This window comes from Mesocricetus auratus, unplaced genomic scaffold (assembly GCF_017639785.1).
Source record: "Mesocricetus auratus isolate SY011 unplaced genomic scaffold, BCM_Maur_2.0 Super-Scaffold_100010, whole genome shotgun sequence".
Classification (NCBI taxonomy): domain Eukaryota; kingdom Metazoa; phylum Chordata; class Mammalia; order Rodentia; family Cricetidae; genus Mesocricetus; species Mesocricetus auratus.
Genome location: NW_024429194.1, coordinates 47761329 through 47873430, shown reverse-complemented (window position 1 = coordinate 47873430; position 112102 = coordinate 47761329). Strand labels below are relative to the sequence as shown.

Below are 112102 nucleotides of genomic sequence, written 5' to 3'. Positions count from 1 at the left end.
CGCTGCACCACAGGCCCGAGACAGACAGGGGTCGGGTAGAGAGCCGGAGACTGAGAGGAGGCGGCGGCGGAGGCGGGGCGACTCCGGTGACCGGGAGCGCCTCAGACTGGCAGCTGCGGCGACTCCCCCCTTTGTGTCTGGTCTGCTCGGAGCCGCTGGAGGTGCTTCCCGGAGGGGCGCAGGGTGTTTCGCAAGCTCTGCTGCCCACCCCTTCCTCGGCCACCTACGTCCTCCTTCCCGCCGCCCCCCGCCCTCGGCCCGCGACGCCCGAGCTCCGCCCGGAGCCCAGAGCTGCGGAGAACGAGGCGGCGGTGGCGGCGGCGGCAGCAGCAGTAGCAGCTTCCTCGGGAGGGGTGCGGTGATTCGCTCCCGCGAGCCAGCGAAGGCAGAAGACCGGGCTTCCATGGTGGAATTTCGTCCAGGCAAGAGCGAGCGGCGGGGATAGCCGAGAGCGAGGCCGCAGGCGGAGCGCCCTCGGAGGGCCAGCCGGGGCAGCTCCGCACGTCCCCGCGTGTCGCGCTCCGCGGCCAGCCGGGCCGCCGCGACCCTCCCCTCCCCCGCGCCGGGAGGCCCGGCCTGCGCGACCCTCGCGCGATTGTTCCGAGGAGGCTGTGGGCTCGCCCATGGAGGCAGGCACCTTTTTCGACCCAGTCGGCGGAGAAGATTTGTTGATGTCGAAATCCGAGTGAAGGGAGCGACGAAGCGAAACTTTAAAAGGAAGCCTACTGTCCTCCGAGTCGGGAGCGATGCGACTCGGGCGGCCGGGCGCCGCTGCCTGCCCCGCTTCGCCCTTCGCGGCGGTCGGGAACTTGTTCTGATCCTCAGTGTCCCCATCGAGTCCCCGCCCTCCCCCCCACCCCACCCCCGGCACTCTGGATATGTTTTCTCCCAGATCTGGATATTTTTTTGATATCGTGAAACTACGAGGGAAATAATTGCAGGGATTTCTTCTGGGCTCCCTGCTTCCTCCCCCCACGGACATGCCTTCAGTCTGGGGAGCCGAGGCACCCCGTCCTAGACGAGTGAAGCCCCCCCAGCCACGAGGGAGCGAAATGAAGGGAAATTCTGCAGTGGAATAAGAGCTCTACAGCTAGGTCCTCGCATCTGCCGTTTGTCCTTTCAAACTGCATTGTAATCCGGGCAGGGTAAATCAGACGGAGAGACGAGCAGCCTCCTGGCCGGATTTCTCCGCCCGAATTTACTTTCCATATTTCTTTTCTTGGCTCTCCTGCTTCTTGGCTGGCCCAGGGATGTCTTCCTCGCTGCAGCAACCCTGTCGGGTGCCCCGGCTGCTTTGGGCCGTCCTGCTGGTCAGCACCACGGCTGGTGAGTAGCCCTGGGTGGCGCGTCCGGGCTCCTATCCCAGCGGGTGGCGAGGGAGGGAGCCTGCAGAGGCCCTGGCCTGTGCTCGCCCTTCGCAACGTGTGCGCTGGGTTCCTGGTCGAGGAACCTGCCAGCGAAATCACGTTCAGTGTTTTCCTGTAGTTTCCCGTCCCCACTCCCGTATTCCCTGACCCCTCCCCCACGGAGGGGGGAAAAGACATATTGGGTGTGGTATCTTGACATTTTTAGCTGTGAGGTAATGCAAGGATTAAAAATAATATTTTAATCACTAGTGAACTGTGTCTCTTAGAAGATTTTGGAGACAGAGCTGGTAGTTTTTTTTATGCAAAGAAGCTGATTTGGTTTACAATAAAAAGAACTAAGCACACACTTGATTGAACCTTATTTTTACGTTTACTTTTCGTTATTTAAAAATGTTACCTGAAGCATAGAATAAATGTTGAGGAAGCCAGAGTGTGAGGTCTTGATACGTTGTATAATACTGTTTCTTGCTATCATCATTAATGCTGTTTTGCTTCCAAGAATCTTAACTATTCTCTGTCCTTTCATCCTGGACGTTTGTACTTTGTATGCTTTTGGAATTACTGCTGGGCACACAAGTGTTTTGATAACTTTACTATTAGTCATCTGGCGTCTGTTGGCTTTCCTGTCATTGAGACAACTTTGACCTCGCATCAGACTTCTAGGAGATTTGACTCCTGAAAGTTCTTTTGACATTTACTAACGTGTGAAAGGAAATGGGTACTCCCCTTTCCTTTGGCCATTTCCTTTTTAATTCTCAGTCGCCTTGAGAAAAAAGAAAAAAACAAAAAAAACCCAACTGATTCTCACTGCAGTTATTTTCAAGCAACGATTTTCGTGATTTGCTTTTAGAAAATTTCAGGAATGAATTCTTAAATTGTCACATGAAGTATGCATTTAAAAATGAATAGACAAAATGTTTTTAAAAGTAATTTTCACATTCAATAAAATTTTCATTGCTGGATTAGACACAAAGATTACTTGTTTAACTTACATTTTAAATGTACTGAGAAAATACGGACAGCAAATTTGAAGTTTCCTTTTGTGAATTTGATACTATTATCAATTGTTGATTAATATTTAGTATCTTATATTTTTGGTTGTGAGCCTAGCCTTTAACGACTGAGCCATCTCTCCAGTCCATTTTATCTAGTATTTTAATAATAAATCTATGTGGTGTTAAAAATCATTCGAAGATCTGATTCGATTATATCTTAAAACTTGATGTTTTATTATTTGGTATTGTTTCAATTCTTTTTGAAGCAAGACTGAACAATTTTCTCTAAATTTCTTTGTTAGCTGTTTAATTTCTGTAGCCACAAGTCATGTGGTTCCTGTAAAATATGAAAAGAGTAAAAATGGCCTTGACACGTAAGCAGCATTCTGCAAGCAGAAATACAAGAACATTTTGTATTTAAAATTTTTTTTTTACCTTTTTAGACTGCAGGTTCTCGTTTATAGTATTGTGCTCATCATATTGTGGCCAGAACTGATAAAAAAATCAGAGAAAAATAGCATTGATTTCAAAATAATTTCTATTTGGTAAATGAATTTTGTCCTCTTTTAGAAAGGGTTATATTTAAAGAATCTTTGTATAAGTTAGTCTGTGTGTGTGTGTGTGTGTGTGTGTGTGTCTGTGTGTGTGTGTGTTATAATCTGAGATGATGGCATTTTTGAAGCTGGATTTCAGAGGTGTAATAGCTGGTGTTTACTGAGTTCTTGCTGTGTACCAGCAAATATTAAAAAAGCTTTGCATAATTTTTTCCTCTGATCCTCCTGACAATTCTGTATTCTAGGTTCTTATGATTATTTCTCTTTTTCAGAGAGAGAGAGAGAGAGAGAGAGAGAGAGAGAGAGAGAGAGAGAGAGAGAGAGAATTAAGTACAGAATTTTAAGTGACTCATCATATAGTAAATTGAGGAGCCAGGATTATAGCCTGCATCCTTCCCTACCTCCTCAGTGCTAAGGGTCAGCAACAATTTCCTCTCCCTGGAACCGGAGCATGAAATTTGAAAGGAAGCTTGGACATTTATAAAGTAATGGTACAGGTACTGATCATACACTGCTGTGGTTCTGAATGTGTCAAAACTTTGTCTAACAGGTGGATCTCTGTGAGTTGGAGGTCAGCCTGGTTTACCTAGTGAGCTCTAGCCAGTGCTACATAGAGAAATCCTGTCACAGAAAAAAACAAAACAAAACTAATCAATCAAACAAAACCCAATTTGCCTGATCGTGAATTGGGTAGTGGTGCAGTTTCATTAAGTACCAAGTGACGCCGGGCGGTGGTGGCGCACACCTTTAATCCCAGCACTCGGGAGGCAGAGGCAGGCGGATCTCTGTGAGTTCCAGGCTGGGCTGGACCGACAGCCTCCAAAACAATACAGAGAAACCCTGTCTCGTAAAAACAAAACAAAACAAAAAAAGTACCAAGTGACTAGGGAGTGTCTGTGTAGATTTGGTATATATTGATGAAGCTATGTAACTGGTGGTTGCAATTAATGTAGTCCAGTAGGAAAAAAAATATTGCAAGACTAATAGTTATTATGCCATTCATTGGGCTCTTGGATAAATCACCCTTGTTGATGGTGGTGTTTTGAGGCAATGTGTAGTCTAGGTTGAATGCAAGCTCAGTTTCCCAAATGTTGGGATTACAGGTTCCAGCTACCAAGTCTGGTGTACTAGATAAATAATTTCCTTTGAATCCCTTTTTACTCTGATTAATTCTTGGACTCCTTAATTCTAAGAATAGCTGGTATGCAAAAAATTGGAATTTTTTAGAAAATGTACTTGCTTAAAATAAATTATCTTAATAGAAAATTATTAAATGCACTGCTAGCTTTAATTAGGTAATTTAGGCTTACCTAAGGGTCAGCTTTGTAATATGTTTGAAATAATCCTCTTGTCTATATTTTGGTTTTACATATCTTCAGTACTATAATTGTTTAGAGTGAGAGAATCGTCTTTAGCATTATTAAGTGGTTAGTGAATTTTGTCAATTACTGCAATTTTAGGAATCTGAGATTCTTGATAAAATGTTTTTTTTTCTTTGTAGTCTAATTATACTGAATTATGCAACATACTTTTCTTTTGGGGGGGAGGACCTTTTTTAACCCTAAAAAGTTTTTTTTTTGGTTTTTCGAGACAGGGTTTCTCTGTATTGTTTTGGAGGCTGTCCTGGAACTCACTCGGTAGACCAGTCTGGCCTCGAACTCACAGAGATCCGCCTGCCTCTGCCTCCCGAGTGCTGGGATTAAAGGCGTGCACCACCAACCGCGGCATATGGTGATTTTTTTGTTACAAGATAATTTGCAGCCACAAAATCTTCATATCATGCAGCAGTCATTTATTTCATTTCATTTGTGCTTTTTTGTGGGCCCAAATCTGAAGGGAGAGTAACACTTACCCAGAAGAAGCGTGTGTCAAGGCAGTGACAGAAGGGCATATTTCCAGACTGCTCCTCTAGCATCCCATTGGCCTGTTGAATCATACCTCTACGTGGAAAGACTAGGTATATAAAATAGTACTTTTTGCATATAGTGAGGCTACATAAAACATGGATGCATAGTATACCACAGAGTAATGAAGAATTCAAATTCCAAGTCTACCTCAGAGAATTGGGGAAATGGCACTAGGAGGGGTTTCTCTTACCATTTGAATGGGCTTTTGCATGAAAAGCATACAAGCTTTGGTTTCTGCATCCTGGGTATGTCCTGTGATGTTAGTGTTGGTGTCGTCTCTGCAATCTAAGATGTCTGCTTTACAGGGCTAACCCTTCCCTGCTTAAAAGGCAGGTATTTTTCTCTTCCTTTCTTTTGGTTCTGGAGATTCAAGAGCCCTCTGCCACTGGGATGGAACCTTAGCTGAAGACCAGCTTTTTTTTTTTTTTAAACATTTAAGAGAAGAATTTGAATATTGGTTTCTGATGGGTAAGTTCTAGGTACTAAATGAAGTTACATCAAATTAGTTAATTCTATTACTGGCCACACCACTTATTTTGGCACCTACTCATGCAGCTTTGCTGTTGAATATCAATTTTATGTATTGTCTTCTCTCAACTGGTAACTGTATATGCAGTACAGAATTCAGCCAGGCAGTTGGGGTGGGGAGCACGCCTTTAATCCTGGCACTCAGGAGGCATTGAGGCAGGCAGATCTCTGAGTTTCAGGACAGCCAAGGCTACACAGAAACATCCTGTCTTGAGACCTCCACCCTTCCCCAAAAAACTTTCATTTTATGATGTTAAGGATTAGACTCCAGGTTTCCTGTGTACTGGGCAGACATGCTTATCACTGAGCTATATCCCAAGCCTCTTATTTTGAGATTGCTTTATAATCTGCCATATTGCTATGCACATAGAGGATGTTTAAGAAAAACTTAATGAGTGAATTATAAAAAGGAATTGGAGGGCTGGAGTGATGGCTGAGAGGTTGTGAGCATTTGTTGCTCTTTCTGAGAATTTGGTTTTGGTTCAGCACCCACCCAAATGGTAGCGTAAAACCATCTATCACTCTGGTTCCAGGAGATGTGACCTCATTATGGTCTTTGCAGGTACCAGACCTACATATGGTACACTTCATGTACATAGAAGCAAAATATTTGTATACATGAAATAAATCTTTAAAACAAATGGAAAGGAATTGAAACACTTTATTTTAGCATGCATATAGAGGTTCAGTGACAAATTTGTGGAGTCATTTTTTCTCTTTCTACGTTTATGTGGGTTTTGGGGACTGAGTTCTACTTGTCAGGCTCATTGGCAAGGACCTTTTCCCCACTAAGTCTTCTTTTTTTCTCTGTGTAACAACCCTGGCTCTCCTGAAACTCACTCTGTAGACCAGGCTAGTCTCTAACTCACTGAGATCTGCCTGCCTCTGCCTCCCAAGTGCTGGAATTAAAAATGTATGCCACCACTACCTGGCCCCAGTAAGCCTTCTTAATAATAGCCGACTTTTTCTTGGTCTTAAGAATGATACACTAGGCCAGGCGTTGGTGGCGCACGCCTTTAATCCCAGCACTGGGAGGCAGAGGCAGGCGGATCACTGTGAGTTCGAGACCAGCCTGGTCTACAGAGGGAATGCCAGGACAGCCTCCAAAGCCACAGGGAAACCCTGTCTCGAAAAACCCAAAAAAAAAAAAAAAAAAAGAAAAGAAAAAAAAAAGAATGATACACTAAGTCGGGCGTTGGTGGCCCATGCCTTTAATCCCAGCACTCGGGAGGCAGAGGCAGGAGGATCTCTGTGAGTTCAAGGCCAGCCTGGTCTACAGAGGGAGTTCCAGGACAGCCTCCAAAACAATACAGAGAAACCCTGTCTTGAAAAACCAAAACCAAAACAAAAAAGAATGATACATTATATAATAACAAAGGCTTTGCTCTTTCAGTATTATATGTTAGTTTAATTTGTTTGTTTGTTTGTTTATTTATTTTTGTGGCTCTGGGGATCAAACCAGGCTCTTGAGTGTGATGGGGATGCACTCTTGGGCTGCATTGTCAGCCTTGTGTATTTTTATTTTTGGCATTTTATTTTCTTCCTACTTCTCCCCAGACCAAAACTTGTTAGTAGAAAGAAATATGTGTGTGTTTTAAAAATTAATTTAGTTAGCATACAAAGCAATGGCCTTCATTATGGCACTGTCAGACATATATGCAAGTAGTTTTTTTGTTTTATATACTTGCTTATTTATTTTGTGTATGTATACATGTGAATATGGGTGCATAAATAGAGATCAGAGGACATATTTTCAGGTTCTCTCCTTCTGCCTTGTTTTTGAGGAAGAACCTCATGTTATTTCTGATGGTGTTATTGTGATGTATGTAAGCTTCCTGCTCGTTCTCCTGTCTCTGTCTCCTGTTATAATAGAGTGCTGGGATTACAGATGGGAGCCACCACATCTGGTTTTTTATGTAGTTTCTAGGGATGGAATTTAAGGTTGCCAGGGTTACACAGCAAGTGCTTTTACTCACTGAGCCATTTTGATAGTCCTTGAGTGGTTTTAATTTTTATAAGTTTTATGATTATTGTTGATGAAGTATAAAAACATTAGTGCCAAACTAAATTAGATAACATTGTTTTGGTTTTAGTTATAAACTAATATTCTGTGGAGGTGGATCATTACCTTTCTATTCACAGAATAAGAACTGGAATTTGATTTGATGGATGCTTATTGGAAAAAACAAGCTGAATATCTAGACATTCATTAATTATATCTTTTGTAGCACACATAAGGACTTACTACATACTGCTAACTTGTGTTCCCTTTACAGTTAAATTTTCTAGTTTTTATGATGAGGTCTTACAATATAGCGCAGCCTGGCACAAAACTTGCCTCAGTCTTTCAAGTTCTGAGATTATAGACATATGCCATGTTTGGTTCTAAAACCTGGATCTGAATGATTTAGTCTTTAGTCCTTTTCAAAAGCAATGACAATGAGGGAGCACAACAGACTTTATTTATCTATGTGAGATATCTATGTAGCTTGGCTAGCTTTGAACTTGTATAGCTGAGGCTGGCCTTGAATTTACCTTCTACCACCCCTCCAAGTGATGAGATACAATATAGACTTGTTTTAAAACATTTCTTCTTTTGATCTGTGAGATGGATGTGATAAGAATACATATGATCTTTTTTTTTTTTTTTTTTTTGGTTTTTCGAGACAGGGTTTCTCTGTAGCTTTGGAGGCTGTACTGGAACTAGCTCTGTAGACCAGGCTGGCCTCGAACTCACAGAGATCCACCTGCCTCTGCCTCCCAAGTGCTGGGATTAAAGGCGTGCGCCACCAACGCCCGGCCTAGAATACATATGATCTTTATGGATTTTTTTTTCTATGGAATTAGAAATAAGTTGGTAGTGAATGACAGGATTTTAAAAATTACATTTATATGTATGGATTTTTTGCTTGCATATGTATCTATGTATCACGTGCATGCCTGGTGCCTGCTGAAGCTAGAAGAGGGAGTTATAGGTAACCTGGAGCTGGAATTACAGAAGTTGTGAGTCTCCCACCATGTGGGTGTTGGGAATCAAACCCAGTCCTCTGGAAGAGTAACTGGTGCTTTTAACTGCTGAGCCATCTCTCCAGCCCTGACAAAAAGGATCTTACTCATTTTTAAATTAAGCAGGTATTTTATTAGTATTATAAAATAGTCTTATTTTGAGTTCTCTTTATACAATTATAAAATATATTAAAAAGAATGTATAAATTTAATCTTTATAAAATGAATGCTATGTATTCTGAAAAGGAATTCATTAGCTAATAATTTAACTTTTGATTTAAATAGGAAAAGTGATCAGAGAAGAAAATATGACCAGTGTACTTTCAAAATCTAAGTTATTTCACATTTTAATTATCACTTGTTTATCACTTAAGCTGAATGGATCTAATGACTTCTAAAAAGTATGAATTTCTTTTAAGACTTGGACAGAAAAAATTTAGACTGTATTGCTTTAACTAAACATGTATAAATGCTTACTTTTATTGTTAATATAGTGCTTGACAAAAAGAGTTTGACTTTTTACAGTTTTTGTTCAAATATGCATGACTGGAGAGGCCAGAGAATTGGGTAGAGGAGTATTAGGATAGCTAAGATCTATCTAGAAGGGAGAACTGAACAAAATCTAATGTGCAGTTATTTTGTAAAGCTTATACTAGGTGATACAAAGAAAAGACAACCTGCCCGTACCCAGCCATCTCCTGCTGTCTCATGCCATGATGTGAGATATAGGTTAGATAGCTTGCTATTTGAAGCAAGGGTTGGCACATGGTGGGCTGTTAGAATTTTAAGATTTCTTCTTGCTACCTATCTTTTTTTATTTCTCTGGGTATCTTTTTGCTCTTAATTCTCTTGTAAAACACCTCTCCCCATCTAGCCCTTTGTAAAAAGAGCAGAGAAAACAAAACTTCCTGTCTTTCCAGTGCAAATTTCTTTAGGACTACTTTCTTTAGCTGTTTTTATTTTTTATTTTATTTTTTGGTTTTTACGAGCCAGGGTTTCTCTGTATTGTTTTGGAGGCTGTCGGTCCAGCCCGGCCTCAAACTCAGAGATCCGCCTGCCTCTGCCTCCCGAGTGCTGGGATTAAAGGTGTGCGCCACCACCGCCCGGCTCTTTATTTTTTTTTAGTTAGTGTCTTGCTGTGTAACCTGGCTAGCTTGACACTCTGTGATCTAGTCTGGCCTCTGACTTGTGGCAGTTTTCCTGTCTCAGTCTTTCTAATGCTGGGAATACTGAGTGAGCTACCACACCCAGCTAGCAGTAGTTTTCTAGTAGCCACGTGTAGTCAGTTTTCAGCTTTTTGATTTAAACTCTTTTCTACTGCTATTCCTCTCCCTGCTGATTTCCCTCTTTGCTGTTCCTCTCCCAGCCTTTATCTTTGAAGTAAATGATGCCTAAGTCAAGTGTGCAACTAGAACTGGAAGTCCTCAGTTCCTGCTTGTGTTGCTGCTAGGGACAGATTTACTTGGGACAGATTTCCCCGTTTTGGCTTCCATATCTTTATTTGTGAATTGAGGGCATGGCCTGGATGACAGTGTATTTATGCACTGCTTTTGCATATTGAATGAGAAAAGCCATAGTTAGTAGTAGGTATATAAGCACTTTGAATAATGTATTTGCTTATTTATTATGTGTCTATTTTTTTTCTTTCTCTTACACTAATGAGGCTCAAATACAAGTCCTTGTGAATGCTAGGCAAAATCTATCTCACTGAGCTGCACCCCAGCCCCAGTATTTCAGATTTACCTTAGACTGAGGAAATTTTGAGCCATTCTAAAATTGTAACAAGCTATACTGAGAAAAACATAACTTAAAATATGTCCTATATTGAGTGCATATGTTGAATTAGCTCAACAAAAGTGTAAAGAAGGGCTCTAGGGCTATGCTTCAATGAAAATAGAAGAATGATGCACACTAAATATGTCAGGAGTGCTCTGAAAATAGTTGGTATGCTAAACATTTAAGATTGGAAAGAACTTCAGAATATATTCTAAATGATTAGAAGTTTAGTAAAGATTAGTTCATTTGGGTTGGGCATGGACACCTTTAATTCAGTTCTAGGGAGGCAAAAGCATGTAGAGATTTCGGCCATCCTGAGAGCCAGGTCTGTGTAGAGAGTTCCAGGACATCCAGACAGCCAGGACCCTGTAGAGAAACACTCATTCAAAAGAAAAAGAGCTGGGGGTTGGTGGCCCATGCCTTTAACCCCAGCACTCGGGAGGCAGAGGCAGGTGGATCTCTGTGAGTTCGAGGCCAGCCTGGTCTACAAAGCGAGTTCCAGGATAGGCTCCAAAGCTACACAGAGAAACCCTGTGTCGAAAAACCAAAAAGAAAAAGAAGGAGAAGAAGAAAAAGATTTGTCTGCCATTTTTCTTCCCAGCCTTTAAATTTAAAGTAAATATTGAATGCTAGGGTTAGTTTCAGCTCAGTTTTTGACCCAGGTATCATATTTTAAATCAGTGATACCTAGTTAATTATTTAAACTGCTGCTTTTTGTTTGTTTGTTTTTTGAAGCAGGATGTCACTTTATAGTCCAACCTGGCCTTGACTCCTAGCAGTTTTCCTGCCTCAGCCTCCCAAATGCTGGTATTAAATAGATCTGAGTCAACATACATGGCTTGATATTTAAACTTTGGTTAATGTGGGTTTTGACTTTTGCCTTTTTGTTTGAGCAGTGCTGAAGATTGAACCTAGGACATGAATTCTGTACATGCTAGGCAAGTACTTACCACTGAGCTGTTCTCCAGTCCTTAAAAGTTAAATGTGGATTTACTGATTTTTTTTTGTTCATATAATTCAACCATTTAAAATATATTATTTAGTGGGTTTGTTATAATATATAAAAGCCATTTTAAGTTTCTTTCTTTTTTTTTTGAGACAGGGTTTCTCTGTGTAGCCTTGGAACTTGCTCTGTAGACCAGGCTAGCCTCAAACTTAGAGATCCCCCAATCTCTGCCTCCTGAGTGCTGGGATTAAAGGCATGTGCCATCACCACCTGGCTCTTTTTAATCATTTCCAAATGTACATATTCACAGTGTAAATTTGGTATAGTAGTACATGCCTTTAATCTCAGCAGGCAGGTAAATCTGTGAATCTACATAGTGACTTCCAGGACAGCCAGAGAGCTACACAGAGAAACTCTGTCGAAAAAACAAACAAAACAACAACAACAAAACCCACAAATGGATAGACATTCTTTGAGTAGTGCATCTAATGGGCACAGAAGGAATTAATTGCATTAAAGTATAGGGTGTTGCCCAGGAATTATGCATCTAAACAGTGAAGAATAATGTCTGGAAAGATGAGAGGTAAACATGTGATTACTTAGCACTGTTCTTGAAAGGTACAATTTAGCATCCGGTTCTGTTTAATACAAGCATAAGTAATTATACTTCTATATGGTGAAATGTAAAGCATGTAAAGGAGTTGGTCATCTGTGGGGTTAACTGAAGCAACTTCCTTATTTGAGGAAGTTATCAGAGTGAGGAAGGTCTTTGTGGATCAATCACTATCATTTCTGGAGTGCTACTTAGTATAGTTACTTCTTTCATTTTCATATAACATGGAACCTGCATCACCATAGACTCACAGTGAGTTCTGCTAAGTTACCATGGTGCATGCACATGGAGTTCAGAAGATAACTTGGTTTCTGCTTCCACCACATGGGGCCTTGGGGTTGAACTCAGCTGATTATACTTGGAGGCAGTGGCCTTTACTCACAGTGCCATCTCTATGACTTAAAATTAGTCACTGAGTTTTGTTTTTTTTTTTTTTTAATGTATACAATGTTCTGCCTGCATGCCAGAAGAGGGCACCAAATTTCATTACAGATAGCTGTGAGCCACCATGTGGTTGGTGGGAATTGAACTCAGGTCCTCTGGAAGAGCAGCCTGTGCTCTTAACCTCTGAGCCACCTCTCCAGCTCTCGCCATTGAGTTTTAATTAGGGCTCTGTATTTACTTTTGTTTCTGTTGAATTTTGGAGTCATTTAAGGCTATAATAATCATTTAGTATTTAATATAAGCCTAGGAATGTTACCTTTTCTTTCTGTTTGTGGGTTACAGGGACCAAACTCAGGTCTACAGGCTTGCTGGGTAAGAATAATTTCCCTAATCTTGTATATATATATTTTTTATTTTTTTGTAATCGTGGGTTGAAACTAGGACCTTACACATGCTAGGCAAGCACCACTATCACCTAGCAGACTCTACTACTTTCAAACTTTGCTGTAAGACAAAAACTACTCCAAAATAAAAATTTGTGAAAAAAGTACACATACTCAGTTCAGAAATATTATAAAATATCAGAAAGATAAGAAAGAATAATACCCGGGCAGTGATGGTGCACACCTTAAATCCCAGCACTTGGAAGGCAGAGGCAGGCAGATTTCTGTGAGTTCAAGGACAGCCTGGTTTATAGAGTTAGTTCCAGGATAGTCAGGACAACCCTGTCTTGGAAAAAAAAATCACAATCCTTACCTAGGTAATGAGACTTTTTGAATACCATACTCTGCTCCCATTCCAGAACTGAGCATTGAACCCAGGGCCTTGCACAAGAGTACTACCCCAAACCCCTCCTTGCATATCTTAATTTTGATTTAAATCTTTTCTATACTGTGCTATGACATATTGATGTATGTACATGTGTATCCTTCAAACCTAGTTTTTGTAATAAATTTGTAACTTGAATTATAATGAATTTGTTTAAGACAAAGTTTTTACTATGTAGCCCATGCTGCCCTGAACTCTTTCTTCAGCCTCCTGAATGATGGGATTTTGGTGTGTGTCACTTTTTCTTTGGGTTCTCTATACTGACACTAGGAAATTTCATCCAGTCTTAGGACTATAGTTGACATCTAGAGGCTAAGCATCAAATATATTTTTTTCCTACAGCTCACCTTTTTTTTTAAATTTATGTTAGACAATGAGTCCATGTGTCCTTGTATATACTAGGTAAGCCCTCTCCCACTAGACTGCAGCTCCAGCCCTGGGTATCTTGAACTTGTCCAAAACTGAACTGAGGGCTGCTTTCCAGTTTGCCTTGTAAACTTATGCCATTCAGCAAATTGGCAATTCTGTCTTTTCCAGTTGTTTAATCTGCAAATAGGCAATGTCTTTGTCTCTTTTATTCTTTTGTTTTTCCTCATTTCATTCAATCTGATGTCAAACCCTTTTGGTTGTCTTTGTGATATGTGTGGATTCTGACTGCTTTTACCAGTTCCACTGCTACCACCTTTATCTAAATACCACCACCATTTTGTCATGTGTAATGTTTCACTAGTATTTATTTCTCTGTTAATATCTACGCTTACTATAATCTTTTACCATTGTAGCCTTGGTCACCCTTGTCATGTTTCCCCTTTTTTGGTTGTTCTAGGGATTAAACTCAGTACTTTGCCTGTGCTAGACTAGTGCTGTGCCACTATGGTATCTTCAGTCCCCTTTACTTTTCATTTTGAGATAGAGTCTCAGAAAGCTGCCTAGGTTTTTGTTGAATTCAAGAGGCCAGCCTGGTCTACAGAGTGAGTTCCAGGACCACTAGGACTACAGAGGAACCCTCTCTTGAAAAACCAACCAACCAAACAAACAAAAAAACATGATCCCCCTGCCTCAGCCTCCCCAGCAGCTAGGATTATAGACCTGCATCACCAGGCCCAGTTTAAATCATAACATTTCTTTAACATCTCCAGTACCTCTCCTTGCCCATTGGAATAATACTCACAATCCATTTAAAATATGTAATAAACTTGGTATGATAGTAAAGTCTGTCATTTCAGCACTTGGAAAGTAGAGGTAAGAGGCTCAGAACATCAAGGTCATCTGGGTTACATAGTTCAAGGATGCCTGGAATGCATTATTTCTTTACAAAACATCCCACATGGAGTCTAGCCCTACTGTTTATGGCTTCATGACCAATTTCTTTTTTGCTCAACTTTAATCCTGCTTTTAACTTTACAAAGAATTAAAGATTCAGAAAGTTAGATGTTTTATGAAAAATTAGATTTAAGTTGCCTCATACTGTATAATTTGACAGTGGCTGCAATTAATGAGTAAATTTGTATGCTGAGGAGTAAGAGGGGAATCACATAAACAGTTATTTTTTTCAAGACAGGGTTTTTCTGTGTAGCTTTGTTTATCCTGGAACTTGCTCTGTAGACTAGACTGACCTTGAACTCATGAACATTTTTTTAAAAAAGATTTATTTATGTTTATTTTATATGTATGAATGTATTGTTGGCATGTATGTATGTATACCACATGTATGCCTGGTGCCCTTGGAACCCATGGAACTGGAGTCGCCTTCTGGGTATTGGGAACTGAATTAAGTTCTTATAAGAGCAGCAAGTGCTCTTAGCTATCTCTGCAGTCCCAGAATTTTCTTGAGAGTTTGGTATATTTAAGTTCTTTTTATATTTATTGTTATCTCACTGTCCCCTAAACAGGCTGATCAATGTTATTTTTCTTTTCTGTGTTTGAATGACCTAGCTTTGATTCCAGGGTCTAAAGCATACTAGGTAAGAGTTTTACTATAGAGCTCTCAACCCACTATTATTATTCTTGTTCTTTTTGTAGATGAGTACACTAAGTCGGAGACTTGAGATTAAGTTCAGAACTCTATTGCTCCAAAGCAAGACATTCATGTAACATATGATGTTAACCTGGAAGGTATAAAAGAACTTGGAAACAGTGTGTGGTGGCCTATAATCTTAGCACTTGGGAATTCAAGGCCACTTTGGGAAATGTAATGAAACTGTGTCTCAAAAAATACCCTCTACCCCCAATCTCATAAACAAAAAACTTGAATATGCAGTCATTGTAGCTTCCTTGGTGTGTAGGAAAATCTGGGATTTAATCCCTAACACTGAATAAACTGTGGTGGGGCATGATGGGTAAGGAAGTGAGAACCAGAAGTTCAGTGTCATGACAGTAAATTCAGGGCTAATCTGTACTATATAAGAACAGTATACAGTTAAGCTGGGCACTGGTGGTCCATGCCTTTAATCCCAGCACTGGGAGGCAGAGTCTAGCTTGGTGTACAGAGGGAGTTCTAGGATATCCAGGGCTACACAGAAAAATCCTGTCTTGAAAAACCAAAACAAAACCAAAACAAAACCCCCCATACATTTAAGACAAACAAACAACACAAAAACAACAACAAAGACATTTTATGTAAAAATCTTACATTTAATTTATTCAGGAATAATTGATCAACTAAATTGTGTCTCAGTTATAATCTCTTATTTTGCTATAAATTATAACAGATATTTGAGGTTTTGTTTTTGTTTGTCATGTTCAAATGTTGATGGATAATAAAACCTTTCCTTGAAGATGCAAAGCTTCAGTTGTGGAAAACAACAGTTGAGTAGGAGTGTGATGATGACATAATTTAGTTGAGGATGTGTTTATAATGTTTCCATGTGTTCATAGTGATTAGGATCTCTAGGGACCAGTGTAGCATGAAGAGTAGCTTTATATTTAGTGACTACATCAAAAGTAATATTGTAATGATAAGAAAGCAAGATAAAACCAGTGTAATAAAATTATTCCTTAACTTTTTGAAGCAGTTTTACATGGATATGGCTGTTGAGTTGTTTTTGTCCTTTGACCAAAACCCATGTGTTAGCTTGAAATGTTATAAAGAATGTTAATTTATAAATTTATCTTTTAGCACTAACTTCCCATTTATACAGCTACTCTCTAGGAATCATTGCTTTGTTCATATACTTAGTTTTCCTGAGAAGCTCCATTTTCTTCAAGTCATCCTTTTTTTTTTTTTTTTTTTTTTTTAAAGACAGGCTCTATTATGTAGTTTTGGCCAGCTCATTATGTAGACCAGGCAGGTCTTGAACTCACGGAGATTTGCCTGCATACACAACCACTCCTGGCTAAATCCTCCTTCTTTTTATTTTTAAGATATATTTATTTAATATAAATTGTATATTATATATACAATGCTCTGTCTGCATGTATGCCTACAGGCCAGAAGAAGGAGTCATATCTCATAGGTGGTTGTGATCCACCATGTGGTCGCTGGGAATTGAACTCAGGACCTCTGGGAGAATAGCCAGTACTTTTAACTGCTGAGCCATCTCTCCAGCCATGCTAAGTCATTCTTTTAAAAGCAAAATATTGGGTTGGGGACTAGAGAGATGTTTTAGTGATTAAGAGCACAGGCTGCTTTATCAAAGGACTCAGGCTCTATTCCCATCACTCACATAGACCCTGTAACCATTTGCAAATCCAGATTCAGGGGATCCAGTGCCCTCTTCTGGCCTCCAATGGAACACACAAACTTAAGTGGAGGCAAAACACTTGTCTTAGGTTTTTTTGTTTTTGTTTTTTTGCTGTGAAGAGACACCATGACCACAGCAACTCTTATAAAGGAAAACATTTAATTGAGGTGACAGCTTACAGTTTTAGAGGTTTAGTCCGTTATCATCATGGCAGGACATGGTGGTGTGCAGGCAGACGTGATGCTGGAGGGGTAGCTGAGAGCCTTACATCTTTCAGGCAACAGGAAGTGGTGTGCCTTACAGGACAGTATCTTAGCATACACGAGACCTTAAAGCCTGCCCCCGCAGTGACATGCCTACTCTAACAAAGCCATACCTCCTAATAGTGCCACTCCTTGTAAGTTTATGGCAACCAGTTATGTTCAAATTACCACAACACTCAAATACATAAAAGTAAAAGATCAGGTTAGCTAAAGAGTAAGGCTTGGTTCCATCTTCATCATTAGTCAAAATGGTTGTTTTTGTTACTAAGTTGAGCTTTAAAGATCTAGTAGATTTCCTCCATCTCTTGATCTTTACCTTAACAGTCCTAGCTTGTCTAGCCTTTTTTTTTTAACTTTATGAATTCATACATTTTAAATGTAATTTTGGTACTGGAGAGTCCTGTAATTTATTACTTTTTAAATTTTGTAAGAGAAGGTCTTGCTGTGTAGTCCACTGTAGCCTGGAATTCTCTATCCTCTTCTTTTGTCTTAGCTTCTCAGGTACTTAATTGTAGATATGCACCACCATATCTACCTTGGGGATATTACTTAAAACAAACAATTGTATTTGAAGGAAAACTCTGAATAATGAAATAAATAACAATGTCAAAAGGAAGTTAGGAAGTACTAGTACTAAATTGCTAACAGGATGTCCTTTTGGTATGTATTCTTCATTTTGTAAATTAGGTGAGCTGATTCTTGAAGTCTTCCCAGCCTATTAGACTTATTTAGGCCACTAATTATAGCATTTGTTGTTTAGAACATGACATCTTTTTGTTAAGGTGCTGAGAGAGATTCCTGTGAGATTCAGCTGAGTCATGTCCTTAGCAATTGTCATGAGAATTATGTTGGAGAAACAGTGAATTTCTACAGCAAATGAATGTTTCACTGTTGTTTAAAGGAACTAGTTTTATAAAGGATTTACCAAAAAATAATCCCAACACCTATAAAATAATACTTATGTATTAGATACTGCTGAAAGTAACAAGTTAAGTGAAATATTTATCTATATAGTAATTTACCCATTTTGAGTGTCTGCTATGTATCAAGTACAGTGCAGGCTGGCTTTTTTTGTTGTTGTTTTATTTTTCGAGACAGGGTTTCTCTATATTGTTTTTGAGGCTGTCCTGGAACTCACTCTGTAGACCAGGCTGGCCTTGAACTCACAGAGATCTGTCTGCCTCTGCCTCCCGAGTGCTGGGATTAAAGGCGTGTTTTCTTTTCTCTTTCTTTCTTTTTTTTCACAGGGTTTCTGTATATAGATAGCCCTTGCTGTCCTGGAACTAGCTCTTGTAGACCAGGCTGGTCTCGAACTCACAGAAATCCACTTGCCTCTGCTGGGATTAAAGACGTGCGATACCATGCCTGGCCTGTTTTTTTGTTTTTATTCATTTTTATTTTATGTGCATTGGAACTCCTGGAGCTGGAGTTACAGGCAATGGTGAGCTGCCATGTGGGTGCTGGGAATTGAACCCGGGTCCTCTGGAAGAGCAGTCTTAACCAGTGAACTAGCCATTTCTCTAGCCCCCCCCAGAAAAGTTTTTAAAGATTTTTATTTATTTATTTACTTACTTATTTATTATGAATACAACATCCTGCCTCCATGTCTGCCTGCAAGCCAGAAGAGGACACCAGATCTCATTACAGATGGCTGGGAGCCACCATGTGGTTGCTGGGAATTGAACTCAGGACCTCTGGAAGAGCAGTCAGTGCTCTTAACCTCTGAGCCACCTCTCCAGCCCCAAGACTTTTTTAACTTAATTTTTTTTTTACATTAAAAATATATTTTTTACTTTTGATGTGGTGGCACACTCATCCCAGTACTCAGGAGGCAAAAACAAAGGGATGGCTATGACTTCGCAGCAACGTGGTCTACATAGACTACCAGCCAGGGCTACATGTTGAGACCATGTCTTTGAAAATATGCATAAACACACTTTTTCTTCTCCCTCCCTCCCTCCCCCACTCTCCCTCCCTCCCCCACACACCCTCTCACAGAGACCCACCTGTCTCTGCTTCCCAAGAGCTGGGATTAAAGGCAAGTGCCACCACTGCCCAATTCACTTCTGAAAAATTCTAAAGCAGGATAATTTATGACCTAGTTTGCTTATCTCAGAAATTACCTGTAGGTAGAGAAGGCTTGGAGAGGAGCTGTGGGAGACTCGGAAGGGTGGATAAGGGGATCAGCAAGCTGGTCTTTTCTCTCTGGTGTCCCAAGAATCACATTGTGTCATTTCCCGTCTACTTTCGTCGTGTCCTGTTTTTTGAATAGTAAGAACTCTTAGACTCTTTAGTTCAATTAGTTAAAAAAAAAAACCTATTTCACTGAAATGTTCTTTTAAAGGTCTCTGTTACTCCAAGTTTTCAGTATACACTACAAATGTATATTATTTATGGGAAACTATAAACATGGAAAATTCTTTTCTTGGAATAAATTAAAAGGGTGGATGGAAGTAGAGTTGATCTTCCGCCTGCCTTTATTATGCAGAGACTACTAATTTCTATTCGTGCTCTTTGCAAATGAGGACCTTCCTGTTTGTTCTTCTGTTCTTAAAAGACTGTTAATGCAGCATTCAAACGCATGTGCCATGTGCCATTTGTATTCTCATTTAAAGAGCATGTAACCTTTTCTTTTTCCTGACATAGGCACATAGTGTATCACTTTGAACCTATTGTGGTTTTGTTGATTCCCCCCCCCCATCATAAGAAAATGTTCTTTTATGGTTTTGTTTGGTCAGTACAACATTTTCTTATTCTTAGTTAAAATAATACTGTTTGGAGTTATTTGATGTTGCCAGTTTTCATAATTGGACTAGATTTATAGAATTTCTCCAATTTGTTATGAATTTAAAGTCTGCTCCTGCCAAAAAAGAAAAGAAAATTTTGGAACAGTGGCTGAGGAAGAGCCACATATGGGGTAGAGTGTGGCACGGCTAAGCCAGGGATAGCTTTGAGCTCACCTTGCTTCAGAGGCACCAAGCTCAGAGTGCTGGGGGGGAGGATTGAAGTCCGCTCTTGAGTGAATAAAAGGACTGGGGCTGAGACATGCTACTTTTTAAGGATGAAACTGTCCAGGATTGGTGTCTTTCTCGATAAGAATTTGCAAAGCTTCCTGTCAGATGAAACTTATGTTGGGAAATCAGCCCTTCTTCACAAAAACACTATCCTTGGAGTGGAGAGTTCATGAGCCCAAATGAATTCATAGCAGGATTTCTGTGAGGTGCAATCAGAGACGGTCTCTTTTTGGGCTGGGTAGGTTCTAGAGCTACTCACTTTAAAAATAATTGTGTGTATGTTTTGTTGTCTCCATCTTACCTGCAGCTGAAGACCATGCCAGGATCTTGCTTCCACCCATGAGCTAAACTCTTAATCCCTGAGTTACTCATTTTTAATTCAGGCGCCAATCATCATTTCCTTTAATGACCTATTTTTCTCTTCTTAAACAACATTTTCTTTGACTTCCCAGAGCATTTTTTGTTGTCCTTATTATGTAAGCTGTATAAATAAGAATTCTACAGAAGAAGTTGGATCTACCCAGTGAGGTCCAGGACAGCCAGGGCTATATAATGCTAACTCCTGAAAAAGGATTGGGGGGAGGCAATGGAATGACTAGGAAAGAATTAGGGTAAGTTTTGAAGGAAATGAAAATTTTTGTGGTTAATTGCCAGAACTGACAGTGTTTCCTAATCTGGTATCTCAATAGCTAGTCTTCACTCAGTTTCTTATCTGAATTTTGGGGTCTTTAAATGTTAGTAAGAACTATAGCTTTAGTGATTTGTTTTTGTTTGTTTGTTTGTTTTTTGTTTGCTTTTGTCATCATTAGAAAACTTGAATATGGGGCTGGAGAGATGGCTCATAGGTTAAGAGCACTGACTGCTCTTCCAGAGGTTCTGAGTTCAATTCCCAGCAACCACATGGTGGCTCAACCATCCGTAATGAGATCTGGTGCCCCCTTCTGACCTGTAGGGATACATGCAAACAGAACACTGTATACATAATAAATAAATCTTTTTTTTTTTTGGTTTTTACGGGACAGGGTTTCTCTGTATTGTTTTGGAGGCTGTCAGTCCAGCCCGGCCTCAAGCTCACAGAGATCCGCCTGCCTCTGCCTCCCGAGTGCTGGGATTAAAGGCGTGCGCCACCAACGCCTGGCTTAAATAAATCTTAAAAAAAAACTTGAATATGTTCATAGGTTATAAATTTATTTATTTAATTTATTTTTGAGACAGAGTATCACTATGTGGCCCTGGCCACCTTGGAACTCTCTATGTAGACAAGGATGGCTTCATACTCAGCTGCTTGCCTCAGTCACTCAGTGCTGCGATTGAAGGAACATGTCATTGTGGCCAGCCTATAGGTTTTTGCTTTCTAGAAGTTTCTGTAGTCTACAATACTCCAGTGTATTAAAGGTTTATTTTCTTCTGCAACAAAGTCTTATGTACTTTATTTAAATATATGAACATATATGTGAATATATATTTACTCTTTTTTGCAGTGCTGTGGGTCAAACTTTGGTCCTCATGCATGCTAGGCTGATGTTCTGAGCTAATTAGCTCTACTTTTACATTTATTTATTTATCTATCTATCTATTTAATTTTTGAGGCATAGTCTCATGTAGCCCATACTTGAATTTACTGTAGCTAAGAATAACTTTGAGATACTAATCTTCCTGCCTCTACCTCCCATGTGCTAGTCCTGTCTAATACTGAATCTTAAGCCTCCATAAGCTATGCTTAATTTATGTAAAATAATTTTAAATTAGTAACTTAACAATACAGTTAGAAGAAATGCAAATGGCCAATAAATATTTGAAAATGGGTTCAATATTTTAGCTATTAGGAATGGAACTACTCTAAAACCAGGCTTGGTGGTGCACACCTTTGATCCTTGCACTCCAGAGGCAGAGGCAGTTAGATCTCTCAGTTGAAGGCCAGGATAGCCAGAGCTATACTGAGAAACCCTGTCTTAAAAAAACAACCAAACAGCAACAACAAAAAAACTGCTTTATGATTACATTTTGCCCCAGTTAGCATGACTGTTAATAATACAACAAATGATAATAAGTGCTGATGAAGGTGTGGGGAGAAAGGACCCCTTTTGCCATGCTGGTGGGAATGGAAATTGGTGTAGCTATTGCAGTAGTCAGGGTAGAGGGAGCTCAAAAAACAGAAATACAACTACTGTATAGCCCTGCCCTGTATCTGTATCATTCCTCAGTATATATCTAAAGGAGTATAGTACAGTGTGCTACAGATATACTTGTATATCTGTGTTTATTACTCTACTGTTCTCAATATCTAAGAAATGGAACCAATCTGGTTGTCAATCAGTAGATGAGTGAACAAAGAAAATCTCTTTTTTCTTTTCTTTTTTTTTTTTTGAGACAGGGTTTCTCAATATTGGAGGCTGTCCTGGAACTCACTCTGTAGACCAGGCTGGCCTCGAACTCACAGAGATCCGCCTGCCTCTGCCTCCCGAGTACTGTGATTAAAGGTGTGCGCCACCAATGCTAGGCGAAAATTTATGTTTTATTTAGTCATAAAGATAAATGAAATCATGACATTTCCAGGAAAATGAATGCTAAGTGAAATAATTCAGACTCAGAACACCATGTTTTCTCTCATGTGGACTCTGTGTGTGTGTGTGTGTGTGTGTGTGTGTGTGTGTGTGTGTGTGTGTGTGTGTGTGAGAGAGAGAGAGGGAGAGGGAGGGAGGGAGGGAGAGAGAGAGAGAGGGAGGGAGAGAGAGAGAGGGAGGGAGAGGAGGATTGAAAGGGGTTCAAAGAATGGGAGGAAGAAATCTCAGTGGAGATGGAGAGAGACAAAAACAGACTGAGAGAATTTATGTGACATGAAAATAGAAGGGAGTAATTATTTGGGAGGAGATGGGGACCAGCAAAAGAGGAGTGAGGGATAAGAGAGGGCAGTGGAGAACAAAGTAAAAAAAAAGTGGCATGTATGTTTGAAAATGCCATAGCGGAACACATTACTTTGTATTCTGATTTAAGGCATTTAAAATACAATTAGTTCCAAACAATATGAATCTATTTCAAAAAGTTTCAAATTGTTTAAAAGGGCATATAGTGAAATGAACATTTTAATAACATTCTTACTATCTAAACCAAGGAGAGGTGGCAGTTTCCTTTCAGTTAGATGCCATTCAAGCTATCCAGTATGCTAATGTCTTTTGTTTGCATGCCACCCAATTCAGTAGTAGTGAGTGAAGGAGCACTAGCACTGAGGATTGCCAGTAGTACCTCACATTTCATCTCACTTTAGTTGCATGGCATAGTGAATGGAAGACTTCTATCAGTTTTTTTTAATCCATTGAATGAAAATTTTTCTGGTTGTGGATATGGTCACAGGATGTTGAACATTGCTGAAACCTTTGAGGGAAAGGTATTCAGAAATGAGAATAGGTATAAGTGGTTTTCTTTGTTAATGAATTTGTAGATGTTTAATAAGGTTGTCTTCCTTTTAGATTGGTAATCCTTACTATACATTGGATGCCATTAGTCAGTCTTTTATTTGGTACAAATCAGGAAGATGTTTTCATTATATAATGTCTTAACATGCTATAAATGAGTATTTTTAGATTTGTTAGGTTTAAAGTAAAAGGCTAAACAAAACTGTTTAACTATTTTTGAAAAAATTATTGAGAAGTTCCAGATAAATGAATCATATATTAAGGAGTCTCAGTGTATCAATTATACTTCTTAACAAATATATATCATTTAATTAATGGTTTATTTTTGTTGAAAGATTTCCAGACTGTTCACATTTTTCTTTGAGATTGCTCTGTGATTATGTTGCAATCTTAAATGCTGGAAATTCTTAAAGTGAAATGTAGCAAAAAAGAATTGGAAAGCTTTTGTAAAGAGCTCTGTTGTTAGTACAGTTTTGCCTGTGCATCCTGCCTACTTCAGGGAAAGTCTATAATGCCCAATAGCCCTGTTGCCAGGACTTCATTAAGCTAATGCTGGATTGTAGCCAGACATTCAGTTGCAAACTTCCTTGAGACCTAAGAAGAGTGGCTGAGAGAAAGAGAATGAGGTAGAGTGGAGGATGGGGGATGATGAATAGGAGGTTGGAATAGGGATTTTTTTTTACATAGTAACATAACAAAGATTTTTTTTTGCATCAAGTAGGTTTAGCAGACTTTTGGAATTAATTTGGGCCTCTTAAGCTCTCTTGTTCTATAATAGTATTCTGTTATTTTTGTTAACAAGAAACAACACTGATAACTAAACTTGCTTATTTTTCCTTCCTAATTTTTTTTCTTTTAGTTTTACAAGACAGGGTTTTGTATTTAGCCCTGACAGTCTTGGAACTCATTCTGTAAACCAGGCTGGCCTCAAACTCAGAGATCTGCTTGCTTCTGCCCCCCCCCCCCCCTCGAGTGTACTGGGACTAAAGGCATGCACTACCATCTTCTGGCACTTTCCTGTGTAATTTTAAACAGACTAATCCTTTTTTTTTCTATTTAAAAGAAATAGAAACTTTCCTGGCGATGGCGGCACATGCCTAAATTTCAGCACTCTGGAGGCAGAGGCAAGTGGCTTGCTGAATTCAGGATCAGCCTGGTTTACAGAGAGAGTTCCAGGACAGCCATAGCTACACAGAGAAACCCTGTCTCAAAAGAGCAAACAACAGCAGAAAAAAAAGTGTAAGAAGGCTGAGTGTGAGGCTGGGGGATTTTTGTGAGTTCTAGGCCAGTCAGTGGTGCAGTGAGATCCTATGTCAATAAAATAAAATAAAATAAAAAAGTCAGTCTAGTGGTGTAGTTCTTTAATCCATGCACTTGGGAACCAGAGGCAGGTGGATCTCTGAGAGTTACAGGATAGCCACAGCTATCTCTGAAACAATAACACCACCACCATCACCCTCCCTCCAAAAGGGAAGAAATATTTTGTATTTGTGAGGATGTACTTAAATAGTAAAATATTAAGAGCTTTTACTTAATATGGTAGTTGTTTTTACTTTTATGTATGTGGTATTTTGCCTGATGCCCTCAGAGGCCAGAAGACAGTGTCAGATCTCTTGGCACAGGGGTTGTGAGTTGATATGTAGGTGTTGGGAATTGAACCAGGATTCTCTGAAAGAGCAGTCAGTGCTCTTAACTGCTGAGCCATGTTTCCAGCCCTGGTGACTAGTTTAAGTTGTTGACTTGAGATAATGTAGAGTCACCTAAGAATAGAAGCTCAGTGAGGGATTGTCTAGATCAGGTTGGGTTGTGTGTTTGTGGGGTATTTTCTTGATTACTCAATGTTAATTGATATGGGAAGACCTGGCCCACTGTGGGTGGCACCATATCTTAGGTTGGGGATCATGGAGAGTAAAAGTGAAGGGAGGTATCCAAGCACAAGCAGGCATTCATGGATTTATTTTTCTCTCTGATTTTGACTCTAGATGTGACTGGCTGCTGTAAGGTACTCCTTGGCTTTCCTGCAGGGGTAGACTATAACCTAGAATTGTAAAGGTGAAGAAACCCTTTCTCAAGTTTCTTTTTGTCAGGGTATTTTTGTCACAGCACTCGGAGGCAAATGTAGGCAGATCTCTGAATTCAAGGCCAGCCTGGTCTACAGAGTAAGTTCAGGATACCCAGGGCTACACAGAGAAACCCTGTCTCAAAACAAAAGAAAACAAAACAAAACAAAAAAACAAGCAAGTCATATGCTAAACCAAACACTAACTTTGCCAAAATGTTAAAAAGTTCCATTCTTCTTAATAGAGTTTATTTTCAATTTTGTAATTTTTCATAAAATAGGATTTTTTAAAGATTTTATCTATTTTTATTTTGTTTAATGATGTTTTGCTTACATGTCTGTCTTATGCAGTGCCTGGGGAGACCATAATAAGGCATTGGATTTCCTGGGATTGGAGTTACAGATGGTTGTGAACTGCCATGTGTGTCCTAGGAAATGAACCCAGGTCCTCTAAAAAGTAACTAGTGCCCTTTAACCACGGGGCCATCTCTCCAGCTCTTGCACCTTTTTTTCTTTTTTTAAGTTCTGACATGGAATGCAGAGTCTTGTACATTCTAGGAAAGGACTCTACGCGGGTTCTATATCCCTAGTCCCATAGTTACATTATTTTTTTTGCATTTATTTGTTTGTTTTAGTGTGTGGATGTCAAATGACAAATTTCAGGAATATGTTTTTTCTACCATGAAGATTCTGAGCATCAAACTCATTGTCAGGCTTGACTTTAACTGCATACTTGATCACTTCAGTTCAGTCTCTGGAATCTACATTGTGGAAGGAGAGAAACAACTCCAGCAAGTTTTCCTCTGACCATGTGTGCACTATGGCATATGTGTGTGCCTACACATGTAGTACACACACACAAGCAAATAAATGTAATTTCAAAAAATACCACCCTTCCCACAACAGAGCTTCTTTCTCTGTGTAGCCCTGGGTGTCCTGAACTCACTTTGTGGACCAGGCTGTCCTTGATCAGAGATCCACCTGCCTCTGTCTCCCAAGTGCTGGAATTAAAGGTGTGTGTCATCACTGCCTGGCCAAAATAGTTTATTTTTATTTTAATTGGTGTTTTGCCTGCATGTATGTCTGTGTGAAAGTGTCAAATCTTGGAGTTACAGACAGTTGTTAGCTGCCGTGTGGGTGCTGGGAGTTCAACCTGGGGCCTCTGGAAGAACCAGTGCTCTTAATTACTGAGCCATCTCTCCAGCCCTCTTAACAATGAACTCTATGCTCCTTTCCTTCTGTTACCAGAACATCTACACACGCACACGCACATGCACTTACAAAACATACATACAAACACATAAATGAATCTCTGTAGTGACTCTACTTTTAGGTTTTTTGTTTTGTTTTGATTTTTGTTTGTTTTTTTTTTTAAAGACTAGGTTTCTCTGTGCCTTTGGAGCCTGTCCTGGAACTCGCTCTGTAGACCAGGCTGGCCTCAAACTCAACAGAGATCCACCTGCCTCTGTCTCCAAGTGCTGGGATTAAAGGCGTGTGCCACCAATGCCCAGCCATGTGTGTGTGTGTGTGTGTGTGTGTGTGTGTGTGTTTTGGTTTTTCGAGACAGGGTTTCTCTGTGGGTTTGGAGGCTGTCCTGGAACTCGCTTGGTAGTCCAGGCTGGTCTCAAACTTACAGAGATCCGCCTGCCTCTGCCTCCCGAGTGCTGGGGTTAAAGGTGTGCGCCACCAACGCCCGGCGTGTGTGTTTTTTTGTAAAGCAACTTTACTCTATTTTTAAAAAGATTTATTTATTCATGTATTTTATGTATATGAATGCTCTATTTGCATATATACCTGCATGACAGAAGAAGGCATAAGATGCTATTATAGATGGCTGCGAGCCACCATGTGGTTGCTTAGAATTGAACTCAGGACCTCTGGAAGAACAGCCAGTGCTCTTAATCACTGAGCCATCTCTCTGGTTCCTATTTTTTTGTTTTATATTTTTAAAAGCAACTTTATTTTATTGTATATGTTTCACAGAACTGTTTGTATGAACCTCTGGTCAATATTTTTAATTAAAACATTAATAACGTAGAAAAAATAAACTATTATGATTCAAGTTATGTTAAAGGCTGTTTCTTTTCCTTGCTAACTTTTACTGTATGCTTTCTGAACTTCATTTAGAACATTGGTCTCCAGTTTTTTATTATATTGTAATTTGGATGCTAATGAAGTTTTGTGGTCCTAAAGCCTGAAAAGAAACTCAGATGTAGTAGTGACTACTGCTGAATGGTTATTTCTTAAGCCATCATGCTTTCTATTCACTCATTAGAAGTCCAGACAAGGAAAGGTTGAGTATTGGCAGGGTGCCTACACCATTGTGTGGCCTAAGGGAAAACAAAACTGTGACCCTCTTATTCAAAGAGCAGGAACTGAGAGCTTCCAAAAGCCTTAAAATACCCAGCTTTTCTCTCTCTTTTGTGGTCTCTTTTTTAATAAATCATATTTCTTAAAACTTAATCATTTAGTATTATTTGAAGAAAACAATAATTAGAAATGTAGACTGTTCACATAAATTTTGACATTGTTTTTATTTGTGCAATGCTCATTAAAGTACAGATAGAAAACTAATATTTAGAAAGAGTAAATATTTAGACCATTCTTATGAATTTTGTCATTTTTTAATATTTGTGAAGTGTTCATTGAAAATGCAGATAGAAAAATATTTTATGTGTGTATGTGTCATGTGTGTATACATGAGCACATAGAGGTCAGAGTTGTTTTAGAAGAGGATGTCAGATCTCTGGGATTGGCGTTACAGAAGGCAATAAGTGTTCATGTGTGTGCTGGAAACTGAATCTGTGTCCTCTGAAAGAGGAGTAAGTGTTCTTAATCACTGAACCATCCAGACCTTAGACACATAAACATTTGATTTGGGCTAGGGACGTGGCTCATTTGGTAGAGTGCTTGCCTCCCACCTACATTTCTGCTAAATTCAGTTCCCAGGACGACATATATTGGTTATGGTGGTAGACACCTGCAATCCCAGCACTTAGGAAAGTGAGGCAGGAGGACTATAGTTTCTCTGTAGCGTTGGACTCTGTCTTGGAACTTGCTCTGTAGACCAGGCTGACCTCAAACTCCCTCCCCAGGGTCTGGATTAAAGGTGTGCTCTACCACCGCCTGATTAGGAGGATTAGTAATTTAAAGCCATCCTTTGCTAGTGAATTTGAGGCCACCCTGGGCTACATTACACCATGGTGCATGTGTGGAGGTCAGAGAACAACTTTGTATAGTCAGTTTTCTTTTCACCATGTGGGTCTGGATCAAACTAGGTTGTTGCTTGCCCAGCAAGCACTTTTATCAGAGTCAACTAACTGGCCCCAGTTGTTTTACTTCTTAAATTACACATTTTCTCAGAATCCTGTCTTCAACTTCAAGTGAGTAAGGAGAGACCAAGAGGAAGATATATTGTGTTGCCTTGTCTGTAGCTTTCCTTCTACGCTGTTCTTTGCAGCAGTAGTAGTTGGCTAATTTAGGTGAGTAATAGAAGCAAGAAATTGGCATGGTGGTGGTTATCTGTAATTAGTGTTTGGAGACACCTGGAATTACAGTGTTCACCACCATACTCAGCCTTGATATTAATAGTGGGTGAGCCCTGGTCCTTATGCTTGAGTAGCAGCACTCATACATTATTTTGAGTGCTGATATTTCGCTCCGTCCACTGAGTGGTTACCTTGTTGGTTATTGAAGTTATTGGCACAATCCATCTTGTTCAGATACTTTTACTTTTAAAACCTATTTAAAGTTTCCTTTTACTTTTTGTGTGTGAATGTGTTGCCTGCATGCATGTATGTTCATTATATGGGTTCCTGGTGCCTCTTTTAGAGGTAAGAAGGTGTTGGAACCCTTGGAACTAGAATTACAGGAGGGTGTAAGCTGTCATGTGGGTGGTTGGAACCAAACCCAAGTCCTCTAAAAGAGCAGCATGTGCTCTTGAGTTCCATTGTTCATTATATTTCTTAGTAATAGTGTGTTCACATTTTATTGCACAAAGATTCTTTTAACAGTATTTCATAAGTAGGTTTAATTGAGAAAAAACCAAATCCCTCTATTGTGTGAAGATAATAATATAGTTCTTGACTGTGATCAAGCCTGGGATGATCAGTAAAATACTTCTATGGAGTGATTTTTACCTTTGAACTTTTTAGGTGGCAAAATAATTTCATGTACAGGAAGCATGTATTTATGGCTGCTTCTTAGTTCCCACTGCTAAATATCTACTTAATCATACAAGGTGATTAAATCTCTTCTCATAAAGGATTGGTCTTGACAGTTTTGTTTATTGTTTTGAGACATCTTTGCTCTCTATTACAGCTAATTTTGATTTAATATATAGTCCAGAGTGGCCTCAGAGTCATAGCAATCCTTCTGCCTCAGCTTCCTGAGTGCATCCCTATTCCTAAAAAAACTTTTGTTCTTAGTTTTTCCTTATCACCAGATGTTGACTATATTGACATAGTGGGGCCTAAAAGATAGGGTCAGGTATTGGACAAATCAGTGTGAGTCTTACCAGAGTTAATGGGTCTTTACCAATACTCTGTTAGAGAAATATGGATATGAAACCTTTAGCATTGTCCCTGGCTAAAGATGCATACAAGTGTTTTAAAAATACATATTCAGATTCTTGTAAGAATGAGGCCTTTCCAGTCACTCTAATCAGTGTTCTATCTTGAGATTTTAAAGAAACAGGAAATAGGGCGTAGGATCTACAAGGAAACAGGAAGATTACCCATGTTTTTATTCCAAATTCCATTTGAACTATCTTGGAAACACAAGGGAATCATGAAACAATGGTTGTATAAGTATTTTTGTGTGTGCGTGTTTTTATCTGTGTCTTTATCTTGTTTTCATTACATTATCATTTTAGAACACTAGAGACAGAGTCTTTTATGTTTGGATATGTCTGGAATGTCTTGAATTGATCCATTATTACTAAGAAATAAGTGAATGTTTGTCAAAAAGATACTGAGTTTTCTTCCTATTTCAGAATTATTACCTGAAGAAACAGTTCTCTCCTTAAATGTTCATTGAAGCAGGTATATAAGCTCCAGAGTAAATAAATTCATGCAGGTCAACCAGAATGTGGGGAGAATACGAAAGTTATATAAGTAGTAACAAATGAAGTTGATTGTAAGTGAATAACAACTATGCTGAAAAAGTTGGGGAAGAAAAGACTATCCTGAGTTGTTTCAGAAAATTAAGATTAAAGATAAGATGGCGTGTACACAAACATAAGTGCTTGGTTAGTTTCTTCATCACAGAGGCATGTGTTATCAATTCTGAATTGTTCCTAGCATTTTACTTGAAATGTGTGCTTGTAAAATAGTGCGTCCCTCTCCACTGAGAGGATCTGGAAGTTTTGGCACCCACAGTATTGCTCAGATCTTGATTTCTCATAACATTCTCCAACTGAAACAAACAACCCTCCTCAAAAGAACTCAGAGAAATGGTTGATTTCTAGGTTAGGGAAGAGAAAATCAATATATCACTGGATCATTTAACAATCCTGGAAAGTTAGGAAGTACTCAAAAAATTATGTGGGTATATGGAAGTATAGAACCAGCTTTAAGAGGTACTTCCAACAGACTAGAGTTAGGACAGATCCATACTAACATAAAAACATGAGAGAAGAGATGGCTTTTCATGCTTAAATATCTGCACTTAAAGATGAACATGTCTCCAAATAGATACACATACACATAATTTTAAAAGAAATATTTTTTTAAATGCAGAGAGAATGCTGGACAGTGGTGGTGCACACCTTTAATCTCAGCACTTGGGAGGTACACAGAGAAACCCTGTCTCAAAAAAACAACAAATAAGCAAACAAAAAGAAAAGAAAGGAGGGGCTAGAGAGATGTCACAGTGCTTAAGAGCACTTTTTGCTCTTGAAGAGGAGCTGGTTTGGTTCCCAAGCACTCACATGGTAGCTTATAGCGGTAAGTACTCCAGGTCCTGGGGATCCAGTGCTCTGTTCTGTGGGCACCAGGCACAAATGTGGTACACATACATACCTAACAGTGAACTGAACTCTGGTTTAGACTTGCTGGATGAAGTTTAGTAAAGGAGCTATATAAATCTAAAACAGTGTCCCTGCATAAATTTGCTTAACACATCTTGGATATGTAGGACATAGCATTGTCTCTATGGTGTTCTGACCAGAAAAGCATGATCTCAAATTAATCAAAAAGAAACAGAGTAACCCAAATTGAGTGACATGTTACAAAGTTACTCACCAGTATTTTTAAAAGTCCCAGTCTTGAAAAACAAAGGAGAGTGAAAGACCTATCATAGTGGGATTGGTGAAAGACTTAAAGAAACAAATAGGATTTTGGGTAGAATCTAGGTCAGAAAAAGCATTTTGTGGGAAATTGCTGAAATCAGTTAGATTGAGTAAATTAATAATTCTGTGAGTGTAAATAACCCTGGCTTGCCTGGGCTAGAGATGTAACTCAGTTGGCACAGTGTGTGCCTGGCATGGATAAAGCTCTTGGTTCAATCAATCCCTGCTACTGCATAAAACCAGGTGTTGCAGTTCACATCTGTAATCCCAGTATCTGGGAGGTGGAGGAAGGAAGGTCAGGAACTCAAGGTCATTCTCAGCTATATGAGACCCCTCAAATAACTAAAGAACAAATGAATGGATGAACTAACTAAGTATCCTAAATTCTACAGTTGTACTGTGACTATATAATATGTTAACATTAAGGTCAATTGGGAGAATGTTCTACAAAAACCACTAATTTTGTAAGTTTCAAGTATTTTCAAAATAAAAACTTGACAATGGCAGATATGTTTCTTTTGTAAACATTCAGAAGATGTTTAAGGGGACAATGACAGATATGTTTCTTTTGTAAACATTCAGAAGATATTTAAGGGGACAGAAGAAAAATTCTTAATAGAGAAGGACATGGTAATGTCCACAAGTTTATGTTTACATTGAGGCATTTTATTTTGTTAGGCTAAGTTCACTCATCCTTGATAAATTTTACTTTAAAACTGCCAAGAATGGTGTTTTAAAAGATCACTACAGATACAGAATTCTCAATTTACTTCCTTTTTATGAATGTAGTTTCATTTCACTAAAACCTTCATGTGAGGTCCAACAGTACCACAGATGACAAAGAATATTTGTTGTCAGTAGTTTAGGCCTAATGCTACTGTTTACTTTTGGGAATAATTCCAAAGACAGAGACTATAGATGTGATCCTATAATTTGTTATTATTCAAATTCTACTGCACTAAAATTGCACTTTTGGCAACTTTTTTTTTTTTTTTTTGAGACAGGGTTTCTTTGTGTAGCTCTGGCTGTCCTGGAACTCACTCTGTAGACCTCGTTGACCTTGAACTCATAGAGATCCACCTGCCTCTGCCTCCCAAGTGCTGGGACTAAAGGCGTGTGCCATTACCGCCAGGCTCATGTTGCTGGTTTTTTATTCAGTGCTTTTGGCTACAGTTTTGAAAAGTGGATTTTTATGTAGTCTGTTTAGATGTACAAAGGTAAGTATTCTGAGTTAGATGTGGTGGTTCTTCCCTTTAATTCCAGCACTTAGGAGGCAAGACAGAGGCAGGTGGATCTCTCTGACTTCATGGTTAGCCTGGTCTGTATGTACAGTGAGTTCCAGGCTAGCCAGGGCTATATGAGACCGTGCCTCAAAACCAAAACAAAAGTTTTATGAATAGTCTCTACAGACAGCCTGTATTGTACTTGCTAGAATGTTACATATCTGTGAAAATGGACCATAGCATATTCAAGCCCCACTTCCAATTGCCTCCTAGTTTTATTTTTAAAATCAATCAACACCTACAGGTGTGATTCCTAGAAAATTGTAGGTTTACAGGTGGGAAAGGAGAAAGGCCATCCTTAGACATATTTATTGGCTTAATCCTTAAGTGTTGTTCTTGGCTGTTACAGCCCTTCCTTCCAGAGTTTCCTCTATAACAGCTCTGGTTGTTCCTGGAACTCGATTTGTAGACCAGAATGGCCATGAATTCACAGAGATCTGCCTGCCTCTGCCTCCCAAGTGCTGGGATTAAAGGCGTGCGCCACCACCAATTGGCTATCCCCTCCATTCTTAAAAATTGGAATTGAATAATTAATTTCCTATTTTGTTTATTATTTATGATAGAGGAATTAAGGTAAATGTGGCAAAAACTTAATAGACTGATAAAAACTAATAAAAAAAGACTTGGAGTGTATGTCAGTAATAGAGTGCTTGCCTGGTTTGCCAAAGGCCCTGTGTTTTATTTCCCCAGCATTGCAAAGTACAAAAATGAAAAATAAAAAGGGAGATGGGGAGATAGCTCAGTGATTACGTCTCAGTAACTCTTACAGGTGACGCGAGTTTGGCTAATCCACTCTGACCTCCCATTTCCTCTACCTTCCCTGCCCAAACTCCCTTCACCTCCACAGATCTTTCATCTTTATGTCTGTTTTGTGACCCACCAAGATAACCAGGGCCATATGTGTGACTGTAGGTTTAGAGTTATGCATGGTAGTCTGGTAGTTAAAGACTGTGATTTCCTTTCCTAGAATCTATTGAAAGTCAGTAATTCAGAAATAAAGGATAGGTGCCATGAACCCTTCTGCCTTCCTTGGCTGATTACTGGTAGGGCTGGTCTTGTGAGGGCTGGTCTTGTGTTGACCCAGTACAGGTAACTAAGTTGACATGAGTTTGTGATTACATTAGTTGTATTGAGTCCAGGGAATAGTATTTTGTAAACCCTAAGATGAAGATGAAGATGTTTTTGTTTTTGAGACAGGGTCTCTCTTCATAGCCCTGGGTATGTGGAACTCACAGAGATCTCTCTGTCTCTGCCTCCCAGGTACTAAAATTAAAAGCTGTGTGCCACCATGCTGGTCTTGGTGAGTTTTTAAGACAGTGTTTAGTCATTGATTTTCTGTGTATGAGATCTAGTTGAGGAGAAAAAAAATTGTGTGTTCTTTATTTCTTAGTTGCTCTGTTGCTTCAGGGTAGTTTGGGCCCCTTATCATAAAAGGATTTGTCAGTCCTACTCCTAGCATCCAAGGAAATCACTGTTTAGGATGGAGATGGGTAGGGGCCTTTTGGGGTTCTGGTTCAGGAAAAAGCTGTGACAGTAAGGAGACCTAAGGAAATAGGTAGAAAGTGGAGACAGGAATGCCAGGCTTTCAATATGCTTTTCATTACCTTGTGGACCCAAGTGACAGATGAGTTCTTTGTGGCAAAAAGAACTCATATGTAGCATGAGCACAGAGTGTGCTTGCTGACCTGTAGATCATGAAGCCTGAGCAGGAAATAAACCTCTGTTTAAAGGCAGTGGGATTTGGAAATTGTTACTGCACATAATGTAAATTGAAGTATATTGTTTGAGAACTGGGATAAAGGGAAGACGTTGAAGCCTGTCTCCATATGACTGAATTTTCTTACTGTGGACATGTATTACTTATTTTAAATAGTAATAATGCTCTGGGTAGCATATAAAGATTAGATTAGGGAAAATGTGGATAAACCAGTAAAGAAGCTGTCAAAGTTGTGTAAGCAAGACAGTCCAGACTGGGATGGTATGTTGGATAGACATTGAGATAGATAGATAGATAGATAGATAGATAGATAGATAGATAGATAGATAGATTCATTCTGGAGATAAATAAATTGAAGGTAAAATTCATTGGATTTCTTAATGCTACATTATGTAAATTTTACAGTGAACACACAATATTTTTATAGGCTCCAAATAAATAGTTAAGTTTTGAAAAAGTAGGCTATTAGCAAGATTTCATCACTACTGAGCCTTAAACCTCTTTAGTCCTTATACTGTAATTTCTTTTCTTCTTGTACATTTCTCTCATCTCCACAGCACTTCTCTGGTTAAAAATTGTATTATACTTCTAATGTACCATTGTAGGAATTTATTTAATTGTTTGTTTGTTTGTTTGTTTAATTTAGAGATGGAGTTCCCTGGTTAGCTTTGAACTTTGTATAGTCATGGATGAACTTGAACTCCAGATACTTCTGCCTTTGCCTCCCAGTTGCTGGGATTACAGGTTTGTGCTACCATAACTGTCTTTAAGAAATAATTGTTATTGTTTCATCCATCTTTTATTACTGCTGTATTTGTCTGTGTTTTTGAACAGGGGTTTCGAGACAGGGTTTCTCTGTGGCTTTGGAGGCTGTCCTGGAGGTAACTCTTGTAGATCAGTCTGGTCAGGAACTCACAGAGATCCGCCTGCCTCTGCCTTCCGAGTGCTGGGACCAAAGGTGTGTCACCACTGCCCAGCTAAACAGCCTGATCTTATCCAGGTGTAACTGTAGTACATTTTACATGCACAAAGAGGAGCTGTATGAGCCGGGCGTTGGTGGCACACGCCTTTAATCCCAGCACTGGGGAGGCCCAGGCAGGCGGATCTCTGTGAGTTTGAGGCCATTCTGGTCTACAAAGCGAGTTCCAGGAGAACTCCAAAACAATACAGAGAAACCCTGTTTCGAAAAACCAAAAAAAAAAAAAAAAAAAGAGGAGCTGTATACATTCAGCCTTGCTAATTTACCCCTCCCCTAACCCTTCTTGTTTACATGGACTCAGTTATAGCCCTCTTTCCTATGGCTCTAGTGATACTGTTCTTGAACACCTTTGTATTTTTTGGGTATTTTTTTTCCTTCAGCTCCGTCATAAATACTCCACTTTCTTTTCTTTTTTTAGCATATTAACCATGGTTTATTATAATGAGACTGAAAGGGGGAGACAGACATGACAGAGAGAGGAAGATGAGAGAGAAGAGAGAATGAGAGAGGTTGGATGAGAGTAGGGGGACTCTCTGACTAAGTTATTAACAGTATTGCTCACTGTTGCTGAGATTTTTAGAGTGATCTTTGGTTCTCGATTATTCCCCTCACTCTTTCCACATGTTTGCTTACCAGAATGTCCAACTAGGCCACTACAATTCAGTCAGTTTTAAGTAACATTATCTGGAAACAACTAAAGCATTTGTAACATTCCTGGAGGGATTTTTCTTAGCCTCATTGTATGGTTGAGATGTTCAAAGAGGCTAAAGAATTTATGCAAGAATAGATGTTAATTTTGTTGTGTAATGTCAAAATCTATTCTAGTTCATGTTGAGTGAAGCCTTTTCCTTGCCAGCCTGGTTCCAGAGCCGCATCAGTCCCAAATGAACACACAGGAGGCTATATTAATTATGAAGCTGTTGGCCTTGCTTGTTTCTTACTGGCTAGCTCTGACTTAAGTTTTTACTTCATAATTGTTAATCTAAGTATTTCTCTTACCGGAGAAAAGGGTCTGGACTTCTTACCCCCTATGGCAGCTACATGATGACTCCTTGTGTTTCTCTTTCCCAAAATCCTGATCGACTCCTAGTCCCATCTATCTTGCTTCCTTATTGGCCAACAGTGCTTTATTCAACAACCAATAAGAGACAGATTTACAGAATGGCATCTCCCATCAAGTTCAGTTTGGATCCATAATTCTTTACTTGTGGCAAGCCTGTCACCTGGTTCCTGCTTAATTTGTAGTACTGCTTTCTAATCTACTTTCTCTATTGTGCATTCCAGAAACACAGAACTATTTATGGTTATTGGAACTTAACAAAGTTTCCCCAACTTTCATTCATGATATTTCTCTTGCTCAGGATTTCCTTTTCAGTCATATGAGTCATGAACTATCTGTCACAGTTCAGCTCAAACTAAATATCTGTTGTATTAACTTAGGAGGGGTTTGAGACAGGATTTCTCTGTGTGAGCCTGACTGTCCTGGGACTCACTCTGTAGACCAGGCGGCCTTCAACTCAGAGATCTGCCTGCCTTTGACTCCCAAGTGCTGGGACAAAGCATGTGCTACCACTGACTGGCTAAGATCCTGTCTTAAAACAAGTATGTTTATGTATAAGAGCATATAGATAATACATAAAAAACAGGGCTGGTGCTGACACTAAGTCTGTAGAATAATGTAAATATGAATTTTGTATCACTTTCTAGTAAAATTGGGCAGATGATGAGCCTCTTTGTTGTTCATACAGTCATACAAGAATAACTTACTTTACAGTTTGGGTTTATTGAAATGATTTCTAAATTAATATGTAAAATATACATTTATTTTTAAATTCTAATAGTATGAGACTATATAGTGAAGTTTTTGCAACTGTTTTTATTAGTTTCTATATACTTTCTTTTTTTGGTTTTTCAAGACAGGGTTTAGTTTCTATATAGTTTCTAAAGTTTTTTATTAATTTGTAAGTCAGTACTTATTATTAAAAATTATAAGTTATATAAAAGAACTACCATAATGTAATATGATAAGTTGGATTTTAAATGATGGTCATTAATGCCCCCCCCAATGAAGAAAGAGATGGTTTCTGAAGAGTTTTTGCAATCAGAAAGTTCCTTAAGATTGTTTTTATTTTGTAATTGAAAATATTGTTTATTTTTAGATCACAAAGGTTAAGTAGGTTTACAAGTAAATAGGAAATCCTTAATATCTAACTTGAGGTAATGATTTATTATCGGTAATTTAAGGTTATTCTGTAACATACTGTTTCATTCCATTACCATAGTGGGTGTTTCTTTTTTCTTTTCTTTTAGATAGATCCTTTCTATATAGCCCGGGATGGCATTTGATCAAGTAATATGTGTCCTTTGTGTTTGGCTCATTTCACTGAACATGTTTTCAAAATTCATCCATGTTGTAGTATTAATTGTGTGTGTGTGTGTGTGTGTGTGTGTGTGTGTGTGTGTGTGTGTGTGTGTGTGTGTGTGTGTGTAGGCCAGAGGTTGGTATTGGGTGTTTTACTCTTATCATTCTCCACCTTATTTTTTGAGACAGGGTCTCTCACTGAACCTGATGGTTATTAATTGAGTAGACTTGCTGGCTCAAAAATCCTTAAGGGTTTTCTTTCTCTACTTCCCAGCTTGGGAGTGCAGGTGCTTGTTATCATGCAGTAAAATATAGGTTCTAGGGATCTGAACCAAAGTCCTTATGCTTCTGAAGCAAGCACTTTAAACGTTGAGCCATATCCTCAATCCTTGTTTCACTTTGAATTTATCATTAGTTGATAGATACTTGGTTGTCTCTACTTTTCAACATTTAATGGCCATGTACAAGTTTTGTTGGGTATATTCCTAGAGTAGAATTGCTGGCATAATTTGGAAGTGTTAAGTTCTTTTTATATAATGGGCATCTGTCCCTATTATGCCCCACCCCATTCTGTGAGTTGTTTTTACTTTCTGGTAGGTATACTCTGAAGCACAGAAATTGTAGATTTTGATAAAGTACAGTTTTCCTATTTTATCTTTGGTATGACTTTACTGCTATAGTTACAATATTGTTTCATAATCCAGAGTCACAAAGATGTGTTGGACTTCTGCCTTTTTCTGAAGATTACATAGAATTCTAGGATCTATGAGTTATTTTTAGTTAATTTGTTAATTTTTATTAATGATTTGAAACTAGGAGGCTTCAACTTCGTTGTTTTGCACATGGTTATCCAGTTGAAATACTGTTTGTTAGAAAGGTTAACTTTTTTCCTCATTAAATTGTCTTGGTGTTATCTTAAAAGTAAGTTTTCCAAGTTGGACATGGTAATACATGGCTGTTACCCAGCCCTCAGGAGGCTGAGGCATGACTCTCACAAACTCGAAGCCAGCCTAGGATACACAATGAGATTTTTGTCTCAAAACAAGAAAATTTACTAATTAATTTACCATATAAGTTAAGGGTATATATCTGAATGGCCAATTTCTGTTCTACAGATATACGTGATTTTCTTCATGAGAATACCACACTGTCTTCATCGGATGATATATAGTAGGTTTAAAAATCATCCAAATTTGTTTATTTTTTGGTTAGATTATTTTAGCTGTTCTGGGTTCTCTTTATGTCAATACAAATTTTAAAAGTCACTTGCTAGTTTTGCAGGAAAGGAAACTGCTGTTTGTTAGGAATTGCATTGAATAAGCAGATAAATCTGGGGAGTTTTGCTACCCACAGCATTTTTCCTGACATTCTATGCAAATGAAATGTTTGGTAAGAGCTTTAATGTTTTTCAGTAATTTTTTTAGTTTTCAGGGTATGAATCTTGCTGTTTGTTACTTTTGGATTGCATGCTGCTAATGGGTAGAAATCGTTGATTTTTGTATGTTGATCTTATGTTCTGGAACATTACTTAATGTTGAGTTCTGTCTTCAGTACAGCATTAAACTCAAAAAATGCTGCAAAGGTATCTTCTGATAATTTTAATCTCCCAATGTGCTCTTAATTTGAAATCATGACAATATTCAGCAGACTAACAATTAAATATGTTGTAATCTGGGCTGCGATGTAGCTCTGTAGAGCATTTGCCTAGTATGTGCAAGGTTTCAGTGTGGCATAAAGAAGAGAAGGGTCTAATTAATCCATTCTTTAAAAAAGATTATTTAATTTACAAAATGATTCATTGAAACATTGGAAAATAAGGGTCTTCTTTGCATAATTTATTGCAATTGAATTAAAAGAATTAAGCTTATAGTAAATTTCTGGGGGACATTTCTGTTAAAATAATATATCCATGGGGCTGGAGGAATGACTCAGGGTTAAGAGCACTTAATGCTCTTGCAGAGGCCCCAGGTTCAGTTCCCAGCACCTATGTGGTGCCTCACAACTACTGTCACTCCAGTTCACGGGGATATGGTGCCCTCTTCTAGCCTCCAAAGGTACCAAGCATGTGAGCAAAACATACCCATAAAAAATAAAAACAAAGAATCTTTGAAAGAAGATATTCATTGGGTTGAGGAGATGACTCACTTCATAAAATGTTTGCCCTGTAAGCATGAGAGCCTGAGTTTAGATCTCTAGTACTCAAATTAAAGAAAAGCAAAACAAAACCCTCATAGTATAGTATTTCCACTGCTGAGGAGGCAAAGACAAGTGGCTTTCTGGATTCTCGTTGGTGAGCTCTAGATTTTGGGATACCTTTTCAAAATATAAAACAAGGTGGACAGTGTTTGAAGAGCACATCCAACAGCAACATCTGGTGTACGCACGTGTGTATGCACACACAAGACAGGGAAAATAAAGTCTTCATGTGCTTTATAACAGACAACTTCTGGTGTACATGCATGTATATGCACACACAAGACAGGGAAAATAAACTCTTCATGTGCTTTATAACAGACAACATCTGGTGTACGTGCATGTATATGCACACACAAGACAGGGAAAATAAACTATTCATGTGCTTTATAACAGACAACATCTGGTGTATGTGCATGTATATGCACACACAAGACAGGGAAAATAAACTCTTCATGTGCTTTATAACAGACACATCTGGTGTATGCGCATGTATATGCACACACAAGACAGGGGAAATAAACTCTTATGTGTGCTTTATAACAGAACTAGTGCTGCTCCAAAACCATAGTTCAAATGCCCTTAGGCATTTGTGTTCTGGGTAATGGATACTATTGCTTCAGTTATTTGTCCCATGCCTGCAAGGTTTCTGTGCTGTTTATTTTAGATAGTTCATTTTGACACTTAGATAAACAGAAGCCAAGCACATAAGCATACCCAGAAATAGTCCCTGAACTTTGTTCCAGGGCAGAGATAAGATGCTCAGACTTCTCCAGTGCTGATAAGTATATCACAGCTACTGGGGGGTAAGTATTGTGAGATTTCTGTGTTGTTTAGACACAGAATGACAGTGAAACTTGAAAAATCTTTTTGCTAAACTGGATATTGTGGTTCACGCCAGTACTTCCTGCACTCAGGCTCAGAGCAGGAACTGATTTCAAGACCAGTTTGGACTACACAGTATGTGGGTTTTAATGGATACTGTTGTCTTTCAGAGAACTTTATATTCATTCATAGTGAATTTAACAGATGTTCAGAATAGTAGTCATTCCTTTAGTTTCCACATCTTGTCTTATTAAAACAGCTTCACTTTTATTTGCATTCTCTAAACCAAATTTCTTGTTCATTTTATTCCCCAATTTTTTCTACCCATGAGTAAACTATTATTTATCACTGTAATAGTTTTGCCTCCTAAATTTTTCCAATATATAAAGTGGGTATTTCTGAAATCTGAAAAAATTTCATGGGGCTGGAGAGATAGCTCAGAGGTTAAGAGCACTGGCTATTCTTCCAGAGGTCCTGAGTTCAATTCTCAGCAACCACATGGTGGCTCACAACCATCTATAATGAGATCTGGTGCCCTCTTTTGGTGTGTAGACAGAACAGTGTATATATAGTAAATAAATAAAATCTTTTAAAAAAAGTTTTGTGGAATAAATTTGAAAAATGCTTCTATATGATAACATATAATTTCTAGAATTTTAGATTTATAGATGCCATACTTTGTAGACAGAAAAGGTATAGGTTCCTCTCAAAATGTTACATTAAATGCTGATAAACCCAATGTTTTTATTTGTTTCTGTTGAAATCCTCATTTTCCCTCCTTGTTTTAAGTCTTCCTCATTGATTGAGTAAACTTTATTCTTTGACTTTCCTAAGTTGATAGTTTTGTGATTTGATGACTGTGGTGATATTTTGTTTATGATCTAACAGATAAAGCTTGCTTGAAGATTAGAGTGCAAAGCTAGCCACACTAGCTAGCCATAGAGGCCAGGCAGTGGTGTTACACACCTTTAATTCCAGCAGTAGAGAGACAGAGGCAGACAGATCTCTGTTAGTTCAAGGCCACCCTGCGTTACACAAAATTGATCCAGTCTGCAAGAGAAACAGAGCTCACACAAAGGTGACCTCAGCACTTGGAATCCCACACCTTTAATCCCAACACTAGAGAAAAATGTAAGGTGGGAGGTGATAGAAGCAGTTTGAGGTTTGGTGGAGAGCAGTGGAGGAGTCCAAGGAGCAGTGCAGTCTGGAGGACAGGATCGCCCACTTTGCTTATCTGATCTTCAGCTTTAACCCTAGTATCTGTCTCTGGGTTTTTATTATTCGTGCTACAGGTGCCTGTTCATTAAGCATTTTACCAGTTACCACTAGGCAGTTCATTTCTCCTTTTCTCTACTTTTAGTTGTCAAATTTACCTGTATTTTAATATATAACTACAGTAAACATGTATTACTATTTATGTCTGTTCAGTAAACATTAAAAAAAAAAGTCGCTGGACCGACAGCCTCCAAAACAATACAGAGAAACCCTGTCTCATAAACCAAAAAAAAAAAAAAAAAAAAAAAAAAGTCGGGAGGTGGTAATCCCAGCACTCAGGAGGCAGAGGCAGGTGGATCTCTGTGAGTTCAAAGCCAGCCTGGTCTACAGAGCTAGTTTCAGGACAGCCAGGGATACACTGAGAAACCCTGTCTTGAGCCCCCCCCAAATAATGATGATGATAAAAATAATAAATATATCATGAAAAATGGAACACCATTTAGAATCTTCTTTTTTTGTTGTTGTTTTTGTTTTTTGAGACCTGGTTTCTCTGTGTAGTCCTGGCTGTCCTGGAACTCTCTTTGTAGACCAGACTGGCCTGGAACTTACAGAGATCTGCCCACCTCTGCTCCCAAGAGCTGGAAATAAAGGCTTGTGTCACCACCGCCTGGCAACCACCACCAAGCTCTTAATTCACTTAATTTGATTATTTCTAGTTTTATCTATTTTCCTACAAGTGACATAACTTTATTCTTCTTGGTTGAAAGAAAATCTGTCTCTGTCACACACAGAAAAGCAACCTTATGTTGATTCTATAACTTAGCTCTTGCTTCAAAAATATTGACATATGATATCCCTGTGATGTGCAGACTTGGGTCTTTGGTTAAAAACTCAGTATTGGTAGAGTTGGGCTGTAAGGTAGGTCTGTTGTTAGAAACATCCATACTGATTTCCATAGTTACTAGATGGCTTTACATCCCTAGAAGCAGTATAAAGAAGGGTTCTCTTTTGTCTAATTTCTCATCAGCTTTTGTTTTCTAAACTGTGTCCCTTTCTAAACTATGACTTTGGGGAGATATAATTTCAGTATAGTTTTCATTTGCATTTCTCTAATGACTAGGACGCTTAAAATATAGGATATTATCTGCAATAGGATATTTTGACCTTTTCCTTTCCTTCTTGTATCCCCGTCCCTTCTTTGATCATTACTCTAGCTAAAACATCCAGCAGTATATTGAGTAAGAATGGAGAAAGTGAGCCAGGTGTGGTGGCATACACCTTTAGTCCCAGCACTGAGAAGGCAGAAACCAATGGTGTTCCAGGCAGGCCAGGGCTACATAGTGAGATCCTGTCTGGGAGTGTGTGTGGATAAAATGGATATTCCTGCCTTCAGGCTCAACAGGTGTAGGTACTTGCCTCCAAGCCTGATGACCTGAGTTTAATCTTCAGGACCCACATGATCTTAACCATGTTTTCTGACCTACACGCACGCACGTGCACACACACACAATCTCTCTCTCTCTCTCTCTCTCTCTCTCTCTCTCTCTCTCTCTCTCTCTCTCTCTCTCTCTCTCTCTCTCTCTCTTTCTCTCTCGAATGCCCTTGTCTTGCTCTTGATTTTGATGGAAATGCTTTGAGTTTTTACTATTTAGTATGATTAATGTTGGCTGTGTGTCATATGTATCTTTTTGAGTATATTTCTTGTATTCCTAGCCTTTTCAAGGCAAAGTAAAGGGATGTTGGATTTCGTCAAAACTCTTTCTACATCTGTTGAGATAAAACTGATTTCTCTCCTTGGCCATTGATGTGATTGTTGCATATATTGATTTACATATGTTGAGCCAACCCTACCCCTCTCATTGTGAATGATCTTTTTGGTTTGTTCTTCAGTTTGATTTGCAGGCATGTTTTTCAGAACACTTGCGTCTGTGTTTAGCAGGGGAATTGGTCAGTAATTTTTTCCTGTTTTGTTTTGTTCTGTTTTTTTGAGGCAGGGTTTCTCTGTGTAGTTTTGTAGACCAGGTTGGCCTGGAACTCACAAAGATCCTCCTGCATGCTGGTGTTAAAGGAGTGCACCACCACTGCCTGTCTTTGTTATGTCTTTATAAAAAGAGTTTAGTAGTATTCCTTCTTTTTCTTGTCTATGGAATAGTTTGAGAAGTTTTAGAAGCCATTGCTGTGTAGTTGCTAGTTTTTGGAAGATTCACGTTGTCTTTTCATGTTTCCTGTGTTTTTGCATTACAACTTGAACATCTGGGGTTAGGTTATAGGTTGGAATTTTTTCATTGTTTATTTTTATCATCCTTATTCTTTCATTGGAACTACTTGCAATGTTCAAGAAGCAATTAGATTGTTCAGGTTGAGGTGTCATTTTCCTCTGCTAGACTGGCGGTGAGCTTCAATCCCCCAAGAACAGAATACTGTCCATGTAAACAATCATTTCTCATTTATCCCAGTTCCAACTCTCATTACATTCCTTCTCAGGCTCCCAGACGCTTTAGAAGTCCTGTTTGATCTGCAAATTTGTTTTACTTTTCTCAGCTTTTGCCAGTCTCTGATAACATGGACTTCCCTTCTTTAGTGTACTGGTCTTTCATGAAAGATATACAGGACTATTTGGAGTCTGCATTCTCATTTTTTGATTCTCATTTTCTGAATAGATACTATAGGTTTAAATAGAACCCTTACTTCCTGATGTCCTTTCTTCTTAAAATGTTTATCTGAAGGGAATAGTTGTGCCACCATGCTAGTGATACTGGCTTCTAGCTCATTTTTCTAAATTGGTAGCACTATATATGTATTATTCTCTTTAGGTATTGGTAAATATCTTCTAGAAGATTGCAATAAAATTAAAAAATGTATGCACCAAGCCACATTTCTTTTCCACTAATTACTGTCTGTGGTTTGCTTTGTCTAAATAAACTGTATTTCCACTATATACCTACTTGCAAATATTCTGTTATCTGGCCCAGTACTTGGAAATAGCAATAGATGTGGTAGGTCTATTTATGTGAATTGGCTAGACATACAATTGTAAAACCCTGTCATTCCTTACTAGACTTCTTTGTTATGTTCAGAAACATTATTTTAATAAATAATATGTATTGCTAAAATGGTCCTGGATTATGCTGTTCTAATTCTGTACACCTTAAATGAAAAACTTATTCAGAAGGTCATAAGAAATTATTGGTTATTCTTAGTGATTATCCTTGCTTCTCAAACATTAGGAAAGTCTATTTTAATAAACTAAAGATCAGATGTTGCTTTTTGTTAACCTTTTACTTCTTTGGTATTTTCACAATGATGGTTAATGTTTGTTAATTAATGAGTTACATGAAAAATGCTCTATTGGGATCAGTTAAATCACATGATATATATGAAGAAAGATTGATTGGCATTAAATTACATTAGATTTTCCCTTAAATAGGAACTATTGAACATTTCTTCATCTGGCTATTTTAATTAATATAAAATTATTTTCTTTTTGCTCAGAATTAGTCGTAGTTTTAAAAATAGATTTAGCTGAGAATGGTGGTTCACATCTTTAAACCTAGTACTTGTGAGGCAGAGGCAGGGAGATTTCTGTGAGTTTGAGGTCAGAGCTGGTCTATATATCAAGTTCTGAGCCAGTTAGAGCTACAAGGTAAGACTGTCCCTTAAAAAAACACATATATACTTGTATATTTAATCAGACATGATCTGTATATCATGAAATTCACTCATGAAGAATTCCATGATTTCTTTCTGTTAATTTGATAGCTACGTAACTATTACCACAGCATAATTTTAGAACACACATATAAATCCCTCTGAAAAGAAACCATATATAGCCGGGCGTTGGTGGCGCATGCCTTTAATCCCAGCACTTGGGAGGCAGAGGCAGGTGGATCTCTGTGAGTTCGAGGCCAGCCTGGTCTACAATAGCTAGTTCCAGGACAGCCTCCAAAGCCACAGAGAAACCCTGTCTCGAAAAACCAAAAAGAAAAAAAAAAAGAAACCATATATACCTTTTTTGTTATTCTCACACTTGAGTCTATCATATCTAATAATTTAACTTTATACAAATGACTGTAAAATGATAGAATTGAATACTGTAAACTTTTATTTGTTTGTTTTTTGAGACAGGGTTTCTCTGTGTAGCCTTGACTGTACTGGAACTTTGTAGACCAGGCTGGCCTCAAACTCACAGAGATCCGCTTGGCTCTGCCTCCTGAATGCTGGGGCTAAAGGCATGTCACCTGACCAAATTTGCCAGAATTCTTATGTTTTTAGGGTTTTTTCTTTTGTCCTCCCCTCCCCTCCCCTCCCCTCCCCTCCCTCCTTTCTGTTTCCCAGGGTCTCTGTAGCCTTGGCTGGCCTGAAACTAGCTATATGGACTAGGCTGGCTTCTAACTCACAGAGATGGCCTACCTCTGCCTGCCAGGTGCTGGGATTAAACATGTACAACACCATGTCCCATTGAACATGGTCTTTCTTTCTTTGTTTTTTTTTTTTTTTGAGCAGCAAAAATTTTGATAGTAGAAACAGTGGTAAAAGTTACATGAGTAAAAGAAGACTGTCTTCAGGAAACATTTTAAAAAATTTCTTCTAGCTTATATGTAAAAATTAATGTGAAGCTGGGCATTGGTGGCTCACGCCTTTAATCCCAGCACTCGGGAGGCAGAGGCAGGCGGATCTCTGTGAGTTCGAGGCCAGCCTGGTCTCCAGAGTGAGTCCTGGACAGCCTCCAAAGCAATACAGAGAAACCCTGTCTTGAAAAAAACAAAACAAAACAAAACAAAAAAATTAATGTGAAAAAGGAAATTGCTGGAGAGTGTGGATAGAGATGATACAGTGGTTAAAAGCATGTGCACTGCTCTTACAGAGGACCCAAGTTCAGTTCCCAGCAACTATGTCAGACAGCTCATAATCACCTGTAGCTCCAGTTACTTAAGTATTCAACTCCTCTAGCTCCTTTGGGTGCCTACACACACACACACACACACACACACACACACACACACACACACACACACACACACACACACACACATAAAATAATAAAAATAAATCTTGAAAAAGGAAATTATTGGCTAAATGTAGAGTCAAAAAATTAATTCAGCAATTAAATTTGAAGAATTTAGTAGGAAATTTTATAGTGTTATTCAAATTATGTTATATACTAGTAAAGAAATCTTAAAGGGTATCATAATTAATAGTATTATCAAAGTAACATCAATTTGTGTTTTTTCTTTTTTCTAGCTTCCCAGAATCAAGAACGGCTGTGTGCATTTAAAGATCCCTATCAACAAGACCTTGGGATAGGTGAGAGTAGAATCTCTCATGAAAATGGGACAATATTATGCTCCAAGGGCAGCACATGTTATGGTCTATGGGAGAAATCAAAAGGGGACATCAATCTTGTGAAACAAGGCAAGTAATACTTTTTTTTTTAACTTAAAATTGTTTTGTGGGTTTTTTTCCCGCTTCTGGGTGCTGAGAGTCAAACACAGAACGTCATGCACAGAGGCAGTGAGCTCTCTGTCACAGGACTATATCCTCAGTATTGTTTTCATACAATTAGAGTTTATCTAGAACAGACATGTAGGTAGATTAAGATCCTGTCCAGAACAGTAGCAAATAAGAATGCAAACATTTACATATATCTGTATATTCAAGTTCCAAATTTGTAAAAGGATTTTTACTTTTTAGTGTAGTTTTACTTTTTAGTGTAGTTTGATTGATTGGTTGATTGATTGAGATAGGGTCTCACTGTATGAGCCAGGTCAAACTCATAGAGATCTGTCTTCCTTTGCTTCCCAACTGCAGAAACTACAGGCATGTTCACCATGCCTAGTCTTTTAATTACATTTTATTTTAATAACATCTTTGTCTTTATAAGTTAATATATGTATGTGAATGAAGTTTGGAAAAAAAACTACTCAGTTTTTTTTTTTCCTGAGTTGGAGAAAACTACTCAGAAAAACCAAGGTCTACAACTCAGTTCCTCTCTCTCTCTCTCTTTGGTTTTTCAATTTAGGGTTTCTCTGTATTGTTTTGGAGGCTGTCCTGGAACTCACTCTGTAGACCAGGATAGCCTGGAACTCACAGAGATCCGCCTGCCTGTGCCTCCCGAGTGCTGGGATTAAAGGTGTGTGCCACCAACGCCCAGCTCAGTTCTCTTAAAAAGTATTATTTTTATGTTGATTTGTTCCCTTTAGATACATTTTGTATGTACTTTAATATTTACATGTGTACCAGTCGTCTTCTTTGAAAATTAAGATAATGCTATATAATAATTCCATACTCTTTTTCCCATGTTATTTCTGAAAACACTTGTACTTAAGCACCATATTTCACTATGTATTTGTATCACAGTTTACTTACATGCTTTAGATACTGTGATGTTTTAAGGTTTTAACTGAGTGCATTATCCTGCAGTGAAAAACTTTAAATATATAAAAAAGTTCTATCTGATTGTTTTTTAAAGTAGGCTCTTTGATGTAGAATTGGCAGATCATAAAATGTATGATTATTTTAAAGGCTCTATATTAAAATTGCTATGGGTTTTCCCAAAATTATAATCATACATACATTTATTATAGAATTGTATGAAAGTAACTATCAGTAACACTTTGTTATGCTTGCATATTGTTATTTTGAAACTTAGGACAACGTAAAACAATTTGACTTTACTGTTTTAGGAATAATTCTTATAATAATAGTACAGTTACTCATAACTATATTGTTGGTTGCTTTTCGCTCATGAAATTTATGTTGTATCTTTTACCATTTTTTCAGGTTGTTTTATGACACATATTACTTAGTTTCATATTACTGCAATTATTTCATAGTTTGCTGTTTTATTTAGTGTATTACTTCCTGACTTACTTTAATATTGGTCTGTAGGATGTTGGTCTCACATTGGTGATCCCCAAGAGTGTCACTATGAAGAATGTGTAGTAACTACCACCCCACCCTCAATTCAGAATGGGACATACCGTTTTTGCTGCTGTAGTACAGATTTATGTAATGTCAACTTTACTGAGAATTTTCCACCTCCTGATACAACACCACTCAGTAAGTATTTATAATAACTTCTTTATAATTCCTTGCTTTACAAGTTTTGAAAATATAAAACAGATAAACATTCAAGAGAGGGACAGTTCTAATGTTGTAAATTTTTATATAAAGTCCCAAGAAATTTGCCAGCACTAGCAAAGCATCAGTATGTCACCTTTATGTCTGAATCAAGATATATTTTTTCCTTTTGTCAGGAAATGGTTGTGTGTGCTTGTACTCACAGAACTCTAGAGATTGCAAGTTCAAAGCCAGCCTGAGCTGATAAATTCTTGGCCAGTCTGGACTACACAATAAGACCATGTCTCAACAAACAAAAAACTAAAACTCTCTTAAGGAAGGGAATTAGCGATATCAAGAAAACTACAAGGGCCTGGCATTGGTGGTGCACACTTTTAATCCTAGCACTAGTTCCAGGACAGCCTCCAAAGCCACAGAGAAACCCTGTCTTGAAAAACCAAAAAAAGAAAACTACAAGTCAGGAGTGGTAGTGCACATTCTTAATTCCAGCACTTGGAAGGCAGAAGTGGATCTCTGTGAGTTTGAGGCCAACTTGGTTTACATAGTAAGTTCTAGGTCACTCAAGGCTATACAATGAGACCCTGTCTCAAATCAAAACCCAAAACCCAAAATAAAACAAAAAAACTAAACAAACAAAATGAACATTAGCAACAAAGTCCTTCTTAGGGGATAAACATGTAACTATAGAATAGAGGAAGACGTAAGACTGTATAATTGAAATTTGCAATGCAGCTTATTGATATAGACAGGAATTTTTAAATATGTATACATACATCATGTAGTACATGCATTTTATATAGTCATATATAATGTACATGTACACATATCTTATATGTGTAGAAATTTAAACATCCATACTGTGGTAGTTTGAATGAGAATGGCCTCATAGACTTCCATGTTTGAGTGCTTGGTCTCCAGTTGGTAGAACCGTTTGGGAAGGATTAGAAGGTGCGGCCTTGTTGGAGGAAGTGTGTCATTGGGGGTGGGTTTTGAGGCCTGTCCATGGTATTTTTTGGAGGAATATATATGACTTTGTATTAAGAGAGTGGTTGAATGCTGTAAGTACTTGAATGGCTATACTAGTAGGAGTTTGGAAGAGTAGTACTGAGAGTAATGTAGGCATTGGCGGACAAGCTCAAGAGGTTTCAGAGGGGAACAATCTTTTTTTTTTTCTTGATTCAGGGTTTCTCTGTCTTGTTTTGGAGGCTGTCCTAGATACTCACTCCGTAGACCAGGCTGGTCTTGAACTCACAGAGATCCGCCTGCCTCTGCCTCCCGAGTGCTGGGATTAAAGGCGTGTGCCACCAACGCCTGACCAGAGGGGAACAATTTTAACAACTAGCCTAGAGTTCATCTTGTGAAATGTTGGCAAAGAATGTGGCAGCTTTTTGCCCTTGCCACAAGAATCTTGAGGATGTGAGTGCAGGTGTCAGAGGAGGCCAGAAGAAGGAATTGATAGTAGCTGTAAGCTGTAAACTGTTCCATGTGGGTGTTGAGATCTAAAATTTAGATTCTCCTAAAGAGCATTAGATGCTCTAACTCTAACCCATCAAGCCATCTTTCTAGTTCCGTAAAACATTTTAAAATTTTTAAATGGATTTTTAAATTAAGCAGTAGTTGAACTGCTATAATGACTAGACTGTCCTATAATTAATGGTAAAAATGTTCCATCCCCAGTAATCATTAAAAAAAAAAAAAAGCTGGGCATGGTGGCATAGGCTTGCAGTCTCAGCTCTGGGGAGACAGGCAGAGAATTGGGCTCACCGTCCAGGCAGCTTAGCTAAATAAGAAAGCCCCAGGTCCTCGTGAGAGACCTTGTCTCAGAAAATAAGCTGAACAGTGCATGAGGAAGAATTACACCAAGCTGTCCTGTGACCTCATACACGTGAGTGCACACACAGCTGTATGTACACAGACACCTACCTGTGTGTATGCATACAGTGTGCTAACTGCCAGCATGCGTCAAGTGAATAAATGAATGCTCTAACATTGTCTCAGTGTTAAACTTCACTGATAACAATATTGTGGTTTAACAGTAGTCCAAATAGCTAAAAATAAGAGAATAGATGAGGAAAATATCTATTTCATATGAAATAGTATTTGACTAATGAAGCAAACAGCTATAAACTCAGGTAAAGTGGTGCATACCTGTAATTCCAGCACTTGGAGAAGTGGAGACAGGAGGATTCAAAGCTCGAGGCCAACCTCAGCTTTTAGTAAATTCATGACCACTCTGGGTTTTATGAGATCCTGTTTCAAATAAACTAAACAAATAAGTAAACATATCAATAAATCTGAAAAATACACAATGATCTTGAAAATACTTATTTTGCTAAACAAAAAATCTGGGGAACTGAAGAGATAGCACAGTGGTTAAGAACACTGGCTGCTCTTGCAGAAGACCCAGGCTTGATTCGCAGTACCCACCCCCACATGGTAGCTCACAACTCTGTAACTTCAGTTCAAGTGGCTCTGTTCCCCCTTCCTGACCTCCATGGGCACCAACCATACAAGTGGTGCCCAAGCATACATACATTCAAGCAAAGCACCTAAACTAATAAAATAAGAAAGGAAAAAAATACAGGAGTCAATAATTACATCTTACTGACATAACTATACTAAAATTTGAGAGACTACAAACAAACTATGTTTTTTGTTGTTGTTTTCTGTTTTGTTTTGTTTTATTTTTTATTTTTTTTTGCTCCCTCTGTCTCTCTCTCTCTCTCTCTTGGAGCACTATGTTAGTCCAGACTGGCCTCCAACTCCCTATGTATTCCAGGCTAGCTACAAATTCAAAGTCTTCCTGTTTTCATTACCCAAGCCTTGCAACTACAGATATGTACCACTGTACCAGACTTATTTCTTTTTGAAAAGTGTCCTTTTGCGGGGCGGTGGTGGCGCACGCCTTTAATCCCAGCACTCGGGAGGCAGAGGCAGGCTGATCTCTCTGAGTTCGAGACCAGCCTGGTCTACAAGAGCTAGTTCCAGGACGGGCTCCAAAACTACACAGAGAAACCCTCTCTCGAAAAGCCAAAACAAAACAGAACCAAAAAAAAAAAAAAAAACAAAAAACAAAAAAACAAAAAACAGCAACAACCAGAAAAGTGTCCTTTTGGCCTGGAGAGATGACGCAATAGCTAAGAGCACTGACGATCTTCCAGAGGACCCAGTTTTGAGTTCTAGGAGCCACATAGTGGCTCCAAACATATGTGATTCTAGGCCCAAAGCATCTGATGCTGTCTTCTGACCCCTGAGGGTATTAGTCCTGTATATGGTGCACAGGCATACATGCACACAAAATAACCATACACATAAAATAAAAAATTAAATGTAAAAACTGCTCTTTTGTCCCTAGTGTTGGGCACATAGTGCAAATTCAGTAAATACTGAATAAATAAATAGACAAACAAAGGGTTTGTGTGAATGTGCACATTATGAAATATTATTAAAAGCTTGAAATTCAAAAATATTTGAAGAGATTAAGTTGATGCCCCTCTTCTATACACATATGGTACACAGACATCTATGTAGGCAAAATATCCATACACATAAAATAATAAAATTTAATGCTGCTTTCTGCTAAGAATACAAAAACAAGAGAAAGTACAAATAAAAAAATTATGCTCATTGTTAAGTACAAAACACTACTTTAGTTTCTTGTCTATGCACCTCAAAAATGAAGCATCATGCCTAGCAGTAGTGGCACATACCTTTATTGCCCGCACTCAGGAGGCAGAGGCAGGCAGATCCCTGTGAGTTTGAGACCAGCCTGGTCTACAAAGTAAGTTCCAGGACAGCCGGGGGCTACACAGAGAAACCCTGTCTCAAAAAAAAAAAAAAAATCAGAATATTTTAGGCACTTGATTTTATTTTATTTATTTTTTGGTTTTTTTGAGACGGGTTTCCCTGTATTGTTTTGGAGCCTGTCCTGGAACTCACTCGGTAGACCAGGCTTGGTCTCTAACAGAGTTCCACCTGCCTCTGCCTCCTGCGTGCTGGGATTAAAGGCGTGCGCCACCACCGCCCAGCTGATTTTATTTTTTTTAACATTTTTCTTTTTTTATTTATTATTTTAATTTTAAATAGCTTGTTTTACATGTCAATCCCAGATCCCTCTCCCTCCCCTCCTCCCGCACCCCCCCCACCATCCCCCACCAGCCTCCCACCCTATTGCCAATTCCTTCCACATAGGGGATATCTAGAGTCTGTCATTTCACTCAGGGTAGGGTCCAGGCACTCTCCTAAGAGTCCAGGCTGAGAGAGCATCCCTCTTTGTGTTATGGACACACGATGTCTGTTTGTATTCCAGGGATAAACACTGATCCACTGCTCAGAGCCCCATAGGTTGCCCAGGCCTCCTCACTGACACTCACATTCGGGGGTTCCGGATCACTCCCATGCTGGCCTCCCAGCTGTTGGTCTGGGGTCCAAGAGCTCTCCTCTGTTCAGATCAGCTGTCTCTGCTGGTTTTGCCAGCCCATTCTTTGCCAATTTGCTCATCGCTCCTCTCTCTCTATCACTGGGTTCCTTGGGTTCAGTTCAGTGTTTAACTGTGGGTATTTGCCTCTGGTTCCATCAGTCACTTGATGTTATAGACATCAAGTTCATTATCAGGAATGGGCATTCGAGGTGGTCTCTCCACTATTGCTTAACTTGCCAATTGGTGCCATCCCTTTAGATCACTAGAGGTCACACTGGTGCCTGATCTACTCTTACTATATAGATCATGGACTATTTCTAGTTCATAAGGTCATTCACTCTGTTGGAAAAATAAAATATCCATTGCTTTTTCAGTTTTGGCAGTTGAAGCATAGTTACTTATATCTTCCTTGGAGATTAATTACAATCATTGAGAAATATTAAAAATTTTATAATTAGAAATCCAAGCTAATTATTGTTCTGTAATTCCTAGTAGTTGAGATCTGAGGTTGCAATAAGAGCCTGAAAGTTTGTTCAATCAGGAGAATGTTGGCAGATAATTTTGTAAGACAAAACTGGCTAGAGATAAGGTTTAAGGGTTCATAACTACTGCCTTAGGTTTTTTTGTATATCAGTTTTCATTTTTCAAAGATTTCTCTCCTCTTGCTAGACTGTTTTAGAGCTTTAGAACATATTTGGCTGCTTTTAGTATATGGGAAACTTAAAAAGTGCTAAGTAGTCCTTGCGCTAGAAAGATAACTCACAGGTTGGGGAGATAACCAGAGGACCCAGGTTCAACATCCAATACTCACATAGTGGCTCCAGTTGGATCTACACATAAAATAAAAGTAAGTCTAAATTTTTAAAAATGTACTAAGTAGTTTTGTGCCTATTTAACATACAATTTAAAGTTGATTTGGGAGGCAGAGGCAGGCGAATCTTCTGGGAGTTGGAGGCCAGCCTGGTCTGGTCTACAGAGTGAGTTCCAGTCCAGGACATACTCTAAAGCAATACAGAGAAACCCTGTCGTGAAAAAAAAGAAGAAAGAAAAGTTTTCTTCCCTTTCAGAGCTTATTTTCTGAAGAAAGAATAGTTTCTCCTGTGCCTAGTTGTCCCCACTTGAATCTGTTAACTTTTTCTAGGCACTGTCCTTTCTTAATTCATTAACAATCCTGTTATTTGCATGGTTTCCCAGTGATCTTAAGACAGTAATTATAGATAACTATTTAATGGGGTTTTATTCATAAAATACTGTTATTAAACTTTAACATGGTAAAGAATGTTACTCCATTGGGTCAATCTGAGTGATTAAACTTGTTCACTTTACCTAAGATTATAGGCTTAATAGAGTGAGCAGCTTCTTCAGTACACCTGTAAGGTGCTTAGTGATTCAACAGGGACTCTGAGGTAGCAGAGCATCTTTGAACACTCAGTATGTAGCAAGCATTGTTATTTTATTACTCTATATACATCAGATTTTAATTTAACCCTTTCAGAAACATTATGAAATAGTTACTACTGCCCTCTTATTTTATATTATGTATACTAAGGCTTAAATATGTAAAAATAATTTGCTTGATGTTGTATAGAAAATAAGTGGTGGAGCCAAGATTGAAATCTAGGTGTTCTGAATCCAGGATTTGTTTCATCAGTACACAAATAGTGAGCCCATTCATTTTTTGTAATGGTCTGGGTGAGGGGATAGATTCTTTTTTTGAAAATGCTTGATCATGTTACTTAAAATTCAAGAACCCTGCCATGATTTCACTGTAACTGTGTATAACTAAGAATTATACATGTTTCCTTCATTATTTTGTTTAATATTTTCTTAAATCATACAATTAAAGTTTTATATGTACTTACAATTTTATTTTATATATATGAATATTTTGCCTATATGTATATATGTATATCACATAATTTGAAAAATAAAATCAGTTTTGTCTTTGTTTTTGGGTTTTTTTGTTTGTTTGTTTGTTTGTTTGAGACAGGGTTTCTCTGTGGCTTTGGAGGCTGTCCTGGAACTTGTTCTTGTAGGCTAGGCTGATCTCAAACTCACAGAGATCCACTTGTCTCTGTCTCCTGAGTGCTGGGATTAAAGGCATGCGCCACAACCGCCCGGTGAAAATCAGCTTTTAAAGTGAATGAATTTATAACTATAATATTTATTTATCTTGTTATACCTTTAAGAAATTTTCATGTATTTGTAAATTCACATTTAGAAAGAAGTATATAATTATTATAATTTTTGGAAATTTATTAGAACATTTTCATGAGAAGATATCTGGAATTGCTAGTTTCCCTAACTATATAAACAAGATAATTAAGTCAGTAGAAAAGCAGGCAAAAAACCATACATATATGTTTAATTAAATAAACCTAATTCATTCTATTGAACCTTAGCAGTTCTTGTGTGAATGCCAGAATATAAATGTAGAATTCTTTTATTTTCTTTTACTTACATTATTCATTACTTTGAGGTTGAGCCAAACAATGAGAAAGATTGAATTGCATCTAAACTCAAGTTTAGGAAATAACATTATAATTTATTCTGTGTTGTTAAGATTAGAAATTATAATTTCTTGTATCTGGCAACAATTGTCTTCATCTCACACCAAGCTAGGAAAGAAAGCCTACAGCCAGGAAAGCCAATACCGGCATGGGGCCACAAGTAGGCTGTGAGCTACTATAACTTTATAATGCTTCAGTTTTTAATGTTTCTGTAAGGGCTCTCATTAAACACAAAAATAGGAATAAAGATGGATCGAGATGCTTCTTTAAGAGGAAAAACAAGTTATATTTTATACTCCCTGGCTTGTAGCCATATCATAATACAAAATGCATTTATTCTAACTCCAAAAGTTCCCATAGTCTATCACAGTATCAGCACTGTTTAAAAGCCCAAAGTTCACAGTCTCTTCTGAGACTCATGTAATCTTTTAATGCAATCCCCTGTAAAATCAAAATGAAAAATCATATTACATACTTCCAACATATACAGGATATACATTACTGTTCTGAAAGGGAGGAAAGGGAAACATAGTGAGGAAATACTGGACCAAAGCAAGATCGAAAAACAGCAGAGCAAACTCCAAACTCTGCATCTCCATGTCTGATGTCAAAATGTTCTTCAGAGCCAGGAGTTGGTGGCTCACGCCTTTAATCCCAGCTCTCAGGAGGCGGAAGCAGGTGGATCTCTGAGTTCGAGGCCAGCCTGGTCTACAGAGCGAGTTCCAGGACAGCCTCCAAAACAATACAGAGAAACCCTGTCTCCAAAAACCAAAAAAAAAAAAAAACCCAAAAAACAAAACAAACAAAACAAACAAACAAACAAAAAACTCTTCACGTCTCCAACTCCTTTCAGCTTTGTTGACTGCAGCACATTTCTTTCTGTTGGGCTGGTTCCATTCCCTGTTAGCAACTTCCCTTGGCAGGTATCCCATGGCTCTGGCATCTCCAACATCTTGGTGTCTCCAAGGCAATCCAGGCTTCAACCTCACAGCTTCACACAGTGGCCTCTTTGGGCCTCCATTCAGGGACACCCCTGACACATGCCTGACCCCAGAGGCATTCCTTAGTCATGGAGGGAGATTCTATAACCCCTTTCTTGTGTCCTTGTCTCCTAAAACCAGAACCACATGGCCAAAGGTGCTAAGTTCTACTGCTTCCTGGGGCTAGAACATGAATGACCCCCCCCTTTCAAACACATTTTCAACAGCTTTTTGTTTTGATGGTTTCCTTCACTGCATATGCTTGGCTTTCGTTTCTGCCTCTCTCTGCCTCTCTCTCTGCCTCTCTCTCTCTGCCCCTCTCTGCCTCTCTCTCTGCCTCTCTTTCTGCCTCTCTGCCTCTCTCTGCCTCTCTCTGCCTCTCTCTCTGCCTCTCTCTCTGCCTCTCTGCCTCTCTCTGCCTCTCTCTGCCTCTCTCTGCCTCTCTCTCTGCCTCTCTCTCTGCCTCTCTGCCTCCGCCTTTGCCTCTGCCTTCTGAGTGCTGGGATTAAAGGCACATGCCACCACACCAGGCCCTAAAATTTTCTTTAATTCTTTTTCATAAATTGGAAGCTTACCTGGATGGGATCTTGCCCTGAGGTCACCACTCCCTTTATTCCATTTAGCATCAGACTTTCCTTTAATCTTCTTGAACACAGGACTCAGCTCCTTTGCACTCCCATGGTGCCCCCTTCTCCTCAGATTGTGTATTTTTTACATTTTTCCTTGCTCAGCTTACTCCTTTTCATTATAGATATGTATAAGTATGGTACTAATAACCAAGCAACAAAGTCAATACTAGGCTAGACTGTCTGAAAATCTCTGTCAAAGCTGGTAATCTATAACTCTTCACTTTAGCCTCAGGCACATTTTTCAACCACATTCTTCAGCCACATTCTTCACCAAAATATCACAAGATCAGTCTCTAGGCCCATTAAGTTCCACTTAAATCAGTCATAGTCTCAAAAATTTACTTAAAGGGCAGATGGCTCAGCAGTAAAGCTAAGTTCTCTATAGTACTGATAGTACTTGTTTCATTATCATTTATCAATTCACTGATGGTCTTACTGATTTTTGTAGTTACACAAACTATTTTGAAGTGCTCAAGACGTAAGTGTTCTGATTCTGAGACATATACATCTATTCTACTTTATATTAAATTGCTTGCCAAGTACAAATGTCATGGATTAGTAGGAGGTATAAGATTATATCCCTTAGGGAACGGAGAGGTAAGTAACTCAGCAGCTAAGAGGCACTGATTGCTTTTCTAGAGGACCTGGGTTCAATTCCCAGCACCCACATGATGGCCCACAACCACTGTAGCTCCAGCTCCTAGGGATCCAATGCCCTCATACGGACATACATACAGGCAAAATACCAATGCACATAAAATAAAAGTAAAATCAATAAAAACATATCTCCTTTAGAGTTTTATCTAAAGACACATTTTTTTCCCAAGTTGAGAATATAAAAGAGAATGTGTATATGTTGGGTTTGGTGGCACACACCTTTAATCCCAGCACTCAAAAGGCAGAGGCAGGAGGATCTCTGTGAGTTGGAGGCTGTCCTGGTTTACACATTGAGTTCTGGGACAGCCACGGCTGCATAATGAAACCCTGTCTCAAAAACCAAAACAAAAAGAAGAGAGAGAGAGTGGGGGGAGGAGGGAGGCAGAGAGAGAGAGAGAGAGAGAGAGAGAGAGAGAGAGAGAGAGAGAGAGAGAGAGAGAGAGAGAGAGAGAGAGAGAGAGAGAGAGAGAGAGAGAACTCTGGAGGCCAGAGGTCTGAAGCCAAGGTGTTTATTGAATCGATTCCTTCTAGGGTTGTGAGGGAGAACCTGTTCAGTGTTATTCTCCTAGTTTCTATTGTTTCTAATTGGTAGCTGTTGATATTTGGTTTATAGCTACATATTTGTAACCTCTGTTTCTCACATCATATGGCCTTCATTTCTGTGTCTCAAATCTCCTTTTATTTTTTTCTTACATAGACATCTGTTGGGTCAGTAATATAGCTCAGTGGTTGAACGCTTACCTAACATGCATGGGCCCTACATACATTCCATAGCACTGCAAACATGTAACAAACAAAGAAACCACACACATAAAACAAAAGCCATCTCTTCTTACTTCATCTGACATGGTTAGTGGCACATGCCTTTAATCTCAGCACTAGGGAGGCAGAAGTAGTCGATCAAGACCAGTCTGATATACATATCGAATTCCAGGCTAGCCAAACTACATAATAGGCCCCAGTCTCAATTTTTTTTAAGACATCTGTCACTGAATTTAAGATTCCCTGTTATCAGGATGACTGTGTCTCAAAACTTCTAATTGCTAGGTGAGGGCTTAGTCCTAGGACAAAGTCAAGGGCTGCAGCATTTCTCAGTAGAGCTGCTAATGGAAGTTGTAATAAGACCCTCATTGTCCCAGTTTCAAGACTATGTGAACAAGACTATTATAGGCTTGTTTTGAAAAATAAAATAAATGTACCCCCTCATACATTTCCATGGTAATAGAACACACATGTCTTAGTTATTTGTCTCATAGTCCAACAAAGCACTTGACCAAAACAAGTAAAGGAAGGTTTCCATTTGGGTTTCCATTTCCAGAGGCTACAGTTCATCATGACAGTGAACTTATGATCACAGAAAGCAATGTGGCTGGCACATTGTATCCACAGTCAGAAGCAGTGTTGGACTCACCTTTCCTTTTCCTCTGTTCAGGCATGGAGTGCAGCCTGCATAATTACACTACCTGCGTTTATGGTGGGTCTTCTTACCCACTCTAAGGAATTTCTAAAGATAAGTTCAAAGGGCTGGAGAGATGGCTCAGCCGTTAAGAGCACTGACTGTTCTTCCACCTTGAATGAGATCTGGTGCCCTCTGCTGGCACGCAGGCAGAAGACTGTATACACAATAAATAAATAAAATTATTTTTAAAAATGCTTTTTAAAAAAAAGATAAGTTCAGAGATTTGTTTCTATGGTAATTCAAAATTCTATCAAATTGACAACCTAGATTAAGCATCAGACACACACACATACACACACACCACACACACACACACACACACACACACACACACACACACACACACACACCAGGCAACCACAGAATTTCTTTTCAAATTGTCTCATTTATCATTATAAATTCTGAATTACTCAGTTTATTTTTAAATGCAAAGTAATGAAATCTACATAAGTACTCACAGTCTCTGTCTTAATCCAGTTTTTACTTTTCTCCAGAATGAGTTACATAGACCATTTTGTTTGTAATCAAGAACTTTTAGACATGGCAGTGTATACCTGTTGCACCTGAGAAGCTGAGGCCAGAGGATTGCAAGTTTGAGACTAGCCTGAACTCCATAGTGAGAATAAAAAAGCAAAGACCTTTCCAAAGTATCATCATAATGTATTGTTGTGGCTTGTGAGTTTTTGAGAGTATGTGTACTCTATGAATTAATAGTTATCATGATTGGTTTCCATACCATATTTTTACTAATAAGAACTATTCCTGAGCTGAAGAGATGCTCAGCAGTTAAGAGTACTTCCTACACTTCCAGAGGACCTGAGTTTGATTCCCAGCATCACATCAGGCAGTTTATAACCCCCTGTAAACAACTTTTCAGATGTCCTCCTCTGACCTCTTCATGCAACGGTATACCATAGGGTACAGGTTCACATATACATAACTAGAAAGTAAAAGCAAATCTTTAAAGAAAAAAAGAAATATTCTTGCCCAAAGAGTATTTTTGTCATATGATCACATTATTTTTAATTATAATCTATAAATAATATTTCACTCAAGCAAAGATACCTGACATTTATTTGTATGTAGCCCTGTTAGCATACAAATTTCTAATATTGAAAATAACTTATTTTATGAACTTAATGGCTAAAGACAACTTCTAAGGAATGAATTTATAGACAAAACTGAGAGGTTTATATGACCTTTTTTTTTTTTTTTGGTTTTTCGAGACAGGGTTTGGTTTATATGATCTTTGATTCATATTTCAAAACAAATACCAGCAAGAACATAAGCATCGTGAAATCCTTGGGAGAGTCAGTGGCCTGGTTTTGTTTTGGCAGTAAATAATGATTGTTTTACTTCAAGACTATAACAAGGTGAACTTAAAGGATAATCTTTTAGATTGCCTGACTATCACAAATCAATATAAAGGCTAAAATACTGCTTTAAAGTTATTTGCTCTACCTCTAAAGAGTCATGTCATCCCTGTCTGTCTATCATCTGTCTGTCTGTCCCCTGTCCTGTTCATCCCATGTCCCCTCCTGTGTCCTGTCTCGCCCACTCCCCCACCCCCCACTATGTAGTTCTGGCTGTCCTGGACCTCATTATGTAGACTAGGCTGGCCCTGAGCTCACAAATCCTCCCACCTCAGCTTCCCATTGCTGAAATTAGTTCAGAGGGTCACATCTTGTGGTGGCCTTCTTGCTGGCAGAGTCCTTTGCCTCCCAAGTGCTGGGATTAAAGGAATGTGCACCATGCCTGGTTGTAGAGATTAAATTTTAACATGAATTTTGGAGGGGATAAACCACACTCAAGCCACAGCAATTCTTAAATGTTAACCTAATCAGAATCTTAAAAACAGACTTCTGGCTCTACTCTAGTTTTCTGCTCTGCATCTCTAATAACTTCCTAGGATGTTGTCGTGGACATCCTATTTTCCCAGCATCCAATTCTTCCACCTCATGCATGTGATTCCAGGAGAAACAGCACAGGATCTTTAGGAAATTCTTTGACAGCTTCAAATATCTGAGCAAAATTTCTCAAGAATTTTTGTTTATGTAACATGTAAGGAAATAAATCAACACTCTTACGTGTTCTACCTGGCCTATATTACAATAGCCTGATTCAACTGCATGAGTATTTGAAAGTCTTAAGCACCTAAGACTTTCAGCTATGATTTCTAAAATGATTTTTAAGTTCTTATCCATTTAAGAGTTGTTCCATGGTAGTAAATGTGAAAAGATTGTTGTGTGACAGAGAGCATGATACTGGTATGGCTTTTGAGTATTAAAATTGTGAGTAATGTCATAGGAACACGGTTCATGTGATTACAGATTGTGTGGACAAATATTCAGATCATCACAGAGATCTCCGAGTGGTTGGTATTATTTATGTTGTGATGGTTCTAATTCATTAATGTGTTTCATGATTAGTAACTTTTTGAAGGTGTTGGAGTACATTTCTTTAATCTGTTCAATGAAAAGAAAAACCCAGAGAATAAATTCCAAACTTAGGAGTTCTATTTCTGAGACTTGGTCTTTTGTTGTATTAGTCTGGGGATCGATTAGAGTGGTTTACAGGCTCTGGGCTGAGTAGTCCAACCATGAATGTCTCCTGACAAAAGGGCAAAGTATAGGGTAGTCAATCCCTACTTGGTGCTAGAGTTCCAGAGAATTCCTAGAAAGCTGCTAGTCTTCAGTCTACACTGGAATCCCAAAGAAGTAAGCTCTAATATCAGCAAAGGAATGCCTCAGCAATGGGATAGCTGAACTTGTCAGGGATAGTGAGGGCAAGCAGGTCAAAAGCAAAAACTTCCTTCTTCCATGTCATTTTACATGGACTGCCACAAGAAGGCGGTCCAGATTTAGGGTAGGCCTTCCCACCTCAAATAATCTATTCAAGAAAATCCCTTACGGGTGTGCCCAGCTGTTTGGGTTTTAGTTAATTTCAGATATAGTCAACTTGACATCCATGATTAGCCATCACATTAGTGTAAATAAATGTATTGACTTGAAATGGTTAGAAACAAAGTTATTCATTGCAGCATTGTAAAAGCAAAACAGAAATAATTAAATGTAGACAATAGGTTAACTTAGTTTGCCACAATAGTGTAAAGAAATAGTATGAAGTTTTAGAATGACTTTAAAACATATCCAGACTAAATACAAGAAAAACTTCAAGGGAGTATTAAGTATTTCAGAAAAAAGGAGAGTCAGGGTAGCTGAGTGGACTAAGGCGCCAGACTCAAGCTCAGCTTCCTCATGGCTCTACATTCCTATTTGTTTCTGTATCCTGCATACATAAGGAAATTGTGGAAGAACACAGGTGCGCAGACACACTGTTGAAAATAGGAATGTTAAGAAGACACTTCACTGAATAATTCTAAATTTTCATGTCATTCAAAATTTAAGAAACATAAATTTATGAAATGCTAACAGTATCAGTACTTTACATATTTAATTTTGTACTAGTGAATTTATTTTTATTTATATGTATATAATCAATATTTAACAAATAAGTTCTCCTCTGAAAAAAGTGAGCTCTAGCTGCTGAGCCATCTCTTCAGCCCCCCAAACCACCATTTTTAAGTGTTAAGCTTAGCACTTGTATGTCTATCTACACTGTTATATAGTCAGTCTCTAAAAATCTTTTTTATTTTGTAAAATTGAAACTACATTATTTTAGCCACTCCCCATACTTGATTCCTCCAAAGCCTAGGTGGCTGCACTTGTACTTTGTGACCTTATGAATTTGACCACTCTAGAACCTAATTCATGGAAGTGAAATCAGGTATTTGTGTTTCTGTCAATCTTAGTTTTACAGACTATTTTCTTTACCTTCATTTCAGATTTTAAAGTAAATAAAGTTACAAAAAAGAGGGAAATCATAACTAAGTACCTGAAAAGAAAGGAATAAGGTAATTTAAAAAAGTAAAACATTGGGCTGGAGAGATGAGTCATCAATTTAGAGTCCCACATAGTGGCTCCAACCATTTGTAACTCCAGTTCCAGGTGATTTGAAACCTCCTACTGACTTATTTTAGTGTTGAAACTATATTCCTTTGCTTTTATGAAAAATACATTCCTTGAAAAAAAATCTCAGCTCTAACTGCTTCTTCTGCACAGAGTGGTTAAAGATTAAGCAGCTGACATAACCACTAGTGTGTTTTATTTGAACTTCTCCCTGCTGGTTGCTGCACATGTAACAATGTTGTTCTTTCTTTGACACAGACCCACACAAAAGCTGAGTGTAGTAAGGAAGCAGACAGCCCGCCTCCAGCCATAGCCCCCGCCTGGCTCCAGGATTTGTAAACAGAAACATCCCAGACTCCAATGAGGCAGACAGGGAGTCCCAGTCTGTTCGGCACTCAGGAAGTGCTTGCTTGTGAAAGGCCAGCCATTGCACATAGGCATGCTTAGTATTGTTTATGTTTGACTGAATATTTAATCAAGGAAACTAAAAGAGGAAAAAGAGGTCTATTAGGGCTGAGGAGTAAGAGATTTTAGGTATGGTATATATAACATATGTTACATAAAAGGAATTCTTTTAATGGCTGGAGAGATGACTTAGGAGCCCACTAGGGGGTTATGATTATATTTTAATTAATGTTTTCATATTTTTATTTTTTAAATTTCATACCACTCTTGTGGAGAGCCTAAGTTTGGTTCCCAGCACTCACATCAGGTGGCAGAACTACCTAGTCTAAGCTCCTGAGGAATCCCACACCTCTGGCCTCTGGGAACACCTGCACTCGCACGCACATAGCCACACACATAACTAAACTAAACAAAGATCTTTTTAAAAAGAAGTTTTAAAGAAATAAAAATGAGTTTTCCAGTTAAAAGCTTCTTTTATTCCACACACACAGATACACATACTAAAGTATTTTTCTTGGCAGTTTTTCAGTGATGTCAAGTTTTTAGACCATATGACATAACCTGGAATGTTCCTAATTTGAGGCATTTAACCATTAGTATGGCATTTAACATGTTTAAAAGTCCCTTAACACCTTTTCACCCTCTTTATTTTGAGTTAATAAATTTAATGTTCCTATTTTTCCATTTCAGCTGTATATTTAAATAACTTTTACTCTAGGGGAAGAAATACATAGTGTTTAGAACCACCAGCAATAGGAAAGAAATCCTCCCCACCCTCTAAGTAGCAGTGCCTCTCACATGTTAGGCAAGTGCCATACTGAGCTACTCTCAGCTCCCCGAGGTGGTGGTGTTTTTTGAGAATAAAATACCTTGTTTTTGTGGGTATGCATATGCACCTCCACACTCTCCTACTTAGCTCTTCCCACAGCCCCATCATAGTGCATTCGTAAGCATGTCTGCATGTGTGGTATATGAGTGGAGTTAGTCATTATGACTGAATTTGACTGAATATTTTCAGATATGATGCCAAAATAACAAGCAACAAAAGAAGAAAATAGATTGTACTTTAAGGTTAAAATTTTTGTACTTAAAAAAAAAAACAAAGTGGCAGGGAGAAAATTCTCTACAATTTAGAACTATATGAATCATTAAAAAAGTCATGCTGGGTCCTGGGGTTGTAGCTCAATAATACAGTATTTGCTTAGCATTGTGAAACGCTGGAAGTAAAAAGGAAAATTAAACATCTTTTCCTTTCTAAAAATATTTTGAGGCAGGGTCCAGTGTAGCCCCAGTTGGCCTCAAACTCATTATGTAGGGAAGATTGGCTTTGAACCACTAATCCTACTGATTCCATCTAAGTCCTGGGCTTAAAGATATCCACCACTACCTCCCATATAATAATTCTTCTTCTAAAGTTCTAATCCCATCATGAAAGTTTTACCTTAGAGCTTTGCTCTTTGCGAGGCCCAATCTCCAAACCCCATCACATGGGGATATGAGTGCTGGGGAGGGAGACACAGTTTAGTCCCTAGCACACACCAATGGGAGATCCAGTACGAGAGAGTTACGGAGGAGGTAAAGGATAGGTATATGGAAACTTGGGCCCTCTGGGTAATTTTTCTATAACCTAAAATACACTAGCAAATTAAAATCTGCCAGGTGTGCACCAGCACACCTGTAATCCCATTACCCAAGGCAGAGAGAGGCAGATAGATCTCTGTGACTCTAAGGCCAGCCTTGTCTACAGAGTGAGTTCCAGTACAGCCAGGGGTACATAGTGAGACAACCATTACCATCATCATCATCATCATCATTTATTAAAAATAACTACAAAGGGGGACTAAATTTTCCTAATTTAAATTTCAGAAAGCTGTAAACATTCATAGTTTCTTTGCTACCTACCTACCTACATACCTACCTGCCTGCCTACCTATTTCAAGCCAGCATTCATCATGGTCTTTGGTTCTTTGCCTTTCCTTTCTTCTTTAATCTTAAATATCACTCTTTTTGCTACCTTGGTATTTCTTCTTCTTGTCTTATCTTTAATCTTCCACCTTTTTTTCTTGACTATAACAAGATAAAATGTGAGCATTATTTGAAGATATTTATTTACTTTGTGTAGGAATGTTTTGCCTACATGTATGTGTGTGTACCACATACATGCCTGGTACCCTCAGAATCCTGAAGAGGGCATCAGATCCCCCAGAACTGAAGTTATACACAGCCATGTGGGTGCTAGAAATGAGCTCGGATCTTCTATAAGATAATCAGTGACTTTTAACCATTGAGTCATATTTCCAACCCTTATTTATTAGTATTTAAAACAAAACATCATACTCCTCTTGTTTCTAATTGAGAATAACCTAGACATTTTCTTAAAATTTGGTTTTATTTATTTTTGTTCTGTTTTTCTGGAAAATAAAAGTGTCATTCTGTAGCCCAGGCTGACCTCTAACTTACTTATTGAAGAGGATAGTCTTGAACCCTTGTGTTTTGCTTCCACCTCCCAACTGGTAGGATTACTGGTGTACATCATCATGCCCAGCTGAGATTATTTTGGCTTTGGTTTTGGTTTTCAAGGAAGACTTTCTCTCTGTAGCCCTGGCTATCCTAGAACTAGCTCTGTAGACAGTGCTGGGATTAAAAGTATGCACTACCACTGCCCAGCCAAAATTTTTTTTTAAGATTTATTTATTTATTACATATACAGTGTTCTGTCTACATGCCAGAAGAGGGCACCAGATTGAATTGCAGATGGGTTGTGAGCCACCATGTGGTTGCTGGGAATTGAACTCAGGACCTCTGGAAGAGCAAGCAGCCAGTGCTCTTAACCTCTGAGCCATCTCTCCAGCCCCAAAATTTTGTTTTTATAAAACAAAATATAGTAGTTCTGTTTTACCCAAGGTTTTACTTTCTGAGGTATCAGTTGTTTATGGTTAACCTTAGCTCAAAAAATGTAAAAATGGCAAAATCTAGAAACGTACAGTTCTTAAGTTTTTAATTGTACACAGATAATGTGATTAAATCTAACCATTCTTCACCATTCTGAATGAGATATGAAATAATTCTTTTGCTAGTGTGTTCATATGTCACGTGTTCTGTGGTGGTTTGAATGAGAATGGCTTCCATACGCTCATATATTTGAATGTTTGGTACCCAGTGAGTAGAAAGGATTGAAGGGTATGACCTTGTAGAAGGAGGTGTAACTGTGGGTGGGCTTTAAGGTTTCAAACCCATACCCCAGGCCCAGGCAGTCAGTCAGTCCGTCAGTCCGTCCGTCCGTCCGTCCGTCCGTCCCTCCCTCCCTCCTTCCCTCCCTCCCTCCTTCCTTCCCTTCCTCCCTCCATCCCCCTCTCTCTCCTCCCCCACCCCAGTGGGTCAGGATATAGAGTTCTCAGCTACTGTTCCAGCACCATGCCTGTCTGCTTCCCACCGTGATGGACATGGACTACTCTAAAGCTGTAAACAAGCCTCAGTTAAATGCTTTCTTTTGTAAGAGTTGCCTTGGTCATGGCGTCTCTTCACAGCAACAGAACAGTGACAAAGACAACATTCCTTGCCCTGTAGTTGCTTAATAACTGCCTCAGGTGTCAGACTGTGGTTGTGTCACCAGTGCCAGTGTTCAGTTCATCATTTATTTCGTAATGTTCCCAAAAGATCAGAGTGATGATGACAGCTGTATTATTCTCTGTCTTTCTAAGTTATTTTGTTCACTTCTTTAAAAATATATATATATGCATTTATTTGTTTATTATGTACATAGTGTTCTGTCTGCATGCATCCGAAGAAGAGAGCACCAGATCTCATTATAGATGGTTGCGAGCCACCGTGTGGTTACTGGGGATCAAACTCAGGACCTTTGGAAGAACAGCCAGTGCTCTTAACCTCTGAGCCATCTCTCCAGCCCCTATTGTTCTCTTCTTGCTATGCCTAATTTATGAAGTAAACTTTATCAGAGATATAAGAGAAAAAAATAAACATTCTTCAGCACACCCAGCAGATGCCCTGAAGCATGACTCTATAAACTATGAAATGGCAAAATATTTACATGCAACCCCATGCATACCTTCCCAGATATTTTAAATTGTCAATTTTTGTTGTTTGGTTTTTGAGACACGGTTTTTCTATATAGCCCTAGCTATCCTGGAACTAGCTCTGTAGACTAGGCTGGCCTCAAACTTAGAAAGATCTGCCTGTCTCTGCCTCCCCAGTGCTGGGGTTAAAGGTGTGTGCCACCACTGCCCAGCTCTATCTCTGTTTTTTTGTTTGTTTGTTTTGTTTTGTTTTTTTCGAGACAAGGTTTCTCTGTATTGTTTTGGAGGCTGTCCTGAAACTAGCTCTGTAGACCAGGCTGGCCTGGAACTCACAGAGATCCGCCTGCCTCTGCTCCCGAGTGCTGGGATTAAAGGTGTGTGTCACCAATGCTCGGCTTCTATCTCTGTTTTTTTAAAATCATCTTTAGATTACTTATAATGATAACTAATACAATGTAAATGCTATATAAGTAATTCTCACTACTATATTGTTTAGAAAGTCAAGATGAAAAAAGCCTGCACACATGCAATTCAAACAAATCATCATAGGTCTAATTGTATTATAAAAATGAGACCTGGAGAGAGAGACTGAAGGTTTGTGGAATGACAGGAGTTGCAGCTGGTCATCTTAAACATAACCTCCTTCATGTGGATTCATGGTAGTTAGTGCGTGACAGATTGACGTTTTGTGTTTTGAAATTTTCTGGATTTCTCCATGTAATTTTAGTTCATACTTAGTTGTATATACAAATCTGGAATCCACAAGTTAGGAGAAGCAATTCTATAGGGTTCAGTGCTATCACAAGCATCCACCAAACCTCCTGTAATATATCTCCATGAACAGGGAAATGTACTGTAGTAGTTTTGTTTTTTAGGGGGTGTGTGAGTGTTCATGTGTGTGAAATGGAGTACTGCGCCTTGGTACATGTGTAGAGATCAGAGGACATATTTTGGGAATTGGTTCTCTCCTTTCATCATGACTGTCCTGGGGATCAAACTCAGGCCTTCAAGATTGATGGCAATCCCCTTTCCCCACTGAGCCATCTTACCAGCCTAGTGTTTGATAGTCTCAATAAGAGAAGATAATTTGTAGGCGCTTAAAATAGTTACATATACCTTATATATCTTGTAATTAAAATATTTAATTTATTTAATTGTATGTGTGTTGAAATAAGATTTCCCTTTTAAGTTTAACAAATTCTTTTTTGTTGTTGTTGTTTTTCGAGACAGGGTTTCTCTTTGTGCAGTCATGGCTGTCCTGGAACTTGCTTTATAGACCAGGCTGTCCTTGAACTCACAGAGATACACCTACCTCTGCCTCACAAGTGCTAGAATAGAGGTGCTCACCATCACTGCCTGGCTGAGTTTAATAAATTCTTTTTTTAAAAGGTTTATTTTATTATATATACAGTGTTCTACCTGAGTGTATTCCTACACAAGATCTCATTATGGATGGTTGTGAGCCACCATGTGGTTGCTGGGAATTGAACTCAGGTCCACTGGCTGAGCAGTGGGTGCTGTTAACCTCTGAGCCATCTCTCCAGCTCCAAGTTTAACAAATTTTTAAGTGAGTTGTTTATTTTGGGTGGGTGTACAATTTTATAAAAGAAAGAATTAGGTTAAACGTGTACTATTTGAAACTTTTACAATATTATACAACCATTATTTCTATGTAGTTCCAAAACATTTTCATCACTCCACAGGGAATCCTTTATCTAGTATGAAGTAACTCCCTTCCCCTATTTTTCCATGCCTAGCAACTTCTAACCTGCTTTTTGTCTCTGTGGATTTTCCTGTTCTGGATATTTCATATCAATGGAATCATAAAATATGTGGCCTTTAATACATATTTTTGGTGTCCCATATTTTGTTTGTTGATTACAAGTGTGTGAACGTGTGTATTTCTGTTTGTAGTTATGGTGACTAGTGATGTGGTTGATGTTTCTGTAGATGTTTTTGTTTACATGCCTAGTTTTTAGTTCTTAGTGTGTATGCCTAGGAATAAACTACTGAATTTTATGAAAATTCTGATAACATTTTGAGAACCTACTAAATTGTTTTCTACATCTGTACCATTTAGTATTCCCATCAGCAGAGTGTAAGTTTTCATTTCTCTATACTTTTTAAAATTTAAATAACTCTCCTCCTGGTCCCCCCATCCCTATCCCCCTCAATACTTTTTATTTTCTTCTTCCTGCTTAATCTTTAAAAAGCATTATAACCACGCTAGTAACTTTAGTGTATATTGAGGTTGCGCTTAGTTGTTTGGAGGTGGGCAGGGGTTGGTTGGCTTTTTCTTTTTCTGTGGTATTGGAGAGCAAATCCAGAACCTTGCACATTATAAGGCAAACACTCTACCACTTAGATTCCTAGCCAAATATGAGTTTCTATATAATCTTTCCATCTATAAATTAATATATGTTGAAGGTGTTAACTACAGTTATCAATGTGTTAAAGTCTATTAGTATCTAATAATTGTGTTTTGTTTTTGTCTGCCTTCCTTACCTTCCTTACCTTCCTTCCTTACCTTCCTTCCTTACCTTCCTTCCTTACCTTCCTTCCTTACCTTCCTTCCTTACCTTCCTTCCTTACCTTCCTTCCTTCCTTCCTTCCTTACCTTCCTTCCTTACCTTCCTTCCTTCCTTCCTTCCTTACCTTCCTTCCTTACCTTCCTTCCTTACCTTCCTTCCTTCCTTCCTTCCTTCCTTCCTTCCTTACCTTCCTTCCTTCCTTCCTTCCTTCCTTCCTTACCTTCCTTACTTTCCTTCCTTCCTTCCCTTCCTTCCTTCCCTTCCTTCCCTCCTTCCCTCCTTCCCTCCTTCCTTCCTTCCTTCCTTCCTTCCTTACCTTCCTTCCTTCCCTTCCTTCCCTTCCTTCCCTCCTTCCTTCCCTCCTTCCTTCCTTCCTTCCTTCCTTCCTTCCTTCCTTCCTTCCTTCCTTCCTTCCTTCCTTCCTTCCTTCCTTCCTTCCTTCCTTCCTTCCTTCCTTCTTCCTTCCTGAGATAAGGTTTCTCTGTGTAACAACCCTGGCTGCCCTGGAACTTGCTTTGTAGATCAGAGTGCCCTCAAACTTCTTGCCTCTGCCTCCTGAGTGCTGGGATTAAAGGTGTGTGCCACCACCACCTGGCTAGTACCTAGTAATTATCTTATAACTTAATGGTGTTTCACTGCAATAACATATTCTTCTATAGAAATACTGGGTTTGGTTGGGCGTTGGTGGCGAACACCTCTAATCCCAGCATTCGGGAGGCAGAGGCAGGCAGATCTCTGTGAGTTCCAGGCCAGCCTTGTCTACAGAGAGAGTTCCAGGACAGCTTCCAAAACAATACAGAGAAACCCTGTCTTGAAAAACAAAACAAAGAAGTACTGGTTTTGACATTTTATTTGTACAACTGTGCAAAATTTGAGATAAATTCATTGAAGAAACATTGCCATTGAGGTTTCTTATTTGCTATAGAAAGTTATAGTTTGAACATAAGTAAGAAAATTTTAATATAAGTATGCTTGATTTTAATTCACTATAAAGAATGAAAAAATTGCCAATCAAGATGGTGCATGCTCAGACAGGGGGATCTTTGTGAGTTCAGAGCCAGCCTGGTTTACAAAGCGAGTTTGACACAATGAGACCCTCTCCCAAAAAAACAAGGAGCAAGCAAATGACGATAATTTAAAAATTCAAATTACAGTATATTTTATTCTGATAGAATGTTAAAAATGATTAAGTATAGATAGTTGTAGCTTTGCAACTTGTCAAACTACATGTAAAACATATAGCAAAACAACAAATATTTCGTAGGAAATATTTGAGATTCCCTATGAAAATCTCATTCTACATTAGACTGCTTACTTTGAAGCAGTTGTTTTGTATTCTGTTAAGACTGCTGTCTTGAATATACACTACTTGGATCTCGTTATTCCTTATTACTGTTTAAAACATGCTGACAAATATATCCTTCAGTTTTCTCTTTGTCTGTGTAAGACACTTTAATTTGTTTCTACTCTTCATAGAGTTACTGTATCCTCATTCTTCTACCATTCCCTATAGGTATATTCTAGTTTGTGGACATCCATCCCAAAGGGTATTTACTTTAGATAAGATCTGTCCCATAAGATGGAACCATCAAATACATGTTTACATGTTCTTAATGGCCTTGTAATTTAGTTACATTTGTTTCCATTCTGCAAGTAGATAAACGTGGGTTCGGTTGAAAGAATTTTTCTCAAGGTCAGGTTAGTAAGTGGAGGAACTGAAGGTTCAGTTTAGATTTAGCTGCCCACAAAGAAATGTCCTTTTCATTAATATTAATGATATCAATACTAATGATCTTAATTACCATTGGTTGCATAGAACCTTTTTGTTGTTGTTGTTTGTTTGTTTGTTTGCTTTTGGAGACAGGGTTTCTCTGTGGCTTTGGAGGCTGTCCTGGAAAGCCTGTAGACCAGGCTGGTCTTGAACTCACAGAGATCCACCTGCTTCTGCCTCCCGAGTGCTGGCATTAAAGGTGTGCACCACCACCACCACCACCACCACCACCACCACCACCACCACCACCACCACCACCACCACCACCACCATCACCACCACCACCACCCGACTGGTTGCATAGAACTCAGTGCTTAGACTCCAGTCTTCATAACTGATTGTGAGTTATGGGGTACTTTTTACAAATGAGGAAACAGTGCACACAAACGTCAAGCAACCTGATGAAGCCTACTGAACACATGACCTAAAGCCACATTTTAAAGCAACATATGAAGCTGGGCTCAGTGGTGCACACCTTAGTCCCATCATTTAGGAGGCAGAAGCAGGAGGATTGCCATGAATTCAAGGTCAGCCTCAGCTATGGACTTATTTTTCTATAGTTGTGATCGAGAGCCTCCCAGAGCCCCTCCTCAGTGACACATGTCCTCCAACAAGGCCATACCTCCTAATCCTTCCAAGTAGTTGCTTGGTATTCAAACATGTGATCCTGTGAGGGCCATTTTCATTCAAACCATGAAACCAGCTACATGGCAAAATCCCCTCCTTAAAATAATAATAATAATCCAAAGTTCTGAATGATTAAATATATTATTGTCTTGTTCTGTGATATGGTTGCTATTTTATGTTTTTAATTGAGTATGAATTTCGGGGGCAGGATATGTGTGTATGAATGCAGATACTCAGAAGCCAGAGAAGGTGTCAGATCATACGGAGCTGGAGTTACAGGTGGTTATGAACTGTGTGATGTGGGTGCTCGGACTCTGAGAGGGCAGTATATACTCTTAATCAGTGAGCCATCTTTTAGTGCCTCGTTGTAATTTTAATAATTAGGACCATACCCGACAAGTATTTTAAGTTGATATAAGATAATCTTATGTGATCAAAACATGTCATATAACTATCACAGATTAATTTTTCTGTAATTTCTTTTCATGAAAAATATTACTGATTTGATTATACATTAATAAAACCTTCCTAAAGGCTATTTTGTCAGTATTAAATAAAATGCTTTTCTGTTTTCTTTTAGGTCCACCTCATTCATTTAATCGAGATGAGACAATAATCATTGCTTTGGCATCAGTCTCTGTATTAGCTGTTTTGATAGTTGCCTTATGTTTTGGATACAGAATGCTGACAGGTAAAAAAAAAAGTACTTCTTTTTGTCTCATTTAGTAAACATGCCATTTAATCAGTATTTATTTTCTTTAAAAATTTCTTTTACATTTGTTTGTTTGCTTATTTATTGTGTGTAATGGTGGGCATCATTCGTGTATGGAGATCAAAGGACACCTTGCAGGAGTTGGTTCTCTTCTTTGACCATGTGGGTTCTAGGGACCAAACTCAGGTCATCAGGCTTGGTTGCAAGCACCTTTACCAGCTGAACCATCTTGCCAACCCTGTTTTTGTTTTAAAATCTCTGTGGAAAATGTTTATATAAACAAAAACTCTGTGCTATAGTAGCTCCCATTCATAGCTTCAACAAGCACCCCCTCCCCATTTTTTACAAGACATTTTCTTGTTTGTTTTGTTTGTTTTATTTGTGTTGTTTTGGTGTGGTTTGATTTTTTTTGAGACAGGATTTCTCTGTGGCTTTGGAGGCTGTCCTGGAACTAGCTCTTGTAGACCAGGCTGGCCTCGAACTCACAGAGATCCGCCTGCCTCTGCCTCCCCAGTGCTGGGATTAAAGGCGTGCGCCACCAACGCCCGGCTCAAGAAGCTTTTTAAAATTTTATTTTCATGTGTCTGTGTGTGTCTCTGTAGGTCATGACATGTGTGTTCCCTGAGAAGGCCAAACAATGGCATTGCATCTCTTAGAGCTAGAGTTACAAGTGGTTGTGAGCCACCTAATGTAAACCCCTTTGAAAGAGCAGCAAGCTCTCTTAACGGCTGAGCCATCTCTTCAGCCCCAAGAAGAAATTCTAAACCTACCCAAAATGTGTCACCCAACTGCAGCAGTCATTAGTCACAGGCAATATTGCTTAACTCTAAATCCCCACTCACTGAATTCTTTCATACCACTGAATTCTTTTAATCAAAACACAGATACCACAGATCTGTAAGTACCTTAGCATTATCTCTGTGATATAATGACGAAAACCTGTGTAATCATAATGCTATTTTTTCTTTAATGAAAAAGCCAGTAATTTCTCACCAGGTATCTGGTCAGTTCTAATAAATTTTAGGTGTGGTGGGTTGTTTAGGAAATCAGCACTTATTCATTCATTTGAATAATTCTAAAATTTTCTTGAAAATTTGGTATTAGGATTTTACACTTGTTTATTTTTTAAAAAATATTTATGTATTATATATGCAGTGTTCTGCTTGCACACTAGAAAAGGGCACCAGATTTTCATTATAGATGGCTGTGAACTACCATGTGGTTGCTGCAAATTGAACTCAGGTCCTCTGGAAGAGCAGTCTGTGCTCTTAACTGCTGAGCCATCTTTCCAGCCCCTGGACTTTATACTTTTAACTCATGATGACTCAGTAGTCATCATGGAATTATCTCACAGAATTCTGCTCTCATGCTGTTCATTATTCTTCATTTTAGTGAGTTGTTTTAACCCCTGCTACAGCTCTTCTTACCTGTAATATTAGAAAGGTGACATTTTAGTAAGTTTTCTTATTCTTCTAGGAGACCGAAAACAAGGTCTTCACAGTATGAACATGATGGAAGCAGCAGCATCAGAGCCTTCTCTGGACTTGGATAATCTGAAGCTCCTGGAGGTGAGGTTGTGCTTAGATTGTTAGCTGTCACAGTTTTTACCTGCTTTCTTGATTCGTATTGTTTCTTCTGGCAGTATCTCAGGAGCTAGTTAACTAGAAGTCTTTTGAGGCATGGTGATGCACACCTGCAATTCTGCAGCCAGGCTAACTTGGTTTGTGTAGCAAGTTCCAGGACAACAAAGTGAGACCATTTTAAAATAAAGTGGAGGACCTGGGTCATGGTGATGACTCGAGCCTTTAATCTCAGCACTTGGGAGGCAGAGAGGCAGGTGGATCTCTGTAAGTTCGAGGCCAGCCTGGTCTACAGAGCAACTTTCAGAACAGCCAAAGATATACAGAGAAACCTTGTCTCGGAAAAAAAAAGATAAATTTGAATTAGGTATTGTGATACATCACTACAATCCCACCAGGAGGATTTCAAATTTGAGTCACACCTGGGCTAGAGATCAGGACCTGATCTCAACGAGAAAAGAAAAGGATAAAATGAGGCCAGGATGTAGTTCAGTTATACTGTGGTTTTGGAGCATGCTCAAAGCCCTGGGTAGCGAGGGGAGATGGGTAGGATGGAGGCAGAGAAATATAAACTGCTCGTGAAATCATACAGTTAGCTGGGCATGGTGGTGCACACCTTTAATTCCAGCTCAGGAGGCAGAGGCAGGTTGGCCTCTATGAGTGCTGGGTCAGCCTGATGTACAGAGCAAGTTGAGGACAACTAGGACTACACAAAGAAACACTATCTCAAAAAACCAGGGTGAGAAAAAAGTAGAGGAGAAGGTCTAAGGTCTAAATTATGTGCAGTTTCTAACATTGGGAGAAGTACCAACTTGCCCAGGATTTTATTTATATATATAAGTAAAATGTTAATTTTGAGACAGGGTCTTTCTGTAGCTCTCTGACTGTCCTGGAACTTGCAATATAGACCAGGCTGGCCTTGAACTCAAAATAGAGTTTGAGGCCTGCCTGCTTCTTCCTTCTGAGTGCTGGAACTAAAGGCATGTGCTTAACTATATTTTGCTTACTTTTCTCAGAGGGCTGTTTATTTTGTATATTGAATTTTAACTACAAATAATGATACAAGGCTGGGCATGGTGGTACACACCTTTAATTCCAATGCTTAGGAGGCAGAGTCAGACAGATCTCTGTGAGTTTGAAGCTAGCCTGGACCACATAGGGTGTTTCATGACAACCAGAGCTACATAGTAAGACCCTGTCTCAAAAAAAAAAAAAAACAAAAATATGAATAAAATAATGATACAATAAATGTGAAGGAGGAAATGACAATAGATTTCCCTTTCCAGCCTGTTTTAGTGAAAATTCTCCAGAAGGCCCAAATAAAGAGAACTGGTTACATTTTGCTATTATCATGTCTTTGCATTGAGTAGATTTTTATTCTGTTCTAGATACTGACTGTGGAACTCCCAGATTGTTACTAATTTCCAATGTGTGCTGGTTTTTAAAAAAGTTATTTTAATTATACGTGTGTGGGTGTGTATTTGGGGGTGTGGGGGTGTGTATGTGGGGGGTGCGCATGAGCGTGAGGGAGCTTGTGCATGTGGGTGTGTGTATGTGAGTGCAGTGCCTGTGGATGCTGGAAAGGGTGTTGGGTCTCCTTGAGCTGGGATTATAAGCAGCTGTGAGCCACCTGAGGTGGAGTCTGGGAACCGAACTTAGGTCCTCTGCAAGATTAGTACGTGCTCTGTCTCCAGCTCTGTACGTTGATTTTTGTTGTTTGTTTTGTAAGCAGTTGACTTGGTTGGACACATATTACAAACATGTCTCTTGGGCAGAAGCTCAAATCTCAGCTCATTTATTATATTTATCTGGAATCTGTCCCATGTGTTCACTGAATTCCCTTGTTCTGGCTTTCTCCTTTAGAGACTTCTTCCCTCACTCTGTAGAAGTTCTAGTTGCCACAGATGATATCCTCTGGTTCAAAAGACCCTCTTGTACCATTTTAGTTCCTCTGCTCAAAGTTGATTTTACCCTAGACACTGGTAACTCACCATATGCATTCCTTTCCCCTTTGCCCTGATGCCTTTTAGACTCTTGACTGCTTTTGCTTATTTTTCAGTGCATTTAGGTTTTTCTTTTAAAATTCTGTCCAGAGTGCTTATCTGTCATGTATTGAAACAGTCATACTATCCATAGACATTAGTTGCTTCTTGGTAATAGAATAAACTAAAAACAGAAGAGAGCTGCTGCATATAGTGGGGCATTATAGTTTGTTTTTGTTTTAATAAATTTAATTGTTCAGTTTTAATATGAATTAATACCTTGCCTTTTTAAAAACAAATTTACAGCTAATTGGACGGGGTCGCTATGGAGCAGTATATAAAGGTTCCTTGGATGAGCGTCCAGTTGCTGTAAAAGTATTTTCTTTTGCAAACCGTCAGAATTTTATAAATGAAAAAAACATTTACAGAGTGCCTTTGATGGAACATGACAACATTGCTCGCTTTATAGTTGGAGATGAGAGACTCACAGCAGATGGACGTATGGAGTATTTGCTTGTGATGGAGTATTATCCCAATGTAAGTTCTTCATAAAAATATATTGTCACTTATTGTACTATTGATCAGATTTTTAGGATTGTTGCTAGTTCATAAACTTGTTATTAGTGTTCTTCAGTGAAATAAGGATCTTATGCCAAAATTTGAATCAAATACATCACTCAGCCATGTATCATGGCACATGCCTGTAATTCTAGCACCCAGAAAGAAGGCTCAGGCAGGAGGATTGTGAATTAAGACCAGCCTGGGCTATTATTCTAAGACATTATATTAAACAACAACAAAACACTAATAATTCTCTTTAATTATCTCTCTTTTCTCACTTTGCCTTCTTTTCTTCACTCTTTCCATTCCTCACCTATGCCCACTCTTTTACATTTCCCTCTTCTCTCTTCTTTAACTTTCTCTCTCTGTTTCTTTTGTCAGACTTTTTTCATCAGACTTAGCAGTACCTTGATTGACGTTCATTCTTGTGTAAGCTCTTTGCCTTATGAGAATTTCATTGTAATTTGTAGGTGAATACTTTGCGATGAACAGGTATATACATACAGTCATCCCTTAGTATTCTCCTAGGCAGTTGATTCAGGCTGCAGGCAAGTTGGCTTGTTTCTTTGTTTTGTTTTGTGATCATCCTGCTTTTTTATAAAACCTGAAGATCACCAGCCCAGAGATAACCCCACCCACAATGGGCTGGGCCCTCCTACATCAATCACTAATTAAAAAATGCTCTACAGGCTTGCCTGCAGCCTGATTATATGGGCGCACTTTCTCAGTTAAGGTTTCCTCTTCCTGTAGGACTATAGCTTGTGTCAAAGTTTACATAAAACTAGCCAGCACACCCTCTCTCTTCTTTTCAGAAATGCTTTATCATTATCATTGGATCGTCATAGAATCCTAATCTATTCAAATCCTTCATAAGGTTGCCTATCTTGCCTATTGTTGGAGCACATTAATTTCATTTTTTGGTATACTTTTTCCATTATATAGGGATCGCTATGCAAATATTTGAGTCTACATACAAGTGATTGGGTAAGCTCTTGCCGTCTGGCTCATTCTGTGACTAGAGGATTGGCTTATCTTCACACAGAATTACCACGAGGAGGTAAGATGAATTAAATTTTAGTCCTATTTTAGAAGAAAAACCTTAATTTCTATTGTTAAAATCTGACTATTAACCAGTTATTTAGAAGCTCTATTATAAGGAAGCATATTTGAATGTAACAGGAAGAAAATAAGCATGGATCTCATTAAGAATTTCAGCCAGGCAGTGGTGGTGCATGCCTTTAATGTCAGCACTCAGGAGGCAGAGGCAGGTGGATCTCTGTGAGTTCGAGACCAGCCTGGTCTACAAGAGCTAGTTCCAGGACAACCTCCAAAGCCACAAAGAAACCCTGTCTCAAAACCCCACTGCTCCCCCCAAAAGAAGAATTTGAAGTCTTTCATTCTAAAAATGTACACTTAGCTATTTTTTTTAATTATTTGAGATGGAGTGTATCTCAGTGATAGAATGCTTCCTTAGTATGTGTAAGGCCCTACATTTGATCCCTAATATCATAATATCAGACAAGGAAAATCCTAGAGATTTTTCAGACCTCTTGAAGTTTATTTGTGAACCTTAGGTTAATATTCTTAACTTGGCTAGATTTTCCTTGTATTTGTTTTATTTATGTGAATAAATTACAGTGTGTTCATTTTAATATTACATTGATTGTATTTCATAAGCTGTAATACTCAAGTATCTTTTCATAAATTAATATTCTGCTAACTAGAGCCAGGGGGGAGAAGAGATAACAGTGGCTTTGTTAATAAAGAAACTTTTTCTTTCTCATATACATATAAGAATCCCAACAATCATGAGGCAGAGGCTGGTGGATCTGAGTTTGAGGCTAGCCTAAGTCTACATAACAAGGTCCAGGCCAACCAGGGTCATATAGTGAGACCCTGTTTTAAAAAAATCTAAAGAGAGGCCAAAAAAGATGGCATATACTAATTATAATACTCATACTCAGGTTGAAACAGGAGAATTGTGAGTTGAAGGCCAACCTGGAATACGTAGTGATTCTAAGTCACTCTTGACTACATAGTGAGAGCTGTCTTTAAAAGGAGGTGGATGGCTGGCTGGTGGTGGTGCATGCCTTTAATCCCAGCACTCAGGAGGCAGAAGCAGATGGATCTCTAGGAGTTCAAGACCAGCTTGGTCTACAAATCGAGTTCCAGGACAGCCAGGGCTGTTACATAGAGAAACCCTGTCTCAAAATAACCAAAAAAAAAAAAAAAAAAAAAAAAAAGAGGGGGATGAGGAAACAACTGACGAGAAGACTGAGATTATAGGCCAGTTGTGGAGTGCAGAGCACTTGACTAGTGTGCATGAAGCCCTTCGGTTCAATCCCCAGCAATAAAACCAGAACCTAAAGGGAGAGAGTCACATACTGGATTAGCAGCATGATATTAGACACAAGGCTCTATATTGTTTCTGTACCGTCCTTTGCATGTGGCTTTTATTTTCATAGTTATTTCATTGTCCATTGTGCTATATTCTAGGTAGTAAGGGAAAAAAAAGGGGTAAAGGGAGTTGTCCACTTTCACCTTCAGAAGTTCCTCTCATGTACTTTTTTTTTTTTTAGAACTAATCCATGCTTACCCACTTGAGACCAAAAATATACTTGTTCTGTTTTTGTTTTTGTTGAGTAAATTGCTGTTCAGACAATGTTGGATTCTGTTATTCAATAGGAATGGAAGGCAGTCTTGGCCAATATTTTGGAACTGTATTATATTCCCTGTTATAACTTGTCTTCTTTAGCTTTCATACATTCTTTTACTAGTTGTCCCAAGCACCTCTTTTAAATAATTTGCTTTCTTACTTTGTTTCAATATATACTCACATAACAGGCACCCCTAAATTAACATGACTGTAAAAATTGTGTCTCCATGGTTTCTCAAGTTTTTATTCCCTGTACCATATTTTGTCATGCTGTAACCTGTCACTGTTCCTGTAGTTTCTCTGACCTCTTTAGTGAGGAGACTGTAATGTATCCATTTCTTAGATCTTTGTTCCATTATGTAATATCATGGATCATCTTTTCTAGCTGATGCTTCATATATAAATAATTTCCTCTGAATTATTTATTGGCTCATCTACTTGACATCTTTCCCTGGGTACAAGATTGACCTGTTATTGCCAGTGTCAGCACTTGATGCTCTTGCTTCAGTGTTTTGGCTCATTAGCCATTGGACATTGTTTCCTTACTTTTAAATATTATAACCCCTTTTAGAAGCTGCCTTAAAGCATAATTTAAAATATCCTCATTCCCCTTTCAAGGTTTGTGAAATTCAGCAATGTTTTAAGCCAAACACTGCCTGAAATTTTTCACTTAAACAAAGCTATTTTTCTCAAACAGTGACTCTTGCTTTTAATCCTGGTACATAGGAGGCAAAAGCAGGTAAATCTCTGTGAATTCAAGGCCAGCCAACACAGTAAGTTCCAGGACAGCCAAAGCTACACAGTGAGACCCTATGTTGAAAAAAACACTAATAAATAAAAAGTAATACATCTGCTGAATCCATTTAGTGTTGCTCATATGTATATGGTTTTTAGGGCTGACTTGGTATTAGATAACCAGTTAGGGGAATGTTTCTGTGGGAGAATGATTCTCCTCTCTCAGCAATCATTAATTACCTATGGCTCTTTATCTAGAGTGAAGCTATGTGAGATTTCCCCCATTTTTGTTGGCATATCACTGGTGTCATCATTGTTCAGGTCTTTTTTAGGCTGTCATATTGTTGGGATTTCATCTTACCTGTCCCTTATAGAAGGTAGTCTCTTACCAGGTGTCCTGCTCCTCTGACTCATGGTGTTTTGAGTCTTAGTTGTAGGTGTTGTGTTGTACTTGTATCAGTTGGAGCTAGGCTCTTCATGGTGGGGCATTCTCCATGTTTGACTAGTTGTGGCTTTCTGTAATGGTCTTCATCTGCTGCAAAAAGAAGCTTCCTTGATGATGAGTGATAGCTACATGGAGACCAGCTGATATACATGATGTAAAAAACCAGCCAACCTACTAACTGACCACAACAATGGAAACAAAACAAAAGAAAGAAATGAAAAGAAAAAACAAGTTTGTACCACAATTAGAACTATGTTTATTATTACAGTCAGTTGAATGTTCAGTGCTTGATTAACTATGTATGTAAGAGGAGTTATTAGAAAGTAGTAATAAGTTGAAATTGTGGTGTTCTGGTTTGGGTTGAGTTAAAGTCTTGCTGTGTAACCCTTTTTAGTCCCAAACTCTTGATCTTCCTGCCTCTGCGTTCCAAGAGCTAGGATTTCAGGCATGTTCCTTGACAAACAACTTTTTTCTCCCACCCTCACTTTTTAGATCACTAGTGGGTAGAAAATAGCACTTTTTTATTTACATATATCTAGCTCCCATTATCTGCATATTAACTTAATCTCCAATAGTTCTATTTAAGCATTAACAAGTATTTGAAATTATCCAAACAGATCATTATAAACCTGCAATTTCCCATCGAGATTTAAACAGCAGAAACGTCCTGGTAAAAAATGATGGCACATGTGTTATTAGTGACTTTGGTTTGTCCATGAGGCTAACTGGAAATAGACTGGTGCGCCCAGGGGAAGAAGATAATGCGGCTATAAGTGAGGTGAGTCTATAAGCATCACACTGCCATACTGCGAAATCGTAACATTCACAACAGCTATCCCAGGTACTGTTAGCTACAGACTTTTAGGAGTCAGAAATTAGGAAACACCAAATACATTGTATAAAGACCCATGTAAAGTTGATGAGTTGACTTTGAAAAGTCCATCTCATTTGAGCAGACATTAGGGACAAATGTCTAGGAATTGATTTTTTTGTTGTTGTTGTTTGTTATAAAAGGGAACTTACTAGATTTGTTGGGTTTTGTTTCCTTGGTTTGTGTTTTAGTTTGTCTGTCTTCTTGAGACATTCTCTTTATATAGCTCAATTTTGTCTAGAGTTGACCATTGTCCTCTGAGGGCTGGGATTTCAGGCAAGTGCTGCCAGACCCAGGCAGGAATTGATTTTTGAAGCACAAGTAAGGTTACCAAGTTTGATATAGGAAACTCTGCTGTGTGGTTACAATGTCAACATAGCGCTTCTGAGTCTTCTCTCTGCTTTCACATACATAGATATATGTGCAGATTTGTAATTTTTAAAAATATTCAGTGATATACATTTGCTTCACAATTTTATCACCACATTTAATAGTTTTTATTTTGCATTATTAGCTATACTGCAAAGGTGGGCAATGCGTTAGACAGTTAACTACCGAACAGCCTGCAGCTTCATGGATTTTATTTGTTTGTTTGTTTGGTTTTGGTTTTTCAAGATAGTTCTCTGTGTAACCCTGGCTGTCCTGGAACTAGCTCTGTAGACCAGGTTGGCTTTGAATCACAGAGATTGGCCTACCTCTGCCTCCCCAGTGCTAGAATGAAAGGCGTGCACCACCACAGTCCAGCCATATTTTAAAAAGTTGGCATATGAACATTTACTTTATTATTTCATTAATGAGTAGTTTTTACTAAAGCAGATATAATACCATTTAATTATCAAGAAGGGAAAGATTTCTAAAGTACATTGTACAAAGAGCTCAGTGACCTGCTTAGGGATGGATAGTATCATTAACAGGAGTAAATTTTACGTATGATTTTTGGTCTAATGTTTGCCCTTCAGGACATGTTGCATTTTATTTCTTTCAAAACCACTCTTAATTTGCCAGGTTGGCACAATTCGCTACATGGCACCAGAAGTACTGGAAGGAGCTGTGAACCTGAGGGACTGTGAGTCAGCTCTGAAGCAAGTAGACATGTATGCACTTGGACTCATCTACTGGGAGGTGTTTATGAGATGTACAGACCTCTTCCCAGGTAAGAGCTGCTGTTACATTTATTAGGGCTTCTTTGCTTTTGTTTATTTTGGTTTTTCTAGACAGGGTTTCCCTGTGTGGCCTTGGCTGTCCTAGAATTAGCTCTTTAGACCAGGTTGACCTCAAACTCAGAGATCCCCCTGCCTCAACCTCCAGTGCTGGCTTACTAGTATTCTTTATGTAATCTGTTAAAAGAAGCTTTTTCTTTTGATAGGGGCCTTCCGCCCGCCTGGTTCTAGATCTGCATCAGTCCCAAATAAACACACAGGAGGCTATATTAATTATGAAGCTGTTGGCCTTGCTTGTTTCTTACTGGCTAGCTCTGACTTAAGTAATTACCCCATAATTGTTAATCTAAGTATGTCTCTTACTGGAGAGGTTTCCGGGCTTCCTACCCCAATGGCGTTACATCTCGACTCTCTTGTGTTTCTCCTTCCCAGAATCCTCCTGGACTCCTAGCCCCACCTATCTAGATTCCTATAGGCTCAACAGTACTTTATTGACAAATAACAGGCAAATAACAGGACTTCCCCAACATCCAGTGCTGGCTTACTAGTATTCTTTATGTAATCCAAGCCAGATTCTAACTTGCTGCACTCCCCATGCTTCTACCTCTAAGTGGTTTTACAGGCATGCATGCCACTCCCAGAGAGGTGTGTGTGTGTGTGTGTGTGTGTGTGTGTGTGTGTGTGTGTGTGTGTGTGTGTGTGTGTGTGTGTGTGTTGTACATGCCCGTATATATTCACATTTGTCACCAGATATCTTCTTGATGGCTCTTTGCCTTTTGAAACACGGTCTCTCACTGAAACCTGTAGCTTATGGATTCAGTTAGGTCTGCTAACCATCGTACTCTAGGAATCCATTTGTTTCTATCTCCCCAGCACTAGTATTATAGGTACACATTACCAGGCCCAACCATGTATAGCACACACTTTAGTAACTGAGCCATCTTCCTAGCTACCAGAAACTGTTTGTTTGTTTGTTTGTTTCTTTTAAAAGTACAATTAAAGGGTGACTATTACTTTTGTTCTAATAAACAATTAAGAGCAATACTAATGGTTGGAGTGTGGCTTATAGGTGGAGTACCTGGCTCCTATTTGTGCCTTGGGTTTAATCCCCACACAAGGCATTAAGAACCCCTCAGTTTTATAATTAGGGAGGCAGAACAATATTTTAACGTATAAATACACATGTTTATATATGGGTGTGTGTGTATATATATATATATATACATACATATGATGATGATTTAGTATAGAATTGATTATCACTGCTGGCAGGAGTACATTGGCACATACACTATAGAAATCAATATGGAGGTTTCTTCGGAACATAAAAATGGGACTACCATATGGGCTGGCAAGATGGTTCACCTGGTGAAGACTCTTGCTGCACAGACTAATGACCTGAGTTCAATCCCTAGAAACCATGTAAAGATGAAAGTAGAAACTCTATAAACTTGTGTATCATGGGCACACACACACACACACACACACACACACACACACACACACACACAAAATTTAGTAACAACATCAACAACACAAAACCCTAGTATATGGCCAAGCAATGTAGGTGGATTTTTCTGTTTTGCCCACCAGCTCCCAAGTAACCACACAGAGAGAGACTTATGATTAATTATGAAATCTTGACTGGTAGCTGCTTACTCTGTGTTCCTGGCATCTCTTCTCTTCTTCTCAGTGTCCTCTGTGCCTGTAAATACTGCCATTCAGATTTTAATTAAACCAATCAGAGTGACACATCTTCACAAAAAGATTATTCCACAATACAGCAATACCACTTTTGGGTATATTTTTAAGTCCTTTTGACTAAGATATTTACCCATTTCTGTTCACTGGTACAGTAATCATAATAGCTAAGAACTGGAATCAGATGATGGATAAAAGAATGGTGGAATTTTGTTCAGCCATGAAAAAAATGAAGTCATGGTACTAATAAGAAAGTGCGTGAATCTGGAAATGATTGTATTATGTAAAATAAGCCACTCTAACAAATACTACATACTTTCTCTTATATGCATATTCTAAATATTAATTTTTAATTATAGAGGCAGGTGTGGCCTTAGGTTCTGAAACTAGAAAGAGTCCATGAGAGGAGAGGAAGAGATCTCAAGATGGGGAGGGAGAGAGTAATAGAGTGTATGTAACATGTAAACAGAGGGGACTAACGGGTGGGGATGGGGGAGCAAGATGATAGGGGTCAGAAGAGGGATATAAAAAGTATGTATGGAATTACCATAATGAAACCTGTTACTGTCAGGTGTATAGTGGCACACGCCTTTAATTCCAGCACTTGGAAGCCAGAGAGTCAGGTGTATATCTGAGTTGAGAGGCCAGTGAGCCAGAGCTGCATAGTGAGACCCTGTTTTGAAAAAACAAGGAGAAGGAGAAAGCAGCAGCAGCCCATTACTTTGTATATTAACTTTACCCCCACCAAGATAGAGTTTCTCTGTGTAGCCCTAACTGTCCTGGAACTCGCTGTATAGACCAGGCTGGCTTCAAACTAGTAGAGATCCGCCTGCCTGTGCCCTCGAGTGCTGGGATTAAAAGCATGCACCGCCATCACCCACCTTGTATACTAACTTAAAAACTAGTAAATAAAATAGGAAAGATTATAAAAGTTTAAAATTCAGAGGTAAATTTTTTTTGTTTAGTGATTAGAATCTCAGCATTATGAAGAGAGTTCTAGAGATGGATAATGATGATAGTTGCACAATGGGAATTGTATGTAATACCACAGAACTGTTCACTCAAAAATGATTAAAATAATAGATTTTTTGTACTCAGTATTACTTTACAACAATGAATGTGACTAAAAATCATGTTGAGATACTTATAGTACTCTCATTATCACTGTACAAATACCTGAGAAAACAAAGGAAGTAATTTTGACTAAAGTTTTAGAGATCTCAGTTCATAGTTGCTTAGCCTTGTGTATATCAGGAGCGTGTGGCAGAGCTTCTTCATGGGAGATGGGAAATAGGAATAGTCCAGGCAATACTTATAACCCCAGGGTATCTCCCACAACCTACTTCCTCTTAGTGATCCCACCTCTCGAATTTTGTTACCTGCCAATAATTATATTGTGAGTCATCAAAGGATGAATCAAAGGGATGTTCATTATGTCATAGCTCTTACAATCTAAGCATGTCTAGAGATGCCCTCATAGACACCCAGAATGTTTAACTCTCCTAGGTACTTAAACCAGTCAAGTAGATGATCAAGATTAATTTACTATCATAATATCTATAATCTTGCCATAGAAATGGATAAGAAGAACACATTAAGAGTAAATTCAAGACAGTCATTGGTGGTGCACACCTTTGATCCCAGCATTTGGGAGGCTGAGGCAGGTGGATCTCTGTGAGTTTGAGGCCATTCTGAAGGTCTACAGTGCGAGTTCTAGGACAGCCAAAGCTGTTACATAGTGAAACTTTGTCCAGAAAAACAAACAAGAAAAAAAGTAAATTCAGCCAGGCAATGGTGATGCATACCTTTAATCCTAATCCCAGCACTCAGAGGCAGAGGCTGACAGATCTCTTGAGTTCAAGGCCATCCTGGTCTACAGAGTAAACTTCAGGACAGCCAGGAACTAGCTCTTGTAGGCCAGGCTGGTCTCGATCTCACAGAGATCTGCCTGCCGCTGCCTCCTAAGTGCTGGGATTAAAGGTGTACGCCACCACCGCCCAGCTCAGTGTTTCCTCTTAAATTTGGTGTTTATTGTTGTTGTGCTAAATTCTGGCTTTTTTTCTTTTCTTTTCTTTTTTTCGAAACAGGGTTTCTCTGTAGCTTTGTAGGTTGTTCTGGAACTTACTCTGTAGACCAGAGATCCACTTAACCTCTGCCTCCTGAGTGTCTAGATTAAAGGTGCGTGCCACCACTGCCCCGCTTTTCTTTATTTTCTTAATATAAGATCAGAATTCAGGCATAAGTTTAAGTATTGAATGTTTCTTATAATTCCTAACTCCTAAATTTAATAGCAGTCGAAACTTTTAAAATACCCATGTAGATCCAGTCCCATGGTAGAAAACTTAACTTTAAAAAGCTGTCCAGGCAGTGGTGCCAGGACAGCCTCCAAAGCCACACAGAAAAACCCTGTCTCGGAAGTCCCCCTTCTGCCCCCCCCACCAAAAAAAAAGAAAGGAAGAAAGAAAGAGAAATGAAAAAGCTGTCCAGGGCTCAGTGTTATATAGTATACTTAGAATGTTTAAGGCCTTAAATTTGATCCCCAACACTAAAGAATTAGCCTGGGAAGCCAGCATGGGACTGATCAAGACCCCCTGAATCTGGGTGTCAGTGAAGAGGCCTAGGGAATCTATTGAGCCTTGGGCAGCAGATCAGTACCCATCCCAAGTATATACACGGACTTTGGACTCCAATAGAACAATGTGAGGTGCACTCTCACCCAGAACTCTTGGGAAAGGGTCTAGGCCCTGCCCTATATGAAATGACAGACTATGGACACCCCCATGGAGGGCCTCATCCTCCCTGGAGAAATGAGAGGATAATGGGGGGGGGGAGGGCACGGGAGGAAGGGAGGGAATGGGAGAGGGACCTGGAACTGACTTGTGAAGCAACCTTGATTCTTATTCTAAATTTAAACTGGAAAATAAAATTAAAAAAAAAAAGAAGCAGTATTTAAATCTAGAATTTTACAGCATCACTATGTATTCTACCGGTATTTGATAATTGTGTGTGCCATCAATAGGTACAATTTGCTGCTTATGATGAAATACTTCTGACTTTTACAAAATGTGATAAAGTATTTTTAAACATACTGAAGCTGGGCAGTGGTGGTGTACACCTTTAATTCCAGCACTAGGGAGGCAGAGGAAGGTTAATCTCTGAGTTCAAGGACAGCCTGGTCCACAGAATAAGTTCTAGGACAGCCAAGGCTACACAGATAAATCCAGCCTTGAAATAAACCAATAAATAAATAAATAAAATGTACCGAGCTATACAGAAGACCCCATAAAACTAATACATAAAATCCAATGGCCTACAGCAGTGTCTCCCAACAACCCTAATGTTGTAATCCTTTAATACAGTCCCTCACATTGTGGTAACCCCTCACATTGTGGTAACCCCTACCCATAAAATTATTTTCGTTACTACCTCATAACTGTACTTTTGCTGTTATGAATTATAATATAAATATTTTTTTAAATAGAGGCTTGCCACATGGGTTGAGGCCCACATGTAGAGAACCACTGTAGGCCAGGAATCTTGGCAAAGGACACAAGAGAGCTACAGTCTTCCTGGCTCCTCACCACCACTCTAATGTATTAAAATAACGAGGTGGAAGGGATGGAGGTTAGGGCATTTTGGTTCTAATCTTGGCTTCATCTCGTCCTTGGAAAAGTCACTTAAGTCTTATATGTTTCAATCTTCCTGTCAGCAAAATAGTAATGTCTGCCTTCCTTATCTCACTGGCACAACAATAAAAAGAGTTATAATAACCCAGTTGACAAAACTCCGTAAAACATGACAAGATTTTATTTCTATTTGAATAGACAAAACAACCCATATATTCTTCCCCTCTATCAGAGTATATATAATTGTATGTTTTTATAATCTATGCAGCAGAGCCCAAATTATTAGAATACTGCACTGCATTTAAAAACAATGCTTGCCGAGCAGTGGTGGCACATGCCTTTAATCCCAGCGCATTGGGAGGCAGAGGCAGTCGGATCTCTGTTGAGTTCGAAGTCAGCCTGTACTACAAAACTACACAGAGAAACCCTGCCTTGAAAAACCAAAACAAACAAACAAGGCTCAGTATTCAAGTATGTACTTTGTATGTTTAAGGCTTAGAGTTTGATCCCCAACACCAAAGAATAAGTTAAGTAAAATATCTGTATGGCATTGAAACTACTATTTCATTTATCAGTAAAACTGAGACTGTTCTAAATATTAACAATACACCAAAGCAACAATAAAGTCTCTGTAATTTGCATGTATGCTTGAAAGGGTTTAATGTTTATGATTTCTATGCCTATTTGATACTGGAAATACCTCTTCTATTTTGTCCTCTATGATAACTAGAAATTCTATTATTCTTTCTATAAATACACAGGTGAATCTGTACCAGAATACCAGATGGCTTTTCAGACAGAAGTTGGCAACCATCCCACTTTTGAGGATATGCAGGTTCTTGTGTCAAGAGAAAAGCAGAGGCCCAAGTTCCCAGAAGCCTGGAAAGAAAATAGCTTGGTAAGAAAACAAGGACTTCTGACTAGAACTAGATTAATCTAAATGTTCTTGAAGCAAAAATAGAAGCCACCTAGCTATGGTGATTCATTGCTGTACCCTACTACTGGGCGAGGCAAAAAGAATCACACGTTCAAGGCCATCCTGGGCATCAGTGTAAAACATTGTCAAAGACTGGGTGTTGATGGCTCATGCCTTTATTCCCGGCACTCGGGAGGCAGAGGCAGGTGAATTTTCATTAAACCAATATTTAATCACCTGACATTCCAAGTCTGAATTTCTTTCTTGTATTTCCCACTCTTTTTTTGTTTGGGAAACAAGGCTACATGAGTCCATACTAACTTCATAGCTGAGGATAACTGAACTCCTCCTTTACCTCTGAAGTATACATGCTGCTACCATGATGATTTATGTGTTAGTAATTTAAATCATTTTACTATTATTTTCTATCTATTTTCCTATCCCAGTTACAGATCACCTCAGCAGAATAGAATATTTTCCTTTGTGTCATATCAGAATAGAATAGAGAGACCCTGTGTATTTCCATTCAGATAGATTGAACTTTATCTTATTGGTCGTCTTTGCTAATAGATTCATCTCAAAGCTAACTTATGTTCCAAATGAGAGTAGAATCTTTTAAGCATGTGGCTGTTGAAGAGCTTGTTAAATTCATACACGATTGCTTCCAAATTGCAGTTTTTGCTATGCAAACTTGGGCAGTTCCTTAAGCAGCCTAGATAGTAGGTGAGAGCATGAACTGTACTCTACCAGGATTCCCCAAAGCTACTGACCGACCTCATAGAAAACTGTCTATGAAATCTGAGAATTTGTTATAAGAAATTGCAACTTGACCTTTTCATCTTCCTTAAATTGTTTTATTTCACTACAACAACTAAGATGTAATCTTTTGAAGTATTTGTTGGCAGCCATACCATTGTGGGATATGCAACATATGCAGATTTACCTGAAAACTCTTTACTTCTGATTGAAATGAAGTTGCTAAGTAAGGGATTTTTAATATTTGGTTTACTTCCAACAAATCCATTTAAACTTGATAAGGTACAGCCAAAAAAACAACAAAAAAAGATTTCTGTGCAGTCATTTTAATAAACTATACACTTCTTCCCTAGCTCTACTTTATTAAAATGACTGAAGTTTTATTAATTCTTTTAAGAAAGGAAGAGCTGTTTTTTTTAAATGCTGTTTAGGTGGGCTTAGTGGCATTCTTTCTCTGTCTAGCACTTGGGAAAGAGGCAGACAGATCTCTGTGAGTTGGGGAGCAGCCTAGTCTATACAGTGATTGAATTCCAGGATACCAGAGCTACATAGTGAGACTCTGTCTCAAAATAAACCAAAAACCAAACCAAACCAAAACAACTTATTGACTCTTATAGTTATCTGTAATTACCTTTTACATTTCAGTGTGGAGAGGCCCATTTAACTTTCTTACAGGGCATGTCTACTCAGTGACTTACCCAGATTCTATATATCTTTTTTGGTGTTTCCTGACAGGGTTTCTCTGTATTGTTTTGGAGGCTGTCCTGGAACTAGCTCTGTAGACCAGACTGGCCTCAGACTCACAGAGATTTCGTGTTGGGATTAAAGGCATGTGCCACCAATGTCTGGTGATATGTAATTCTTTTTTTTGTTTTGTTTTGTTTATTTATTACATATTCTGCCTCCATTCATGCCTGGATGCCAAAAGAGGGCACCAGTCATTATAGATGACTGTGAACCACCATCTGATAACTGGGAATTGAACTCAGGACCTTTGGAAGAGCAGTCAGTGCACTTAACCTCTGAGCCATCTCTTCATACTCAATATGTAATTCTTCTTAACAATTGTTTTCTCTTTCTTTTTTTTTTTTTTTTTTTTTTTTTTTTTTGGTTTTTCAAGACAGGGTTTCTCTGTATTGTTTTGGAGGCTGTCCTGGAACTTGCTTTGTAGACCAGGCTGGCCTCGAACTCACAGAGAGATCCACCTGCCTCTGCCTCCCGAGTGCTTGAATTAAAGGCGTGTACCACCACCGCCCGGCTAACAATTGTTTTCTATCTCAATGCTTAAATATGCCATACCTGTGCCTTCTGGTTTCCAATGGCTGTTGATCTTACCAGAGTCGTTGTTTTAGTTCCTCATTGTCAGGATCTCTGTTCAGCTTTGGTTTATGGCACTTCAATTGTAAGTTGTCTTATCATGGAGCTATGAGAGTCATCCTAGCTAGAGTTCATCAAGTTTCTTGGGTATATGGATAAACTTGAATTTCATATCATGTGCTCATGTATTTCTCCTGCCCTTTTCACTTTCCCTTCTGGAACTCTTGTCTTGTGTATTTAGTATGTTTGCTCCTGTGCTGGGACTTACTTCTCAGAAGTCTGGTTTCTGTTACTTTTTCCTCATTCTTTTGACTTCTATTCTCAGATAGAATAACTTTGTTACTCCATCTTCAAATTCACAGGTTCTTTCTTCTGTCTGCTTATTATCTGATGTTGAACCACTCAGATTAATATTGATATTTGCTATTGTGCTTTAAAATGTCATTTTAAGTCTTTTTAAAAAATGTCTTTTATTGCCACTCTGTTTATTACAACATTACTGTCTTAGGGTGGGAGCGCTGAAGAGGAAGGTCAGTAGTTAAGAGTACTTGCTGCTCTTGCAGCAGATCTGGGTTCAGTTCTCATCTGTCTATCTCCAATAAATAAATTCTTTAAACATTGTTTTCTAAGGCCAGGCATGGTGACACATGCCTTTAATCCCAGCAGCCAGGAGGCAGAGGCAGGCAGGTCTCTCTGAGTTCAAGGCCTGCCTAGTCTACTAAGTGAGTTCTAGGACTTCCAGGGCCACAGAGAGAAACCCTGCCTTGAAAAACTAAAAAAGAAAAAAATTGTTTTCTTACATTTAGTTTTTCACCCATTGTTTTCTTAGTTCCTTGAGCATATTAAAGGTAGTTCACTTGAAATTTTTGATACCTCTAATGTCTGTACTTCAATTTCTGTTAAGATTTTATTTATTTTCCTGTAAATATATAATACATTCTTGTTTCTTTGCATTCTTTTTTCTTTTTTGTTTGTTTTTAGGTAGGATCCCTGTATCCCAGTCTGGTCTTGAACTAATTCTAGGATTAAGAATATCCTTGAGGGCTGGAGAGATGGTTCAGTGGTTAAGAGTACTGGCTGTTCTTCCAGAGGTCCTGAGTTCAATTCCCAGCAACCACATGATGGCTCACAACCATCTGTAATGAGATCTGGTGCCTTCTTGTGGCCTGCAGGCCAGAATACTGCATACATAATAAATAAATAAATCTTAAAAAAAAACACCCACTTTAAAAAAATGAATATCCTTGAACTGCTGATCCTCCTGCCTCTACGTCCCAAAATTTCAAGTATAGCACTGTACTGGGTGGGTGGGCTTCCTTTGTAATTTCTTTTTGTTTGAAACTAGACATTTGGGGCTATAGATGGAGCTTAATTAAGTCCCTAAAACCCAAATAGATAAATAAGCATTATAAAAAATAATAAAGTAAGGAGCTGGTCATAGTGACACACATCTTTAATCCCAGCACTCAAGAGACGGAGGCAGGTGGATATCTGAGTTTGAGACCAGCCTGGTCTATACAGTGAATTTCAAGACATCCAGGGCTATACAGATTCGTCTTATTTTTTAGTATATTACATCTAGTTAAGTATGCTTCATTTCAGCTTTAAACTTAAAATAGATTAAAGGAGGGCCCTAATACAAGTCAGTCACAAGATCAGGAGGGAGAAGGGAGGGAGGGAGGGAGGGAGAGAGAGAGAGAGAGAGAGAGAGAGAGAGAGAGAGAGAGAGAGAGAGAGAGAGAGAGAGAGAGAGAGAGAGAGAGAATACATAACACCATGTAATACTTAAGATGAGTTTGTTTTTTGTTGTTTTTTTTTTTTGCTACTGCAACATTCAAAATATCTAATTTTTTAGTTTATCTATTTACTTATTTATTGTGGTTTTTTGAGACAGGATTTTTCTGTGTAATAGTCCTGGCTGTTCTGGAACTCAGTTTGTATACCAAGCTGGTCTCGAATTCACAGAGATCCTCCTGCCTCTGTCTCCCAAGTGCTGGGATTAAAGGCATGCACCATCCCTAACCCTCCTCCAGCATATTTTTTTAAAAATTAGTTTGGAGCCTGGCATGGTGACTGCCTTTGATCCTAACACTCAGGGGCAGAGGAAGGTGTAGATCTTTGAGTTGGAGACCAGCCTGGTCTACATAGTAAGTTCCAGGATAGCCAGAGCTTCACAAAGAAACTCTGTCTTAAAAAAGAAATAAAAAAGGACCAAACAAACAAACAAACAAAAATGCATGCATACATATACACACACATATAAAACCTGATTTTCTTTGACATATTTTAAATTTAAAATCCTAAATACAGTTAAAAACAGCATGTTGTCTGATGTCTATTTTGTGTTACAGGCAGTGAGATCACTCAAGGAAACGATCGAAGATTGTTGGGACCAGGATGCAGAGGCTCGGCTCACTGCACAGTGTGCTGAGGAGAGAATGGCTGAACTTATGATGATATGGGAGAGAAACAAGTCTGTGAGCCCAACAGTCAACCCAATGTCTACTGCCATGCAGAATGAACGGTAAGACCCTGCAGGCTATCACATGGTGTTGGCAACTGAAACTAAGTAAAGGACAAGAAGTAAACACTGCTAGACAGCCTAATAGTGTGTTAGCTCATATAGTACAAGGGTATCATTTCCTTTCAGTATTCCCAGTCTTTTTAAGATGTCTGGAGGACAGAGGCATGGGATCCCTCTAGAGCTGGGATTTTAGGCAGTTGTGAGCTGTGGCACTGTGAATTGAATTCAGGTCCTGTACAAAAAGAGCACATGCTCTTAAGCACTGAGCCTTCTCTTTAGCCCCTCTATATTTCCATTCTTGTACTGAAAATATTTATTTGATATGAATACAAGGCAGAATCTGTAATTTTATATCTAAAGATACAGTAAAAGAAATTACTCTTTAATAGCCAATCATGGTAATACTCACTTTTAGCATTTGGATCTCTGAGTTTGAGGTCTACAGAGCAAGTTCCAGGATGGTTAGAGCTACACAGAGAAACCCTGTCTCAAAAAACCAAAAGGGGGAAAAAACAGGGTGAGGGGTTGGTTAATGTAACTTGCCTTTAATGGTAAAGGTAAAATATTTTCCTAGTTTTAAAAACTTTATAACTGCTTCTACATATATTATATGGTATATCTCTTGTTTTTTCATTAGTGTTCTTTTATTTCTTAAAGCATGCAGAACTGTGGCTTTGCCTGGATAGCTGCTGCTGTTTCACTGCACACTAGGACTTTCTGACTGCCTCTCCAATAATCTCCCTTAAAGAACACACTAATACTTCTTTCTACTCCATTGTGAATATGGTCTTATGAGACATTTCCTTTGTTAGAACTATAATTTAAATCCAAAGTAAGGAGGCTTTTTAGGGCTGGAGAGATGGCTTAGGGATTAAGAGCACTGGCAGCTCTTGCAGAGGACCCAGGTTCAATTCCCAGCCCCCACATGTTGGCTCACTACTAAGTCAAATCCCAGTTCCAGGGGCTTTAACTCTTCTGGCAGGCACATATGTGGTATGCAGACAAAATGCCCATTCCTATAAAATAAAAATAAACATAAAAAAAAAAAAGAATTTAGGGCTGGAGAGATGACTCAGCAGTTAAGAGCCACCCCCATGGTGGGTGGCTCACAACCATCTGAATGAGATCTGGTGCCCTCTTCTGGCATGCAGGAATATATGCAGGTAGAACACTGTGCCACCAGTGCCCGGCCCAAAAAAGACTTTTGGAAGAAATTAAACTCGTAGTTCATACCTGTCATCTCAGACCTTGGAGGCTGAGGCAAAAGGATTGTCAAAGGTGCAAGGCCATCTTAGACTATATGAGGAGTTCCAGGCCAGTCTGGGCTGCAGACTGAAACCCTGTCTCAAAAGTTGAAAAGCCAAAACGTCCCTATACTTAGGCACTTGTAAACAGATAAACTATATTTCTTGGTTCTGTGTTTGGTAGTAAAAATAACAACTTTAGTATTTTATCTAATACATATTTAAAAGATTCAAAAAGCTGGACTGTCATGGCACATGTCTTTAATCTCAGCGCTTGGGAGGCAGAAGCAGGCGAATCTCTGTGAGTTTGAGGCCAGTCTGGTCTATAAAGTGAGTTCCAGGACAGGCAGGACTGTTACACAGAGAAATCATGTCTTGAAAAACAAAAACAACAACAAACAAACAGTTTCAGAAAAGACATACAGGAAAAATATTACCAGGGGACATGAAAATAAAAGTATATTTCATCCTTAAATCTTTTCTCCTCTATTTTATGTTCTTTCTAACAACAATTTGTATTGTGTGCTGTTTGTACTGCTTATAAATAGGTGGAAAGAGCCTCAGCTGTGTGTCTTGCATATCACAAATCAAGGAGAGTAGAAAGAGACTAGCTGGTCTAAATAGAAGTGCTCTCACTTTACAAGGGTTAGAAAAGTCTTCTGCTTCCATCTTCATTCTGTATCTCTGCTGCTCCATAATCTGTAAAACATGCTGTTTATATGTCTGTCGAGAGTCAGATGAACGGACTAGAGAGATGGCTCAGTTAGAGTCTTTGTTGCACTTTAAGAAGACCCTGGTTTGGGCTGGAGAAATGGCTCAGTGGTTAAGAGCACCAACTGCTCTTTCAAAGGACCCACGTTCAATTCCCAGCACCCACATAACAGCTCACAACTAACTGTCTGTAACTCCAGTTCCAGGGGATCCAATGTCTCAGACATAGGTGCAGGCAAGACACCAATGCAAATGAAATAAAAATAAATGTTTAAAAAAAAAAAAGAAGACCCTGGTTCAGTTCCCAGCACCCACCCACATGGTGGTTCCTAACTATCTGTAACTCTAATTCCAGGAAGTCCAACTCTATCTTCTTACCTACATAGGTACCACACATGAACATGGTCCACACATACATCTGCAGGCAGATACATGAAACAGATGAAATTTAAAAGTCTTTATAAAAAAGAATCAGTTTAAGCTCCCTTTTGGTTTTTCGTGACAGGGTTTCTCTGTGTAGCTTTGTAGACCAGGCTGGCCTCAAACTCATTGAGATCCACCTGCCTCTGCCTCCTGAGTCCTGTGATTAAAGGTGTGCACCACAAGCTCCTACTTTAAATACTTCTGAGTTGCTGGGCGGTGGTGGCATAAGCCTTCAATCCTAGCACTCAGGAGGTAGAAGCAGGCAGATCTCTGTGAGTTTGAGGCCAGCCTGGTCTACAGAGTGAGTTCCAGGACAGGACCCAAAGCTACAGGAAACCTTGTCTTGAAAAAAGGAAAAAAATACTTTTGAATTTTTTGAATGATAAAAAGAAACCCCATGGATCTATTTTGTTTCCCCCCCAATGAGTCACGTCTACTTGCAATGGCTCTTCTCACCTCCAGTCTCTCCTAGATTTCTCTTAAATGACAGTTCACTCAATAATCATTTACACTGTATGTAGACTTCCTCTTATTGTGCTTTAACCTCTCCTTATCCCCTCAGCTTCCCTTTTCATGAGTGTGTAACAGCCTTTCCTTTGCCTTGCTGTCATTCCCTTGTAATACACCAGTCTTCTTTTATGGACCCTCTTTTCCTTCAGCCGATTCTCTTCTATAATGCTTTCATCTGTGAATGTTCCCAGTACTTGATCACTTCAGTGAAGGCTGTCCCTAATGTTTTCTGTAATGAGATTTTAAATAATTACATAACAGCACGATAGTCCAGAGCTGTCATTTCCCAGGAAAGATGGTGTCAGTTGTGCACCTCGTGACTGAAGAGAAGTCCTGATTTGCAGTTGATTTTTTTTTTTTTTTTTTTTTTTTGCTCTTTGGGGGCCAGCCACCCAGCTCCCAAATAAATACATGGAGACTTACTCTAACTTGTGAATGCCCAGCCTTAGCTTGTCTTATTTCTAGCCAACTTTTCTAGCTTAATCTATTTTGTTTCTCTTTAACTACGTTTTGAGTCTGGGCTTTCTAACCTTTCTTTATTCTACCTATCTTGCTTTCCTTCTTACTCTGTGGCTGGCTGTGTGCCTCGGTGGCTGGCCCCTGGTGTCCTCCTCTCCTTCTCCTTTTCTTGATCCTTACTCTCTCCCCTAGATTTCTCCTCCTACTTATTCTCTCTGCATGCCAGCCCTGCCTGTTCTTTCTCCTGCCTAGCTATTGGCCATTCATCTTTTTGTTCCTTTATCCGAGTGTCATCTTATGCCTCATATCCTAGCTCTACCACTTACACTGATAGTAGCTACCACAGGAAGGTATGTTCCATTGTTAGTCTGTGCCTCTTTCTTAAATGAAGAGGTTATGGAAAAATGAACAAAAAATTTTGTTTTGTTTTGTTTTTTGAGACAGGGTTTCTCTGTATTGTTTTGGAGGCTGTCCTAGAACTCGCTCTGTAGACCAGGCTGGCCTTGAAATCACAGAGATCCAACTGCCTCTGCCTCCCCAGCGCTGGGATTAAAGGCATGCGCCACCAACGCTGAAAATATCACTTAATTATTTGAACCTAATTTATGACATATTTGTTGTTCATATACTATTGGGCCTAGTGTTACAGGAATACAAAATAAATGTATCCCATGGTTCCTCTAGTTACAAAACAGTGTTACTTGTATAAGCATATAATTCATAAGAAGTGTATTTGTTGATATTATAAAACTATAGGAGAGATTTTTTTTAGGTTTTTTTTGTTGTTTGGTTTTTTGTTTTTTGTTTTTTTCTAGACAGGTTTTCTCTGTGGCTTTGGAGGCTGTCCTGGAACTAGCTCTTGTAGACCAGGCTGGTCTCAAACTCAGAGATTGACCTGCCTCTGCCTCCCAAGTGCTGGGATTAAAGGTGTGCACCACCACCACCCGAGGAGAGACTTAGAATTAACTCTTTTATGTATTTTTTGAGGTGGAATTTTTTGGGTTTGTTTTTGGTTTTTTTTGTTGTTGTTGTTGTTGTTGTTTTCTCTTTTGGTTTTTCGACACAGAGTTTCTCTGTATTGCTTTGGAGTCTGCCCTGGAACTTTCTCTGTAGACCAGGCTGGCCTTGAACTACAGAGATCCACTTGCCACAGCCTTCCAAGTGCTGTGACTAAAAAGCGTACAACCACCACACAGCTAGAGAATTTATTTTTATTTTATGTAGATGAGTGTGTGAATGTGTGTGCTCCGTGTTCCTGCAGTGCCTGCCAAGGCCTAAAGATGGCAGTGGGTCTCCAGGGACTGGAATTACATGCATTTGTGAGCGGTCCTGTAGGTGCTAGGAATCATATTGCAGCTGGGCCTTTTAACCACTGAATCATCCCTCCGGCCCCTGAATTAACTCTTGTAAGCCAAAATAATGAACATCCATAAACAAAATCTATCTAGAACCATAGACTTTTCACGTAATGTTATAGATTTCATGAAAAAAAACTCAATAAAATTTGTATTCAGCAAGCTGTTAGCACTTATTAGGATTTTGAAGTAACCTCTTAAATATGAGTTAAGAGTAAAACAGAGCTAGTAAGATGCCTTGGCAAGTGAAGTGCTTACTGCTAACCTGACAACCTGGTTTGATTCCTGAAACCCATGTGTTGGAAGAGAACTGACTCCCACAAGTTGACCTCTGACCTCTACATGCACCCATACATATTAAGTAAATAAGTGCAATAAAAGAATGCAAAGTATAAAATAAAAAGTAGTTGAAGCTGGGAGGTGGTGGAACACACCTTTAATCCCAGCATGTGGGAGGCAGAGACAGGTAGATCTCTGTGAGTTTAGGTCAGCCGAGTCTACAGAGCGAGTTCTAGGACTGCCAGAGAATCCTTGTCTGGGGGTAGGGGAGAAACAGTTGAACTTTGAAATCAGTGGTGTTTACTTAGAATAGATAATTGTCTTAAGTTTATGTTCTCATTGCCATACCTTTTTTTTTCTTTCTTCAAGCAACCTATCACATAATAGGCGTGTGCCAAAAATTGGGCCTTATCCCGATTATTCTTCTTCCTCATATATTGAAGACTCCATACATCACACTGACAGCATTGTGAAGAATATTTCCTCTGAGCATTCAATGTCCAGCACGCCTTTGACTATAGGAGAAAAGAACCGGAATTCAATTAATTATGAACGACAGCAAGCACAAGCTCGAATTCCCAGCCCTGAAACAAGTGTCACCAGCCTGTCCACAAACACAACCACCACAAACACCACTGGCCTCACTCCAAGTACTGGCATGACCACTATATCTGAGATGCCGTACCCAGATGAAACAAATTTGCATACCACAAATGTTGCACAGTCAATGGGGCCAACCCCTGTCTGCTTACAGCTGACAGAAGAAGACTTGGAGACCAATAAGCTAGACCCAAAAGAAGTTGATAAGAACCTCAAGGAGAGCTCTGATGAGAACCTCATGGAACACTCTCTTAAGCAGTTCAGTGGGCCAGACCCTTTGAGCAGTACCAGTTCCAGCTTGCTCTATCCACTCATAAAGCTTGCGGTGGAAGTGACTGGACAGCAGGATTTCACACAGACTGCAAATGGCCAAGCATGTTTAATTCCTGATGTTCCACCTGCTCAAATCTATCCTCTCCCTAAGCAGCAGAACCTTCCTAAAAGACCTACTAGTTTGCCTTTGAACACCAAAAATTCAACAAAAGAACCCCGGCTAAAATTTGGCAACAAGCACAAATCAAACTTGAAACAAGTAGAAACTGGAGTTGCTAAGATGAATACAATCAATGCAGCAGAACCTCATGTGGTGACAGTAACTATGAATGGTGTTGCAGGTAGAAGCCACAGTGTTAATTCCCACACTGCCACAACCCAGTATGCCAATGGGGCAGTGCCTTCTGGCCAGGCAGCTAACATAGTGGCACATAGGGCTCAAGAAATGCTGCAGAACCAATTTATTGGTGAGGATACCCGACTGAATATCAATTCCAGTCCTGATGAGCATGAACCTTTACTGAGACGAGAGCAACAAGCTGGCCATGATGAAGGGGTTCTGGATCGTTTGGTAGACAGGAGGGAACGGCCACTAGAAGGTGGCCGAACTAATTCCAATAACAACAACAGCAATCCATGTTCAGAACAAGATGTACTTACACAGGGTGTTACAAGCACAGTTGCAGATCCTGGGCCAACAAAGCCCAGAAGAGCACAGAGGCCCAATTCTCTGGATCTTTCAGCCACAAATGTCCTGGATGGCAGCAGTATACAGAGTAAGTGGAGGGATCATGGAGTGTCCTTTAGGATTCTTTACCTTTAAGCACTTCCAGAGACAAAGTGACTGGGCCTCAGAAGTAATTACATTATTGTAAAGTGGACCTTTCTCTCTTTCTCTCTTTTTCCCCCTCCCCTCCTTTTTGGTCATTGATAATTAGCTAGTATCACAATAGTCAGAAAAATTACTTAGTCTGTTTTACTTGATGGATTTTTTATGATGTGGTTCACATACTTTTATGACAAATGAGATTAAATCAGTACTTATTAGTGTCAGAGCACCAAGTAACAACATTATTGCCACTTTTATTTCTGAAACATATTAATATGTTAAATCTACATTTAGTTTTAACTTAGTCTTTATATGTATTTAGTGTTTGTTTGCTTATTTGAGACAAGGACTCTATATGTAGTACTAGATGCCCTGGAAATTGCCATATAGACCAAGATAGTCTTAAATTCATGATGTGCTGGGATTAAAGGCATGTGCCACCATACCCAGATCTCAGTAAGTCATAAAAGTCAAGAGAAGTTTCAGAAAGTCATTTTTTATTGAGTCTCATACACTAAACAGAGTCGTACTTGGGGTGGAACCTAGATAGTTAAGCTGCTGCTTGGTGTCCTGCCCTAACAGAATTACAGCCCATGACAGGAAAGCTCACCAGAATCTCTAAATAGTCATTATTACATAAAATGATTTCTTTTTGTTTGTATTTATGAAAGAAAAACGAGTCATGTCTTATGCTTTCTTAAACTACAGAATGGGCTGAAACAAGGTCTCAAAACAGTAAATATCTAGCCCCTTGACTGTACATGTAGCTCAGAGGTAAAATACTTGTCCACTATACACAAGGGCCAGGTTTAAGTCTCCAGCACAACAAAGAGAAGAAAATCTAAGCTAGGGAGTGGTGGCACAAACCCTTAATCCCAGCACTCAGGAGTCAGAGACAGAAGATCTCTGAGTTTGATGAGGTCAGCCTGGTCTACAGAGTGAGTGTCTCGAAAAGAAGAAAAAAAGAAAAAAGAAAACCTAACCCCATTACTTGAGTGGTTTATATTACAAGCTAGTTGACACACCCTGCTTGCTTCTGTCTCCATAAAGCATCTTGTCAAATATAAGAACAGAGAATTATGGGGAAATGTTCATCCTTCTTAAAAATATTACATATTGGGGGGGTGGTAGTGCACACCTTCGGTCCCAGCACTCGGGAGGCAGAGGCAGAGGCCGGCAGATCTCTATAAATTTGAGACCAGCCTGGTCTACGAGCTACACAGAGAAACCCTGTCTTTGGGGAGGGGCGTCTTATATAGCTCAGACTGGCTTGTATATGACTGTGGAGTCTAGGTTAGTCTTGAGCTTCTGATCCTCCTGCCTCCACTTCCAAAGTGCTAGGATTGCAGATAAGCACCACCACCAAGGTTTATGTGGTGCTGGGATTGAGCTCAAGGCCTTGTACACACCGAGCAAGCACTCTGTCAACTGCATTACATAACCAGATAACCCTTTACTTCTAAGTATTGTTCTTTCCTGCAGCTCATTTCCTGTACTTTTATTTTCAGTAGGTGAGTCAACACAAGATGGCAAATCGGGATCAGGTGAAAAGATCAAGAGACGTGTGAAAACGCCATATTCTCTTAAGCGGTGGCGCCCCTCCACCTGGGTCATCTCCACTGAACCACTGGACTGTGAGGTCAACAACAATGGTAGAGACAGAGCAGTTCATTCTAAGTCTAGCACTGCTGTGTACCTTGCAGAAGGAGGCACTGCCACAACCATGGTGTCTAAAGATATAGGGATGAATTGTCTGTGAGATGTTTTCAAGCCTATGGAGTGAAATTATTTTTTTGCATCATTTAAACATGCAGAAGACATTTTAAAAAAAAAAACTGCTTTAACCTCCTGTCAGCACCCTTCCCACCCCTGCAACAAGGACTTGCTTTAAATAGATTTCAGCTATGCAGAAAATTTTAGCTTATGCTTCCATATTTTTTAATTTTGTTTTTTAAGTTTTGCACTTTTGTTTAGTCTTGCTAAAGTTATATTTGTCTGTTATGACCACATTATATGTGTGCATATCAAAAGTGGTCTCAAAATATTTTTTTAAGAAAAAAGCAAAAACAATGTATTGCTGATAATCAGTTTGGACCATTTTCTAAAGGTCATTAAAACAGAAGCAAATTAAGGCAGGTTCAACTGCAGTGGTGTCTGGTATCCATGTTTTATTTCTGGGCACAAGCTAGTTTATATGTTGATATGTTTTTGAACATATTATCTGTTGGACATTCTTCTATCTTGTATTTTGTTTGAATGTGCAATAGTCTTTAGACCACAACGAAGCTTTCTTACCAGCTCTCTTCCTATCAGGGCACACGTTCTTCCACTGTTGAGACATTTCCCCCATTCTTCAATAATAGGAACATTTTCTTGCTTTTTCCTAAGGGAGAATGCATAGACACTGTCCAAAGGGCTCCAAAAAGGACTTACCAAAACCTTTTTTGAAATGCCATTGTCTTTTAACCTTCCAAATACTAAGTGTTTCCTTCCAGGCATTTTAGTAAGTATATTTGGTTCTGATTTTGGAAGTTCATAAGAGAGCATAGAACAAAACAGAAGAAAGCAAATATTATCGTTTTCCATTTTATTTTTCTATGTATGTTCATGTTCCATATTCATTTATTTAAGAAATACTTTTTATCAGAAAATATATAGAGCTAAACTTACATGGAATTTTTAAGTAAGTAGATGGGCAAGGTGATGTAGTATAGGAACTTTGATTTTCTGATCATCACAAGTTACATTTCCTATTTATAATAACTCCAGAAAACTCATAGTTTTGAATTCATAGTATCTTTTATTGTTTCCCAGCAAAGCCTGTCAGCTTTATGTGAAAACGATTCCTCTTCCCATGACCTAAAACACTGTGTGGAAAGCTCAGTCAACCAGCATGCCCAATCCCATGGAAGAAGGGCTTGCTGCCGAATCTAAGACTGTTGGACAGACTAAGATTTACCCTCTTTCTTTCAATAACTTTCTTTGCTAATCCTATTTTCATAATTTCTCCTCTTACCAGTTTCACATGATCTACTTTGAGCAGGATTTATTATTTATGTGGTAGCAGAGCATGCTAGTGATACCATACCAGTGAAGTCACTATCACACTCCCTTTGCTTCTTTTGTTACTAATGATCTCTTAAACAGGCTCTCTGTCTTTTAATAAAGCACTTTCTGTCAAATATGGGAATTTTCCCTAAACATTGTTTGCTGCCAGTTTGCAAACAAATTGTTCTCGTGTTTTCAGATTCTCAGAACCCTTAATATCCATTATCTGATTAAGTCTTAAATTTTTGCAGGGGAGTTAAAAAAAGTTAAATACAAATCTCCAAATTTCTGATTGTGGTTCTCATGTCCTGAACACCACTTTCTCATTCGTAATTCTCTGCCCTTGCCATTTAACTAAGGACAGCCTGCTTTTCCCAGTACCCTGTCCACAGTGCTTGTGACTCACTTGTGTAAGCCTTCTTTGACTTGCCATCTGCTGTGTTTCTTTGATGTGACAGCATTTGAAACATTTATTCAGCTGGATTGCTGACTAGAGTTCTCAGTCCTAGAATTAAGATTATTGTATTTATGCCTGGGGTCCCTTTCTCCCTTTTGTGATTTATTGACCTTCTTGTGGTTCATGGCTTGTTTTGTTTTGTTTTGTATTGGGGGGTAGTTTGAGACAGGGTTTATCTGTGTAGCCCTGACTGTCTTGGAACTTGCTCAGTAGACCAGGCTGGCTTCAAACTCAGATTCTTAGTATATATTTTTGTCTTCTAGCATACAGTTTCTTTCAGATAGTCACTATTTTTTATCTGAGTAACAACTTGTGTCTTTCTCTTGTCCAAATAGCTTTCAGATGCATTTCAGGATTTTTTGTGCTTTCAGTTGTGGGACAACTTTAAATTAAAAAAAATATATATTCCTTCCATCTCCAATTTGAAGCATTGAGAATAAATGACCCTTTGAGGTGCAACTGATCAGAAAATTGTCTTTCATTCTGATAGCTTGTATTTGGACCAGTCGATTGTGAATTTTCAACAGTCTTTAATGGTTAATACATTTATAAGATCCTTTAAAAATTAATATACCAGATCAAAAGAAATAAGTAGAGCTTCCCATCTCGTGCAAATATATTTAAAACATTTTATTCCTTTCCCTGATATATGGTAGCTACTTAGAAAATAGGAAAGGTAGAAAGTATAGGTCATTTTAATAAATTTTGAAATCTGTAATACACAGCACACAAAAATTCCTTTAATAACTTAAATTACTTGTTAGCTTTATTTATCTGACTCTAGAAGGTGAAACAACCAAAACATTTCAGATAAAAAATTAATTTTGGGGGCTAACCTAACCCTGTCTCGTAAACCAAAAAAAATTTTTTTTAATTTTGGGCCTTTTGAATAAAAGTCATTCAGTTCAAAAATATTTCCCTGGACAGTATTATAAAAAGCATCCTAATAGTACTTCAGAGTGTAGTGTCAGTTCTCTTAGGAAAATGCCAGTTGTGGGGCTGGAGAGATGGCAAGGCAGTTAAGAGTGCTTGTACGGAGGACCCAAGCTCAGTCCACAGCAGCTCCATGGCAACTCACAACTTTCCCTGCATCCGGTTCTCTCTTGTGGCCTCCATTGACACGCACAACATCCCCCAACACACTCACAAAAGTACACATAATTAAAAAATAAAAATAAATCTTAAATCCTAATTGTATACCAAAACTAAGTAATAGAAAGAACTTGATTTGAATTAATGTATAGAATAAAATGATTTAAATAAAAATCCTAAAAAATTTAAATGTATAATTAAAAAAACACTTTTACTGTAGAAATTTGTGAGGACATATACTAAAAACTGGTATGTAGTTAACACTATTTTTTTCATCTTCAGAGCAACCATATTTTAATTATTTTACAACCAAGGAAACAAAAATTAGGAGAAAGTAATTAATTTGTCCAAGTTTACCTGGGATAAAGCTCTAGGTCTGTTTCTACATATCTCTTTCATCCATCCACATGACTACATTCTTTATGGACGGATGTGTAATGTAACTCTGTACTCCAGCAGACTTGTGGCTTGTATGTAACCCACACCAGATACCTTAGTGATTTGAGAAGTTAGGTAATCATAACAAAGTCTGTAATCATTATTGCTTAAAAAGCAATTACTAATTCAGTACAAAATTCAACCTACATCTTAAAATCACCCCACTTATCTTTTAATATTCTTATATTGCAGAACTAAAGGCAAAGTAAATTTTAAGAGAAAAGTGAAGGAAGCTGTGGAAACAGAGACTCCTAAAACGATCCCATAGTAGATTTGGAAAAAATAGTTTAATATAAATTTTTAATCTTCTTAACCCTTTGACTCCATCTGTAAAATTTCTGTGCCAACAATGTTAAAAAAATTGTTTAATTAGAGAACTAAATAAGTTGTAGAAAAACTACAAGATTAATTCCCTTTTTTATAAAGCAGGTTGGTGTAGTTTCCTTATGTGTGTGTATCAGTTCTGGAAACTGTATGTTGGTTCTGAATGAGAAAATACAGAAGGAACACTCAAATAGTAGGAATTATCCCAAATTTTGGCAAATATTTTTACTTAAAATATTTTCAAGTTTGACTTCTAAATCCCAAAGAATACCTAATAGGTTGTAACTGTTATACTACATGTTTAGTTTCTGTTAACTAGTCATTTAAAATGGAAAGAAAATAAGTGTTTTGTTTTCTTTTTCATATTTATAGACATTAATATTTCATTGGGGGTCATTTATTAGTATTTGATACTGTATTATATTTTACACCATGTTTTATAAACGTGTGTTGAACTTAGTATTGGTCATGTGTATGTTATTACATGACTACCCATGGATTTTTTTTTAATGTATAATTGCTCTATGTCCTTAACTTAAAAGATAGATTCTTACGCATGCTAGTTGATGTTTTAAACCTGTCAGTTCTAGAAAGTATGTAACACTCCCCACAGACCCCAGGAATCTAAGAAGTGTGTAACACTCCCCCACAGACCCCAGGAATCTCTCTTAACATATGATTATTTTCAGTATTCACACCCTTGACTAGCAGTGGGTTGTGGTGGGTTTTGTTTTCCAGAAGATAAATTTGCATTTTTAACTTTTGTTTTTAGATTATGAACTATGCAAACTTTGCCCAAAACTACCTTACACGACCCCTTTCTAACTATGCTCATTGATAATGTCTGTCTAGCTGGTTACTTCCTGAGCTATCACACAAAGATTCTGTCAAAAGGAGGCTTCTCTACAGGTGTCCTCAGGAGCACACCAGCACCTGTGTGCCCACAGAGGCGGACACCTGCCGTTCCTCTCTTTAAACCCCTCATGGTTTCTGCTGACTGTCCCTCCACTGTCTGGCTTGCAATCATGTCAAGACAGTTTTTTTCTTACCTATTCTGTCTCTCTTGTTTGCTTTGGAGTGTCTGTCATACCTAGTAGGGAACAAATGGTCCTTTGTCCTTCTCTGCAGTGCTCTTTAGTCGGCTTCAGGCTTCTCAATCAACACTTCATCAGAAAAATTTTCTAGTTCCTTTAGGTCTGTTTCTCCTCAAATCTATTTTAATTACTTTATTTATATTTAAGAGCACATAAAATTCTATGTTATATTCAAATTAATTGCTCCATTTAATTTATAGCACAGTAGTTTGATAGAATTTAAAGATGTTACCTTTTGACATTGGATTTAATCATCAGACCACCCAAAAATCAGCACTTAATTTTTGTATTATCTACATTTTTCTATTAAAGTGTATTTTATGATTTTATATCTGCACAGATAGAACTGAAAAAGCTATGCATATGTAATCGTGTATCATTTTCATTAAACTCTCACCTATGTCACAGTGAATTTTAGTATTACGATTGAGTCACAACAAATATTGTACATTTTTTTCATATCAAATACTATATTAAACACAAAATGCAAAATTAACTATTAAAAGCAGACCCTACAGACATCAGGTATTACCCATGATATTTTTGTATCTCTGTAGACCACTTTTGAAATGCTTACCGTTGTTTTTGCAGCATAGAGTGAATGGACTAGAACAATTTTCATTTAACTTTATAAGTGGTTAAAGTTGGGTGTTTGCGTAGAGAATAGATCTTTAAAATTTATCTCAAGGCATATAGATTTGAAAGTAAACATTTGAGAGGCTATACTATATGTTAAAATTATGCCCCAAATAAATCTATTGAATCTTTTTTAAATTCCAATTTTGTTATTACTATGGTGTTTTGAGTTGTTTCTACTGAACATTGTAAACACACACATTCATTTGTAAAACTTGGTTTGCAGCCCACATTCAAATCTGGAGCAGAGAAAATCTTTAGAACTAAATTGCTTTGTTATAATGCCCAGTTTGTGGCCGGCGTTGTTGACGCACGCCTTTAATCCCAGCACTCAGGAGGCAGAGGCAGGCGGATCTTTGTGAGTTCCAGGACAGCCTGGTCTACAGAGCTAGTTTCAGGACAACCTCCAAAACAATACAGAGAAACCCTGTCTCGAATAACCAAAAAAAAAACAAAAAACAAAAAATGTCCAGTTTGTAACTGAATTTTAACGAAAATTGACTATACTTGAAATTACAACTTGACTGTTTTTTTCTTTTTAAAAAGTCCCCCCTGTTTTATTTGTATTTTAAATTTCAGAAACATCTTCATGGTTTAGAATCACTTTTAGACATAGTATTACTTAAAAACTCAGGGCACCTTTCATCTGTACACTGAAAACGTTCGGTTGGTAGCAAACAAGCAATTAGATCTAGTCATATATTTAAAGTTTTTCTTGCGTAGTAATGTGTTATCATATTATTTGACTTAATTCACATCAACATGATATTTGATTTCATTAATCATAAAAACTTGCCCAGTTCTGTAATTACTGAATATTAGGCATGACTCAACTAATTGGCCACATGTCATAGCAGATTTAAGCCTTGGAGTTAAAAAGCCAAGTTAAACATGTTCTGTTTTTGGTTCTGTGGTTATACTGGATGGAACAAATGTTTCGTTTCATTTTGTTTTGTTTTTTAATAACAGAGCTTAGGAAAAGTAATTCTGAGATAGAATTTTCTTAAGAGATAATTAGCATTATAAAACTTGTAAGAGTGAGCTGATAACTGTAGCTTTAGTAATGGCTTGATGGCTTTGAGAAGGTGATCTATGGTAAGCAGTTTTTCACACTGTCAGAGCCAAACAATTTTTCTTTAAGTCAGAAAAACTTAAGCTCTAATTGGTCTGCTGTATATTTAAATCTTAGCAGTAATTTGTAATCAGTCTTGTCTCAGGCTCCCTACCTTGTTATCAGTCTTAAGTATATAAAGGAAACATTTGTAAAGATGTATAAGAGTAAGAAAACTAATGACTAAAAAGTTCAATTCAAAGCAATTAGATTTCAATTTAATATTGAGTTGCTTGACTTATGTGGCTTTTTTTCTTTCATGGTAACATTTATTTATTTAAGGGATGTTGTATGTCATGTCTTCATTTCTATAGAAATTGTATTGTATAAGTGTTTGTGTAAGCTGGAATCATCCTGAATTTTCTGTTGCTAATTTTTCAAGTGAACTTACATGGATAATTGTAAAATACACTAACTCTTAGGGTGTTATAGCTGAAACATGGAGATGTGTAGCTGCCGTGTTTTTTCTGAATGGATAAGAAAAACATTAGCTACCGAGTATTCATTTCTGAGGATGCTTTTTAGCAAAAGAAAGGCTGACAATATTGGCTCTTCCTCAGAACCCTCTTTCTTGTTAACGGGTATCTTTTGTTGGTGTATTCTGTTCTTACATTACAGATAGAATATCGTGTGTGAATTTATGAATAATTACTTTCAGTTATTTGCTTTTGTATAAGCCATCTGAGACCTTGCTATGCTGTATAAGTTGTGTTTGATGGAGCAGTGTGAGTATGAAATAAAGCAGATCACTTTCTTTTGTATTATCTATGGATGCCACTATGAACGCTGACATTAAGCCACTAAAGAGTTTTCTATGAATAAGTGTAAGTAAATGCTTTGATATATATAAACCTAAATACAAAGATTGTATTGAGACAGAGACATTGGCAAAGGAAGTTTTAAGGCAGTTCTTTAGGTTTAAAAAGGCTTGCTGTAAAATGGTGCATTATTCCATTTATTAAAGATCATATTAATGACAACATTAAGTTTTTTTTAAAGGATTTATTTATTTTGTGTACATTGGTGTTTTTCTGTGTGTTTGTCTGTGTGAAGGTGTTAGATTCCCTGGAACTGGAGTTACAGGTGTTTGTGAGCTACCATGTGGGTGCTAGGAATTGAACCCAGGTCCTCTGGAAGAGAAACAGTGCTCTTAACCTCTGAGCCATCTCTCCAGCCCTGTAAGTGTTTTTTTTTTTTACTTTATGAGGCCTCCAGAAATTGTTACTGCTAATATATCATAGAGACTTTGCCATAGAATCAGCACATGATCTAATGTGACTTGTATAACAGTGTATATCAGCTGCAGTGAGAATCATAGCTTCCACTTTTTAGCTGCTTACAATATGCCAAGCACCATGTTACTTGTATGTACGGTGGACAGTTTGCACAGCTATCTTGCAAATACATATTCTCTCTCTTTTATAAGTGAAGAAATAGAAGTTCAGAAAATTTAAATACCTTTCTTCAAGCAGGTAGCCAGTAAGTGATGGATGGGATCCCAGTGATACATTTTATACTTTGCTTTGAGCTACAGCTTTTGAGTTTGCTTGTGGCAAGGAAAACTCATAAAGTCTGCTCAATGGTTAGAGTAGCCAAGAACAAGTTCAAGTGGTTGGATGCCGCCCAAAGCACTGGTACTCAGCTACTTTTGGTCACCTAATATTGTTTTGGTGACTAAATTGTTGAGTAATCTTTTTGGTTAGAACCTTATGTTTTAGGAAGTTTCGTCTTCCTCCTCCGGTATCTTGCTTTGTTGCCCTACTTTTGCCTCTAGAGTGGCTGGTATTGCAAGCTTCTATCATAACAGCTAGATCACTTGCTCAAAAGGCAACACATTTTATCTGTTTCTAGATGGATTCAGTGTGTTGGCTGCCTGTCATGCAGGGGAATCCTGTACCAGTTTTATAGGGAAAGCATGTTCAAGGGTGTGCTTTTACCCAGCCAGGTGCCAGGAGAATTTATGCTGGAAGAAAAAATGCAGCTTGCTCCCATAGGCTCTGTTGTCATCTTAAGTGATATTTTAGGGTTCATAGATTTGAGGTATCTTTTTTCCTTTTGACTCTAGCCTGGTACGCGGTATTACAGGAGCACTATTACAGTTCTCTATAGAACCTGCTGTGGGGTTTTAAGATAGCTGCATGTCCTTAGAGGAAATGTGGTGACTTAACTGGTCTATCTTCCCAGTTTATACTATTCTCTGCAAGGAGCTACCTTCAGCTAGTGATTAATCTTTTTGTTCTGTAATGCTTTTTAAAGGCCAAATTTTACATTCATTTTATTGGTATGATTTATTTTTCAGAATTGAAAAGATGAACTGAGAAATACCAAAAAAGTATGCTACAACTTCTCCTCCAGAAGGAGAAGACTTGCAGCAGTGTGTGGTTTTCCTAGGGGGCACGTGGGCATG

General features: G+C 38.6%; 1 protein-coding gene across 2 annotated transcripts; it reads left to right on the top strand.

Moving 5' to 3' along the window:
* Positions 1-818: 818 nt before the first annotated feature.
* Bmpr2 (bone morphogenetic protein receptor type 2) lies at positions 819-110677 on the top strand. 2 transcript variants are annotated; one of them, XM_040753533.1, is made up of 13 exons: positions 819-1326; positions 47441-47611; positions 49088-49258; positions 73851-73961; positions 75459-75550; positions 77851-78081; positions 79048-79162; positions 82559-82719; positions 83818-83965; positions 90061-90197; positions 94640-94812; positions 100163-101442; positions 103007-110677. In XM_040753533.1, exons 1-13 carry the CDS (start codon positions 1251-1253, stop codon positions 103252-103254), a joined length of 3114 nt encoding a protein of 1037 aa, XP_040609467.1. In that variant the 5' UTR covers positions 819-1250; the 3' UTR covers positions 103255-110677. The 2 variants fall into 2 exon arrangements, with proteins under 2 accessions (XP_040609467.1, XP_040609466.1); XM_040753532.1 differs by having other exon boundaries at positions 103004-110677.
* The last annotated feature ends 1425 nt before the right edge of the window (positions 110678-112102 follow it).

Excerpts from the sequence above, each read along its gene's own strand:
- Bmpr2 (XM_040753532.1), top strand. The coding sequence starts at position 1,251 with ATGTCTTCCTCGCTGCAGCAACCCTGTCGGGTGCCCCGGCTGCTTTGG. Across the intron at positions 49,259-73,850 it reads TCCTGATACAACACCACTCA|GTCCACCTCATTCATTTAAT; the intron begins GTAAGTATTTAT and ends GTTTTCTTTTAG. Across the intron at positions 75,551-77,850 it reads ATAATCTGAAGCTCCTGGAG|CTAATTGGACGGGGTCGCTA; the intron begins GTGAGGTTGTGC and ends ACAAATTTACAG.